The sequence below is a fragment of the Manihot esculenta genome, chromosome 2 (genome assembly GCF_001659605.2).
Source record: "Manihot esculenta cultivar AM560-2 chromosome 2, M.esculenta_v8, whole genome shotgun sequence".
NCBI classification, from domain to species: Eukaryota; Viridiplantae; Streptophyta; class Magnoliopsida; order Malpighiales; family Euphorbiaceae; genus Manihot; species Manihot esculenta.
The window spans coordinates 11,735,935-11,880,113 of NC_035162.2; the positions used below are offsets into that span (position 1 = coordinate 11,735,935).

Sequence of the window (144,179 nt, forward strand, 5' to 3'; positions counted from 1 at the left end):
ACTTCCATACCATATCATCATCATACCATATCAGGGCTAATGGATCATCCACATCAACAACATAATATGCAATGCAACATATTCGTGAATTCTAATGCAAACAACCTAATATATCTCATGGCATTCATGATGTGTGAATCATGCTAAAACTTTCATTATTTGCTTTGAAACGTAAAGAGTTATTCCACTCACATCAGGCTAGCTCTGACAAGACATTGAAGCAGCTGTCTCACTACTGGGGTCCTCGGTTCCTCGGGTCCGAACCTACACAGGTTGTAATACCCGGCTAGATCCCGGCATCGGAATCCCGACTTTACGGCAGAATCTCCGTTGGAATCTGGAATTCTGGGGATGTCAGAGTCTTCTAGGGGGTTAAAATGTGTTTTCTAAAATGTTTTCACATGATTTTATGGTTTTAAATGGAAAAGAAATTGAGTTTTGAAGAGAATAGGCTAAGGAGGTATTCGCCAGGTTCGGCCGCCGAAAGTCAAGTTCGGCCGCCGAACATGGGGCTGTTTTGGGAGTGCTTTAGGCTTTTGAAAGTGTGAGGGCAGAAACCAGGTTCGGCCGCCGAACCTCAAGTTCGGCCGCCGAACATGCATGAGTTTAGGAGGCACGTTAGGCTGCCGAAGGTAGTCGACCAGGCCACCTATAAAAGGCCCTCAGACCGAAAATGGGCGAGTTTTCTCCCCATTCTTGAGCTCAGGTGTGTTCATGTGCTTCTCTAGTCATTTTCATGCTTTTCTTCAAATCCTTCACGTTTTTATAAGTTACATGTTTGTTTTGAAGAGTTTTGAGTTCAAAGATCAAGTTTGGAGCTTGAAGGCCCAAGGGGTTTGTTTCCTCCCATCTCTAAGTTAGAGATCACACCAACCCTCGATCTTCAAGAGGTAAGTGTAGATCTATGCTTTCCTTTATGTTTTAATGAAGTTTTAAGGAGTTTTAATGCTTGAGTATGGGTAGATATGCATGTTAGGGTTTATGTGGGTTTTGTGCCCAATGTGTGTTTATGTGATGTTATGTTGAAGGTTTGAGCTAGTTTATGCATGTGGGAGAGTGTATGCATGATTGGAAAAGAGCAAGTGAGATTATGGGTTGTTTTGATGGTTTTGGCCTATGTGGGTCATAAGCTATCTATGTATGCTTTTGATGTTGTTTTTGGAGTTTAATCAAGTTGTTAAGCTCCTTTGTGCATGGTTAAGAGTTTATACATGTTTTTAAGAAGTTAGGTGCTTGTTTTGGGGTGTTTGGAAGGTTTGGGAGGCTGGTATGCACAAGGGCTGAGTTCTGGAAGAACTCAGGTTCGGCCGCCGAAGGTAGTTTCGGCCGCCGAACCTGCCTATGGATGCATGGATTGGCCGCCAAACCTTGCCCCTGAAAGTTGTGTTTCGGAGCTGGAGTAGACTTTCGGCCGCCGAAGGTGATGTTCGGCCGTCGAAAGTGCCTGACTTTCGTCTCTGGAGAGAGGGTTCGGCCGCCGAAGGTGCCCCCGAACCTGCATGACTTTCGTCTCTGGAAGGGACCTTCGGCCGCCAAAAGTGCCGCCGAAAGTGCCCTGTCCAGCCCTTTCATGGGTGTTTTCTATGGTTGTTTTGAGGATGTTTTGGGGAGTTGTTTATGAATTGTTTAGAGTATGTTTGGCACCTCACTGGAGTCCACCTATGTAGGATCGGACCCAAGAAACCAAGGTGTTTAGCAGTGTTAGCTGCTTCAGAGTCGGTTCAGAGCTAGTCAAGGTGAGTAGAACATAACTCTTTTAATATTAAAGAAATTGAATATTTAAAGCATGTTCATGCATCATGAATACCATGTTATGTAATAGGTTGTTTGCATTAGAGTTCACGAATATGCTGCATTGCATAATACGGTAATGATGATATGGATGAACATTGGATGATCCATTAGCCCTCAGTATGATGTGATATGATATGATATGATATGACATGATAGGACATGTATGGCATGATATGATATGAAAAGACCAGGTGTGGCCGTATCGCCCCTGGCATAGAGCATGAAAGACCAGGGTGGCCGTATCGCCCCTGGCATAGAGCATTGTTGGACTTGTTATGAGATGAGATCTAGATGTAGAGGGCTAATGGTGACGAATTCATCCTTGATGTTTATTGTTTGTGATGTGATGTATGTCATGAAAGCATATGATATAATAAACTATTTTTCTTTATAGTTCTGCTCACTGGGCTTTATAGCTCACCCCTCTCCCCTAACCCCAGGTTTGCAGGGTCAGAGATAGTCAAGAGATCAGCAGGTTATGTCTATGGTCGAGTTCATGTGATAGATTAGTGGTGGACATGATGTATTGTAAAGATATGTAACGAAATGTAATATGTTATGATGTAAAATAATGTAATGTAATAGATAGAGTTGTGCTTTGCCCTAGATGTGTGGTTAATCCCCTTGTACATGATCCTTATGTATGTTTTATAATGAGACAGGAAAACCAAGCTTAATGTATGTTGCCCCACGAGAGTAGAGGATGAGAACTCTAGTGTTGGGGTCTATGATTATGAGTTGTGCATGCACAGGTTAAGCTTGGTGTTTGAAAGAAAGAAAAAGTTTATAGTTTTATGTTTTAAAGTTTTTATGTTTATATTTGATCATGTATGAGATTATACCAGATATTCAGGATGTATGTTAGGCTTGCTATGGGTCCCGGCGACCTTAAGTCGATCTGGATCCTTGCGCCGGTAGCGGTCCGATTTTCGGGTCATTACAGATTGGTATCAGAGCCCTAGGTTCACATGGTCGGACCTATAGTGTGTCGGGCTCATATAGGTTATAGAAGGGCAAGCACAATAGGAGAGATCATGTCCACTAGGATAGGATGTGGAGTCCTGTCTTGTATGATGATGTGAAATGCCATGATGATATGCATGTGCATTAATGTTATGCTATGTATGTGATGTATGTGAGGTAGGTTCATGTGTTTCCACATGAACCGTATGATGCTAATGTTTATGTGGTATGTTATGCTTTCAGAAGTCAAGATGAGAGGAACTCGTCGATCCGTAAGATTGACTGGAGCTCCGCCAGAGAATGAGAGCATGGATGCCCATCCCCCTGCTCTGCAGAGGGCAAGATCTTGTAGAACAAGAAGAGAAGGTACATCAAGGGACCCTAGAAGGTCCTTTGATACAAGTCGGAGGAGATCAGTTCATGGTGGTATGTCAGCGGATGTGATGGGAATAGAGGAGGATAACCAGAGAAGAGATAGTAGTTTGGGCATGAGTATGTCAGAAGAGGATATGGGAGAGTCCCAAGGAGGTACTCAGGCCTCGGGTTTTGTTCCACCACAGTATACACCCTATCCTCAGGGGCCAGGGTATCCGATGGGAAGCATGTCGGATTTCTCTAGCTATAACCCATACCCCACCTTTATGCCCTACCCTCCCTTTTACCCACCGTACCCACAGTACCCCATGTTTCCACCCTCACCCTTTTATCCAGGTCCAGCAAACCCTAACCCAGGGAATGCTGCACCTCCTCCTCCACCAGCAGAGCCATTTGTCCCTGATGCCCAAACACCCAAACCTAGCTCATCAGTTGGGGGTAAGGTAAAGATGACGGATTATCTGAAGTTGGATGCCCCCAAGTTTGAAACAGGTGATGACCCTTTTGAATACCTCAGAACGGTGAAGATGATAACTGATGAGTTGGAAGCAAGTGACAGTAGAGAGTTGGAAGCAAGTGACAGTAGAGCCATTCAGATGGCAGGGTTCACATTGAAATGCAAGAAGGCAAGGGAATGGTTCAAAAACTATGTGGACCCAAGGTTGGAAAGCTTATCATGGGAACAGTTTTCCAATGAGTTTACAGGATAGGCTTTTCCAGGTAGTTCCAGAGAACTGAAGATGATTGAGTTTGAGCAGCTAAGGCAGACGGAAGAGATGAGTGTAGATGAGTTTACAGACAGGTTCCTGGAACTGTTGCCGTTTGCAGGACAAGGTTTAGACACGGACCTGAAGAAGTCTAGGAGGTATGTTATGAAGCTTCACTCTAGGTATTCCTCGTTGATTCAATCAGCAGAAAGGGAGAGCTTCCATGCTATAGTAGATATGGCATGGAGAATGGAGGCTAGTGCCATTATCCAAGGGACAGTTAAGCAGTCTGTGGCACAGTCTTCGGGTCTCAAAACCCCGGGGACAAGTGATGTTAATCTCTCCTCTCTGGGCGAGGATGTCACGAAAAATAAGAAGGGAGACAGAGGTCTCAGAAGATCTAAGAAGAACAAGTTCTGGAATCGGATAAAGTCTGGTCTGGGATTAGGAGGAGGCTCGAGCTCAGGCACAGAGGTTGCAGAGTGTGCAAGGTGCGGTAGGCCGCACAAGGGAGTCTGTCGGTTTGGGACTACAGCATGTTACAGATGCGGCCAGGAGGGACACATAGCTCGGGAGTGTCCTAAGGCAGCTTTTATGGCACCGTCCCATCAGACAACTCCAGGCAGTTTGGCACAGCCATCAGCTCCAGCCATATTACAGGGTAGTGGTCGAGGCAGAGGAAGGGGGACGGCCCCTTCTTCAGCAGGTTCCCTAGGTGAAGGTCCATCAGTTCCAGCTCGGATCTTCTCCATGACGCAGCAAGAAGCTAACACATCGGACATGATGGTGACAGGTAATCTCACTCTCTTATGTTTGATGTGTATGCTTTTATGAACCCTGATGTGTTTCTCTTTCCTTGTGGCTTCGAGAGCCGTAGATAGGTTGGATTGATAGCTTATGGGTTAGGGTATTCCCTTTGGGGTCAGTGGACCCAAGTGTGATCCATCAGTGGCAGAGTCAATCTGCCGGTATAGTTCAGAGTATGTGTGAGTAGATGCCTTCCAGCTGGCCTAGCGGTTCTAGATTTAACTGTTTGACGTCATTCTAGGGTTAGATTGGTTCTTCTACTAGTGGTGCTACCTGAGTCTGCAGAGACAAGGTAGTCAGGCTCAGAGGTTAGGATGGATCAGAGGTAGTCCTTAGAGGGGGACAAAGTAGGGATACCTAGAGGTTTGATATCAGCCCTGCAGGCTCATAGATTGGCCAGGAGAGGTTGTCAGGAGTTTCCAGCTCGTGCAGGAGAGTTCAGTAGTCATGTCTGGGAGCCCGCCTCAGTACCAGTAGTGAGTTCTTAGATGTTTTCCCAGACGCTCTGCTAGGTGTACCATCTGTTAGGGAGATGGAATTTGAAATGAAAGTGATGATAGGGACCAGACCCGTCTCTACCCCTCCCTACAGGATGGCACCTGCAGAATTAAAGTAGTAGGAAGAGCATGTTGTAAGAGTAAGTAGTTAAGGGTTTTCATCCGACTGAGCACTTCGCCTTGGGGTGTTCCAGAGTTGTTATGAGGATGAAGGATGGATCCCTAGGACTTTGTATCGACTATAAGTCTTTGAACAAAGTCACTACCCAGAATAAGTATTTGTTACCTTGGCTCGACGATCTATTTTAAACCAGCTAGCAGGAGCTGGTTGCCTTTCCAAGATAGATCTGAAGTCCAGGTACCATCAGTTAAGATCAAGGAAGAAAGTGCGCCAAGGATGGCGTTAAAAATCAGATATGGGCATATGAGTCTCTAGTAGTGTCGTTCGGGCTAATAAATACCCCTACAGCATTCATGGAACTCATAAACAAAGTGTTTAGCTAGATTCTGAATTCCTTCGTAATTGTCTTCATTGACGATGCCTCGGTGAATTCCAGAAATGCAGAGGAGTATGCCCATTATCTGAAGACAGTTTGTAGACCTTGAGAGGACGTGGCTTGCATGTCAAGTTCTCCAAGTGTGAGTTCTGGTTGAGGAGCATTGCATTCTTAGGGAATGTTGTATTAGAAAGTGATAGGATGATTGCTTATGCTTCTAGGTAGCTGAAGAAGCATGAGTTGAATCACCTTACACTTGATCTAGAGATGGCGATGGTAATACTTGCACTCAAGATGTGGAGGCGATACCTGTATAAGGTATGATGACAGATCCTTACAGATCGAAAGAGCTTGCAATACATCTTGAGTCAAGGGAGGAGAATCTGAGGCAGAGTATATGGGTAAGAACGACATAGTCAGAAAAAGGAGGAATCAGAACTGCTGAGAGTCAGCAGGAGAGTTATGAAATTGTCCGCGAGAGGTATGTAGAGTTTCAGAAGAGAGAAGAGTTTTGTCAGAATGCACAGCGAAAGTTTGTGGAGGTTCTAGAGAAAGTTGAGGTTTGCTGGAGGTGTCTCCTAAAAAGAGGGTGATTCGTTATGGGAAGGAAGGTAAATTAGCTCTTAGATACATCAGACCCTTCGAGATCCTGCAAAGGATTGGGAATGTACCCTACGAGTTAGATTTACCTACTTCAATGGAGGAGATCCATTCGGTCTTCCACGTTCCCAAGTTATGAGAATTCGTGTCAGATCCAAATGAGGTTTTAAGAACCAGAGGTGGAGAACGCAGGGAATCTCACCTGTGTTGAGCAGCCAGTGTGGATCATAGACACACAAGTCAGGAAGTTAAGGAACATGGAATCCTGATGGTGACAGCCCTTAGGAATCACCACTTAATGGAAAAAGTGTGCTTCGGAGACCCGGGAGTTCATACTCCAGCTAGTACCTGTGTCTCTCTTTGGAGAGAGATTTTAGGCTTTGCTTGCTTGGTTATGTATGCTTGATGCTTTGTTTTGAGAATGCATGTTTGTTTGAACATTCGGGGACGAATGTTCTTAAAGGGGGGAAGAATGTAATACCCGGCTAGATCCCGGCATCGGAATCCCGACTTTACGGCGGAATCTCCGTTGGAATCTGGAATTCTGGGGATGCCAGAGTCTTCTAGGGGGTTAAAATGTGTTTTCTAAAATGTTTTCACATGATTTTATGGTTTTAAATGGAAAAGAAATTGAGTTTTGAAGAGAATAGGCTAAGGAGGCATTCGCCAGGTTTGGCCGCCGAAAGTCAAGTTCGGCCGCCGAAAGTCAAGTTCGGCTGCCGAACATGGGGCTGTTTCGGGAGTGCTTTAGGCTTCCGAAAGTGTGAGGGCAGAAACCAGGTTTGGCCGCCGAACCTCAAGTTCGGCCGCCGAACATGCATGAGTTTAGGAGGCACGTTAGGCTGCCGAAGGTAGTCGACTAGGCCACCTATAAAAGGCCCTCAGACCGAAAATGGGCTAGTTTTCTCCCCATTCTCGAGCTCAGGTGTGTTCATGTCCTCCTCTAGTCATTTTCATGATTTTTCTTCAAATCCTTCACGTTTTTATAAGTTACATGTTTGTTTTGAAGAGTTTTGAGTTCAAAGATCAAGTTTGGAGCTTGGAGGCCCAAGGGGTTTGTTTCCTCCCATCTCCAAGTTAGAGATCACACCAACCCTCGATCTTCAAGAGGTAAGTGTAGATCTATGCTTTCCTTTATGTTTTAATGAAGTTTTAAGGAGTTAATGCTTGAGTATGGGTAGATATGCATATTAGGGTTTATGTGGGTTTTGTGCCCAATGTGTGTTTATGTGATGTTATGTTGAAGGTTTGAGATAGTTTATGCATGTGGGAGAGTGTATGCATGATTGGGAAAGAGCAAGTGAGATTATGGGTTGTTTTGATGGTTTTGGCCTATGTGGGTCATAAGCTATCTATGTATGCTTTTGATGTTGTTTTTGGAGTTTAATCAAGTTGTTAAGCTCCTTTGTGCATGGTTAAGAGTTTATGCATGTTTTTAAGAAGTTAGGTGCTTGTTTTAGGGTGTTTGGAAGGTTTGGGAGGCTGGTATGCACAAGGGCTGAGTTCTGGAAGAACTCAGGTTTGGCCGCCGAAGGTAGTTTCGGCCGCCGAACCTGCCTATGGATGCATGGATTGGCCGCCAAACCTTGCCCCCAAAAGTTGTGTTTCGGAGCTGGAGCAGACTTTCAGCCACCGAAGGTGATGTTCGGCCGCCGAAAGTGCCTGACTTTCGTCTCTGGAGAGAGGGTTCGGCCGCCGAAGGTGCCCCCGAACCTGCATGACTTTCGTCTCTAGAAGGGACCTTTGGCCGCCGAAAGTGTCGCCGAAAGTGCCCTGTCCAGCCCTTTCATGGGTGTTTTCTATGGTTGTTTTGAGGATGTTTTGGGGAGTTGTTTATGAATTATTTAGAGTATGTTTGGCACCTCACTGGAGTCCACCAATGTAGGATCGGACCCGAGGAACCAAGGTGTTTAGCAGTGTTAGCTGCTTCAGAGTCGGTCCAGAGCTAGTCAAGGTGAGTAGAACATAACTCTTTCAATATTAAAGAAATTGAATGTTTAAAGCATATTTATGCATCATGAATACCATGTTATGTAATAGGTTGTTTGCATTAGAGTTTACGAATATGCTGCATTGCATAATACGGTAATGATGATGTGGATGAATATTGGATGATCCATTAGCCCTCAGTATGATGTGATATGATATGATATGATATGATATGACATGATAGGACATGTATGGCATGATATGATATGAAAAGACCAGGTGTGGCCGTATCGCCCCTGGCATAGAGCATGAAAAGACCAGGTGTGGCTGTATCGCCCCTAGCATAGAGTATGAAAGACCAGGGTGGCCGTATCGCCCCTGGCATAGAGCATTGTTGGACTTGTTATGAGATGAGATCTAGATGTAGAGGGCTAATGGTGACGAATTCATCGTTGATGTGTATTGTTTGTGATGTGATGCATATCATGAAAGCATATGATATAATAAATTGTTTTTCTTTATAGTTCTGCTCACTAGGCTTTATAGCTCACCCCTCTCCCCTAACCTCAGGTTTCCAGGGTCAGAGATAGTCAGGAGATCAGCAGGTTATGTCTATGGTCGAGTTCATGTAATAGATTAGTGGTGGACATGATGTATTGTAAAGATATGTAACGAAATGTAATATGTTATGATGTAAAATAATGTAATGTAATAGATAGAGTTGTGCTTTGCCCTAGATGTGTGGTTAATCCCCTTGTACATAATCCTTATGTATGTTTTATAATGAGACAGGAAAACCAAGCTTAATGTATGTTGCCCCACGAGAGTAGAGGATGAGAACTCTAGTGTTGGGGTCTATGATTATGAGTTGTGCATGCACAGGTTAAGCTTGGTGTTTGAAAGAAAGAAAAAGTTTACAGTTTTATGTTTTAAAGTTTTTATGTTTATATTTGATCATGTATGGGATTATACCAGATATTCAGGATGTATGTTAGGCTTGCTACGGGTCCCGGCGACCTTAAGTCGATCTGGATCCTAGCACCGGTAACGGTCCGATTTTCGGGTCGTTACACAGGTAGACTCAAATGAGATACCAAACATAGACTAACATAACTCTAAACAACTTCCCAAAAACCCCCTAAAACACCTTAAAACAATCATAGAAATCATGCAAAGGAAGGCTGAACATTGCACTTTCAGCGGCAGGTTCGGCAGCCGAAAGTCCCTCTAGAGCCGAAACTCAGTCACTTTCGGCGGCTGAAAGTCCCTTCCAGAGACGAAACTCATGCATGTTCGGCGGCACCTTCGGCGGCCGAAACTCCCTTCTAGAGTCGAAAGTCCAACTTTCGGGGGCAGGGTTCGGCAGCCAAAAGCTTGCCTCCACGAGCAGGTTCGGAGGCCGAAAGTCCCTTCAGCTGCCGAACCTGAGTTCTTCCAAAGGGCAGAAGTCAGCCTCCACAATGCACATTTGCCTCCCAAACCATACAACTCAAAACCAACACTTCCACAACATGCATACACACATACATAAGCTCATAGGGGCCTCAAACTATCATAAACCCCAACCAAAACACATCAAACATACATATACAACACACATTGTCCATATACTCAACATTAACCAAAAGTTCAATATAAACCTAAACATGCATTTCTACCCCATAACTTGCATAAAACTTGTTTAAAACATAGGAGAAGAGTGGGAACTAAGCTTACCTCTTGAAAATCGAGAGGAGAGACGATCCTAGCTCGGAGATGGGGAGAAATCAACTCCTCAGTCTCCAAGTTCCCAAAACTTGTTCTTTGCTCAAAGATCTTCAAAACCAAGTTGAAAACTCATGAAAATCAGAAGAGACTTGAAGGAAGAACACAAGATCGGCAAGGGGATGATGGAGACTCACCTTGGCCGGAAATGGGGAGGAAAACCTCGCCCGTTTCGGACAGGGGACCCCTTTATAGGTGGCTGGCCATGCCACTTTCGGGGGCCTAACGTGCCTCCGCATGCATGTCATGTTCGGCGGCCGAACCTGGGTTTTTCCTTCATTCTCTTTTTCATTCAAAAGTCAATTTCTTTCTTACTTAAAATCATAAAATACATTAAAATATTTTATAAAAATGTGATTTTACCCTTCTAGAGGTTTTCGACATCTGAGATTCCACCGGACGGTAGGAATTCCGATACCGGAGTCTAGCCGGGTATTACAACCTTGATTCATGAGATCAACGCTCGAATGTTCTGGTGGAAGCCGCCTTATGGTCTGGCCTGAAAAAAACTGTCTTATCGCCTTGATTCATGGGACCAATGCTTGAGTGGTCTGGCGGAAGCGGCCTTTGTGATCTGGCTTGGTAAAAACTGCCTTGTGGGCTTGATTCGTGGGGCCAACACCCGAGTGGTCTTATTGTTCCTTTCCATCAAAGAACATACCATATAAAAAATACTTTGTTAGCTTTTTTATTAAGAATATCCTCCATTTACATATGAGGATAGAATTAACTTGCTGTCGAAATGTGAACGATATTAGAACTCTCATGAGATTTCAGGCAGACGGTTTTTGTAGGCGAAAGTTCTCCAAGATTTCTAAAAGTTTCTACCTTTACAGTAATTATGTTTGTAATCTATTTATGTGTCGTCGGGTCCTTTTATTATTACATGTATGACTCTTACTAGTTTTCTATATATCAGGAGTTATCTCAGGGGTTGTCTCCCTGAGCTCAGACCTTTGCCCTTCTTTTTCTTTTTTTTTCGTGAATTTTCAGAGGGTGCCATCTCTTGTAAGCCTTTCGATCTTGCCCTTTAATTATAGACATTCTTCCGTTATGTGGCCATGATCTTCATAGAAGCGACAATACTTAGTTCTGTCTTGTTTTTTTGCCTTCTCGGGATTGAGCTTAGGCAGCCATCTAATTTCTTTATAATTTTTCTTGATCCACATCAAGATACGAGTTCGTGAGTCACTTAGCAGAGTGTAATTCTTATACTTACTCTGTTCGTCCTTTTGCGAGATAGGGTAGCTCCTGTGATCTTCTTCATGGGATCGCTCTCAAACTTTTGAATTTACTTTTGATTTGCCCTCTTGTCTTCTTTTAGTGTCTGAACCTCATCATCCAACCTGATATACTTCTAGGTCTTGTTTATCAACTATTGGTACGTCACGGCTAGGTTTTTAATTAAAGAATCCATGAACTTGATATTACGAGTTCATTTCTTCAACGTCTTATAGGCTATCTCATGATTTAACACTTTCACCTGTATGGCTTCAGCATTAAAATAGAAAATAAAACTCCTTAAAGACTCGCGCTCTCTCTTTGTAGATCTTTCACAGGTTAGAGAAAAACTTTTTGGGAGGTATGCAAGTGATAAATTTGGATTTGAATATTATAGCGAATTGTATAAAGTTTTGGATTAAACCTGAGTTTAAGTATTGATACCATTTTTGAGCTAAACCCGTGAGTGTTGATGAAAACACTCGGTATAATACAAATTCATTTACGTTCTGAAGCTATATGGTCGTCCTAAAAATGGCCAGATGACTTCTGGAGTCTGTCATTTTATCGTATTTGTCTAAGTTGGGCAGACAGGAAAGATTTTCTCTAATATTTCTTTCGAAAGAAGCGAGACACTATCCAAACTGAAATCTTTTTCATGTTCTTTTTGGTATCTCTATAAGGCCCGTACTAGCTTCCAGTCCATTCCTTTCGGAGCTTCATCTAATTCATCTTTAGATTCCGACTTTTTTTTATGCCGCAATTTGGCTACTTCCATCTGGGTTCTTGGGGGTGTCTACGGAGGCTTCATCCCTTCTTCCAGGGTCCATTTTAAATGCCTCTTCCCAAGCCTTATACTGCCTGAGAGTAGCATGTAACCTTTGAATATACTAGAGTGTGTGCTCGTTGTTTAAATTATTAAGGTCTACATCATTAATCACTGGAGGTGTGTTTTCTCGGTTATTTGGGGTAGAAGAAATGATGACTTCCTCGTTGGTAGCGATATTAACAGCAGTTGTAGGACTTCCGACCATTTTGAGTGAGGAAAGACGATAAGAAATCGGTCGTGATTCAAAAGAGGGTTTAATGGATTTCTCGGCAATAGAATCAAATGATATTGAAGAGATTAGGCTAATTACATAGCCGGAATGATGTTGTGCTGAGGTTGGCAGAAACCTGCAAGAAAGAAAATGTGAGGCGGTGGCGGGTGTCCACAATAGCCATTTTGACGCTCAAGTCAGTACCTTAAGGAAAAGAGAGAATGCAGTAGAAGACTCAGAGTTTTAGTAGTATTAGAGATAGCGTACATTTGCCTCTATGATCATTTTCCCTTTTATACTGTAACAAGATAGAGATAAATATAGGATTTTTTGAAAATTCAGTGATGATGTGGTCAGCTGCTCGATAAGGGTCATTACTAGCTAATAGGTTGGTGATCCCGTGATTATAGGCGAAATGAGAATATGCATGATAACGATAACTTTATGTCAAGACTCACTTATTAGGGGAGGGCAAGTTTTGACGATAATTCAGATGTTAAAGTGTCCGGATATTCTCTTTTTTCGAGTAGGATTGCGTTTTCCACTTATTAGATTCTTGCACATGACTCCTATTTTATGGTGACAGTTTAGTTTAGAGGGACATTATTTAATATCAACTATCTTTTAATTAATTGTATAAAGTATATTTAATATAATATTGATAATATAATACTGAATTAAATAATTATTTGTTCAAATATTTATACTAAATTTATTAATATATTATCGTTTAATTATTTATATATTATTATTTAATTTTAATTTAAATATATAATTTATATTAAATTATTTTATATTATATAAAAAATACTAATGTATAATATAAATATAAAATAGAAATATTAATATAAATATAATCAACTTAAATTATATATTATATGTATACATTATACTTTAACTTCAATAGCATTGCATTAATTCATATTTAAATTATATAAAAATTTTAATTTATAAAATTAAATAGATAATATTAAATATGAGAATAATCATAAAAATATATATAAATATGTGAAAATAGTAATAATAATAATAGCCGATGAGGCTTAATGAAAATAATTTTTTATATATATGAATATGAATAATATTTATAAGTTAATAGTATAGTTACATAGATATACACATATAAATTAATAATATGTATGGTTACATATTTTAATATTATTTAATTTTTTAACTGTTTAAAAATTAAAAAAATTAAATAATATAAATAAATATTAACCACATAGTATTTATATCTTTTCCTATTAAAAAATATTTATAAAATTGCTTAATTTTTTAAGAGATATTACTTAATATTCATTAGTTGTATTATTATTTTACATTAAATACACTTTTTATCTGACATATTAAATTTCTTCATAATAACATTAATTTCTTTTTTTATTATAAATTTAAAATAAAATTATAAATAATTAAATTTTAAAAATATATATTTTTATAATATTTATATTTAATGTATTTATAAATGAAACTATTATTAAATCTATTTATGAGTTTTATTATAAATGAGTTTATTTATGAGTCTTATTATAAATGAGTTTAGTTTATAAATCTTTTAATGATTCGATTAACAAGTCTCTTAACAAGTCTGTTAACGAATCTCTTAATAATTTAGCTCGCGAGTCATTTAATGAGCTAACTCACGAATTTTAATGAACTAAATATTATTGAGTTCAAAATGAGACTAAAAGTTAAATTCGAACTCGATTTGTTTAGAAAATGAATTGAGACCTGTCGAGTTTTTATTGAATAAGTCTCAAATAATTCATTAATAGTTTAAATAATTTATACCCTACCAATAATGCAGTTTTTCCTATGAAAATAAAATTTGTGGGCCTATGAAGACTTGGACCATATAAGGTCTTCTCACTAACTTCTACCCGAGGATAATGCATAAATTGGACAATTATCCATAATTTGCAGCGCACCAAAATAAAGCTATGGCAAGCGAGAATCTGGCCTTGCATATTTCCCTTGCCCTATTCATGCTACAACATTGCTCACTCACTGTTGCTTTTGACTCTACTGAAGAAGCAAATGCTCTTCTCAAATGGGCAGCCACCCTTCACAACCCAAAAGATTCTAACATATCTTCTTGGCCTCTCCTTCCTCAAAATGCCACCAATTCCATTCCAAGAACAAGCCCTTGCAACTGGGTTGGACTTTCTTGCAACATTAATGGAAGGGTTGAGAGACTTAACCTCACTAATGCAGGCTTAAATGGTACGCTCCATGAGTTGTACTTCTCTGCTTTTTCTGATCTTGCATATATTGATCTTAGTGTGAATATGCTTTCTGGAAACATTCCACTTGGAATCACTAAACTTTCCAAACTCATTTATCTTGATTTGGCATATAATCTCTTGTCTGGAACCATTCCTCCAGAGATTGGCCTCCTAACAAATCTTGATACCCTGCACCTTTCTGCAAATCAATTAAGTGGCCCAATTCCTTCAACAATAGGCCAGTTAAGTTCCCTTACTGAGCTTGCCTTGTATACCAACTATCTAGATGGTCCTATTCCTCCTTCTATAGGTAATTTGACCAAGATGGCTCGGTTGCTTCTTTATGAGAATCAGATTTCTGATTTGATTCCACCAGAAATGGGAAACCTTACCAGTTTGGTTGAACTTTACATGGATACCAATAATCTATCAGGTCCAATCCCTTCCACCTTTGGGAAGTTGAAAAACCTAACAGTGTTGCATATGTTCCGCAATCAACTTTCTGGTTCAATTCCCCTGGAAATTGGAAACATGAAGTCCCTCACCAAGCTAAGCCTTTTTGAAAACAATCTTTCTGGCCAAGTTCCTGCAACACTAGGTGGTCTAACAAATCTGGAACTTCTTCATCTCTATAAAAATAAGCTCTCAGGCCCCATTCCTGATGAGCTGGGAAACTTGACGTCCATGTTTGATCTAGAGTTGAGTGAAAATCAACTTAACGGTTCTATCCCTTCTTCCTTGAGTAATCTGAAAATGTTAGAACAGTTGTACCTTCGTGATAACCAACTCTCAGGGACAATTCCTGAACAGATAGCTAGTCTCCCTAACCTATCTGTGCTTCAACTAGACAACAACCAGTTGATTGGCCAATTGCCCCAAACCATTTGCCAAAATGAAAAGCTTCAGAACTTCACCGTCTTCAACAACCGTCTTGATGGCCCAATACCCAAAAGCTTTAAAGATTGCAAAAGCTTTGTCCGAGTTCGTCTGGAGGGAAACCAATTCACTGGAAATGTATCTGAAGATTTTGGAGTCTATCCACAACTCCAATATATAGATCTAAGCTCCAATAACTTCTACGGGGAAATATCATCCAACTGGGGAGAGTGTCCAAATTTAACAACTCTCGCGATGGCAGGCAACAACATTAGTGGTACAATTCCACCAGAAATTGGAAATGCAACTCAGCTAAAAGCACTTAATCTTTCCTCTAATAAATTATCTGGAAGGATTCCCATGGAGTTTGGAAAGTTGGATTTGCTGAAGGTTATTTTAAACGACAATCAGCTATCCGGTGGTATACCTTCAGAATTTGGATTGTTAGCTGATCTCGAGTATCTGGACCTTTCAGCAAACAAGTTGAACCAATCAATTCCTGAAAACATCGGGAACTTGCCTAAACTCATCTACTTGAATTTGAGCCGCAACGAGTTCAGCCAAAAAATTCCAATTCGGTTGGGGAAGTTGACTCACTTGTCGAAGTTGGATTTAAGCAGGAACTTGCTCAAAGGTGAGATACCATCAGCACTGAGCAGTCTAGAAAGCTTGGAGGTGCTAAATCTCTCCCATAATAATCTGTCTGGTTCTATTCCAGATAGTTTTGGAGGGATGAATGGTTTATTGACCATCGACGTATCCTACAACGAATTGGAAGGTCCAATTCCTTCCAACAAAGCATTTCAAAATGCTTCCATAGAAGCATTTCAGGGGAACAAAGGCTTGTGCGGGGATGTTCCGGTACTGAAACCATGCAAAATTTTGACCAACAAAAGTACTTCCAAAAAGAGCCATAAAATGTTGTTTCTAATAATTTTCCTCCCTATTTGTGGAGTTTTTTCACTTCTGGGTTTCGTGGGAGTTTTCTTCTTTTTGCGAAAAAGAAAAGAAGATGCAGATGCACAACAAGGCAGTCAAGAGGATGGAGAATCATTTTTCATATCAAGTTCTGAAGGAGGAATTATGCACGATGAAATCATAAAATCTACAGATTGTTTTAATAGTGTATACTGCATTGGAAAGGGAGGACATGGTAGCGTCTACAAAGCAAATCTGCAATCAGGGAGCACTGTAGCAGTGAAGAAGATCCACCAGTTTCAGGACGGCGAGAAGACACGTAGAAAGGAGTTCTTGAATGAGATAAGGGCATTAACTAAGATACGACATCGAAACATAGTAAAGCTTTTTGGTTTTTGTTCGTATTCTCGATACTCATTTCTGGTTTATGAGTACCTTGATGGAGGTAACTTGGCCACAATATTGGGCAATGACAAAGAAGCTAAAGCATTGGACTGGAGCAAGAGGATAAATATCGTTAAGGGTGTTGCCAATGCTCTGTTTTACATGCACCACAATTGCTCACCTCCAATTGTTCATCGAGATATAACAAGCAAAAACATTTTGGTTGATTCTGTATACGAGGCTCACGTATTAGATTTTGGGACTGCCAAGCTTCTAAACGTCGATTCATCTCATTGGACTGCACTGGCAGGCACATACGGATATATTGCACCAGGTAATACATCGAATATCTTATTGATTTATTTTTCTTAATTGGTTAGGGATGCAACTCTTGTTTAATAAATTTTGAGCTAATAATTTAATTGTGTGGCAGAGCTTGCTTACACTATGAAGGTAAGTGAAAAATGTGATGTGTATAGCTTCGGAGTAGTGGCACTAGAAATGATCAATGGGAAACATCCGGGTGAAATCGTCTTCTCTGTGGCTTCTCCTTCAGCTCAGAAGCTGGTCCTGGAAGATTTTCTGGACCAACGCCTTCCAACTCCGTCGGCTCAAGTTCAAGATGAACTAAGGAAAATCATGAAGATTGCAATTGCATGTTTACACAGCAATCCACAATCTCGGCCAACTATGCATATGATCTCTCAAGTTTTAGCAGTTCAAACTCGACCTTTTAGTTCACTAGGTTAATCATTCAGCAACTGAATGCACATATCATATCATACCATTAATATAAATAAATAGTATAGTTACACAATAAATGAATATACACACATAAACTACAAATGTGTATGGTTACATATTTAAATATTATTTAATTTTGTAAGGGTTTAAAAATTAAAAAAAGATAAATAATATAAATAAATATTAAAGACATAGTATTTATATCTTTTTCTATTAAAAATTATTTATAAAATTGCTTAATTTTTTAAGAGATATTACTTAATATTTATTAATAGTGATAACTGTCGAACTTCTGATACTTGAGCTGAGATCGGACCCTAAAGAAAGAAATAGGTTAAAAACCCCTTAGAACCCTCTAAGCAAGTCATCTATTAGCGCATCATCCATTCCTAGACCAAAACAAGTTGAACTGGCCCATGGCTTGGACCCACCAGAGGAGAGGAGAGCTTAACTCATGAGATGTGACGGAAGGCAGGAGAGGAGGCTCAGCTGTACCACGACCCTACTAGCACGTGAGTCGGAGGGAAATTAAATAGCCGTCTGATAAGAAGGGACAAGAAGATACGTCAGTACTGCGTGATAGGGACAAGTGGCATTATAGTATCGTAGCTGTTATGCTTCACTAGAAAATAAAGAAAAAGAAAATAAAGGGGATACGTGATCCTCCCATATTAAGTTTACACACACTCTAAACCCTACTCATTTTCTAGATTTAGAACATCAAGTAGTATTATTATTTTACATTAAATATACTTTCATCTGATATATTAAATTTCTTCATAATAGCATTAATTTATTTTTTTATTATAAATTTAAAATAAAATTATAAATAATTATATTTCATAAATACATATTTTTATAATATTTATATTTAATGTAGTTATAAATGAGATTATTATTAAATTTATCTCTGATTTTTATAAATGAGTTTAGTTCACAAATTTTTTAAAGAGTCGGCTAGCGAACCTCTTAACAAGTATACTAGCGAGTGACTTAATGAGCCAACCCACGAGTTTTAACGAATTAAATATTATTGAGTTCAAAACGAAACTAAAAATTAAATTTGAGCTCAGCTCATTTAAAAAATAAATCGAGACCAGTCGAGAGCTTATCGAGTCAAGTTTCGAATAATTCACGAATAGTTTAATTAATTTATACTCTACCAATATCCAATAATGCAGTTTTTTCTATGAAAATAAAATTTGTGGGCCTATTGCCGTGAAGACTTGGACCATATAAGGTCTTCTCACTAACTTGTCCCCGCCGATGATGCATAAATTGGACAATTAACCATAATTTGCAGCACACCAAAACAAAGCTATGGCAAGAGAGAATCTGGCCTTGCATATTTCCTTTGTCCTATTCATGCTACTACATTGCTCACTCCCTGTTGCTTCTGACTCTACTGAAGAAGCAAATGCTCTTCTCAAATGGGCAGCCACCCTTCACAACCCAAAAGATTCTAACATATCTTCTTGGCCTCTCCTTCCTCAAAATGCCACCAATTCCATTCCAAGAACAAGCCCTTGCAACTGGGTTGGACTTTCTTGCAACATTAATGGAAGGGTTGAGAGACTTAACCTCACTGATGCAGGCTTAAATGGTACGCTCCATGAGTTGTACTTCTCTGCTTTGCTTGATCTTGCATATATTGATCTTAGTATGAATATGCTTTCTGGAAACATTCCACTTGGAATCACTAAACTTTCCAAACTCATTTATCTTGATTTGGCAAATAATCTCTTGTCTGGAACCGTTCCTCCAGAGATTGGCCTCCTAACAAATCTTGATACCCTGCACCTTTCAGCAAATCATTAAGTGGCCCAATTCCTACAACAATAGGCCAGTTAAGTCCCCTTACTGAGCTTGCCTTGTATACCAACAATCTAGATGGTCCTATTCCTCCTTCTATAGGTAATTTGACCAAGATAGTAATAGATAAGGATAATACTAAACATTTTTCGAGCGTTTTGAAATAGCTTTCTGTTGTATTTATATTTAGATGTGTATAACTTCCTTATTTGTAGGATGTAAACAGGCTGTATGTATGTATTTAAGCTCATCTGTTGTTCATAATAACACACACTTTTCCTATTCTCTTATAGTATCAGAGCTGAAAGCTTAACAACATTTTTTCGATCCATTTCTTTTCTACTTGTGTTCCTTTCCTGTGTTATGGATCCACCATCTCCTACTGTTGCGAGTTCAACAACCCCTTCGGTTGTGCAGTCCCCTACTGTGTCCTCTGATTCTCAACTTGTTTCTATTAATGCCGCAACGCAAGCACCTATCAAACTCACCTCCACGAATTACCAATCCTGGCATACACAGTAGTATTCGCTGTTGGTGGGGTATGATTTTCTTAAATATGTTGAGAAACCAAGTGATGTAACCATTGAATCAGATCCAATCTGGTTTCGTCAAGACCAATTAATTCAAAGTGCTCTAGTAGCATCTCTTTCACCGGATATTGTTCCCTTTATAGTCAGTGAGAAATCCGCATCTGATGTTTGACTTACCCTGGCAAAGACGTATGCAAAACCTTCACAGGCTCGGATTATGAGTCTTAGGGAATCTCTGTTCACCACTAAAAAGGATCCATGACTATCATTGAGTTTTTATAGAAAGTTAAAGCTATCACCACTACTCTTGCTGCCGCCGATGTCCAGATTTCCATGAATGAAGTCGTCCTTCATGTTCTTCATGGGTTACCCCCGGAGTATAAGGAAGTTACTACTGCAATTCGTGCTCGAGATACAGAGGTATCTTTTGATATTTTGCATGATAAACTTACTGATTTTGAAAGTCAGTTGGCTCACGAATCAGGTTTTGTTGCTGCGCCAACTACGGTTAACTATACTGCCAAATCATGATCTGCTCGACCTCAGTCTCAATCAACTGGGAATCGATCAAATATGTCTGCTGCGGTTTCATTGCCTGGTAATTCTGGAGGAGGTTCGACTTTGAAAGCAAAAGTCAAATGCCAATTTTGTGATCGACCGGGTCATACCACCAAGCAGTGCTTTAAACTTAAAAAGTTACTGCCCTGGATGTTTAACAATGATGCATCGCAGGCTGCAAACAAAACTCAGGTTAATTGTGTGACACAAACTGGGCAATCTACTGATTCTAAGTAGATCATGGATTCCGGCGCCAATCAACATGTTGTTCAAGACTTACAGAGTTTGGCAATCCATTCTGAATATGATGGCAATGACGATATTCTTTTTGGTGATGGTAGTTCTTACCCTATAACACATATTGGCCCTATTCAACTTTTGTCACACTCAAAGCCCTTGCATCTGAATAATGTGTTATGTGTCCCTGCTTTAAATAAGAATTTGGTTTCTGTTTATCATTTATGTGCTGCTAACAATGTTGAAGTTATATTTAATCCATTCTTGTTTAATGTGAAGGATTTGAGCACGGGAGCGCTGCTGGCGGAAGGGAAGCCCGTTAATGGAATTTATGAATGGCCACCTGATCTGTCAGTTCTGCAAAAACCAAGTGTGAATCATACTGTTGCCCACTCACAGTCTCTCTGGCATCGTCGGCTTGGCCATCCCTCTACCCCTGTTTTGCGACTTATTTTGAAGCAGTTTTAATTTTCAATTGTCAATAATAATTTTTTCTGTGATTCCTGTAAGTGCAAGAAAATGCACAAACTTCCATTTTCTCAATCCACAATGACTAGTTCAAAACCATTGGAATTAATTTACACTGATGTCTGGGGTCCTTCCTCGATTACTTCTGTTGATGGGTTCCGTTACTACCTTATTTTTGTCGATCATTATACCAAATATGTTTGGTTCTTTCCCTTGAAATGAAAGTCGGATGTGTCTTCTATTTTTCCTGTTTATAAGAAAATGATTGAGAATTATTTTGACACGAAAATTATTTCAATCTATTTAGACAATGGGGGGAATTTCATCATTTAAAGAGTTTTTTACAAGATAATGGAATTTCGCATTTTCTCACTCCGCCTTATACCCCTGAACACAATGCAATTACTGAACGTAGGCACTGACATATTGTTGAGACTGGACTCACCTTACTTCATTAAGCTAATTTGCCACTTTTATTTTGGTCCTATGCTTTTCAAACGACAATCTACTTAATTAATAGGATGCCTACTCCTATTCTTGAAAATAATTCTCCTTTCTGGTGTCTTCATAAGAAAGAACCAAAGTATGTAAAATTGAAAGTCTTCGGGTGTTTATGCTACCCTTGGGTCAGACCCTTTAATTTCCATAAGCTTGAAAAACGTTCTATTCCTTGTGTTTTCTTAGGATACTCAATCACGCAGAGTGCGTATAAGTGCTACGATCCATTCACTTCGAAACTATATCTCTTTTGTCATGTGGAGTTTGTAGAAACAGCGTTCCCCTTTTGTACTCTTGCTCAAAACCTAGAACGCCCAAATTCTTCTACCATAGATACTTGGTCTCTCATCCATTTTGTTTTACCAATTGCAGGAATTGACAGTCTCAGGGAGCCAGAATCGATGGTGGCCACTATGGCTTCCCCTTCTCGGGTTCAGTTGCAACCAATGCCAAATCCGGGAGCCACATTGGAATCCAGATCAGGAACGGATATGGGTATGGGTTTTTCTGCTGGTTTAATATCTGATAATACTGATACTGTGGATGTATCTCAGTTGGATTTGGTTCCTCAAGTGCAAAATCTGTAACAGCCCAGAAACCGAACTGCTACCGGCGCTAGGATCCAGATCGGCTTAAGGCCGCCGGGACCCGTAGCAAGCCTGCTGTGAACTCTGTGTACCTGTGAAAACCCATACATGATCATACATTTTCTGTAAACATTAAAACTTTTCTCTGTTCCAAGGCTTAACCTGTGCATCCACCAACTCTGTCCTGTAAAACCCCTGCTAGAGCTCTCATCTTTGCTCTAGGCGGGTCATCATATAATGTTAAGCCTGGTTTTTCATACATAGACAATAAAATCATTTACATAAAAGATCATGTATACCAAAGGATTACAACTCATATGGTCAAGCATCATCTATACAACAGACACTATCTTTTACAATTACATGTCCACACTAGCTATTACATAACTCTGCTCTTTATCTGTACCCTGCTGACACCTCTGGACTCAGAACCTGCAAGACTGGGGTTAAGGGAGAGGGGCGAGCTATACTTGTAATACCCGGCTAGACTCCGGTATCGGAATTCCTACCGTCCGGTGGAACCTCGGATGTCGGAGACCTCTAGAAGGGTAGAATCATGTTCTTATGAAATGTTTTTATGTTTTAAATGATTTTAAGTATGAAATTAAATGAGTTTTTGCATGAAAATAGCATTGGAGGAAAACCCAGGTTCGGCCGCCGAAAGTCAAGTTCGGCCGCCGAACATGCATGCGTTTTGGAGGCACGTTAGGCCCCCGAAAGCATGAGTGAGGGAAGTCAAGGTTCGGCCGCCGAACCTCATGTTCGGCCGCCGAACATTGCATGGATACGGAGGCACATTCGGCCCCCGAACGTGGTCTGGCCAGCCACTATAAAAGGGTCCCTTTGGTCCGCACGGGCGAGCTTTTTCTCTCCCATTGTCGGCCAAGGTGAGTCTCCGCCGCTCCTCCCTCAATCTTGAGTGTTTTCCCTAGATCTTTCATGGTTTTCACGAGTTTTAACTTCTATTTTGAAGATTTGTGAGCAAAGAGCAAATTTTGGGTGCTTGGAGGTTCAAGGAGCTCAATCTCTTCATCTCCAAGCTAGGATCGTCTTCCCTCTCATTTCTTCAAGAGGTAAGCTCGGATCCACCCTATTATGTGATCTAAATGAGTTTTATGCAAGATCTAAGGGTAGAAATGCATGCTAGGGTATATGTTGAGTTATGGGTATATATATTGATGTTTTGAACAATGTGTGTTGTTTGAATATGTTTGAAGTGTTGTAGATGGGGTATATGCATGTTTGAGGCCCCTAGGAACTTGTATGTATGCTTTGGTTGAAAAATATGCATGATTTATGGTTTTGGGAGGCAGGAGGTTCATTTGAACCAAGTTTCTGCCCGTTTGGCAGAAACCAGGTTCGGCAGCCGAAGGGAGTTTCGGCCGCCGAACCCCTTTTGTGGAGGCAGCATTCGGCTGCCGAAGGTGCCCCCGAAAAGAGACTTTCGTCTCTGTCTGGCACTTTCGGCCGCCGAAGGTGCCGCCGAACCTGCCTGACTTTCGTCTCTGGAGGGACTTTCGGCCGCCGAACCTGCCGCCGAAAGTGCCCTGTCCAGCCATTTCATGCATGTATTCTTATGGTTAATTTATGATGCTTTAGGGGGTTTTTGGGGAATAGTTTAGAGTTATGTTCAAGTATGTTTGGTCCCTCATTTGAGTCCACCTGTGTAGGTTCGGACCCGAGGAACCGAGGACCCCAGCAGTGAGTTCAACTGCTTCGGTGTTGTCAGAGTCAGCCAGAGGTGAGTGGAACTATAACTTAATCTTTTAAATTAAATGCTTTATCATGTTTCATGCATCATGATTATGCAATAGGATGATTGCATTAGTTTTCACGAATATGCCGCATTGCATAAATTGTTGTTGTTGTGGGTGAATGTCGGATGACCCAGTTAGTCCAAGACAGGAAGACCAGGCCCCATGCTACAGGCCTGGCACAGAGTAAGAAAGACCAGGCCCCAGTCTACAGGCCTGGCACAGAGTAAAGCACAGTTATGGGACTCGAAGACCAGGAGCCCAGAGGAGGCCCTGGAAAATGGTAAGTAATGTATGCCAAGACAGGAAGACCAGGCCCCATTCTACAGGCCTGGCACAGAGTTAACTTGGACTAATTGGTGACAAGTTCACCCAATCCTTATGTGAATTGTTTGTGTTATGATGCATTCTCATAGAGCATAGTGTTAATGTGTTTTAATAGTTCAGCTCACTGGGCTTTTAGCTCACCCCTCTCCCTTTTCCCCCAGGCTTTCAGGTACAGGATATAGTGCGGGAGTCCGGATAGAGTAAAGAAGTCATGCTTTTGTAATAGCTAGCAATGGACATGATCAAATTGTAATGTAAAGTCTTAATCAGTATAGTTATGTAATGAGATGAGTTTTATGGATATTAGTATGTGCTTGACCATAGATTGTTGTATCCCTTTTATACATGATCTTAGAGATTTTGCTGATGTTTATATAAACCAACTCAACAGATGTATGTTACCCATTGAGGGCTCAGATGGGATCCCACAGAGGGATCAAAGTTATGTTAATGTTATGCACAGGTTGAGTTTGGTTGATGTTCAATGGAGAGAAAAGTTTTAAATTTTTATGCATGTTGTTGATCATGTATGGGATTATACAGGATTACAGGTTTTATGTCAGGCTTGCTACGGGTCCCGGCGGCCTTAAGTCGACCCGGATCCTAGCGCCGGTAACAGTCCGATTTTCGGGTCGTTACAGAATGGTATCAGAGCCCTAGGTTCATATGGTCGGACCTAGAGTGTCGGGCTCATAGAGGTTATAGAAGGTCAAGCACAATAGGAGAAGATCATGTCCACTAGGATAGGATGTGGAGTCCTGTCTTACATGATGATGTGAAATGCCATGATTTTATGCATGTGCATTAATAATATGCTATGATATGTGATGTATGTGATGAGGGTTCATGTGTGCCCACATGAACCATATGATGCTAATATTTATGTGTTGTCCACTGTTTTTCAGAAAACAGGATGAGAGGAACTCGTCGATCAGCAAGATTGACTGGAGTACCACCTGAGGATGAGGGCATGAGCGCCCGTCCTCCAGCATTGCCTAGGGCAATGTCTAGCAGGTCCAACAGGGACAGAGTAGCAAGAGACCCTAGAAGGTCTTTGGATCTGGGTAGAAGCAGGTCAGTCAGAGGAACAGTTCAGGGAGGAGCGTCAGAGGATATGGGGGATGATATGGACGTGGAACAGAGGAGGGATGGCAGTTTGGGAGTCAGTATGCCAGAAGAAGGAATGGGAGAGTCCCAAGGAGGCACTCAGGCCTCGGGATTTGTACAGCCACCTCACTACCCACCCTATACACACCATCCAGGGTATTCGATGGGAGGTACATCGGATTACCCCAGTTTTAGCCCTTATCCCACACAGATGCCATACCCACCATACTACCCACCGTACTCTCAGTACCCAATGTATCCACCTCCACCCTACTATCCGAATCCAGCAAACCCTACCTCAGAAAATGTTGTACCACCTCCACCACCTGCAGAACCAGCAGCCCCAGTTGCTCAACCACCTAGACCTAGCTCAGCCAGTGGGAGCAAGGTTAAGATGACAGACTATATGAAGCTGGGTGCTCCCCAGTTTGAGACCGGTAATGATCCGTTCGTGTATTTGGAGCGGGTCAAGGCAATTACAGATGAGATAGGGGCGGATGACAGTAGAGCCATTCAGATGGCTGGGTTCACGCTTAAGTGCAAGAAGGCACGAGAGTGGTTCAAAAATTATGTGAACCCGAGAGTGGACAGCATGACTTGGGAAGAGTTTGCAAACGAGTTTGCAGGATGGGCATTCCCTGATAGTTCAAGGGAATTGAAGATGATAGAATTCGAGCAGTTGAGGCAAACTGATGACATGAGTGTAGACGAATATACTGATAGATTTATGGAGTTGCTGCCATTTGCAGGGCAAGACCTTAGCACAGACCAGAAGAAGTCGAGGAGGTATATCATGAAGCTCCATCCCAGGTATTCCTCCTTGGTACAGTCAGCAGATAGAGAGAGTTTTCATGCCATAGTAGACATGGCTAGGAGAATGGAGGCTAGTGCCATCATTCAGGGGACAGTTAAGCAGACAGTGGCACAAGCTTCTGGTTCTAAAACTCCGGGTGGGGGAAAGTTAGATCCCTCTACCCTTAGTGCAGCAGCTTCAGGCAGCAAGAGATGGGGTAAACCCAAGGGTAAGAAGAATAAGTTCTGGAGTAGAGTCAAGTCCAGTCTGGGATTTGGGAGTGGCTCAAGCTCTGGTGCGGATAATGCAGTTTGTGCGAGGTGTGGTAGACCACACAAGGGAGTATGTCGGTTTGGGGTGAACGTCTGTTTCAGATGTGGTCAGGAGGGGCATATAGCTAGAGATTGTCCAAGAGTGGCCCCAATGGCTCAGTCCCAGCAGACAGCTTCAGGCAGTGTAGCGCAGCCAGCAGCTCCAGCCATGACTCAGGCCAGTGGCAGAGGCAGAGGGAGAGGAGCAGCCTCTTCTTCAGCGGGTTTCAGAGGTGAAGGTCCGTCAGCCCCAGCACGGATCTTCACAATGACACAGCAGGAGGCAGACGCATCCAACACCGTGGTGGCAGGTAATCTCGTCATAGGTTGTTCGGATGTTTATGCATTGATGGACCCTGGTGCATCTCATTCATTTATTGCTCCGAGAGCCGTCCAGAGGTTGGGGTTGATGATCTCTGAGTTAGAGTGTCCTCTCTGGGTCAGTGGACCCAAGTGTGATCCATCAGTGGCAGAGTCAGTCTGTCAGTGTAGTCCAGTTTTTATTGAGGGGAGATGCATGTCCGCCGACCTTGTGGTTCTAGATTTGACAGATTTTGACGTCATTCTAGGGATGGACTGGTTATCTACCCATGGTGCTACCTTGGACTGCAGGGACAAGGTAGTCAGGTTCAGAGGTCAGGATGGATCAGAGGTTGTCTTCAGAGGAGACAGGAGAGGTACACCTAGAGGTATGATCTCAGCTCTTCAAGCTCGTAGGTTGCTTAGGAAGGGATGTCAGGGGTATTTGGCTCATGTGAGAGAGCTTCATAGTCAGGTTAGAGAGCCCGCCTCAGTGCCAGTGGTTAGAGAGTACTTAGATGTGTTCCCAGACGAACTGCCAGGTTTACCACCTGCTAGGGAGATAGAGTTCGAGATAGAACTGATGCCTGGAACCCGACCGATCTCTATCCCTCCCTACAGGATGGCGCCAGCAGAATTGAAAGAGTTGAAGGAGCAGTTACAGGAACTGGTAGACAAGGGCTTCATCCGACCGAGTACCTCACCTTGGGGTGCTCCAGTGTTGTTTGTGAGAAAGAAGGATGGATCCCTTAGGCTTTGTATCGACTACAGGCAGTTGAACAAAGTCACTACCAAGAACAAGTACCCATTGCCAAGGATCGACGATCTATTCGACCAGCTAGCAGGAGCGGGTTGTTTCTCTAAAATAGATCTGAGGTCCGGGTATCATCAGTTGAGGATCAGGGAAGAGGACGTTCCAAAGACGGCTTTCAGGACCAGATATGGGCATTTTGAATTCCTTGTAATGCCGTTCGGGTTAACTAACGCCCCTGCAGCATTCATGGACCTCATGAACAGAGTGTTTAGCCAGTACCTGGATCACTTTGTTATTGTCTTCATAGATGATATCTTAGTGTATTCCAGGAGTGCAGAGGAACATGCCCATCATCTGCGGTTGGTCTTGCAGACTTTGAGGGAACATGGCTTATATGCCAAGTTCTCTAAATGTGAGTTCTGGCTGAGGAGTATTTCATTCTTGGGGCATGTAGTGTCAGAGAATGGGATTGAGGTAGACCCCAAGAAGACAGAGACTGTGGCTAACTGGCCTAGACCCACTTCAGTGACAGAGATCAGGAGTTTCTTGGGTTTGGCAGGTTACTACAGGAGGTTCGTTCAGGACTTCTCAAAGATAGCAGCTCCTCTGACCAGACTAACCAGGAAGAATCAGAAATTTCTGTGGACCGACCAGTGCGAGGAGAGCTTCGAAGAGCTTAAGAAGAGGTTGACTTCAGCACCAGTTTTAGCTCTGCCATCTAGTGGTGAGGACTTTACAGTCTTTTGTGATGCGTCCCGTGTGGGACTGGGTTATGTGCTTATGCAGAATGAGAGGGTGATTGCTTATGCTTCTAGGCAGCTAAAGAAGCATGAGTTGAATTACCCCACACATGACCTTGAGATGGCAGCAGTAATCTTTGCACTCAAGATGTGGAGGCACTACCTCTATGGGGTTAAATGTGAGATCTTTACAGATCATAAGAGCCTGCAATACATCCTGAGTCAAAGAGACTTAAATTTGAGACAGAGGAGATGGGTAGAGTTGCTGAGTGACTATGATTGCAAGATCCAGTATCATCCGGGTAAGGCGAATGTTGTGGCAGACGCCCTAAGCCGGAAGTCACTAGGCAGTCTATCCCACATCACGGCAGAGAGGAGACCAGTGGTGAAGGAGTTTTACAAGCTCATTGAGGAAGGTCTACAGTTGGAGTTGTCTGGTACAGGTGCCTTGGTCGCTCAGATGAAAGTGACACCCGTGTTTCTGGAGCAAGTGGCTCAGAAACAGCATGAGGACCCAGAGTTAGTGAAGATTGCCAGGACTGTTCAGTCAGGCAAGGACAGTGAGTTCAGATTCGACAATAAGGGGATCCTCCGCTATGGGAGTCGATTGTGTGTACCAGATGACATTGGGCTAAAAGGAGACATTATGAGAGAGGCTCATAATGCAAGATACAGCATTCACCCCGGAGCCACCAAGATGTATCAGGATCTGAAGAAGGTTTATTGGTGGCCAGCGATGAAGAGAGAAGTGGCACAGTTTGTGTCGGCCTGCGAAGTATGTCAGAGGGTGAAGCTGGAACATCAGAAGCCGGCTGGAATGCTTAACCCGCTACCTATTCCAGAGTGGAAATGGGAGAATGTAACTATGGACTTCGTAGTGGGGTTACCGGCGGCGTCCAACAGATTGGACTCCATATGGGTGATTGTGGACAGACTCACCAAATCTGCTCACTTCATCCCTGTCAGGAGTGGCTATTCTGTGGACAAGTTGGCGCAGGTGTACGTTGATGAGATAGTCAGATTGCATGGGGTTCCTGTTTCAATAGTGTCAGATAGAGGGCCCCAGTTCACCTCCAGGTTTTGGCGGAGTCTGCAGAATGCCATGGGTACTAGATTAGATTTCAGCACTGCCTTCCATCCACAGACAGACGGACAGTCAGAGAGGACCATCCAGACCATAGAAGATATGCTCAGAATGTGTGTGCTGGACTTTGGCGGTTCTTGGAGGCAGCATCTACCTTTGGTGGAGTTTGCCTACAATAACAGCCATCATGCTAGCATCGGGATGGCTCCATATGAAGCTTTATATGGAAGGAAGTGCAGATCACCTGTTTGCTGGGAAGAGGTAGGAGAGAGGTCCTTAGCAGGACCCGAGCTAGTAGAGATCACCAGCAGGGTGGTGCCCATGATCAGAGAAAGAATCAAGACAGCTGCAAGCAGACAGAAGAGTTATGCAGACATCCGCAGAAGACTAGTAGAGTTTCAGGAGGGGGATCTGGTATTGCTCAAGGTGTCTCCAATGAAAGGAGTGGTTCGGTTCGGGAAGAAGGGTAAACTGGCTCCGCGGTACATCGGACCCTTCGAAGTCTTGCAAAAGATTGGGAATGTATCGTACAAGCTGGATTTACCTGCTTCAATGGAGAGAATCCATCCGGTTTTCCATGTTTCTATGTTGAGAAAGTTCGTGTCAGATCCGGGCAAGGTTCTTAGTGAACCTGATGTGGAGATCCAAGAGGATCTAACCTATGTTGAGCAGCCAGTACGGATCCTAGACACCCAGATCAGAAAGCTAAGGAACAAGGAAATCCCGATGGTGAAAGTCCTTTGGAACCACCACAATATTGAGGAGTGTACCTGGGAGACACGGGAGTCCATGCTCCAACAGTATCCCCATCTCTTTTAAGGTTAGTCTCTACGTGTTTTATGTGTACGAGATGTTGTATGCCTTGCATGTGCTAGTTGAGGAACATTCGGGGACGAATGTTCTTAAGGGGGGGAGAATGTAATACCCGGCTAGACTCCGGTATCGGAATTCCTACCGTCCGGTGGAACCTCGGATGTCGGAGACCTCTAGAAGGGTAGAATCATGTTCTTATGAAATGTTTTTATGTTTTAAATGATTTTAAGTATGAAATTAAATGAGTTTTTGCATGAAAATAGCATTGGAAGAAAACCCAGGTTCGGCCGCCGAAAGTCAAGTTCGGCCGCCGAACATGCATGCGTTTTGGAGGCACGTTAGGCCCCCGAAAGCATGAGTGAGGGAAGTCAAGGTTCGGCCGCCGAACCTCATGTTCGGCCGCCGAACATTGCATGGATACGGAGGCACATTCGGCCCCCGAACGTGGTCTGGCCAGCCACTATAAAAGGGTCCCTTTGGTCCGCACGGGCGAGCTTTTTCTCTCCCATTGTCGGCCAAGGTGAGTCTCCGCCGCTCCTCCCTCAATCTTGAGTGTTTTCCCTAGATCTTTCATGGTTTTCACGAGTTTTAACTTCTATTTTGAAGATTTGTGAGCAAAGAGCAAATTTTGGGTGCTTGGAGGTTCAAGGAGCTCAATCTCTTCATCTCCAAGCTAGGATCGTCTTCCCTCTCATTTCTTCAAGAGGTAAGCTCGGATCCACCCTATTATGTGATCTAAATGAGTTTTATGCAAGATCTAAGGGTAGAAATGCATGCTAGGGTATATGTTGAGTTATGGGTATATATATTGATGTTTTGAACAATGTGTGTTGTTTGAATATGTTTGAAGTGTTGTAGATGGGGTATATGCATGTTTGAGGCCCCTAGGAACTTGTATGTATGCTTTGGTTGAAAAATATGCATGATTTATGGTTTTGGGAGGCAGGAGGTTCATTTGAACCAAGTTTCTGCCCGTTTGGCAGAAACCAGGTTCGGCAGCCGAAGGGAGTTTCGGCCGTCGAACCCCTTTTGTGGAGGCAGCATTCGGCTGCCGAAGGTGCCCCCGAAAAGAGACTTTCGTCTCTGTCTGGCACTTTCGGCCGCCGAAGGTGCCGCCGAACCTGCCTGACTTTCGTCTCTGGAGGGACTTTCGGCCGCCGAACCTGCCGCCGAAAGTGCCCTGTCCAGCCATTTCATGCATGTATTCTTATGGTTAATTTATGATGTTTTAGGGGGTTTTTGGGGAATAGTTTAGAGTTATGTTCAAGTATGTTTGGTCCCTCATTTGAGTCCACCTGTGTAGGTTCGGACCCGAGGAACCGAGGACCCCAGCAGTGAGTTCAACTGCTTCGGTGTTGTCAGAGTCAGCCAGAGGTGAGTGGAACTATAACTTAATCTTTTAAATTAAATGCTTTATCATGTTTCATGCATCATGATTATGCAATAGGATGATTGCATTAGTTTTCACGAATATGCCGCATTGCATAAATTGTTGTTGTTGTGGGTGAATGTCGGATGACCCAGTTAGTCCAAGACAGGAAGACCAGGCCCCATGCTACAGGCCTGGCACAGAGTAAGAAAGACCAGGCCCCAGTCTACAGGCCTGGCACAGAGTAAAGCACAGTTATGGGACTCGAAGACCAGGAGCCCAGAGGAGGCCCTGGAAAATGGTAAGTAATGTATGCCAAGACAGGAAGACCAGGCCCCATTCTACAGGCCTGGCACAGAGTTAACTTGGACTAATTGGTGACAAGTTCACCCAATCCTTATGTGAATTGTTTGTGTTATGATGCATTCTCATAGAGCATAGTGTTAATGTGTTTTAATAGTTCAGCTCACTGGGCTTTTAGCTCACCCCTCTCCCTTTTCCCCCAGGCTTTCAGGTACAGGATATAGTGCGGGAGTCCGGATAGAGTAAAGAAGTCATGCTTTTGTAATAGCTAGCAATGGACATGATCAAATTGTAATGTAAAGTCTTAATCAGTATAGTTATGTAATGAGATGAGTTTTATGGATATTAGTATGTGCTTGACCATAGATTGTTGTATCCCTTTTATACATGATCTTAGAGATTTTGCTGATGTTTATATAAACCAACTCAACAGATGTATGTTACCCATTGAGGGCTCAGATGGGATCCCACAGAGGGATCAAAGTTATGTTAATGTTATGCACAGGTTGAGTTTGGTTGATGTTCAATGGAGAGAAAAGTTTTAAATTTTTATGCATGTTGTTGATCATGTATGGGATTATACAGGATTACAGGTTTTATGTCAGGCTTGCTACGGGTCCCGGCGGCCTTAAGTCGACCCGGATCCTAGCGCCGGTAACGGTCCGATTTTCGGGTCGTTACAGAAGCCCAGTGAGTAGTACATCTAAAACATGTTCTAAAACATGATCTCATGGAATGCATCATAACACAAGTAAATCACATAATCTCAGACGGACTAATTCAAAATTCCCCCACATTGCCCGGCCCGCGAAGGAGCTCCTCAGGTCTTCATTCAGCACCCTATGGTACCGTGTGCCCGGCCCTTTCAGGGCTCCTCAGGTCTTCATTTAGGGGGCTAATGAATCCAAGCTACGCCCGATCTGTACATGCACTGATTAATGCAACATCTTCGTGCTCACTAATGCAATACTATAAACATGGCATAAATGATGCATGAAACATGCTAAAAATGTTTGAGTTCTCATATTAAAAGATTTAGTTCAGTTCCACTCACCTCTGGCTGACTCTGTACTGACTCTGCAGGTTCTGAAGCAGTGCTCACTGCTGACCTCCTTGGTTCCTCTGGTCCGTTCCTACACAGGTGGACTGAAATGAGGGACCAAACTAACTCAAGAACATCTCTAAGAAACTCCCCAAAAACCCTCTAAAGCATCCTAGAACAATCACATAAACCATGCAAAGGAAAGCTGGACAGGGCACTTTCGGCGGCAGGTTCGGCGGCCGAAACTCCCCTCCAGAGACGAAACTCATGCATGTTCGGCGGCACCTTCGGCAGCCGAAAGTCTCGTCCAGAGATGAAACTCAACCTTCGGCGGCACTTTCGGCGGCCGAACCTTGCCTCCAGAGATGAAAGTCCAAATGTTCGGGGGCAAGCTTTGGCAGCCGAAACTGCCTCCACAAGGGGTTCGGCGGCCGAACCTTCCTTCGGCGGTCGAACTTGGTTTTGCCCGTTGGGCAGAAACCTGCTCTGTTTCATGCAAACTGTACCCAAAACCTATCCAACATGCATAGCAACTACTCCCAACTAGCACATACCATATAACATGCATAAAGAGGGCTAAACCTATCCTAACACCTCCAACAAACATAACAAACAACACTTAACCATGCTGATACACCAAAATCCTCAAAAACCTCCCTTAACCTAAACATGCATAACTACCCATACAACTCCCATAAAACCTTCAAAATCAAGAAAGGAAGTTCAGGATCTTCACTTACCTCTTCCAAACAAGAGATTGAATGATCCCTACATGGAGCTATGGAGAAATCCTCTCTCAAACTCTCCAAGCTTCCAAACTTGCTCTTTTGCTCAAAAACTTCAAAACCACATGAAAATCCATCAAAACCATGAAAGATTTGAGAAAACATATAAATCACTCAAGGAAATCAAGTCTCACCTCAGCTCGTGCAAATGGAAAGAAAATCTTATCCATTTGACCGACCTAGGGCCTTTTATAGTTGGCTGGCCAGACCAACTACGGCGGCCGAATGAGAACCCGAATGCCATGCACGTTCGGCGGCCGAACGTCACCTTCGGCGGCCGAACCTTGGCTTTTCTGCCTTGGTGCTTTTCTTGCAAAACCTTACTTCTTTAAACACTTTAAAACATAAAAACACGTGCAAAACATAGGAAAACATAAGCCATACCCTTTCAGAGGATTCCGACATCAGAAATTCCACCGGATTACAGGACTTCCGATGCCGGACTCTAGCCGGGTATTACATTCTCCCCCCTTAAGAACATTCGTCCCTGAATGTTCCTCAAACATAAAGCACATAAACACATAGAAAAGGGGAAAACTAACCTCAAAACAGATATGGGTATTGCTGGAGCATAGACTCCCGTGTCTCCTAGGTGCACTCTTCTAGGTTGTGGTGGTTCCACAGGACTTTTACCATCGGAATTTCTTTGTTTCTCAACTTTCTGATCTGGGTGTCAATGATCCTCACTGGCTGTTCTACATATGTGAGATCTCCTAGGATCTCCACATCAGGCTCACTGAGAACTTGATTCGGATCTGACACAAATTTCCGTAGCATAGAAACATGAAATACCGGATGGATTCTTTCCATAGATGCAGGTAAATCCAGCTTATACGACACATTCCCGATTCTCTGCAGAATCTCAAAGGGACCAATGTATCGTGGAGCTAGCTTACCCTTTCTCCCAAAGCGAACCACGCCCTTCATTGGAGACACCTTCAGCAAAACCATATCCCCCTCCTGAAACTCTATCTGCTTCCTACGGACATCTGCATAGCTTTTCTGTCTGCTGACAGCTGTTCTGATCCTCTCTCTGATGATAGGCACTAATCTGCTGGTAATCTCGACTAACTCTGGCCCTGCAAGAGTCTTCTCTCCGACCTCTTCCCAGCAAACAGGTGTTCTGCACTTCCTCCCATACAGAGCTTCATAAGGAGCCATCCCTATGCTAGCATGATGGCTGTTATTGTAGGCAAACTCCACCAGAGGTAGATGCTGCCTCCAAGAACCGCCAAAGTCTAACACACACATTCGGAGCATATCCTCTATTGTATGGATGGTCCTTTCTGACTGACCATCTGTCTGTGGATGGAAAGCAGTGCTAAAATCCAACCTCGTGCCCATAGCAGCTTGCAGACTCCGCCAAAACCTAGAGGTGAACTGAGGTCCTCTATCTGATATAATTGACACAGGGACTCCATGCAGCCTTACTATCTCGTCTACATACACCTGCGCTAGCTTGTCCACAGAACAGTTACTCTTGACTGGAATGAAGTGAGCAGATTTAGTCAGTCTATCCACAATCACCCATATGGAGTCTAGCCTGTTGGACGTCGCCGGTAACCCCACTACAAAATCCATCGCTATATTCTCCCATTTCCATTCTGGAATCGGCAGTGGGTTAAGCATTTCAGCTGGCTTCTGGTGTTCTAGCTTCACCCTTTGACATGTTTCGCAGGCTGACACATACTGTTCCACTTCTCTCTTCATCGCTGGCCACCAATACACCTTTCTCAAGTCTTGATACATCTTGGTGGCTCCAGGGTGAACGTTATACCTTGCATTATGAGCTTCCCTCATAATGTCTTCCTTTAAATTGCTGTCATCTGGCACACATAACCTCTTCCCGTGACGAAGAATCCCTTCACTGTCAAATCTGAACTCTGCACTGTTGCCTGACTGAACAGTCCTGGCAATCTTCACTAACTCAGGGTCCTCATGCTGTTTCAGAGCCACTTGCTCTAGAAACACGGGAGTAACTCTCATCTGTGCAATCAAAGCACCTGTACTAGATAACTCTAACTGTAACCCTTCTTCCATGAGCTTGTAGAAATCCTTCACCACCGGCCTCCTCTCTACTGTAATGTGGGATAAACTGCCGAGTGACTTCCGGCTTAAGGCATCAGCTACAACATTAGCCTTACCCGAGTGATACTGGATCTTGCAATCATAATCACTGAGCAATTCTACCCACCGTCTCTGCCTCAAGTTTAGCTCTCTCTGGCTCAAGATGTGCTGCAAGCTCTTATGATCCGTGAAGATCTCACACTTTACCCCATAGAGGTAATGCCTCCACATCTTGAGTGCAAAGATAACTGCTGCCATCTCCAGATCGTGTGTAGGATAGTTCAGCTCGTGCTTCTTCAACTGTCTAGAAGCATAAGCTATCTGTAATACCCGGCTCGAGTCCGGTGGAATCTCGGGTGTCGGAACCCTCGAGAAGGGTAAGACATATGTTTTCCAAGGTAGTTTCACTTGGTTTCATGTTTTGACGTGTTAAAAGCATTGAGTTTTGAAAAAGAAAAGCAAAGGTCACTTTCGGCCGCCGAACATTGCATGGTTGTGGCTTCACGTTCGGCTGCCGAAGGTGGTCTGGCCAGCCACCTATAAAAGGGCCAAGGGTCGGTGGAAGGAGGGTATTTCTCCTCCACTTGCAGCCAGAGGTGAGTTTCAGCCTCTCCCACGTTGACTTTCATGTTTTCCATGATTTTCATCAAATCTTTCAAGAGTTTTAAGAGTTTTGGTGACTTCTGAAGGTTTTGAGCAAAAGAACCAAGTTTTGAAGCTTGGAGCTTTGGAAGAGTTTTTCTTCATATCTCCACGATAGGATCCTTCATCCTCAAGTGGTGTACGAGGTAAGTGAAGATCCTGAGCTTCTTTGATGAGTTTGAAAGGTTTTATGAAGTTTGTATGGGTAGTATGCATGTTTAGGTTTAGGTGAGGTTTTTGGTGCTTTGTGGTGTTCAAACATGGTTAAGTGTTATGTGCTATGTTTGTTTGGGGTGTTTGGGTAGTTTTAGACCCCTTGTGCATATATCTGTGTCTATGCTAGTTGGGAGTAGTTGCTATGCATGTTTGTAGGTTTTTGGGCAACGGTTGCATGAAACAGAGCAGGGTTCTGTCCTTCGGGCAAAACCAGGTTCGGCCGCCGAAGGAAGGTTCGGCCGCCGAACCCCTTGTGGAGGCAGTTTCGGCTGCCAAAGGTTGCCCCCGAAAGCGAGGCTTTCGGTTTAGAAAGAGACTTTCGGCCGCCGAAAGAGGGAGTTCGGCCGCCGAAAGTGTGTGAGTTTCGTCTCTGGACGAGACCTTCGGCCGCCGAAGGTGCCGCCGAACATGCATGAGTTTTGTCTCTGGAGTGGGGTTTCGGCCGCCGAACCTGCCGCCGAAAGTGCCCTGTCCAGCTTTCTTTTGCATGTTTTCTGTGATGGTTTTTAGAGGGGTTTTGGGGAGTTTCTTAGAGATGTTCTTGAGTGAGTTTGGTCCCTCATTTGAGTCCACCTTTGTAGGTACGGACCAGAGGAATCAGGGAAGTCAGCAGTGAATCCAGTGTCAGAACCTGCAGAGTCTGTTCAGAGAAAACTAAAGGTGAATGGAATTTAATTTAATGTTTTAATATGCGAACTGAAGATTTTATCATGCTTCATGCATCATGAATATGCTATAGGGTGAGTGCATTAGTGTACACAAAGATGATGCATTGCATTTATCCTTGTACTTGGCATTGCTCCTTGTACATTGTTTCTATGAGACGGCACGGACTTCGTGAGGATTCATTAGCCCTCAGAGGAAAGACCTGGAACAGCCCTACGGGGACCAGGCACAAAGACCTGGAACAGCCCTACGGGGACCAGGCACATGGTACTCCGGTACCCCAGATGAGATAGAGGGAGTTTTGATCCGTCCGGCCGAGGTGATGTGATTATGTGTTGCATTCCATGAGAGCATGTTTTAGCACCTGTGATTTTATTACTATTCTACTCACTGGGCTATCGTAGCTCATCCCTCTCCCCTAACTCCAGTTGTGCAGGTTCAGAGGTCAGAGAGAACTCAACAGGGTACAGGAAGAATACAGAGTGGTGTAATAGCTAGTGTGGACATGTAAATGTATAGAGATAGTGTAATATACGGTGTATAGAATAGTGCTTGACTTATAAGAGTTGTAATCCCTTTGTGGAGTCACATGATCAGTTTATGTATGTTTCTTTATTGTTGTATGTTTTATGAGCAAAACCAGGCTTAACATTATGAGTTTGATCCGCCTAGAGCCATGAGGAGCTCTAGTAGGGATTAGTAGAGAACAGAGAGAGTGCATGCACAGGTTAAGCCTTGGAATGAAGAAAAGTTTTATGTTTTTACAGAAAATGTATGATCATGTATGGGATTTCACAGGTATACAGACAGGATAACAGGCTTACTACGGGTCCCGGCGACCTTAAGTCGATCTGGATCCTAGTGCCGGTGGCAGTTCGGTTTCCGGGCTGTTACAGATTGGTATCAGAGCCCTAGGTTCACATGGTCGGACCTATGAGAGAGAGTTGGGCTCATAGAGAGGTTTATCAGGTCAAGCACCATAGGAAAAACATGTCCACGAGGATAGGATGTTATGCTGATGTGCAATGCCATGAGTTCTGCATGTGCATGTTTTTGATGTGTTGCTGATGTGTTATGTGATTTGTTGTTTTGCCAGAGAGTGAAGATGCGAGGAACTCGTCGATCCGCAAGATTGACTGGAGTCCCACCTATAAGTGAGGGTACAGCTGCTCGTCCACCTGCCTTGCCAAGGGCAAGATCTCACAGGTCAAGCAGGGAAGGAACGTCACGAGACCCGAGAAGGTCTTCTGACGAGAGCAGGAGAGGAGTAAGCAGAGGGGGAAGGTCAGTAGAAGAAAAAGGTGTGATGGAAGAGGATCAGAGTAGAGATGTAAGCATGGGGGTAGGAAGGTCAGAAGAAGGTATGGGGGAGTCCCAAGGAGGCATGCAGGCCTCGGGGTTTGGCTATCCACCCTTTCCTCAGGGCCCAGAGTATCCGATGGGAGGCACGTCGGATTACTCCAGCTTTGCCCCATATCCACCCTACATGCCATATATGCCCTATCCTTCCTTTTATCCACCATATCACATGTATCCACCCCCACCTGTTCATCCAAGTCCAGTACAGCCTGTAGTGAGGGAACCAGTGCCTCCACCACCACCTCCTGAACCAGTAGCCCCTGTTGTGGAAGCACAGCAACCCAGTTCTTCAGGGGGAAGTAAGGTGAAGATGACCGAGTACTTAAAGTTGGATGCTCCTAAATTCAATACAGGAGATGATCCCTTTGAGTATCTCAGTGCAGTCAGAATGATAACAAGTGAGTTGGGAGCTGATGACGGTAGAGCCATTGAGATGGCAGGGTTCACTTTAAAGTGCAAGAAAGTTAGAGAATGGTTCAAGAACTATGTGGACCCGAGACTTGAGAGTATGACATGGGAAGAGTTCGCCAACGAATTTGCTGGATGGGCTTTTCCTGACAGTTCCAGGGAACTAAAGGTTGTGGAGTTTGAGCAGTTGAGACAGACGGAGGAGATGAGTGTTGATGAATATACAGATAAGTTCCTGGAATTGTTGCCATATGTCGGTCAGGCATATGATACAGATCAGAAGAAGGCAAAGAGATATGCCACAAGGCTTCATCCCAGGTATTTCTCTTTGATTCTTCATGCAGAGAAGGAAAGTTTCCACTCTATTGTGGATGCTGCTAGAAAGATGGAGGCCAGTGCCATAAGTCAAGGTGTAGTCAAGGCACAGTCTTCTGGTGTTAAACCCGGTTCCTCCTCACAGAGTACAGCAAGTGCAAGTAAGAAGAGATGGGAGAAATTCAGAGGAAAGAGAGGCAAGTTCTGGAACAGGCTTAAGTCGGGTCTGGGCATGAGTAGTGGCTCCAGTTCTGGCGCAGATTTTTCAGTGTGCAAGAGGTGTGGCAAACAGCATAGAGGAGCTTGTCAGTTGGGATCCACCGCCTGCTATAGATGTGGGCAGGAGGGACATTATGCACGAGAATGTCCTCAGGCGACTTTAGTTGCACCATCCCAGCAGATGAGTACGGGCAGTGTAGTACAGCCAGTAGCTTCAGCCATACCACCAAGCAGTGGCAGAGGAAGAGGAAGAGGGGCAGCCTCTTCATCCGGGATGGGTTCCCGAGGTGCAGGTCCGTCAGCCCCAGCACGGATTTTCACCCTGACTCAGCAGGAGGCAGACACATCGAACACGGTGGTGTCAGGTAATCTCATCATTGGGTGTTCAGAGGTGTATGCTTTAATGGACCCCGGTGCTTCTCACTCTTTCATTTCTTCTAGAGCTGCAAAGAGGTTGGGTCTGATGGTGTCTGAGTTAGAGTGTCCTCTATGGGTCAGTGGACCCAAATGTGATCCATCTTTGGCAGAGTCAGTCTGTCGGTTCAGTCCAGTGTGCATAGAGGGTAGATACCTTCCAGCTGACCTGGTGGTTCTAGAGTTGACAGATTTTGATGTCATTCTAGGGATGGACTGGTTATCTACGTATGATGCTACCCTGAACTGTAGAGACAAGGTAGTCAGTGTTAGCGACCAGGATGGGTCAGAGTGCGTCTTCAGAGGAGACAGGAGAGGGACACCTAGGGGTTTGATATCAGCCCTCCAGGCTCGTAGGATGTGAAGGAAGGGGTGTCAGGGGTTCCTAACTTATGTGAGAGAGCTAGACAGTCAGGTTAGGGAACCATCCTCAGTACCCGTTGTTAGAGACTTCCCCGAGTTGTTTCCTGAAGAGCTTCCAGGACTGCCACCGGATAGGGAAATAGAGTTCGAGATTGAGTTGATGCCCAATGCCAGACCGATCTCTATTCCTCCCTACAGGATGGCACCAGCAGAGTTGCGAGAGTTGAAAGAGCAGTTACAGGATTTGGTAGCTAAGGGTTTCATCCGCCCGAGTACCTCACCCTGGGGTGCTCCAGTATTATTTGTCAGAAAGAAGGATGGACCTCTGAGACTTTGTGTCGACTACAGACAGTTGAACAAAGTCACTATCAAAAACAAGTATCCTTTACCCAGGATCGATGATCTATTCGACCAACTGTCAGGAGCAGGTTGTTTTTCGAAGATAGATCTGAGATCCGGATACCACCAGTTGAAGATCAGGGAAGGAGATGTATCCAAGACTGCTTTCAGAACCAGATATGGGCATTATGAGTTCCTTGTGATGCCGTTCGGGTTGACTAACGCCCCTGCAGCATTCATGGATCTCATGAACAGGGTTTTCAGGGAGTACTTGGATCGTTTTGTGATCGTCTTTATTGATGATATCTTGGTGTACTCCAGGAATGCAGAGGACCATGCCCAGCATTTGCAGATAGTGCTGCAAACCTTGAGAGAGCATGGCTTGTATGCCAAGTTCTCCAAGTGCGAGTTCTGGCTAAGGAGCATTTCCTTTTTGGGACATGTTGTATCAGAGGAAGGGATAGCAGTTGATCCCAAAAAGGTAGAGGCAATAGCCAACTGGCCTACACCCACTACAGTGACAGAGATCAAGAGTTTTTTGGGTTTGGCAGGCTACTATCGGAGGTTTGTTCAGGACTTCTCGAAGATAGCTGCTCCTATGACCAGACTGACCAGAAAGAATCAGAAGTTTGTGTGGTCAGAGGAATGTGAGGAGAGTTTTGCAGAGTTGAAGAGACGGTTAACTTCAGCACCGGTGTTAGCTCTGCCGATCAGTGATGAAGATTTCACAGTGTTCTGTGATGCATCCCGAGTGGGCTTAGGTTGTGTGTTGATGCAAAATGACCGAGTGATAGCTTATGCTTCTAGACAGCTGAAGAAGCACGAGCTGAATTACCCGACACACGATCTTGAGATGGCAGCTGTTATCTTTGCACTTAAGATGTGGAGGCATTACCTCTATGGGGTAAAATGTGAGAATCATAAGAGCCTGCAGCACATCTTAAGTCAGAGAGAGTTAAACTTGAGGCAGAGACGGTGGGTCGAATTGCTCAGTGATTACGATTGTAAGATCCAGTATCATCCGGGCAAGGCGAATGTTGTAGCTGATGCCTTAAGCCGGAAGTCACTTGGCAGTTTATCCCACATTGCAGTAGAGAGAAGACCGGTGGTGAAGGATTTCTACAAGCTCGTGGAAGAAGGGTTACAGTTGCAGTTATCTGGTACAGGTGCTTTGCTCGCACAGATGAGAGTGACACCAGTGTTTCTAGAGCAAGTGGCTCTGAAACAGCACGAAGACCCCGAGTTAGTGAAGATTGCCAGGACTGTTCAGTCTGGCCACAGTGCATAGTTCAGATTTGACGGTCAGGGGATTCTTCGGCACGGTAAGAGGTTATGTGTACCAGATGATAGCAGTTTGAAAGCAGACATTATGAGGGAAGCTCATAATACGCGGTATAGCATTCACCCGGGAGCCACCAAGATGTATCAAGATCTGAGAAGGGTGTATTGGTGGCCAGCACTGAAGAGAGAAGTGGCACAGTTCATGTCAGCCTGCGAGACATGTCAAAGGGTGAAGCTAGAGCACCAGAAGCCGGCTGGAATGCTTAACCCACTGCCGATTCCAGAATGGAAATGGGAGAACCTAGCTATGGATTTTGTAGTGGGGTTACCGGCGACGTCTAACAGACTAGACTCCATATGGGTGATTGTGGATCGACTCACTAAATCGGCTCACTTCATTCCAGTCAGGAGTAACTACTCTGTGGACAAGTTGGCGCAGGTGTATGTAGACGAGATAGTAAGGTTGCATGGAGTTCCAGTGTCGATCGTATCAGATCGAGGACCTCAGTTCACCTCCAGGTTCTGGCGGAGTCTGCAAAATGAAATGGGCACAAGGTTGGATTTCAGCACTGCTTTCCATCCACAGACAGACGGTCAGTCAGAGAGAACCATCCAGACCATTGAAGATATGCTGAGAATGTGTGTGTTAGACTTTGGCGGTTCTTGGAGGCAGCATCTACCTCTGGTGGAGTTTGCCTACAACAACAGCCATCATGCTAGCATAGGGATGGCTCCTTATGAAGCTCTGTATGGGAGGAAGTGCCGAACACCTGTTTGCTGGGAAGAGGTAGGAGAGAAAACTCTTGCAGGGCCAGAGTTAGTGGAGATAACCAGCAAGTTAGTGCCTATCATCAGAGAGAGGATCAGAACAGCTGTAAGTAGACAGAAAAGCTATGCAGACCTCCGTAGGAAGCAGATAGAGTTCCAGGAGGGGGATATGGTATTGCTTAAGGTGTCTCCGATGAAGGGAGTGGTTCGGTTTGGAAAGAAGGGTAAACTGGCCCCACGGTACATTGGTCCCTTTGAGATCTTGCAGAAGATCGGGCCTGTGTCGTATAAGCTAGATTTACCAGCTTCTATGGAACGAATTCACCCGGTATTCCATGTTTCTATGTTGCGGAAGTTTGTGTCAGATCCAGAGAAAGTTCTTAGTGAACCTGAGGTGGAAGTCTTAAGTGATCTCACCTATGTAGAGCAGCCCGTGCGGATCCTTGACACCCAGATCAGAAAGCTGAGAAACAAGGAGCTACCAATGGTGAAAGTTCTGTGGAACCACCACAACCTAGAAGAGTGCACTTGGGAGACTCGGGAGTCCATGCTCCAGCAATACCCATATCTGTTTTCAGGTTAGTTTTTCCCCTTTTCTATGTGTTTATGTTGTGTTAAGGACATTCGGGGATGAATGTTCTTAAGGGGGGGAGAATGTAATACCCGGCTCGAGTCCGGTGGAATCTCGGGTGTCGGAACCCTCGAGAAGGGTAAGACATATGTTTTCCAAGGTAGTTTCACTTGGTTTCATGTTTTGACGTGTTAAAAGCATTGAGTTTTGAAAAAGAAAAGCAACAAGGGAGAAATGCAAAGGTTCGGCCGCCGAAGGTCACTTTCGGCCGCCGAACATTGCATGGTTGTGGCTTCACGTTCGGCTGCCGAAGGTGGTCTGGCCAGCCACCTATAAAAGGGCCAAGGGTCGGTGGAAGGAGGGTATTTCTCCTCCACTTGCAGCCAGAGGTGAGTTTCAGCCTCTCCCACGTTGACTTTCATGTTTTCCATGATTTTCATCAAATCTTTCAAGAGTTTTAAGAGTTTTGGTGACTTCTGAAGGTTTTGAGCAAAAGAACCAAGTTTTGAAGCTTGGAGCTTTGGAAGAGTTTTTCTTCATATCTCCACGATAGGATCCTTCATCCTCAAGTGGTGTACGAGGTAAGTGAAGATCCTGAGCTTCTTTGATGAGTTTGAAAGGTTTTATGAAGTTTGTATGGGTAGTATGCATGTTTAGGTTTAGGTGAGGTTTTTGGTGCTTTGTGGTGTTCAAACATGGTTAAGTGTTATGTGCTATGTTTGTTTGGGGTGTTCGGGTAGTTTTAGACCCCTTGTGCATATATCTGTGTCTATGCTAGTTGGGAGTAGTTGCTATGCATGTTTGTAGGTTTTTGGGCAACGGTTGCATGAAACAGAGCAGGGTTCTGTCCTTCGGGCAAAACCAGGTTCGGCCGCCGAAGGAAGGTTCGGCCGCCGAACCCCTTGTGGAGGCAGTTTCGGCTGCCAAAGGTTGCCCCCGAAAGCGAGGCTTTCGATTTAGAAAGAGACTTTCGGCCGCCGAAAGAGGGAGTTCGGCCGCCGAAAGTGTGTGAGTTTCGTCTCTGGACGAGACCTTCGGCCGCCGAAGGTGCCGCCGAACATGTATGAGTTTCGTCTCTGGAGTGGGGTTTCGGCCGCCGAACCTGCCGCCGAAAGTGCCCTGTCCAGCTTTCTTTTGCATGTTTTCTGTGATGGTTTTTAGAGGGGTTTTGGGGAGTTTCTTAGAGATGTTCTTGAGTGAGTTTGGTCCCTCATTTGAGTCCACCTTTGTAGGTACGGACCAGAGGAATCAGGGAAGTCAGCAGTGAATCCAGTGTCAGAACCTGCAGAGTCTGTTCAGAGAAAACTAAAGGTGAATGGAATTTAATTTAATGTTTTAATATGCGAACTGAAGATTTTATCATGCTTCATGCATCATGAATATGCTATAGGGTGAGTGCATTAGTGTACACAAAGATGATGCATTGCATTTATCCTTGTACTTGGCATTGCTCCTTGTACATTGTTTCTATGAGACGGCACGGACTTCGTGAGGATTCATTAGCCCTCAGAGGAAAGACCTGGAACAGCCCTACGGGGACCAGGCACAAAGACCTGGAACAGCCCTACGGGGACCAGGCACATGGTACTCCGGTACCCCAGATGAGATAGAGGGAGTTTTGATCCGTCCGGCCGAGGTGATGTGATTATGTGTTGCATTCCATGAGAGCATGTTTTAGCACCTGTGATTTTATTACTATTCTACTCACTGGGCTATCGTAGCTCATCCCTCTCCCCTAACTCCAGTTGTGCAGGTTCAGAGGTCAGAGAGAACTCAACAGGGTACAGGAAGAATACAGAGTGGTGTAATAGCTAGTGTGGACATGTAAATGTATAGAGATAGTGTAATATACGGTGTATAGAATAGTGCTTGACTTATAAGAGTTGTAATCCCTTTGTGGAGTCACATGATCAGTTTATGTATGTTTCTTTATTGTTGTATGTTTTATGAGCAAAACCAGGCTTAACATTATGAGTTTGATCCGCCTAGAGCCATGAGGAGCTCTAGTAGGGATTAGTAGAGAACAGAGAGAGTGCATGCACAGGTTAAGCCTTGGAATGAAGAAAAGTTTTATGTTTTTACAGAAAATGTATGATCATGTATGGGATTTCACAGGTATACAGACAGGATAGCAGGCTTACTACGGGTCCCGGCGACCTTAAGTCGATCTGGATCCTAGTGCCGGTGGCAGTTCGGTTTCCGGGCTGTTACACTATCACTCTGTCCTTCTGCATCAACACACAACCCAATCCCACTCGGGATGCATCACAGAACACTGTGAAGTCTTCATCACTGATTGGCAGAGCTAACACCGGTGTTGAAGTCAACCGTCTCTTCGGCTCTTCAAAACTCTCTTCACACTCTTCTGACCATACGAACTTCTGGTTCTTTCTGGTTAATCTGGTCATAGGAACAGCAATCTTCGAGAAGTCCTGAATGAACCTCCGATAGTAGCCTGCCAAATCCAAGAAACTCTTGATCTCTGTTACTGTCATGGGTGTCGGCCAGTTGGCTGCTGCCTCTACCTTCTTGGGGTCCACTGCTATACCTTCATCTGATACTACATGCCCCACAAAAGAAATGCTCCTCAGTCAGAACTCGCACTTAGAGAACTTGGCATACAAGCCATGCTCCCTCAAAGTCTGTAAGACTATCCTTAGATGCTGGGCATGCTCCTTTGCATCCCTGGAGTACACTAAGATATCATCTATAAAGACAATCACAAAGTGATCCAGGTACTCTCTGAAAACTCTGTTCATAAGATCCATGAATGTTGCAGGGGCGTTAGTTAACCCGAACGGCATTACTAAGAACTCATAATGCCCATATCTGGTCCTGAAAGCTGTCTTGGGTATATCCTCTTCCCTGATTCTCAACTGATGGTATCCGGATCGCAGATCTATCTTCGAGAAACATCCTGTTCCTGACAGCTGGTCGAAGAGATCATCGATCCTGGGTAGAGGATACTTATTCTTGGTAGTGACCTTGTTCAACTGCCTGTAGTCGATACAAAGTCAAAGAGGTCCATCCTTCTTCCTGACAAACAGTACTGGAGCACCCCAAGGTGAGGTACTCGGGCGGATGAAACCCTTGTCTACCAACTCCTGTAACTGCTCCTTCAATTCCCTCAACTCTGCTGGTGCCATCCTGTAGGGAGGAATAGAGATCGGTCTCGTACCAGACATTAACTCTATCTCGAACTCTATTTCCCTATCAGGTGGTAGTCCTAGAAGCTCTTCAGGAAACACATCTGGGAACTCTCTAACAACTGGTATTGAGGATGGTTCCCTAACCTGCATGTCTAGCTCTCTCACATGAGCTAGGAACCCCTGATAACCCCTCCTCAATAATCGACGAGCCTGAAGGGCTGATATCACACCTCTAGGTGTCCCTCTCCTGTCTCCTCTGAAGACACACTCTGACCCATCCTGGTCTCTGAAACTGACTACCTTGTTCCTACAGTTCAAGGTAGCATTATACGTAGATAACCAATCCATCCCTAGAATGACATCAAAATCTGCCAACTCTAGAACCACAAGGTCAGCTGGAAGGTATCTATCCTTAATACACACTGGACTGACTTGACAGACTGACTCTGCCAATGATGGGTCACATCTAGGTCCACTGACCCAGAGAGGACACTCTAACTCGGAGACTATCAAACCCAACCTCTATGCGGCTCTAGAAGCAATGAAAGAGTGAGAAGCACCAGGGTCCATCAAAGCATACACCTCTGAGCACCCAATGATGAGATTACCTGACACCACTGTGTTCGATGTATCTGCCTCCTGTTGCGTCATGGTGAAAATCCGTGCTGGGGCTGACGGACCTGCACCTCGGGAACCCATCCCTGATGCAGAGGCTGACCCTCTTCCTCTACCTCTGCCACTACTCTGTGGTACGGCTGAAGCTGCTGGCTGTGCTACACTGCCTGAGGTCATCTGCTGGGATGGTGCCATAAAGGTCGCCTGGGGACATGCCCGTGCAATATGTCCCTCTCGCCCACATCAATAGCAGGCTGTAGATCCCATCAGACAAACTCCTCTATGTGGTTTCCCACATTTCTGACATACTGAACTGCCTGTGCCAGAGCTGGAGCCGCTTCCCATTCCCAGTCCTGACTTAATCCTGCTCCAGAACTTGCCTCTCTTGGACTTAAACTTCTCTCCTTTTCTGCTGCCAGAAACTGCTGCACTAGGGGTCTTAGAACCCGAAGACTGTGCCACCTGCTGCTTTCTTGATCCCTGTATGATGGCACTCGCCTCCATTTTTCTGGCTGCATCCACAATGGAGTGGAAACTCTCTTTCTCTGTTGGAAGAATCAAGGAGAAATACCTGGGGTGAAGCCTTGTGGCATATCTCCTTGCCTTCTTCTGATCCGTATCATACGCCTGACCTACGTATGGTAACAATTCCAGGAACTTATCTGTATACTCATCAACACTCATTTCCTCAGTCTGTCTCAGCTGTTCAAACTCAACAACCTTCATCTCCCTGGAACTGTCAGGAAAAGCCCACCCTGCGAGCTCATTGGCGAACTCTTCCCATGACATGCTGTCTATTCTCGGGTCCACATAGTTCTTGAACCATTCTTTAGCTTTCTTGCACTTTAATGTGAACCCTGCCATCTCAATGGCCCTGCTCTCATCAGCTCCCAACTCATTGGTTATCATTCTGACTGCACTCAAGTACTCAAAGGGATCATCTCTTGTATTGAATTTAGGAGCATCCAACTTCAAGTACTCGGTATATAGAGAGAGATTCGGGCTTAGAGAGGTCATAGATGGTCAAGCATCATAGGAAAGCATGTCCATTAGGATAGGATGTCAGTCCTGTCTATCTGATGTGTGAAATTCCATGATTCATATATGTGCCATATATGTTGCTAATGTGCTCTGATACCAATCTGTAACAGCCCGGAAACTGAACTGCTACCGGCACTAGGATCCAGATCGGCTTAAGGCCGCCGGGACCTGTAGCAAGCCTGCTGTGAACTCTGTGTACCTGTGAAAACCCATACATGATCATACATTTTCTGTAAACATTAAAACTTTTCTCTGTTCCAAGGCTTAACCTGTGCATCCACCAACTCTGTCCTGTAAAACCCCTGCTAGAGCTCTCATCTTTGATCTAGGCGGGTCATCATATAATGTTAAGCCTGGTTTTTCATACATAGATAATAAAATCATTTACATAAAAGATCATGTATACCAAAGGATTACAACTCATATGGTCAAGCATCATCTATACAACAAACACTATCTTTTACAATTACATGTCCACACTAGCTATTACATAACTCTGCTCTTTATCTGTACCCTGCTGACACCTCTGGACTCTGAACCTGCAAGACTGGGGTTAAGGGAGAGGGGTGAGCTATACTAGCCCAGTGAGTAGTACATCTAAAACATGTTCTAAAACATGATCTCATGGAATGCATCATAACACAAGTAAATCACATAATCTCAGACGGACTAATTCAAAATTCCCCCACATTGCCCGACCCACGAAGGAGCTCCTCAGGTCTTCATTCAGCACCCTATGGTACCGTGTGCCCGGCCCTTTCAGGGCTCCTCAGGTCTTCATTTAGGGGGCTAATGAATCCAAGCTACGCCCGATCTGTACATGCACTGATTAATGCAACATCTTCGTGCTCACTAATGCAATACTATAAACATGGCATAAATGATGCATGAAACATGCTAAAAATGTTTGAGTTCTCATATTAAAAGATTTAGTTCAATTCCACTCACCTCTGGCTGACTCTGTACTGACTCTGCAGGTTTTGAAGCAGTGCTCACTGCTGACCTCCTTGATTCCTCTGGTCCGTTCCTACACAGGTGGACTGAAATGAGGGACCAAACTAACTCAAGAACATCTCTAAGAAACTCCCCAAAAACCCTCTAAAGCATCCTAGAACAATCACATAAACCATGCAAAGAAAAGCTGGACAGGGCACTTTCGGCGGCAGGTTCGGCGGCCGAAACTCCCCTCCAGAGACGAAACTCATGCATGTTCGGCGGCACCTTCGGCAGCCGAAAGTCTCGTCCAGAGACGAAACTCAACCTTCGGCGGCACTTTCGGCGGCCGAACCTTGCCTCCAGAGATGAAAGTCCAAATGTTCGGGGGCAAGCTTTGGCAGCCGAAACTGCCTCCACAAAGGGTTCGGCGGCCGAACCTTCCTTCGGCGGCCGAACCTGGTTTTGCCCGTTGGGCAGAAACCTGCTCTGTTTCATGCAAACTGTACCCAAAACCTATCCAACATGCATAGCAACTACTCCCAACTAGCACATACCATATAACATGGATAAATAGGGCTAAACCTATCCTAACACCTCCAACAAACATAGCAAACAACACTTAACCATGCTGATACACCAAAATCCTCAAAAACCTCCCTTAACCTAAACATGCATAACTACCCATACAACTCCCATAAAACCTTCAAAATCAAGAAAGAAAGTTCAGGATCTTCACTTACCTCTTCCAAACAAGAGATTGAACGATCCCTATGTGGAGCTATGGAGAAATCCTCTCTCAAACTCTCCAAGCTTTCAAACTTGCTCTTTTGCTCAAAAACTTCAAAACCACATGAAAATCCATCAAAACCATGAAAGATTTGAGAAAATACATAAATCACTCAAGGAAATCAAGTCTCACCTCAGCTCGTGCAAATGGAAAGAAAATCTTATCCATTTGACCGACCTAGGGCCTTTTATAGTTGGCTGGCCAGACCAACTACGGCGGTCGAATGAGAACCCGAATGCCATGCACGTTTGGCGGCCGAACGTCACCTTCGGCGGCCGAACCTTGGCTTTTCTGCCTTGGTGCTTTTCTGCCTTGGTGCTTTTTTTGCAAAACCTTACTTCTTTAAACACTTTAAAACATACAAAGACGTGCAAAAAATAGGAAAATATAAGCCATACCCTTTCAAAGGATTCCGACATTAGAAATTCCACCGGATTACAGGACTTCCGACGCCGGACTCTAGCCGGGTATTACAAAATCAGTCTATTCACCCGATGATTACCAGGAGTAAAAATAATATTCGAAAGCCTATTCAGAAGTTGTGTTTGGCAACGATTTCTCAATCTCCAACTATGTTATTCGTTCCTAAAACAGTGGCACAAGCTCTAAAAGATCCCAAATGGAGATTGGCTATGGAGGCTGAATATAATGCGTTAATGAAGCAAAAGACTTGGAAGTTGGTTTCTCCAGATAAAGCAACAAATGTTGTGAGCTGCAAGTGGCTATTTCGAATCAAGACTGATGCCCAAGGAAATCCGGTGAGGTACAAAGCCCATTTAGTAGCCAGAGGGTTCACTCAACACTCTGGTTTCGATTTTGATCAAACTTTTTCGCCGGTTGCTAAACATCCTACTATAAGAATAATTCTATCTCTTGCTGTTTTTCATGGGTGGTCTTTGAGACAAATTGACGTTAATAATGCTTTTCTGCATGGTGTGTTGACTGAAGAGGTTTTTATGGAGCAACCCCCTGGGTTTGTCGACACTAATACTCCTCATTATATTTGTCACTTAGAAAAGTCGTTGTATGGACTTAAGCAGGCACCAAGGGCGTGGTACTCTGAATTAACATCATTTCTTATTAGTGCTGGTTTTGAACAGTCGAAATCCCACAATTGTTTGTTTATGTCGTTCAAGAATGGTCACTGTGTCTACATTCTTGTTTATGTCGACGATATCATCGTCACTGGCAGTAACTCTGTTTTGATTGAGCAGCTTATACAGTTACTTGGTGGGAAATTCTCTATCAAAGACTTGGGCACTTTGCATTACTTCTTAGGAGTGGAAGTTACAAGAACTGAGCCTGGTCTGTTTTTGTCTCAACAAAATTATGTTAGAGAGCTTTTGGAAAAAGTAAACATGCATGAAGCAAAATCTATTGCCACTCCACTATCCGTATCTATGGTATTACATAAACATGATTCAAATGCTTTGGATGATGTCTCTAAATACAGGGCGATCATTGGAAGTTTGCAATACTTGTTATTAACTGGAACGGATGTTGCTTTTGTTGTTAATAAACTCTCTCAGTATACTTACCAGCCCACGTTCAATTACTGGGCAGTAGTGAAGAGGTTACTTCGCTATTTGGTTGGGACAATTGATCATGGCTTGGTCTTGCATAAACAATTCACATTAAGTCTACATGCATTTTCAGATGCGGATTGGGCTGGTGACCGAGATGATCGAACATCAATAGAAGCTCACGTCATTTTTCTAAGGAGAAATCACATCGCTTGGTCGTCGAAGAAATAGAAATCCGTTGCTAGATCTTCAACGGAAGCTGAATACAGGTCAGTGGCTACAACTACAGCTAACTTGATTTGGGTACAAAATTTGCTTCTTGAATTGAAAGTTCGAATTCCGGATAAACCAGTGATCTACTGTGATCTACTGTGATAATCTAGGGGCGACATATGTGGCTGCCAACCCAGTTTTTCACTCCAAAATGAAACACATAGCACTAGATTATCACTTTGTTAGACAGAAGGTTCAAGCTGGCCATCTATGATTTACCCATGTTTCTTCTAAAGAATAAATTGCTGATTTATTAACCAAGTCATTGCCAATTACAGAGTTTACAAAGTTCAAGAACAAGATTGGTGTCGGAGCTCGACCACCATCTTGCGGGGGCATAATAGATAAGGATAATACTATATATTCTTCGAGTGTTTTGAAATAGTTTTCTATTGTATTTAGATGTGTATAACTCCCTTATTTGTAGGATGTAAACAGGCTTTATGTAGGTATTTAATCTCATCTATTGTTCATAAAAACACACACTTTTCCTATTCTCTTAGATGGCTCGGTTCCTTCTTTATGAGAATCAGATTTCTGTTTTGATTCCACCAGAAATGGGAAACCTTACCAGTTTGGTTCAACTTTACATGAATACCAACAATCTATCAGGTCCAATCCCTTCCACCTTTGGGGAATTGAAAAAACTAACAGTGTTGTATATGTTCCACAATCAACTTTCTGGATCAATTCCCCTGGAAATTGGAAACATGAAGTCGCTCACCGCGCTAAGCCTTTATGCAAACAATCTTTCTGGCCAAGTTCCTGCAACACTAGGTGGTCTAACAAATCTGGAACTTCTTCATCTCTATGAAAATAAGCTCTCAGGCCCCATTCTTGATGAGCTGGCAAACTTGACGTCTATGGTTGATCTAGAGTTGAGTGAAAATCAACTTAACGGTTCTATCCCTTCTTCCTTGAGTAATCTGAAAATGTTAGAACGGTTGTACCTTCGTGATAACCAACTCTCAGGGACAATTCCTGAACAGATAGCTAGTCTCCCTAACCTATCTTTGCTTCAACTAGAAAGCAACCAGTTGATTGGCCAATTGCCCCAAACCATTTGCCAAAATGAAAAGCTTCAGAACTTCACCGTCTCCAACAACAGTCTTGATGGCCCAATACCCAAAAGCATTAAAGATTGCAAAAGCTTTGTCCGAGTTCGTCTGGAGGGAAACCAATTCACTGGAAATGTATTTGAAGATTTTGGAGTCTATCCGCAACTCCAATATATAGATCTAAGCCCCAATAACTTCTACGGGGAAATATCATCCAACTGGGGAGAGTGTCCAAATTTAAGAACTCTCACGATGGCAGGCAACAACATTAGTGGTACAATTCGACCAGAAATTGGAAATGCAACTCAGCTACAAGCACTTAATCTTTCCTCTAATAAATTATCTGGAAGGATTCCCATGGAGTTTGGAAAGTTGGATTTGCTGAAGGTTATTTTAAACGACAATCAGCTATCCGGTGGTATACCTTCAGAATTTGGATTGTTAGCTGATCTCGAGTATCTGGACCTTTCAGCAAACAAGTTGAACCAATCAATTCCTGAAAACATCGGGAACTTGCCTAAACTCATCTACTTGAATTTGAGCCGCAACGAGTTCAGCCAAAAAATTCCAATTCGGTTGGCGAAGTTGACTCACTTGTCGGAGTTGGATTTAAGCAGGAACTTGCTCAAAGGTGAGATACCATCAGCACTGAGCAGTCTAGAAAGCTTGGAGGTGCTAAATCTCTCCCATAATAATCTGTCTGGTTCTATTCCAGATAGTTTTGGAGGGATGATTGGTTTATTGACCATCGACGTATCCTACAACGAATTGGAAGGTCCAATTCCTTCCAACAAAGCATTTCAAAATGCTTCCATAGAAGCATTTCAGGGGAACAAAGGCTTGTGCTGGGATGTTCCAGGACTGTAACCATGCATAATTTTGACCAACAAAAGTACTTCCAAAAAGAGCCATAAAATGTTGTTTCTAATAATTTTCCTCCCTATTTGCGGAGTTTTTTCACTTCTGGGTTTCGTGGGAGTTTTCTTCTTTTTACGAAAAAGAAAAGAAGATGCAGATGCACAACAAGGCAGTCAAGAGGATGAAGAATTAATTTTCATATCAAGTTCTGATGGAAGAATTATGCATGATGAAATCATAAAATCTACAGATTGTTTTAATAGTGTATACTGCATTGGAAAGGGAGGACATGGTAGCGTCTACAAAGCAAATCTGCAATCAGGAAACACTGTAGCAGTGAAGAAGATCCACCAGTTTCAGGACGGCGAGAAGACATGTAGAAAGGAGTTCTTGAATGAGATAAGGGCATTAACTAAGATACGACATCGAAACATAGTAAAGCTTTTTGGTTTTGTTCGCATTCTCGATACTCATTTCTGATTTATGAGTGCCTTGATGGAGGTAACTTGGCCACAATATTGGGCAATGACGAAGAAGCTAAAGAATTGGACTGGAGCAAGAGGATAAATGTCGTTAAGGGTGTTGCCAATGCTCTGTTTTACATGCACCACAATTGCTCACCTCCAATTGTTCATCGAGATATAACAAGCAAAAACATTTTGGTTGATTCTGTATACGAGGCTCACGTATTAGATTTTGGGACTGCCAAGCTTCTAAACGCCGATTCATCTCATTGGACTGCACTGGCAGGCACATACGGATATGTTGCACCAGGTAATGCATTTAATATCTTATTGATTTATTTTTCTTAATTGGTTAGGGATGCAACTCTTGTTTAATAAATTTTGAGCTACTAATTTAATTGTGTGGCAGAGCTTGCTTACACAATGAAGGTAAGTGAAAAATGTGATGTGTATAGCTTCGGAGTAGTGGCACTAGAAATGATCAATGGGAAACATCCGAGTGAAATCGTCTTCTCTGTGGCTTCTCCTTCAGCTCAGAAGCTGGTCCTGGAAGATTTTCTGGACCAACGCCTTCCAACTCCGTCGGCTCAAGTTCAAGATGAACTAAGGAAAATCATGAAGATTGCAATTGCATGTTTACACAGCAATCCACAATCTCGGCCAACTATGCATAAGATCTCTCAAGTTTTAGCAGTTCAAACTCCACCTTTTAGTTCACTAGGTTAATCATTCAGCAACTGAATGCACATATCATATCATAGCATTAAAAGAAAAATACTAACATAGAACTACATCAGTAATAAGTTCTATACGTGTTAAAAAAATAGAGATTATATATGATATTATCTATTTTTTAGTTTTACTTGATTTAAATATTTATTTTAATTTATTTAGTTTGGCTAATTATGAAATCGTAAAATAATAGCTTAATTTATTTATTTAATAATATGAAAATCAATTAAAGAAGACAAGTAACTAACTGAGAGGTAAATTGAATATTTTGTATTGGTGCTTAAGTTTTATTTATTGACTGCAAGATTACATTAAGTTTAAATTAAACGTCTAAGTAAATTTAGTTTCAATTTACAAAAGCCATTAAATTGGATATACTTAATAATTTCAGAAAAAAAAATATATGTTTACCTCCTAGAATAGGATTTTGTTTCATGGAAAACATCAACACTTCTGTTGTCTCTGGGAACTCACCTAGTCTGCTAGATCACCTCAGTTTAAACTAAACAAGTTCAATGCTACCATCTATATCATGTTAAATGACAGATGATCTCTGTGCATTTTCAACTTTTGAAACAGTGGGACATGATCAAGGAAAATATCCTGGAATCACATATACAAAAATTGGAAGTAGATACTTAAGTTTCTGACCATGCAAAATTTAATACATCACAAGTTAGACAAAGAAGACGACAACAAAATAACAGAATATTACAAGTCTGTATCTGCATCACCCAAAAAGAGGAAGAAAACTATTCTGAGACAGGGGGACATGGTTGAGAAATTTCTAATCAGGAAACTAGCAGCAGATTCTGATGACGTTCTACATCCAGTGGCCCTCACTTGATAGACTATTTATTAGTAGTGAACAAGGATGTAACTCTGACATAACACAATACTTCCTACGACCAGTTTACATCATTTCTTCAAGAGATTCCCCGAGAATATCCTCTTACTATATGGGTTGCTACATAAAGTCACATGCGGTTGGACTGCATCAACCAGTAAAGAATGAAGAGGACCCTGCTTTCAACAAGGAAATCAACAGAGTGAGGGAGAGGCAGAAAGATTATTTTATAAATTTATAACAGCTACGAGCAGAACATCTTTGTTTACAAACCTTAGTAATTGCCAGGGCAGATTGAATGATATAGTTGGCAAATGGATCTTGCAATAGCTGTTCAAAGCGTGGCACTGATATCAATTCATGAATAATTTGTTCCCGGCTCTCATCCAAATGTTTAAGGCACTTTTCAACTACATGACTGCTAAATTTCTACATGATACCGTTCTACTCGTTAGCCAGCTAGCTTTTATACCATTTATATTGCTATTGATGTTGGCTAATAGTGTTTACGTGCTTCTCATTGTAATATTTTTTTTTTATTTTAATTGCACGTGCATTTAATTACATTTTTGAACCTCTATCATAACCGATTGATTATGAATCATATGGTACATGTTTATTGAATTTAATTTTTTAATATTAAATCTTGTATTTTAAAATCTAAGAATTTAGACTTTTTTAAGAAAAGTTGAGATAAAAAAAAAAATGGTAAAAAACGATTACCCAAGACTCGATATGGGAAAATAAAAGCCTCGAGTACACGTTTGGAGACTGCAGAATAACAAGCAGGGAAGAGCGAGGGAGCCCAACCCACCTCACCAATCAGCATCGAGACCCACAGCTTGACAATGCCCATGCTAATGGCCCATTCAAAGTTTCAAGAGCAGAACACGAGTAATGCCATCTTTCATACTGGCATTGGCATTAAACTTTAGATTGAAAAGTGGTTTTTTTAAATATTTTTAAAAATTATTAAATAATATTTTTTTATTATTAAATATATTGCATTTTTTTTATTTAACTCCTAAAGAAGCACTTCACCGAGCCTTCTTGATTAATTTTTTTATTTATTTCTTTTTAACATGTTTTTATTGAATTTAGTATTTTTAACTATTGCATTGGCTTTTTTAGTTATTTTAATTAATATATTTAAAAATGTATACTTTTTATCATAAATATTATTAAACTACGCTCAATAAATTTTAAAAAACCTCCCAACAGATGAGGACTTTTGATAAATTTTTATTCTTTAATAAATAAATAAGGAGATGATATAATTTTTAGAGTTTTTATTGTATTTTCTGAATTAAAATTTTATGAATTATATCGTTAATATTTATTAATCTAAAAAAATTTAAATTTCGACTACATAAACCTTTTAATCATATAAAGTAAATAAGAGAGGGGAGTAGATATAAAAAAAATTTACTATATAATATAAAAGAAAGAGATCTCTTTTGTCGAAATAAAATAAAAAAGATTGATAATACAATATACAAAGACTAAATATACTTCTAAAAATAAAGAAAAAAAATTACATGATAAAAAAAATGAAAATATCGTATAATGTGATTATAGTTTTGGAGTTTGGCATTAGAAATCATAAAAGGAAATCATCTTTGTTATCTGAGTTTTAGTGTTATCAAAACTCTAGTAGAATATACCGTGTAATTGTATTCTTTCTCTTTTTAATTTATTTTTTTTCTCCTTAAAAATAAACTTCAAGTTGATGAAAAATGTTCATTCATCATAAATTAGCATTTGTTTGTTTGAATATGATATCCACAGTCTCAATTTTTATTAGAACGAAAAATTTTCAATTCCAGGAAGTTGGGAATAAATTCAGTGATGCAAGATTCATAGAATGTCTTATCTATTGGGCTTATAGACTTTAGATTTTGGGGTTGGGTAGATGAGCTAAACTGAACCTTTCTCTCTTGTATATCATTCTCATCTTAATCACTTTCTATTGTGTACGACTTTAATGAGAAGGCAAGCTCCGGAAATAAAGTTAGTGTTATTAAAAATTTTATTATAAAATCTTGTGATAAATAATTTGTATTTGAATATTTCCTGTTATAACCTTCCTTAAGGATTATTCCATGAAAATTCACTCTTGACTTGAATAAACATCAAACTACAAAGAAACGCAAGTTCAAAATATTTGAAATTTAAATTTTCATGCGTATTTGAAAGGGTATGCCTTATTTTTCCTCTCATCTTTTTAATAAGATGAGAGCTACATAAAATCTTATTTGCGAAAGGGTGATATTAATTATTTTAGAAGTGATTAGGTAAAAATAATTTCTTATAATATATATTAATTTTTAAATATTAATTAGTTAAAATATTATATAATAAATATTGAATTAAGTCTAATAATTAAATTATTTTCTAATTTTTTTATCAAACTTTTTTATAGGTCAATTACTTGATCTAACATTTTACAAAGATTTTATTGATTTAGGACCTCAAAGATATTATAATATTAATTTTCTGTTGCCTTAACTGATTAAAAATTTTTTAATTTGTAAAAATAGTCTTTAATTTTAAAAATAATATTTAATTATTTACAGAAAATTTATGTTACACAAAATCTATTAATCAATTTTTCAATTTTGAAAATTATATTAAAAATTATTAAAATTTTAAAAAATTTACTAATTAATTTTTTTATTAATTTATTTATTAAATAATTTACTATTTAGACATGTAATTTTAAAAAATTTAAATTTTATAAAATTTCTACTGATTAATCTATTTTTATTGAATATATTTTCAGATTTTATCACTTAACAATTAAAACTAATAAAAATATTAATTAATTGACCTTTTAATATAATCTTTTAAAATTGAATAAGAATTGAAAAGTATTTAATTTGAATTAAAATAATAAATTAAATTAAATTAATTTAAAAATAAAATTTAATTTTTTAAATATTTTTAATTTGATTTTACGTTTTAAAAAATTCAATTATTTTAATTTAAATTTTATTAAAAAATTTATTATTAAATCAAATTAAATCAATTTATTATAATACTACATTGTTTTGATAATATTGTACAGAAAGCTACCCACTATCTTAATTAAAGTGATGAAGAGAGTCGAAAAGTATATAAAGAAAGATGACATTTTAAGAATGAAGCTGTGTGGAAGGAAGATAAGAGAACACAAATTCATTTTTGAAAATAATAAGTAAATACAAACAGTGCAACTTGATTTGGCCTACCATGTTATTAATTGCTGAGGCATCAAAATCTTAGAATAATAAACAGTCTATGCATGCTAGTATTATACAATCTCTGACCACACCGCCGACTCTGATTCAACAAATTTGATTTTTTGGGCTTTTGAATAATTAAAGAACATGTGTTATTTTACGTAATGATACCGTTCTACTCATTAGCCAGCTAGCTTCTGTACCATTTATATTGCTGTTAAAGTTGGCTAAGAGTGTTTACGTGCTTGTCATTGTAATTTTTTTTTTATTTTAATTGCACGTGCATTTAATTACGGCTTTGAACCTCTATCATAACCGATTGATTACAAATCATATGGTACATGTTTATTGAATTTGATTTTTTTAATATTAAATCTTGTATTTTAAAATCTAAGAATTTAGACTTTTTTAAGAAAAATTGAGATAAAAAAAAAAAAAAAAACGATTACCCAAGACTCGATATGAGAAAATAAAAGCCTCGAGTACACGTTTGGAGACTCCAGAATAAGAATCAGGGAAGAGCGAGGGAGCCCAACCCACCTCACCAATCAGCATCGAGACCCACAGCTTGACAATGCCCATGCTAATGGCCCATTCAAAGTTTCAAGAGCAGAGCACGAGTAATGCCATCTTTCATACTGAGGCCTGTTTGGCATTAAACTTTAGAGTGAAAAGTGGTTTTTTTAAATATTTTTAAAAATTATTAAATAATATTTTTTATGATTAAATATATTTAACTCCTAAAGAAGCATTTCACCGAACCTTTCGTAATTTGATTTTTTTTTTATTTTTTTAACATGTTTTTAGTGAATTTAGTATTTTTAACAATTGCAATGGCTTTTTAATTATTTTAATTAATGTATTTAAAAATGTGTATTTTTTATCATAAATATTATTAAACTAAACCCAATAAATCTTAAGAAAGGGAGATTTTGATAAATTTTTATTTTCCTTGTGCCAATGAAATAATATAAGTTTTTGAGTCTCAATTGCACTTTTTGAATTAAATTGTTATGAAATATACTGTCAATATTTATTAATCTAAAATAAACTCAAATTTAAATTTCATAAACCTCTTAATCATATAAAGCAAATAAGAAAAAGAAATACATATAAATTTTAAAAATTAAAAAAAATTATTCTGTAAGGAAAAAATAATTCGTATATCAAAATAAAATAAAAGAGACTGATAATGTAATATAAAAATGAAAAATATGTGCAAAGAAAATCATCATTGTTATCTGATTTCTACAATGTTATCAAAATTCTTGTAGAATATGCTGTGTAATTATGCTCCCTCGCTTTTTTTTTTTTTTTTTTCTCTCTCCTTAAAGATGAACTTGAAGTTGATGAAAAATGTTCATTCATCATAAACTAGCATTTGTTTGTTTGAATATCAAATCCACAGTCTCAATTGTTATTAAAAGGAAAAATTTTCAATTCCAGGAATTTGGGAATAAATTCAGTGATGCAAGATTCATAGAATGTCTATCTATTGGGCTTATAGACTTTAGATTTTGGGGTTGGGTAGATGAGCTTGCTTTCTAAACTACACCTTTCTCCCTTGTATATCATTCTCATCTTAATCACTTTCTGTTGTGTACGACTTTAATGAGAAGGCAAGCTCAGGAAATAAAGTGAGTGTTATTAAAAATTTTATTATAAAATCTTGTGATAAATAATTTGTATTTGAATATTTTCTGTTATAACCTTCCTTAAGGATTATTCCACGAAAATCCACCCTTGACTTGGATAAACATCAAAGAAAAATTATACATTAAAGAAAATATGAATGCACACAAGATCAAAACATTTAAAATTTAAATCACGTGATCCAATTGCAGAATATGACATCAATTATCATTTTATGTGGTACAACAGATAACTAAACTTCTTTTTTTTAAATATAACTAAGAATTAATATATATATAAATAAGAAAAATGTAATTTTCATTGTACTAAAAAATTTAATATTTGAGGACATTTTTTCTTCTCTTTAATATCATCTTTTTCAAAGTAAACGCTTTTTTCAAAATCTTCCATTACAAGCCAGAATATAAGTCGTTATCAACAATCAAATTATTAATTAGATATAGACTAATGAATAAAAGTGTAATCGCATTGAATAAATTTTAAAAAGTTTAAATTTAGTTAATAAAAAAATATTAAAATTTAAATTTAAACTTAAATTTAAATTTAATTTAAATTTTATTTATAAATTTAAGTTTAATTTAAAAAAATACTATATTTGAATTTGAATTTTTATTATTTAAATGAATTTAAATTCAAATTTATTAACAAATTATTTTAATTTAAGTCCAATTAATTTAAATTTTTAAATTTTAAATTAAAGAAATTTTAATTAAAATAAAATATTTTATTTATTAAAAATTACTTATAGTCAAGATTTTAATTTGAATCACAACAAAAAGAAAATTCTTATTTACATAGAAACTCCACCCTCTATTTTTATAAATTTTTGATGTGGAAGGGAGAGAGAGCTAACCATATTTCACGCATACATATTCACGCGATGTGATAGTGCGCTAACAATCAAAACTAGCCCTATGATTTAGTGATGAACATATGGTTACTTTATGTTTAAATTGGTTACTTTAGGCTATATTTGGTTTGGGCTAACAAGGAAAATTCAACTTCTTAAGAAGTACTTGTTTGGTTGACATGATTTTATAACTTTCAGAAAGTTGGTATGTTATTTCCCTCTCCAATCCAAGTAATTTCAAGTTATTTTCTTTTTATTTTACTTTTTTTTATAATTAAGTATTTAGATAAAAATTAATAGAAAATTGAATGCTATATTTATTGATAAATAATGATGTGTGAAAAATTTCATGATATATTTTATTTAAGTTATATATTCATTCAAATAAAAAAAGAAATTAATTAATTAAAGATAAATATTGTTTATATTTTATGACACTTTTTATTATTATCATAAAAAAATTATATATTGATTATTATTTGAGTTAAGTATTTACTTTTTAAAATTTAAGTAGTTGGTCAATATATAATTTTTTCTATTAAATTAAATATTATATTTTAAATATTATATATATATATTTGGAGTAGGAATATTTATGTCATTTTTATAGGCACACTCTATTTATTTTATGAGAATTTAACATACCAACCAAACGCATTAAAATTATACTTTGTAGCAAATAACTTCCCTCTCAAGAAATTAACTTCTCTGGAATCAGACCATTTTGAACTAAACAAGACTTTACTATTTAGGTAAATAGAAAATATATAATAATATATTAAATATTTAAAATATTTTAAAGTTTCAATGTTTATAATTTTAAATATTATTTTTTGATTAAATACTATTGATGTTCAGGAGATTGGGCTGATGACATGACCGGAATGATACTGTGGTGAAATTGGCAGAAACTTGCAACAAAGGAAACGTGAGATGGTGGCGGGTGCCCATAGCAATCACTCGGATACTCAAGTCAGTACTTTGAGAAAAAGAGAGAATGCAGTAGAAGATTCAAAACTTTAGTAGTATTAGAGGTAGTCTACCTTTACCTCTGTGATCGGTTCCCTTTTATACTAGAAAAAAATAGAGATAAATATAGTTTTTTCTAAAAATTTAGCGATGATGTGGCTGCCTACTCGATAAGGGTCATCACCAACTAATAGCTTGGTGATCCCGTGATCACAGATGAAATGAGAATGTGCCTGATAACAGTAACTTTATATTAAAACTCAGCCTATTAGAGGAGGGCAAGTCTTGACGATAACATGGTGTTAAAGTGTTCGAGTCTTCCCTTTTCCCGAGTAGGACTGCATTTTTCACGTGTCAAATCCTTGCCATGTGACCCCCATTTTGTGGTGACAACTCGTAACTTACTTTGGGTAGATATTATGTAACATCAGAGGTCCCTCGCTGGTTTTTGTTTCTTCATATTCGAAGGGGACATCTTTTATAGAGGTCCGAGACATGTGACCCCTCGAGATTGATTTCTTGCTACTCGTTTCGCCTACCGATCCTTTTTATGACTATTATAATGTTTATCGTGTCGCATTTAACATTTACCGTCGAAACCATCTTTATAAAAGTTCATCGTCTTCTTCAAGCATCACTTTTGCGTTCTTCTGCAACTTTCTTTTTTTAGAGGAATTCATTCTACAACTCCTTTCTCGTTTTTGTTAAAGTCTTTACCTATTTCACCATAACTTTGTTATCCTTTTTTAATATGGATAGGAACACCTCTTCCTCCCCTAACTGGCCTCTATTTCCAGCTCCTCCTCTGATGGCCCCATCCAAGCATAAACCCCATTGTTCCATTGAGGGAGGCCCCCAAGAAAGAAGGTGGCTCTCTTAGTGATATCCTGTCTGTCTTCTCGGATAGCAACATGGATTGTTTGTATGACATCTATCATATTCATCTGGATTCTTTTCGAATCTTTGCTCCTTCTCCCCATGTTCGTGCTAACAACTTGATCTCCGCTAACGACATTATCGTTTTCTTCGAGGAGCAGTTGAAGGTGGGTCTTTGTTTTCCCTTAGACCCCTTCTTTGTGGAGATCCTTCGGTGTTACAAGCTTTCTGTTGCCTAGTTTCATCCTAACGCTGGAGAATTTTGATGGCCTTTTAGTTCGTGTGTTTCAACAATCACATTGAACCAAACGTAGTGCTATTGTCCTAGTTATACCAACTAGGTACACATAAGAATGAGGAATTCTAGTGCTTTAGCAGCCGAAAGTACTTGAATATTTTTTATTTGATGCCTTATTATTTGAGCCTTCTTCTTTGAACCTTCTTCTTTGAAACAATGGAAAAATAAGTTTTTTGTCCTTTGTCATTGTACGTCAGAGGGTTTTGGGTGCCTTCAAACCAGCTAGCACTATTGGGTAGAGCTGAAAAAGGATGGGGTTCGTCTGAGGAGAGAGGACGACGGGGCTTTAGCTTCTCTTATGGCAATGGCTAAAGCCTTAAAGAAGATTGATATTACTTAGGCAATGAGGAATGTCATCTTGTCCTGGCAGAGTCATTTGCCAGCAAGCCAGACCCACGCTCCTCACTCGCCCATCCTTCTCTAAAGCACACCCTTATCTCGAGATCAGGGTACTTCACTTTTCATCCTTTTTATTTGGCGAATTGATTTTCTTACTTACTTTTCCTTTTTGTTTGCAGATATGGCCGGGTCAAGCAAATTCACCGAGGCGGCACGTGCTGCTGGAAAGGGCAAGGCAATTGCTGTTGGGGTTGTTAGTCCCCCTTCTAAACGTGCTCACCCTTCGGAGGTGATTGTACTTCCTCCTCCCCCTCCCTAGCCTACGGCCGAGGAACTGGCACCCTTCAGCCTGAATCTTCGGCCTTGGGTGCTTCTGCTCCGACTTCAGCTCCTATGCTCCCTGCTGATCTCCTTCTTTCTCTATTCCTGTGAGTGTGGGGATTGAGTCTTCCTAGCCTATTGGCATTCAACGTTTGGCCTTAGCGCTAAACTGGGCATCTCCTTTCCTTGATGACCCTTCTCTGAGTCCCCTACTAATTAAAAGTGCTATGAGGCCAGCAGATCGCCACCATTTGAATGAGGTTAAGAGGGACGAGCTGGTTATTAATGCCATTCATTCTACGCTGAAGGATGCCTTTTGTGCCTATATGGCTAAGGAGCATTTTAGAGCCTTGAGGCAAGAATTTGGTGCAAATAAGATGCACAGAAAGCTTTTGGTTGAGGAATGTTCAAACTTGAAAACCCAGATTGTTGAAGTTGAGGGTACAATAAAGGAGACGTTAGAGTTGGTGGACAAGTTTCAGGTTGATCTTGACGCAGCCCGTGCTTCAAACCAAGGCCTTAAGAGTCAGGCTAAATCTACCAAGAATCAAGTGGCCCTATTGCAGCGCCAGGTCTTGGAGTTGCACGCTCAAGCTGAGGAGGCCCGAACTGCCTCAACTAGGATAGCCGAGCTTGAGGCAAAATTCCAGGAGAAAGTGGCCCAGGGAGGGGAGATGTTTGTCCAAGCCCAGAATTCTATGAAGAAGGAGCTGATGAAGCGTTTTCTTTATGAGAATTTCTCCTGGATAGATGACATCTTCCCCGAGGAAGAAAATGAGGGTGGAGGGGAGCGTGCTGAAAATACTCCTGTCAAAGAGGAGCGTGATGAAGATGTGCCTTCTGACCGGATTTCTCTTGTAATGGAGTCAAAAATATCAATGTAATGGAGACTCGGGTGGATGAGCCTGATGACCCTGTCCTTTTGTAATTTGTCATTTTTAATGAGAATGTTGCTTTTATTTTCGTTTAGCGTTTATATGTTTTGCACATAATATTTTTTTAAGAGGAAAAAAATTTTCTTAAGGGGCTAACACCTGTTTATGACGCTTAGTCACTAACCTGTCTTGTGGCTATGAAATAAGAGACTTAGTGTATTTCTAGAATTGGACTAACGCTTAAACATAAGGTACAACGAATGCCCGCGACATCTGAGCAGTCGAATAGAAAACTGTCTTATGACCTGGCCTAGCAAAAACTGTCTTGTGACCTTGATTCGTGGGATCAGTACTCGAGTGGTCTCGTGAAAGTTGCCTCATGACCTGGTCAGGCGAAAACTGCCTTGTAACCTCGATTCATGGGATGAACGCCCGAGTGGTCCTGCGAAAATCATCTTATGACCTGACTTAGCGAAAATTGTCTTGTGGCATTGATTCGTGGGACCAACACTCAAGTGGTCTGGCGAAAGTTGCTTTGTGACCTATCCTGGATAAAACTGCTTTATAGCCTTGATTCATGAGATCAACGCTCTAGTATTCTGGTGGAAGCCGCCTTGTGGCCTGGCCTGGAAAAAACTGCCTTATCGCCTTGATTCATGGGACCAATGCTTGAGTGGTCTGGCGGAAGCGGCCTTTGTGATCTGGCTTGGTGAAAACTGCCTTGTGGGCTTGATTCGTAGGACTAACACCCGAGTGGTCTTATTGTTCCTTTCCATCAAAGAACATACCATATAAAAAATACTTTGTTAGCTTTTTTATTAAGAATATCCTCCATTTACATATGAGGATAGAATTAACTTGCTGTCGAAATGTGAACGATATTAGAAATCTCATGAGATTTCGGGCAGACGGTTTTTGTAGGCGAAAGTTCTCCAAGATTTCTAAAAGTTTCTACCTTTACAGTAATTATGTTTGTAATCTATTTATGTGTCGCCGGGTCCTTTTATTATTACATGTATGACTCTTACTAGTTTTCTATATATCAGGAGTTATCTCAGGGGTTGTCTCCCTGAGCTCAGACCTTTGCCCTTCTTTTTCTTTTTTTTCATGAATTTTCGGAGGGTGCCATCCCTTGTAAGCCTTTCGATCTTGCCCTTTAATTATAGACATTCTTCCGTTATGTAGCCATGATCTTCATAGAAGCGACAATACTTGGTTCTGTTTCATTTTTTTGCCTTCTCGGGATTGAGCTTGGGCAGCCATCTAATTTCTTTATAATTTTTCCTGATGCATATCAAGATACGAATTCATGAGTCACTTAGCAGAGTGTAATTCTTATACTTACTATGTTCGTCCTTTTGCGAGATAGGGTAGCTCCTGTGATCTTCTTCATGGGATCGCTCTCAGACTTTTGAATTTACTTTTGATTTGCCCTCTTGTCTTCTTTTAGTGTCTGAACCTCATCATCCAACCTGATATACTTCTAGGTCTTAATTATCAACTATTGGTACGTCACAGCTAGGTTTTTAATTAAAGAATCCATGAACTTGACGTTACGAGTTCATTTCTTCAACGTCTTATAGGCTATCTCATGATTTAACACTTTCATCTGTATGACTTCAGCATTAAAATGGAAAATAAAACTCCTTAAAGACTCGTGCTCTCTCTTTGTAGATCTTTCACAGGTTAGAGAAAAGCTTTTTGGGAGGTATGCAAGTGATAAATTTAGATTTGAATATTATAGCGAATTGTGTAAAGTTTTGGATTAAACCTGAGTTTAAGTATTGATACCATTTTTGAGCTAAACTCATGAGTGTTGATGAAAACACTCGGTATAATACAAAATCATTTACGTTCTGAAGCTGTATGGTCGTCCTAAAAATGGCCAGATGACTTCTAGAGTCTGTCATTTTATCGTATTTGTCTAAGTTGGACAACTTGAACTTGACAGGAAAGATTTTCTCTAATATTTCTTTCGAAAGAAGCGAGACACTGTAATACCCGGCTAGACTCCGGTATCGGAATTCCTACCGTCCGGTGGAATCTCGGATGTCGGAAACCTCTAGAAGGGTAAAACCATGTTTTATGAAATGTTTTTAATGTATTTTATGTTTTAAACAAAAAGGAAATTGAGTTTTTGAATGAAAAAGACCAAAGGAGGCTTTGCCAGGTTCGGCCGCCGAAAGTGAGGTTCGGCCGCCGAACATGGTGGGGTTTTGGGAGCGCTTTAGGCCTCCGAAAGCCTTGTTTGAAAGACTCAAGGTTCGGCCGCCGAACCTCATGTTCGGCCGCCGAACATGCATGAGATGTGGGGGCACGTTAGGCCGCCTAAAGGTGACAGAACCTGCCCTATAAGAGACCCCGTGACCGAAACAGGCGAGGTTTTCTCTCCCATTTCGGCCGACGGTAAGCTGTAGCCCTCCTATGATCATTTTAAGTGTTTTCCCTCAAATCCTTTAGATCTTAACAAGTTATATCTTGTTTTTGAAGAGTTTTAAAGTTTAAGCAAGTTTTGGAGCTTTGAGGTTCAAGAACTCGAATCTCCCCATCTTCGAGCTAGGATCGTTTCTCTCTCGATCTTCAAGAGGTAAGAGCTGATCTCTAGTTCTATATGTGTTTTAAGTAAGTTTTATGCAAGTTTTTGGGGTAGAAATGCATGAGTAGGCTTGATGGGTTTTTATGAAAAATCCATGGTTTTAATGTGTATTTATGTGCAATGTGGCTTGCTTGTGTGTTGTAGTTGGGGTTTAAGCTTGTTGGAGGCCCCTAGGAGTTTGTATGCTTGAGTATGATTGTTGTAGAATAGGTTTATGCATGATTGGTTGTGTAGGGGGTTGTTTTGGGCAAGAGGAACCAAGTTTCTGCCCTTTGGCAGAAACCAGGTTCGGCAGCCGAAGGTACTTTCGGCCGCCGAACCAGCTTGGGAGGCAGCTTTAGGCTGCCGAAGTCTGCCCCCGAAAGTTTGAGTTTCGGCTCTGTCCGAGACTTTCGGCCGCCGAAGGTGCCGCCGAACATGCATGAGTTTCGTCTCTGTCTGGGAGTTTCGGCCGCCGAAGGTGCCGCCGAACCTGCCTGACTTTCGGCTCTGGAGGGACTTCCGGCCGCCGAAGGTGCCGCCGAAAGTGCCCTTCCCAGCCTTTTCTTGCATGTTTTCTAGGGATGTTTTGAGGTGTTTTGAGGAGGTTTTTTGGGGGTATGTTTAGAGTTATGTTCTTGTTGTTTGGTGCCTCATTTGAGTCCACCTGTGTAGGTTCGGACCCGAGGACCCGAGACCCCCGGTTGTGAGATAGTCTTTCAGAGTCCGTCGTTAAAGCTTCGGTCACCAGGTGAGTGGGATTATTCCCTAAGTTTTTAAGTAATGAATGAATGAACAAATGAATGAATCTGATAGCATACTCATGCATCATTAATGCCATGTGATGTTCAGGATGTTTGCATTAGAAATTCACGAATATGTTGCATTGCATAATTTGATGTTGATGTGGATGGTTATTGGGTGATCCATAGTCCTCTAATGTTATGTTATGATGATATGTTATGGAAGACCAGTGAGGCCCATTCTACGCCCCTGGCACTATGTAAGAGAAAGACCAGCGAGGCCCATTCTACGCCCCTGGCACTTTGGAATGTTATGATATGTATGTTATGTAAGAGAAAGACCAGCGAGGCCCATTCTACGCCCCTGGCACTTGGAGATGTGAGGACTAATGGTGACAATACCATCCTTTATGTGATTAAATGTGATGTGTTGCATTTCATGAAAGCATGTAAAGTAAAAGTTATGTTATTTAATGTTAATAATAAAATGAATAATAATATACCTAAAAAGTGTGGAACTAAATCAAATGATAATAATAATAAAATTAAGAATAAAATACCTAAAAAGGGAGGAATTAATATCATGTTTTTACTTTTTACTCACTGGGCTTTTTAGCTCACCCCTCTCCCCTAACCCCAGTCTTGCAGGTACTGTGTAGATAGAGAAGTCAGCAAGAGTAAGAGAAGTCTCTGTAATAGCATAGAAGTGGACATGGTTTATTCATAATGTAAAAGTATGTTATGTAATGTAATGTAAGTTATATAGTGTGCTTGACTAGAGTCTGTTGTAATCCCTTGAATACATGAGATAAATGTTTTATGATGTTTATGTAACCCAAGCCTGATATATGTTATGTACCCCATTGGAGTATTTGTTGAGAACTCCAATGAGGGGTTTATGTTATGATTATGCTTGCACAGGCTAGGCTGGGTAAAGAAATGTTTAAATGAAAGAAAAGTTTTAATTTTTATGTATGTTTTGGTTCATGTATGGGATTGAACAGGTTCACAGGATGTATGTTTGGCTTGCTACGGGTTCCGGCGGCCTTAAGCCGACCTGAATCCTAGCGCCGGTAGCGGTCCGGTTTCCGGGTCGTTACAGAATGGTATCAGAGCCCTAGGTTCATATGGTCGGACCTAGAGTGTCGGGCTCATAGATGTTATAGAAAGGTCAAGCACAATAGGAAATCATGTCCACTAGGATAGGATGTAGAGTCCTGTCTAGAATGCAAGTATGTATGCCATGAGATATGCTATGATTATGATGTGTATATGATGTGGGTTCATGTGTTTCCACATGAACCATCTGATGCTAATGTTTTGTTATCTGTGCTGTTTTTCAGTAAACAGAATGCGAGGAACTCGTCGATCAGCTAGATTGACTAGAGTACCACCGGAGGATGAGGGCACGAGCGCCCGTCCTCCAGCATTGCCAAGGGCAATGTCAAGCAGGTCCAACAGAGACAGAACAGTGAGGGACCCTAGAAGGTCCTTGGATCTGGGTAGAAGCAGATCAGTAAGGGGTACAGTTCAGGAAAGAATGTCAGTTGATGGAGAAGAAGAGATGGATGTGGAGCAGAGGAGGGACGGTAACCTTGGTGTAAACATGCCAGAAGAGGGCATGGGTGAGTCTCAGGGAGGCACTCAGGCCTCGGGGTTTGTTCTACCACCCCAGTACCCACCTTTTTCACCATACCCCGGGTATTCGATGGGAAGTACATCGGATTACCCCAGTTTTAATCATTACCCTTCTCACATGCCATACCCACCTTTCTACCCACAGTATCCACAGTACCCTATGTACCCACCTCCATCCTTCCATCCAGGCACGGCAAACCCTATCCCAGGGGATGTCGCACCACCACCACCAGCAGAACCCACAGTTCCAGAAACCCAAAGACCTCAACCTACCTCATCTAGAGGGAGCAAGGCCAAGATGACCGACTACATGAAGTTGGGTGCTCCCCAGTTTGATACAGGTGATGATCCGTTTGTGTACCTGGAGAAGGTCAAAACAATTACAGATGAGATAGGTGCTGATGACAGCAGAGCCATTCAGATGGCTGGTTTCACCCTGAAATGCAAAAAGGCCCGTGAATGGTTCAAGGGCTATGTGAAACCGAGGGTGGACAATCTTTCATGGGAGGAGTTCGCGACTGAGTTCGCAGGTTGGGCTTTCCCTGACAGTTCAAGGGAGTTGAAGATGATTGAGTTTGAACAGCTGAAACAGACAGATGAGATGGGTGTCGATGAGTACACCGATAGATTCTTAGAGTTGTTGCCGTTTGCTGGGCAACATCTGGACACAGATTCGAAGAAGTCGAGGAGGTATACCATGAGGCTCAATTCCAGGTATTCCTCTTTGATTCAGTCAGCCGATAGAGAAAGTTTCCATGCCATTATAGACATGGCCAGGAGAATGGAGGCTAGTGCCGTAATAGAGGGAAAAGTTAAACAGTCAGTGGCACAACCTTCTGGTTCTAAGACCCCAGGTGGGGGAAGGATAGATCCTTCATCCTTGAGTTCAGCTAGTAAGAAGTGGAGCAGTACCACTAAGAAACCAAAGAAGAATAAGTTCTGGAGCAAGATCAAATCAGGTCTGGGACTAGGAAGTGGCTCAAGCTCTGGTGCTGATAATGCAGTGTGTGCACGGTGTGGTAAGCTACACAGAGGGGTATGCCGTTTTGGGACAACAGCCTGCTACAGGTGTGGGCAGGAGGGACACATGTCCATGGAGTGTCCTAGAGCAGTTCCTATGGCACGGCCCCAGCAGACTACTTCGGGTAGTGTGGCACAGCCAGCAGCTTCAGCCGCGACACAGGCCAGTGGCAGAGGCCGAGGGAGAGGGTCAGCCTCTTCTTCATCAGCTTACAGAGGGGAAGGTCCGTCAGCTCCAGCACGGATCTTCACTATGACACAGCAGGAGGCAAACGCATCCAACACCGTGGTGTCAGGTAATATCATCATTGGTTGTTCAGATGCTTATGCCTTAATGGACCCGGGTGCATCCCATTCTTTTGTTTCTCCGAGAGCGGTCGAGAGGTTGGGTTTGATGGTCTCTGGGTTAGAGTGTCCCCTATGGGTTAGTGGACCCAAGTGTGACCCGTCAGTGGCGGAGTCAGTCTGCCAGTACAGTCCAGTTTTCATAGAGGGAAGATGCCTATCCGCCGACCTTGTGGTTCTAGACTTGACAGATTTTGACGTCATTCTAGGGATGGATTGGCTATCTACCCATGGTGCTACCTTGGATTGCAGAGACAAGGTAGTTAAGTTCAGATGTCAGGATGGGTCAGAGGTTGTCTTTAGAGGAGACAGGGGGAGTACACCTAGAGGTTTGATATCAGCCCTACAGGCTCGTAGGCTGCTCAGGAGGGGTTGTCAGGGTTATCTAGCTCATGTGAGAGAGCTAGACAGAGATGTCAGAGAGCCCGCCTCAGTGCCTGTGGTTAGAGAGTTCTTAGATGTCTTCCCAGACGAACTGCCAGGTTTACCGCCTCCTAGGGAGATAGAGTTCGAGATAGAATTGATGCCAGGAACCAGACCGATCTCTATCCCTCCCTACAGGATGGCGCCAGCAGAGCTGAAAGAGCTTAAAGAACAGTTGCAGGAGCTGGTAGATAAGGGTTTCATCCGACCGAGTACCTCACCCTGGGGTGCTCCAGTGTTGTTCGTGAAAAAGAAGGATGGATCCCTTAGACTTTGTATCGACTACAGACAGTTGAACAAGGTCACTACCAAGAACAAGTACCCGTTGCCTAGGATCGATGATCTATTCGACCAGCTAGCAGGAGCAGGTTGTTTCTCCAAAATAGATCTGAGATCTGGGTATCATCAGCTGAGGATCAGAGATGAGGACGTGCCGAAGACAGCTTTCAGAACCAGATATGGGCACTATGAGTTCCTAGTGATGCCGTTCGGGTTAACAAACGCCCCTGCAGCATTCATGGATCTCATGAACAGAGTATTTAGCCAATACCTGGATCACTTCGTTATTGTCTTCATAGATGATATCTTAGTGTATTCCAGGAATGCAGAAGAGCATGCCCATCATCTGCGGTTGGTCTTGCAGACTTTGAGGGAACATGGCTTGTATGCCAAGTTCTCTAAATGTGAATTCTGGCTGAGGAGCATTTCGTTCTTGGGGCATGTAGTGTCAGAGAATGGTATTGAGGTGGACCCCAAGAAGACAGAAACTGTGGCTAACTGGCCTAGACCCACTTCAGTGACAGAGATTAGAAGTTTCTTGGGTTTGGCTGGTTACTACAGGAGGTTCGTTCAGGACTTCTCAAAGATAGCCGCTCCTCTGACCAGGTTAACCAGGAAGAATCAGAAATTTCTGTGGACCGACCAGTGCGAAGAGAGTTTTGAAGAACTTAAGAAGAGGTTGACTTCAGCACCAGTTTTAGCTCTGCCATCTGGTGATGAGGACTTTACAGTCTTTTGTGATGCGTCCCGTGTGGGACTGGGTTGTGTACTGATGCAGAATGAGAGGGTGATTGCTTATGCTTCTAGGCAGCTGAAGAAGCATGAGTTGAATTACCCCACACATGACCTTGAGATGGCAGCAGTAATCTTTGCACTCAAGATGTGGAGGCACTACCTCTATGGGGTAAAATGTGAGATCTTTACAGATCATAAGAGCCTGCAGCACATCCTGAGTCAAAGAGATTTGAATTTGAGACAGAGAAGATGGGTAGAACTGCTCAGTGACTACGATTGCAAAATCCAGTATCATCCGGGTAAGGCTAATGTAGTAGCTGATGCCTTAAGCCGGAAATCACTCGGCAGTCTATCCCACATCACGGCAGAACGAAGACCAGTAGTAAAGGAGTTCTACAAGCTCATCGAAGAAGGGCTACAGTTAGAGTTGTCGGGTACAGGTGCCTTGTTGGCTCAGATGAAAGTGACACCCGTGTTCCTTGAGCAAGTTGCTCAGAAACAGCATGAGGACCCCGAGTTAGTGAAGATTGCCAGGACTGTTCAGTCAGGCAATGATAGTGAGTTCAGATTCGACAGTAAAGGGATCCTCCGCTATGGGAGTCGATTATGTGTACCAGACGACATAGGGCTAAAAGGAGACATTATGAGAGAGGCTCATAATGCAAGATACAGCATTCACCCCGGAGCCACCAAGATGTATCAAGATTTGAAAAAGGTTTATTGGTGGCCAGCAATGAAGAAAGAAGTGGCACAGTTCGTGTCAGCCTGCGAAGTGTGTCAGAGGGTGAAGCTGGAACATCAGAAGCCAGCTGGAATGCTTAACCCGCTACCTATTCCAGAATGGAAATGGGAAAATATAGCTATGGACTTCGTAGTAGGGTTACCAGCGGCGTCCAACAGAGTGGACTCCATATGGGTGATTGTGGACAGACTCACCAAATCTGCTCACTTCATTCCTGTCAGGAGTGGCTATTCTGTGGACAAGTTGGCGCAGGTGTATGTGGACGAGATCGTCAGGCTGCATGGGGTTCCCGTTTCGATAGTGTCAGATAGAGGGCCCCAGTTCACCTCCAGGTTTTGGCGGAGTCTGCAGAATGCCATGGGTACTAGGTTGGATTTCAGTACTGCCTTCCACCCCCAGACTGATGGACAGTCAGAAAGGACCATCCAGACTATCGAGGATATGCTCAGAATGTGTGTGCTGGACTTTGGCGGTTCTTGGAGGCAGCATCTACCTTTGGTGGAGTTTGCCTACAATAACAGCCATCATGCTAGCATCGGGATGGCTCCATATGAAGCTTTGTACGGAAGGAAGTGCAGATCACCTGTTTGCTGGGAGGAAGTTGGAGAGAAGGCCTTGGCAGGGCCTGAGCTAGTAGAGATTACCAGCAGGGTGGTACCCATAATCAGAGAAAGAATCAAGACTGCTGCAAGCAGGCAGAAGAGTTATACAGACTACCGCAGAAGGCAGTTAGAGTTTCAGGAGGGGGATCTGGTATTGCTCAAGGTGTCTCCAATGAAGGGAGTGGTTCGCTTCGGGAAGAAAGGTAAACTAGCCCCACGATACATCGGACCCTTTGAAATCTTGCAAAAGATTGGGAATGTGTCGTACAAGCTAGATTTACCTGCTTCAATGGCAAGAATCCATCCGGTCTTCCATGTTTCGATGTTGAGGAAGTTTGTGTCAGATCCGAGCAAGGTTCTTAGTGAGCCTGATGTGGAGGTCCAAGAGGATCTCACCTATGTTGAACAGCCAGTACGGATCATAGACACGCAGATCAGAAAGTTAAGAAACAAGGAAATCCCGATGGTGAAAGTCCTGTGGAACCACCACAACTTGGAAGAGTGCACTTGGGAGACACGGGAGTCTATGCTCCAGCAGTACCCTCAGCTCTTTTAAGGTTAGATCCCTATGTGTTGATGTGCTTAGTATGTATGTTATATGTTTGCCATGTTATGTGTTGTTTGGTGAACATTCGGGGACGAATGTTCTTAAGGGGGGAAGAATGTAATACCCGGCTAGACTCCGGTATCGGAATTCCTACCGTCCGGTGGAATCTCGGATGTCGGAAACCTCTAGAAGGGTAAAACCATGTTTTATGAAATGTTTTTAATGTATTTTATGTTTTAAACAAAAAGGAAATTGAGTTTTTGAATGAAAAAGACCAAAGGAGGCTTTGCCAGGTTCGGCCGCCGAAAGTGAGGTTCGGCCGCCGAACATGGTGGGGTTTTGGGAGCGCTTTAGGCCTCCGAAAGCCTTGTTTGAAAGACTCAAGGTTCGGCCGCCGAACCTCATGTTCGGCCGCCGAACATGCATGAGATGTGGGGGCACGTTAGGCCGCCTAAAGGTGACAGAACCTGCCCTATAAGAGACCCCGTGACCGAAACAGGCGAGGTTTTCTCTCCCATTTCGGCCGACGGTAAGCTGTAGCCCTCCTATGATCATTTTAAGTGTTTTCCCTCAAATCCTTTAGATCTTAACAAGTTATATCTTGTTTTTGAAGAGTTTTAAAGTTTAAGCAAGTTTTGGAGCTTTGAGGTTCAAGAACTCGAATCTCCCCATCTTCGAGCTAGGATCGTTTCTCTCTCGATCTTCAAGAGGTAAGAGCTGATCTCTAGTTCTATATGTGTTTTAAGTAAGTTTTATGCAAGTTTTTGGGGTAGAAATGCATGAGTAGGCTTGATGGGTTTTTATGAAAAATCCATGGTTTTAATGTGTATTTATGTGCAATGTGGCTTGCTTGTGTGTTGTAGTTGGGGTTTAAGCTTGTTGGAGGCCCCTAGGAGTTTGTATGCTTGAGTATGATTGTTGTAGAATAGGTTTATGCATGATTGGTTGTGTAGGGGGTTGTTTTGGGCAAGAGGAACCAAGTTTCTGCCCTTTGGCAGAAACCAGGTTCGGCAGCCGAAGGTACTTTCGGCCGCCGAACCAGCTTGGGAGGCAGCTTTAGGCTGCCGAAGTCTGCCCCCGAAAGTTTGAGTTTCGGCTCTGTCCGAGACTTTCGGCCGCCGAAGGTGCCGCCGAACATGCATGAGTTTCGTCTCTGTCTGGGAGTTTCGGCCGCCGAAGGTGCCGCCGAACCTGCCTGACTTTCGGCTCTGGAGGGACTTCCGGCCGCCGAAGGTGCCGCCGAAAGTGCCCTTCCCAGCCTTTTCTTGCATGTTTTCTAGGGATGTTTTGAGGTGTTTTGAGGAGGTTTTTGGGGGTATGTTTAGAGTTATGTTCTTGTTGTTTGGTGCCTCATTTGAGTCCACCTGTGTAGGTTCGGACCCGAGGACCCGAGACCCCCGGTTGTGAGATAGTCTTTCAGAGTCCGTCGTTAAAGCTTCGGTCACCAGGTGAGTGGGATTATTCCCTAAGTTTTTAAGTAATGAATGAATGAACAAATGAATGAATCTGATAGCATACTCATGCATCATTAATGCCATGTGATGTTCAGGATGTTTGCATTAGAAATTCACGAATATGTTGCATTGCATAATTTGATGTTGATGTGGATGGTTATTGGGTGATCCATAGTCCTCTAATGTTATGTTATGATGATATGTTATGGAAGACCAGTGAGGCCCATTCTACGCCCCTGGCACTATGTAAGAGAAAGACCAGCGAGGCCCATTCTACGCCCCTGGCACTTTGGAATGTTATGATATGTATGTTATGTAAGAGAAAGACCAGCGAGGCCCATTCTACGCCCCTGGCACTTGGAGATGTGAGGACTAATGGTGACAATACCATCCTTTATGTGATTAAATGTGATGTGTTGCATTTCATGAAAGCATGTAAAGTAAAAGTTATGTTATTTAATGTTAATAATAAAATGAATAATAATATACCTAAAAAGTGTGGAACTAAATCAAATGATAATAATAATAAAATTAAGAATAAAATACCTAAAAAGGGAGGAATTAATATCATGTTTTTACTTTTTACTCACTGGGCTTTTTAGCTCACCCCTCTCCCCTAACCCCAGTCTTGCAGGTACTGTGTAGATAGAGAAGTCAGCAAGAGTAAGAGAAGTCTCTGTAATAGCATAGAAGTGGACATGGTTTATTCATAATGTAAAAGTATGTTATGTAATGTAATGTAAGTTATATAGTGTGCTTGACTAGAGTCTGTTGTAATCCCTTGAATACATGAGATAAATGTTTTATGATGTTTATGTAACCCAAGCCTGATATATGTTATGTACCCCATTGGAGTATTTGTTGAGAACTCCAATGAGGGGTTTATGTTATGATTATGCTTGCACAGGCTAGGCTGGGTAAAGAAATGTTTAAATGAAAGAAAAGTTTTAATTTTTATGTATGTTTTGGTTCATGTATGGGATTGAACAGGTTCACAGGATGTATGTTTGGCTTGCTACGGGTTCCGGCGGCCTTAAGCCGACCTGAATCCTAGCGCCGGTAGCGGTCCGGTTTCCGGGTCGTTACAGACACTATCCAAACTGAAATCTTTTTCATGTTCTTTTTGGTATCTCTATAAGGCCCGTACTAGCTTCCAGTCCACTCCTTTCGGAGTCTCATCTAATTCATCTTTAGATTTTGACTTTTTTTTATTCCACAATTTGGCTGCTTCCATCTGGGTTCTTGGGGGTATCTACGGAGGTTTCATCCCTTCTTCCAGGGTCCATTTTAGATGCCTCTTCCCAAGCCTTATACTGCCTGAGAGTAGCATGTAACCTTTGGATATACTGGAGTGTGTGCTCGTTGTTTAAATTATTAAGGTCTACATCATTAATCACTGGAGGTGTGTTTTCTCGGTTATTTGGGGTAGAAGAAATGATGACTTCCTCGTTGGTAGCGATATTAACAGCAGTTGTAGGACTTCTGACCATTTTGAGTGAGGAAAGACGATAAGAAATCGGTCGTGATTCAAAAGAGGGTTTAATGGATTTCTCGACAATAGAACCAAATGATATTGAGGAGATTAGGCTAATTACATAGCAGGAATGATGTTGTGCTGAGGTTGGCAGAAATCTGCAAGAAAGAAAACGTGAGGCGGTGGCGGGTGCCCACAGTAGCCATTTTGACGCTCAAGTCAGTACCTTAAGAAAAAGAGAGAATGCAGTAGAAGACTCAGAGTTTTAGTAGTATTAGAGATAGTGTACCTTTGCCTCTATGATCATTCTCCCTTTTATACTGTAACAAGATAGAGATAAATATAGCATTTTTTGAAAATTCAGTGATGATGTGGTCAGCTGCTCGATAAGGGTCATTACTAGCTAATACGTTGGTGATCCCGTAATTATAGGTGAAATGAGAATGTACCTGATAACGGTAACTTTATGTCAAGACTCACTTATCAGGGGAGGGCAAGTTTTGACAATAATTGAGATGTTAAAATATCCGGATCTTCTCTTTTTTCGAGTAGGATTGCATTTTCCACTTATTAGATTCTTGCCACATGACTCCTATTTTATGGTGACAGTTTAGTTTAGAGAGACATTATTTAATATCAACTATCTTTTAATTAATTATATAAAGTATATTTAATATAATATTGATAATATAATACTGAATTAAATAATTATTTGTTCAAATATTTATACTAAATTTATTAAAATATTATCGTTTAATTATTTATATATTATTATTTAATTTTAATTTAAATATATAATTTATATTAAATTATTTTATATTATATAAAAAATACTAATGTATAATATAAATATAAAATAGAAATATTAATATAAATATAATCAACTTAAATTATATATTATATATATACATTATACTTTAACTTCAATAGATTGCATTGATTAATATTTAAATTATATAAAAATTTTAATTTATAAAATTAAATGGATAATATTAAATATGAGAATAATCATAAAAATATATATGAATATGTGAAAATAGTAATAATAATAATAGCCGATGAGGCTTAATGAAAATAATTTTTTATATATATGAATATGAATAATATTTATAAGTTAATAGTATAGTTACACAATAAATTAATATGCACATATAAATTAATAATATGTATGGTTACATATTTTAATATTATTTAATTTTTTAACTGTTTAAAAATTAAAAAAATTAAATAATATAAATAAATATTAAAGACATAGTATTTATATCTTTTCCTATTAAAAAAAATTTATAAAATTGCTTAATTTTTTAAGAGATATTACTTAATATTCATTAGTTGTATTATTATTTTGCATTAAATACACTTTTTATCTGACATATTAAATTTCTATATAATAGCATTAATTTCTTTTTTTATTATAAATTTAAAATAAAATTATAAATAATTAAATTTTAAAAATATATATTTTTATAATATTTATATTTAATGTATTTATAAATGAGACTATTATTAAATCTATTTATGAGTCTTATTATAAATGAGTTTATTTATGAGTCTTATTATAAATGAGTTGTTTATAAATCTTTTAATGACTCGACTAACGAGTCTCTTAATAAGTCTGCTAGCGAATCTCTTAATACTTGAGCTCGCGAGTCATTTAATGAGTTAACTCGCGAATTTTAATGAACTAAATATTATTGAGTTTAAAACGAAACTAAAAGTTAAATTCGAACTCGGTTCGTTTAGAAAATGAATCGAGACCTGTCGAGTTTTTATTGAATAAGTCTCAAATAATTGGAATAATTTAAATAATTTATACCCTACCAATAATCAAGTTTTTCCTATGAAAATAAAATTTGTGGGCCTATGAAGACTTGGACCATATAAGGTCTTCTCACTAACTTCTCCCCGAGGATAATGCATAAATTGGACAATTATCCATAATTTGCAGCACACCAAAACAAAGTTATGGCAAGCGAGAATCTGGCCTTGCATATTTCCCTTGTCCTATTCATGCTACTACATTGCTCACTCACTGTTGCTTTTGACTCTACTGAAGAAGCAAATGCTCTTCTCAAATGGGCAGCCACCCTTCACAACCCAAAAGATTCTAACATATCTTCTTGGCCTCTCCTTCCTCAAAATGCCACCAATTCCATTCCAAGAACAAGCCCTTGCAACTGGGTTGGACTTTCTTGCAACATTAATGGAAGGGTTGAGAGACTTAACCTCACTAATGCAGGCTTAAATGGTAAGCTCCATGAGTTGTACTTCTCTGCTTTTTCTGATCTTGCATATATTGATCTTAGTGTGAATATTCTTTCTGGAAACATTCCACTTGGAATCACTAAACTTTCCAAACTCATTTATCTTGATTTGGCATATAATCTCTTGTCTGGAACCATTCCTCCAGAGATTGGCCTCCTAACAAATCTTGATACCCTGCACCTTTCTGCAAATCAATTAAGTGGCCCAATTCCTTCAACAATAGGCCAGTTAAGTTCCCTTACTGAGCTTGCCTTGTATACCAACAATCTAGATGGTCCTATTCCTCCTTCTATAGTTAATTTGACCAAGATGGCTCGGTTGCTTCTTTATGAGAATCAGATTTCTGATTTGATTCCACCAGAAATGGGAAACCTTACCAGTTTGGTTCAACTTTACATGAATACCAACAATCTATCCGGTCCAATCCCTTCCACCTTTGGGGAATTGAAAAACCTAACTGTGTTGTATATGTTCCGCAATCAACTTTCTGGTTCAATTCCCCTGGAAATTGGAAACGTGAAGTCCCTCACCGCGCTAAGCCTTTATGGAAACAATCTTTCTGGCCAAGTTCCTGCAACACTAGGTGGTCTAACAAATCTGGAACTTCTTCATCTCTATGAAAATAAACTCTCAGGCCCCATTCCTGATGAGCTGGCAAACTTGACGTCTATGGTTGAGCTAGATTTGAGTGAAAATCAACTTAACGGTTCTATCCCTTCTTTCTTGAGTAATCTGAAAATGTTAGAACGGTTGTACCTGCGTGATAACCAACTCTCAGGGACAATTCCTGAACAGATAGCTAGTCTCCCTAACCTATCTGTGCTCCTACTAGACAGCAACCAGTTGATTGGCCAATTGCCCCAAACCATTTGCCAAAATGAAAAGCTTCAGAACTTCACCGTCTTCAACAACCGTCTTGATGGCCCAATACCCAAAAGCTTTAAAGATTGCAAAAGCTTTGTCCGAGTTCGTCTGGAGGGAAACCAATTCACTGGAAATGTATCTGAAGATTTTGGAGTCTATCCGCAACTCCAATATATAGATCTAAGCTCCAACAACTTCTACGGGGAAATATCATCCAACTGGGGAGAGTGTCCAAATTTAAGAACTCTCGCGATGGCAGGCAACAACATTAGGGGTACAATTCCACCAGAAATTGGCAATGCAACTCAGCTACAAGCACTTAATCTTTCCTCTAATAAATTATCTGGAAGGATTCCCATGGAGTTTGGAAAGTTGGATTTGGTGAAGGTTATTTTAAACGACAATCAGCTATCCGGTGGTATACCTTCAGAATTTGGATTGTTAGCTGATCTCAAGTATCTGGACCTTTCAGCAAACAAGTTGAACCAATCAATTCCTGAAAACATCGGGAACTTGCCTAAACTCTTCTACTTGAATTTGAGCCGCAACGAGTTCAGCCAAAAAATTCCAATTCGATTGCGGAAGTTGACTCACTTGTCGGAGTTGGATTTAAGCAGGAACTTGCTCAAAGGTGAGATACCATCAGAACTGAGCAGTCTAGAAAGCTTGGAGGTGCTAAATCTCTCCCATAATAATCTGTCTGGTTCTATTCCAGATAGTTTTGGAGGGATGAATGGTTTATTGACCATCGACGTATCCTACAACGAACTGGAAGGTCCAATTCCTTCCAACAAAGCATTTCAAAATGCTTCCATAGAAGCATTTCAGGGGAACAAAGGCTTGTGCGGGGATGTTCCAGGACTGCAAACATGCAAAATTTTGACCAACAAAAGTACTTCCAAAAAGAGCCATAAAATGTTGTTTCTAATAATTTTCCTCCCTATCTGTGGAGTTTTTTCACTTCTGGGTTTCCTGGGAGTTTTCTTCTTTTTGCGAAAAAGAAAAGAAGATGCAGATGCACAACAAGGCAGTCAAGAGGATGGAGAATCATTTTTCATATCAAGTTCTGAAGGAAGAATTACGCATGATGAAATCATAAAATCTACAGATTGTTTTAATAGTTTATACTGCATTGGAAAGGGAGGACATGGTAGCGTCTACAAAGCAAATCTGCAATCAGGGAGCACTGTAGCAGTGAAGAAGATCCACCAGTTTCAGGACGGCGAGAAGACATGTAGAAAGGAGTTCTTGAATGAGATAAGGGCATTAACTAAGATACGACATCGAAACATAGTAAAGCTTTTTGGTTTTTGTTCGCATTCTCGATATTCATTTCTGGTTTATGAGTACCTTGATGGAGGTAACTTGGCCACAATATTGGGCAATGACAAAGAAGCTAAAGAATTGGACTGGAGCAAGAGGATAAATATCGTTAAGGGTGTTGCCAATGCTCTGTTTTACATGCACCACAATTGCTCACCTCCAATTGTTCATCGAGATATAACAAGCAAAAACATTTTGCTTGATTCTGAATACGAGGCTCACGTATCAGATTTTGGGACTGCCAAGCTTCTAAACGCCGATTCATCTCATTGGACTGCACTGGCAGGCACATACGGATATATTGCACCAGGTAATACATCGAATATCTTATTGATTTATTTTTCTTAATTGGTTAGGGATGCAACTCTTGTTTAATAAATTTTGAGCTAATAATTTAATTGTGTGGCAGAGCTTGCTTACACTATGAAGGTAAGTGAAAAATGTGATGTGTATAGCTTCGGAGTAGTGGCACTAGAAATTATCAATGGGAAACATCCGGGTGAAATCGTCTCCTCTGTGGCTTCTCCTTCAGCTCAGAATCTGGTCCTGGAAGATTTTCTGGACCAACGCCTTCCAACTCCGTCGGCTCAAGTTCAAGATGAACTAAGGAAAATCAAGAAGATTGCAATTGCATGTTTACACAGCAATCCACAATCTCGACCAACTATGCATAAGATCTCTCAAGTTTTAGCAGTTCAAACTCCACCTTTTAGTTCACTAGGTTAATCATTCAGCAACTGAATGCACATATCATATCATAGCATTAAAAGAAAATACTAACATAGAACTACATCAGTAATAAGTTCTATACATGTGTTAAAAAAAATATGGAGATTATATATGATATTATCTATTTTTTAGTTTTACTTTATTTAAATATTTATTTTAATTTATTTAGTTTGGCTAATTATGAAAATGTAAAATAATAGCTTAATTTATTTATTTAATAATATGAAAATCAATTAAAGAAGACAAGGTAACTAACTGGGAGGTAAATTGAATATTTTGTATTGGTGCTTAAGTTTTATTTGTTGACTGCATGATTACATTAAGTTTAAATTTAGAAGAACCATTAAATTGGACATACTTAATAAGTTCAGAAAAAAAAAATTAAATTTTATATGTTTACCTCCTAGAATAGGATTTTGTTTCATAGAAAACATCAACACTTCTGTTGTCTCTGGGAACTCACCTGGTCTGCTAGATCACCTTAGTTTACACTAAACAAGTTCAATGCTACCATCTATATCATGTTAAACGACAGATGACCTCTGTGCATTTTCAACTTCTGAAACAGTGGGACATGATCAAGGAAAATATCCTGAAATCACATACACAAAAATTGGAAGCAGATACTTAAGTTTCTGACCATGCAAAATTTAATACATCACAAGTTAGACAAAGAAGACAGCAACAAGATAACAGAATATTACAAGTCTGTATCTGCATCACCAAAAAAGAGGAAGAAAAACTATTCTCAGACAGGTGGACATGGTTGAGAAATTTCTAACCAGAAAATTAGCAGCAGATTCTGATGACGTTCTACATCCAGTGGCCCTCACTTGATAGACTATTTATTAGTAGTGAACAAGGATGTAACTCTGACATAACACAACACTTCCTATGACCAGTTTACATAATTTCTTCAAGAGATTCCCCGATAATATCCTCTTACTATATGGGTTGCTACATAAAGTCACATGCGGTTGGACTGCATCGACCAGTAAAGAATGAAGAGGACCCTGCTTTCAACAAGGAAATCAACAGAGTGAGGGCGAGGCAGAAAGTTTATTTTATAAATTTATAACAGCTACTAGCAGAACATCTTAGTTTACAAACCTTAGTAACTGCCAGGGCAGATTGCATGACATAGTTGGCAAATGGATCTTGCAATAGCTGTTCAAAGCGTGGCACTGAGATCAATTCATGAATAATTTGTTCCCGGCTCTCATCCAAATGTTTAAGGCACTTTTCAACTACATGACTGCTAAATTTCTACATGGAGAGTTGTACGTAGTGCGTTTTAAATTGAGACAGCAAATTGGCAATGGAAGATGGGTTCTTTAGCTCTATAAGATATTGCACAACAATAATTTCTGTGACATAAAAAGGAAACTGGGTTCAGTTAAAGATACACAAAGCCGTTCTACACGATGAACAAATCGCCAATAATGCTTGCAGAAATCATTTATATCACGTTTCTTTTCATCAATAAAATAGTCCCTATCTTTTCTCATATATATTAAAACGTTCTTATCATTTTTTTTTTCAACAAAATAGTACGTCCCATCATTTTTTTCCGTCAACAAAATAGTCCCTTCCTACATTTTCAAAAATCTATTAAAACGTGCTTATCTTTTCTCATATCTTTTAAAACATTGTTAATATTTCTTTCCGTTAACGAAATAGCCCATCCTCCTCCTCTTCCTCCTCCTCCTCCTCTTCTCCTCAAAAAAGAAGAAAAAGAAGAAGAAGATAATAATGACGAAGGAGAAGAAGAAGAAGAAAAAGAAGAAAAAAGAAAAAGAAGAAAAATCACCTTCTCCCCCTTAAAAATGAAGAATAAAAAGAACAATCGAAATAGAATCAAAGAAGAAGAATAAGAAAAATAAGAAGAAGAAGAGGAAGAACTGATGAGGTTGAGGAGGAAAAGGAGGAAAAAGAGGGGGTAATTTGGTCTTTTACTATATTTATAACAACAAAAATAGATAGAAGGACTATTTTGTTGACGAAGAGAAAAGATAATGATATTTTAATAGGTTTCTAAAAATGTAGGTACTGATTTGTTAATAATAATACTTAGAGATTAAATTGTAAATATTCTTTTTAATTAATGTATTTAAAATTGTGTATTTTCTATCATAAATTTTATTAATAATATTCTTTTTATTCTCCTTGTGCCGATAAACAAATAAGGGGATGATATAATTTTTTGGAATCTATCGCACTTTTTGAATTAAAATATCATGAATTATCACCGCCAATATTTATCAATCTAAAAAAAACTCAAATTTAAATCTCATAAACCTCTTAATCATATAAAGTATATAAGAGAGGAGTACATATAAACCCAAAAATGAAAGAAAATCACTCTTAGATATAATAGGTATAAGGAAAAGAAATTTCGTATGTCGAAATAAGATAAAAGACACCGATAATGCAGTATAGAAAGAGAAAATATGTGCTCTTAAAAATGAAAAATAGAAAAATTGCATGGTAAAAAAAAAAAAAGAGAATGTCGTGTAATGTGATTATAGCTTTGGAGTTGGTATTAGAAGTCATCAAAGGAAATCATCCTTGTTATCTGATCTCTACAGTGTTATCAAAACTCTTGTAGAATATGCCATGTAATTATGCTCCCTCGCCTTTTTTTTTTCTCTCCTTAAAGATAAACTTGAAGTTGAAAAATGTTCATTCATCATAAATCAGCATTTGTTTGTTTGAATATTAAATCCAGAGTCTCAATTGTTATTAAAACGAAAAATTTTCAATTCCAGGAAGTTGGAAATAAATTCACTGATGCAAGATTCATAGAATGTCTATCTATTGGGCTTATAGATTTTGGGGTTGGGTAAAGGAGCTTGCTTTCTAAACTTGATCTTTCTCCCTTGTATATCATTATCATCTTAATCACTTTCTATTGTGTACGACTTTAATGAGAAGGCAAGCTCTGGAAATAAAGTCAGTCTTATTAAAAAATTTATTATACAATCTTGTGATAAATAATTTGTTTTGAATATTTTCTGTTAGAAACTTCCTTAAGGATTATTCCACGAAAATCCACCCTTGACTTGGATAATTTGTATTTGAAAGGGTATGCCTTATTTTTCCTGTCAATCTTTTTAAAAGGTGAGAGCTACATAAAGTCTTATTTGGGAAAGGGTGATATTAATTATTTTAGTAATTAATAATTATTTTAGAAGTGATTAGGTCAAAATTTGAAAAAATAATTTCATATAATATATATTAATTTTTAAATATTAATTAGTTAAAATATTATATAATAAATATTGAATTAAGTCTAATAATTAAATTATTTTCTAATTTTTTTATCAAACTTTTTTATAGGTCAATTACTTGATTTAACATTTTACAAAGATTTTATTGATTCAGGACCACAAAGATATCTGTTGACTTAACTGATTAAAAATTTTTAAATTTGTAAAAATAGTTTTTAATTTTAAAAATAATACTTAATTATTTACTAAAAAAATTTATTAGTTAATTTTTTAAAAAAAAATATATTAAAAATTATTAAAATTTTAAAAGATTTATTGATTAATTTTTTATTAATTTTATTTATTAAAAGGTTTACTATTTAGATATGTAATTTAAAAAAATAAATTTTATAAAATTTTTACAAATTAATTTATTTTTATTGAGTATATTTTTAGATTTTATTATAATACTTAATAATTAAAATTAATAAAATAATTAATTAATTAACCTTTTAATATATTGTTTAAAATTAAATAAGTATCGATAAGTGTTTAGTTCAAATTAAAATAATGGATTAAATTAAATTAATTTAAAAATAAATTTTGATTTTTAAATGTTTTTAGTTTAATTTTACATTTTAAAAGTTTAATTATTTTGTTTTAATTTTTATTAAAAAAATTATTAAATCGAATAAACTTAATTATTATAATATTATATTATTTTAATAATATAGAGATGATATTTTAATAAAATTAAAATATTTTAATTAAAATTTTAAAATATTAAAAATAAAAATTAAATTGATTTTTTTATTTAATTTTAAAAAACTAAATTTTTAATTTTTAATTTTTTAATTTTATTTTTTCAAAACTCAATATTAATTAATAAATTTTTATATAATATATTCGCAAAGGCACAGCAGTTTATACTCTATAATCATGGTGCGTCACGACTTACGTGATCCAACTGCAAAATATAACATCAATTCTCATTTTATGTGGTACAAAGGATAACTAAGCCTTTTTTTTGTTTTTTGAAATATAACTAAGAATTATATAAAACCCACTTAAAAAAAGTTATATTTGATTATAATTTTTCCAACACAAATGCCATCATTAATTTATTAAATTAGATATTGAAATTACATCCTCAAAAGTTGGTCATCAAAGTTCAATTACTAATAAATTTTAATTAACAATAGCGAGTATTTTTAAATTCAATTTAATAAAATAAAAAATTTACAAATTTCTGTTGAAATTAAAAAGAAAAATGTAATTTTCATTGCGCTAAAAAATCTAATATTTGAGGACATTTTTTCTTCTCTTTAATATCATCTTTTTCAAAGTACGTAAACGCTTTTTCAAAGTCTTCCATTACAAGCCAAAATATAAGTGGTCATCAACAACCAAATTATTAATTAGGTATAGATTAATGGATAAAAGTGTAATGGTAATTGAGATAAATTTTAAAAAGTTTAAATTCAATTAATAAAAAAATATTAAAATTTAAATTTAAATTCAATTCTAGCTTTATTTATAAATTTAAATTTTATTTTATTTTAATTTAAATCACAACAAAAAGTGAATTGTTATTTACGGAGAAACTCCACCCCTCTATTTTTATAAATTTTTGATGTGGAATGAAGAGCTGACCATATTTCACACATACACATTCACATGATGTGACCATATTTACAGTGAATTCTTATTTTAATTTCTTGGTCCTTTAAATTTTAAAGTTTTCAATTTTTCAGTCCTTATATATTAAATTTCGAAACTATTAAGTCCTCTAATTTTGAATCATTACAACTGTTTGGTCATTCATTTTAATCATTCACTTACAAGAAACTAATATGCTAAAATTTCACTTATCTAACTTAGATAAACAGTACAGAATTCATTGATATATTCATACATAAAGAACATACTACAATCTGATTCAAAATAACTTCTATCTTCTGCAGCTTTATATAGTGCATTTAAACAATTTTTTATGGTGTTTTTACGGCAAACACTATCCAGAGTAACAATATAATTATCATACAATTCTTCGTCTGGTTCAAAATAGCTTCAATTTACATGTAATTTTTTGTCTCTTCATTAATCTTCATCAACACTTATTTAGTTTCTGCAATCATTCTTGATAAGTTGGTCTTGAATACCTCTAACCCTTCACCTATACTGTTTGATGTTAGAAAGTTAACATTTGTTGGAATGCACCACCCAAGAAATGACCCACATTCGTTATCTCGACAGTAATAATATAACTTGTTTGGATTACTAATAGATTCAGATATGCGAACCCCCGCTTTTTTCCCATAGCAGCAATTCACATTCATGTAACTACCAACCCAACTTCCCATTGATCCGCTGATGCTAGACATTCTCGTGAAAATAGAATGGATCCTTTAGGTGCTTGATCGTCGGCTATTATGAACAGAGGTGGGATCCTTTCAGTGCTTGATCGATGTTGAAGATAGTCCCTCACAGAGAGTATGCTGAAACTCGTCGAGGGTGAGAGAGTAAATGGAGGATTTCTGTCGAGAGATAATGAGAAGTTGCTTCTAAGGTTGTGATCGGACTGTAATGGCGACTCAACCTCGCCATTGAGAATGCATGTTTAAATAGAGATTGAAAAGGGTAAAATTAGATTTTCAAAATATTCTCTCTTGTTTTTATCTTACTTTTAACGGAAAAGAAGGTAATAGAGGATGGAAAGACTGATTTGTTAACGGTTTGATTATGTCAAAACGTTTAATACGTTTTTGAAAATTGAGAAACTGACTTGTTAATAATGATAAAACTTAAAGACTAAATTATAAATTTCTCAAAATTTTATTATAAAATCTTGCGATAAATAATTTGTATTTGAATATTTTCTGTTATAAACTTCCATAAAGATTATTCCACGAAAATCCACCCTTGACTTGGATAAACACCAAACTATTAAAGAAAAATTATACATTAAAGAAAATATGAATGTACACAAGGTCAAAATATTTGAAATTTAAATTTTCTTGCGTATTTGAAAGGGCATGCCTTATTTTTTCTCTCAATCTTTTTAATAAGGTGAGAGCAACATAAAATCTTATTTGCGAAAGGATAATATTAATTATTTTAATAATTAATAATTATTTAGAAGTGATTAAATAAAAATTTGAAAAAATAATTTCTTATAATATATATTTATTTTTTAATTATTAATTGGTTAAAATATTATATAATAAATATTGAATTAAGTCTAATAATTAAATTATTTTCTAATTTTTTATCAAACTTTTTATTGGTCAATTACTTTATTTAACATTTTACAAAGATTTTATTTATTTTAGGACCACAAAGATATTATAATATTAATTTTCTGTTGACTTAACTGATTAAAAATTTTTAAATTTATAAAAATAGTTTTGAATTTTAAAAAGAATATTTAGTTATTTACAGAAAAATTTATGTTACACAAAATCTATTAGTCAATTTTTAAATTTTAAAAATTATATTAAAAAATTATTAAAAGTTTAAAAAATTTAGTAATTATTTTTTATTAACTTTATCTATTAAATAGTTTATTATTTAGACATGTAATTTAAAAAATTTAAATTTTATAAAATTTCTACTAATTTATTTATTTTTATTAAGTATATTTACAGACTTTATTATAATACTTAATAAATAAAATTAATAAAAGTATTAATTAATTAACCTTTTAATATATTTTTTAACATTGAATAAGGATTAAGCAGTTTTTAACTCAAATCAAAATAATAAATTAAATTAATTTCAAAATAAAATTTGATTTTCTTAATATTTTTCATTTAATTTTACATTTTAAAAAATTTAATTATTTTAATTTAATTTTTATTAAATCGAATTAAACTGATTTATTATAATATTATATCACTTTAATAATATAAAAATTATATTTTAATAAAATTAAAATATTTTAATTAAAATTTAAAATATTAAAAATAAAATATAAAAAATAAAAAATCAATCGAGTAAATTAATTCAAATTAAATTAATATTTTTTATTTAATTTTAAAAAATTTCAATTTTAATTTTTTTTCTTTTATTTTTTCAAAACTCAAGATTAATTAATAAATTTTTATATTATATATTCACAAACGGTAAGTTTTCTTTGTTTGTATGGCTTACTCATGCATCTCATGGCCATCTGGCTTCACGTGTCAACCATTCGACTATCATACTCAGTGGCGGAGTCAGGAGCTTCTCTTTGGTAGGCATCATTATGCACTGCTGCGGTATCACTGGTTGCGTCGCTGCGACACCTTCATCCCCTTCAAAATATTTTCCAGTCATCAGTACGGTACGTGGCCCCTTGCCGTACCTTCCCTCCGCTCTTACCATACTCGTCCGAAGGCAATCAAAGGGCACAGTAGTTTATACTCCATAATTATAGTACGTCACGGCTCACGCGATCCAACTGCAGAATATGACGCAATTTTAAAAAAAAAAAAACTACAGATATGACATCGATTCTTATTTTATGTGGTACAAAGGATAACTAAGGTTTTTTTTCCGAAATATAACTAAGAATGAATATATATATATATATATATATATATATATATATATATATAGACATAGATATAGATATAGATATAAGCCACTTAAAAAAGTTGTATTTGATTATAAATTTTCCAACACAAATGTCCTCATTAATTTATTAAATTAGATATTGAAATTACATCCTCAAAAGTTGGTAATCAAAGTTCAATTACTAATAAATTTTAATTAACAATAGCCAGTATTTTCAAATTCAATTTAATAAAATAAAAAATTTACTGATTTCTGTTGAAATTAAAAAGAAAAATGTAATTTTCATTGTACTAAAAAATCTAATATTTGAGGACATTTTTTCTTCTCTTTAATATCATCTTTTTCAAAGTAAACGCTTTTTCAAAGTCTTCCATTACAAGCCAAAATATAAGTGGTTATCAACAGCCAAGTTATGAACTAGTATAGACAAATGGATAAGAGTGCAATATGGATAAATTTTAAAAAATTTAAATTTAATTAATAAAAAAATAATAAAATTTAAATTCAATTTAAATTTTATTTATAAATTTGAATTTGATTTTAAAAAATATTATATTTAATTTTGATTTTTATTATTTAAATGAGTTTAAATTCAAACTTGTTAACAAATTCTTTTAACTTAAGTCTAATTAATTTAAATTTTAAATTTTGAATTAAAGAAATTTTAATTAAAATAAATATTTTATTTATTAAAAATTACTTATAGTCAAGATTTTAATTTGAACCAAAACAAAAACGAAATTCTTATTTACAGAGAAACTCCACCCCTTCTATTTTATAAATTTTTGACGTGGAATGGAGAGAGAGCTGACCATATTTCACACATACATATTCACGTGATGTGATAGTGCGCTAATAATCAAAACTAGCTTTATAGTTTAGTGGTTAACATATGGTTACTTTATGTTTACGTTGGGTTTAAATCCCTAGCAAATGTGTTTTTTTCCTTTTATTTTTTTAGACTATATTTGGTTGAGGGTAGTAAGGGAAGTTCAACTTTCTAAGAATTACTTGTTTGCTTGGTATGATTTTATAACTTTCAGAAAGTTGGTGTGTTATTTCCCCTCCCCGATCCAAGTAATTTTAAGTTATTTTTCTTATTTCCATTTTTTTTCCTAATTAGATATTTAGATAAAAATTAATAGAAAATTGAGTGTTATGTTTATTGATAGATAATGATGTGTAGAAAATTTCATGATATATTTTATTTAAGTTATATATTCATTCAAATAAAAAAAGAAATTAATTAATTAAATATAAATATTTTTTATATTTTATGACACTTTTTATTATTATCATAAAAAAATTATATATTGATTATTATTTAAGTATTTACCATTTGATCAATATATAATTTCTTCCCTTAAATTAAATATTATAATTTAAATATTATGTATATATATTTGAAGTAGAGATATTTATATTATTTTTATAATTACACTCTATTAATTTTTTAGAATTTAACATACCAACTAAACACATTCAAATTATATATACTTCCTAACAAATAACTTTCTTGAAAGTGTATTTATCAAGAAATTAATTTCTCTAAAATCAGGTCATTTTGAACCAAACGAGACTTTACTATTTAGGTAAAAAGAAAATATATAATAATACATTAAATATTTAAAATATTTAAAGTTTCAATGTTTATAACTCTAAATATTATTTTTTGATTAAATACTATTGATGTCGAGGAGATTAGACTGGTGACGTGACTCGAACGATACTGTGTTGAGGTTGGAAAAAACTTACAAGAAAGGAAGCAAGAGGCGATGGTGGATGCTCACGGTAGCTACTCGAATGCTCAAATTAATACATTGAGAAAAAGCGAGAATACAGTAGAAGACTCAAAAATTTAGTAGTATTAGAGATAATGTGCCATTGTCTCTATGATTGGTTCCCTTTATACTGTAAAAAAATAGAGATAAATAAAATATTTTCTGAAAATTCAATGATAATGAGGTTGGCTGCTCGATAAGGGTTATCACCAACTAATAGCTTGGTGATCCCGTGATCACAAGTGAAATAGGAATATGCCTGATAACGGTAATTTTGTGTTAAGACTCGGCCTATTAGGGGAGGGCAAGTCTTGACGATAATCTGGTGTTGAAGTGTCCGAGTCTCCCCTTTCCTCGGGCAGGACTGCGTTTGTCACTTGTCAGATCCTTTCCACGTGACCCCTATTTTATGGTGACAACTCATAATTTACTTTGGGCAGATGTTATGTAACATCAGAGATCCCCCTGCTAGTCTTCGTTTCTTCGTATTCGAAGAGGACATCTTTTATCGAGGTCCGGGACATGTGACCCCTCAAGATTGGTTTCTTGCTACTCACTTCGCCTACCAATCCTTTTGATGACTACTATAATGTTTATTATGCCGCATTTAACGTCTGCCGTCAAAACCATCTTTAAAAGAGTTCATCGTCTTCTCCAAGCATCACTTTTGCGTTCTTCTGCAGCTTTCTTTTTTAGAGGAATTCATTCTACAACTCCCTTCTCGTTTTTGTTAAAGTCTTGACCTATTTCACGATAACTTTGTTGTCCTTTTTTAATATGGATAGGAACACCTCTTCCTCCCTTAGCAAGGACACTATTTTCAGCTCCTCCTCTGATGGCCCCATCCGAGCGTCAGCCCCATTGTTCCATTGAGAGAGGCCCCCGAGAAAGAAGATGGTTCTCTTAGTAATATCTCGTCTGTCTTCTCGGATAATGACGTGGATCATTTGTATGACATCTATCACATTCATTGGAATTCTTTCCGAATCTTTGCTCCTTCTCCTCGTGTTCGTGCTAACGACTTCATCCCCGCTGACGATATTATTATTGTCTTCAAGGAGCAGTTGAAAGCGGGTCTCTGTTTCCCTTTAGACCTTTTCTTTGTGGAGATTCTTCGGTTTTACATGCTTTCTGTTGCCCAATTTCATCCTAACGGCTGGAGAATTTTAGTGGCCTTTTAGTTCATATGTTTCAACAATCAAATTGAAACAAGCATAGTGCTTTTGTCTTAGTTATACCAACTAGGTACCCGTAAGAATGAGGAATTCGAGTACTTTAACAGCCGAAAGTACTTGAATATTTTTATCGGATGCCTTTTTCTTTGAACCTTCTTCTTTGAAACAGTGAAAAAAATAAGTTTTTTGTCCTCCGTCATTGTACGCCGAAGGGTTTTAGGCGCCTTTAAATCAGCTGGCACTATTGGGTAGAGCTAAAAAAGGATGGGGTCCATCCGAAGAGAGAGGAAGATGCGACTTTAGCTTCTCTTATGGCAATGGCTAAAGCCTTAAAGAAGATTAATATCACTTAGGCGGCGAGGAACGCCATCTTGTCTTAGCAAAGTCATCTGCCAGCAAGCCAGACTCGTGCTCCTTACCCGCCCATCCTTTTCGAAAGAACACCCCTATCTCGGGATCAGGGTACTTCACTTTTCATCCTTTTTATTTGACGAATTGACTTTCTTACTTACTTTTCCTTTTGTTTGCAGATATGGCCGGGTCAAGCAGATTCACCGAGGCGGCACGTGTTGCTCGAAAGGGTAAGGCTATTGCTGTTGAGGTTGTTAATCCCCCTTCTAAACGTGCTCACCCTTCGGAGGTGATTGTACTTCTTCCTCCCCTTCCCTAGCCTACGGCCGAGGAACTAGCACCCCTTCAGCCTAAATCTTCAGCCTTAGGTGCTTCGGCTCTGGCTTCAGCTCCTATGCTCCCTGCTGATCCCCTTCTTCCTTTATTCCTGCGAGTGTGGGGATCAAGTCTTCCTAGCTCGTTGGCATTCAACGTTTGGCCTTAGCGCTAAATTGGGCACCTCCTTTCCTTGATGACCCTTCTCTAGGTCCCCCGATAATCAAAAGTGTTATGAGGCCGGTAGATCATCGCCATTTGAATGAGGTTGAGACGGACGAGCTGGTTATTAATGCCATTCATTCTACGCTGGAGGATGCCTTTTGCACCTATGTGGCGAATGAGCATTTTAGAGTCTTGAGGCAAGAATTTGGTGCTAACGAGACGCACAGGGACCTCTTGGTCGAGGAATATTCAAGCTTGAAGACCTGGATTGCTAAAGTTCAAGGTACAATAAAAAAGACCTGAGAGTCTATGGACAAGCTTCAGGATGATCTTGATGCGGCTCGTGCTTCAAACCAGGGCCTTAAGAGTCGGGCTAAATCTACCAAGGATTAAGTGGCCCTATTGCAGTGCCAGGTCTTGGAGCTGCACGCTCAAGCTGAGGAGGCCCGAACTGCTTTAACCAGGATAGCCGAGCTTGAGGCGGAACTCTAGGAGAAAGTGGTCCAGGGTGGAGAGATGTTTATCCAAGACTAGAATTTCGTGAAGAATAAGCTGATGAAGCATTTTCCTTCTGAGGATTTCTTCTGCATAGATGACATCTTGCCCGAGGAAGAAAATGAGGATGGAGGGGAGCGTGCTGAAGATACTGTTGTCGAAGAGGAGCGTGATGAAGATGAACCCTCTGACCAGATTTCTCTTGTAATAGATGCCGAAAATATCAATGTAACGGAGACTTGGGTGGATCAGCTTGATGACCCTGTCCTTTTGTAATTTTTCATTTTTAATGAGAATGTTGCTTTTATTTCCATTTAGCATTTATATGTTCTACGCATAATATTTTTTTGAGAGGGAAAAAATTTTCTCAAGGGGCTAACACCTGTTTATGACGCTTAGTTACTAACTTATCTTGTGGCCATGAAATAAGAGACTTAGTGTATTTCCATAATGGGACTAACGCCCAAACATAAGATACAACGAATGCCCGCCTTGTGACTGTAATTCATAGGACCGACATCCGAGCAATCCAGCGAAAAATCGTCTTATGACTTGACCTAGCAAAAACTGCCTTGTAACCTTGATTCGTGGGATTAGTACCCAAGTGGTCTGGTGAAAGCCGCCTCATGACCTAGTCTGGCAAAAACTGCCTTGTGACCTCGATTCGTGGGATCAAGGCCAGAGTCCCGGCGAAAATCCTCTTGTGATCTGGCCTGGCGAAAACTGTCTTGTGGCCTTGATTTGTGGGACCAACACTCGAGTGGTCTGACGGAAGCCGCTTTATGACATAACCTGGGGAAAACTACCTTATGGCCTTGATTCGTGGATTAACGCTCGAGTGTTCTAGCGGAAGCTGTCTTGTAGCCTGGCCTGGCGAAAACTGCCTTATGGCCTTAATTCATAGGACCAACGCCTGAGTGGTCTGGCGGAAGCCGTCTTGTGACCTCGCTTAGTGAAAACTGCCTTGTAGGCTTGATTCGTAGGACCAACACCCGAGTGTTTAAAGAGAAAAGATTAATTTAACGACAATATTGCACCGAGCATAAGCAGGTAGCTAAGTCAGAAAACATATCTACCTCCTTCAAGCATGTATTTAATATACCCATCCATATCAAAATAGGCATTGTCATTTATACCTTAGTTACCAACTAAATCACTTGAAAGCAAAGCTGCTACAGAAATTCCCAGGTCTAAAGTTAATAACCAAAGTTAGATGCATAAATCATCATGAGAGATTTCAGTCAACAAGAAAATTGGGAACTCAAGCCTCCAACCCAGTACAATTCAGGTCTAAATGGACAGATAATATGAAACCAGTGGGCAAAATAAACAATGATCAAATAAAGAAAAATTATAACAGAGAAAGATGACAAGTGACAACAAAGTTGATGCTGAAGAGCCAGCTATGATCAGCAGCAGATAGTATAATTGACAAAGAGAGGTAAGAGCAAGCATGCAGCATGTTTCTGGTTGTTTGATAACAGAATTCAATAAACATTCTGCTGGTTCCTTTCTATCAAAGAACATACTATATAAAAATACTTCATTAACTTTTTTTATTAAGAATATCCTCCATTTACATATGAGGGTAGAACTAACTTGTTGTCGAAATGTGAACGATATTAGAACTCTCATGAGATTTCGGACAGACAGTTTTCATAGGCGAATGTTCTCCAAGATTTCTAAAAGTTCCCTACCTTTATAGTAAGTATGTTTGTAATCTATTTATGCCTCGTCGGGTCCTTTTATTATTATATGTATGACTCTTACTAGTTCTCTATATATCAGGAGTTGTCTCCTCGGCCTTAAACCTTTGCCCTTCTTTTCCTTTTTTGTGAATTTTCTGAGAGTGTCATCCCTTGTAAGTCTTTCGATCTCACCCTTTAGTTATCGATATTCTTCCGTTGTGTGGCCATGATCTTTATAGAAGCGACAATTCTTAGTTCTGTCTCATTTTTCTGCCTTCTCAAGATTGAGCTTGGACAACCATCTAATTTGTTTATAATTTTTCCTGATCCACATCAAGATACGAGTTCGTGAGTCACTTAGTGGAATGCAATTCTTATACTTGCTCTATTCGTCCTTTCCCGATATAGGGTAGCTCCTGTGATCTCCTTCATGGGCTCGTCTCTCAGACTTTTAACTTTACTTTTGATTTGCCCTCTTATCTTCTTTTAGTGTCTAAACCTCATCATCCAATCTGATATATTTTTGGATCTTGTTTATCAAATGTTGGTACATCACGGCTGGGTTTTTAATTAAGGAATCCATGAAGTTGACATTGCGAGTTCCTTTCTTCAACATCTTACAGGCTATCTTATGATTCAACACTTCCACCTGTATGGCTCCAACATTGAAACAAGAAATAAAACTCCTTAAAGACTCGCTCTCTCCCTTTATAGATCTTTCATAGATTAGAAGAAAACTTTTTGGGAGGTATGTAAGTAATAAATTTGGATTTGAATATTATAGCGAACTGTGTAAAGTTTTGGTTTAAACCTAAATTTAAGTATTAATACCATTTTTGAGCTAAACCCGTGAGTATTAACGAAAACACTCGACATAACACAAAATCATTTACGTCCTAAAACTGCATGGTCGTCCTGAAAATGGCTAGATGACTTCTGGAGTTTGTTATTTCATCATATTTGTCTAAGTTGGGCAACTTGAACTTGGCAGGAAAGATTTTCGCTAATATTTCTTTCGAAAGAAGCGAAATACCATCCAAGCTGAAATCTTCTTCATGTTCTTTTTGGTATCTCTGTAAGGCCCGTACTATCTTCCAATCCACTCCTTTCGGAGCCTCATCTGATTCATCTTTAGATTTGGACTTTCTTTTATGCCGCAATTTGGCCGCTTCCATCTGGGGCCTTGGGGGTGTCTACGGAGGCTTCATCCCTTCTTCCAGAGTCCATTTTAGATACCTCTTCTTGAGTCTTATACTGCCCGAGAGTAGCATGTCACCTTTGAAAATACTAGAGTATCTGCTGGTTGTTTAAATTATTAAGGTCTACTTCATTGATCACTGGAGGTGTGTTTTCTCGATTATTTGGAGCAAAAGAAATGATGACTCCCTCGTTGATAGCGATATTGACAGCAACTATAGTATTTTCGACTATTTTGAGTGAGGAAAGATGATAAGAAACTGGTCATGATCCAAAAGAGGGTTTAATGGATTTCTCGGAAATAGAACCAAATGATATTAAGAATATTAGGCTGATGACGTAGTCAAAACGATGCTATGCTGAGGTTGGCAGAAATCTACAAGAAAGAAACCGTAAGGCGGTGGTGGGTGCCTACAGCAGCCACTTTGACACTCAAGTCAGTACCTTGAAGAAAAAAAAATACAATAAAAGACTCAAAACTTTAGTAGTATTAGAGATAGTATACCTTTACCTCTATGATAGTATTAGAGAGAAATATAGCATTTTTTAGAAATTCGGTGATGATGTGGTCGGCTGCTCGATAGGGGTCATTACTAGCTAATAGGTTGGTGATTTGTTGATCATAGGCGAAATGAGAATGTGTCTGATAACAATAACTCTGTATCAAGACTCGGCTTATCAGGGGAGGGCGAATCTTGACAATAATTTGAATGTTCAAGTGTCTGGGTCTACCTTTTCTTCGAGGAGGATTGTATTTTCCACTTATCATATTATTACCACGTGACTCCAATTTTATAGTGACAACTCATAGTTTATTTTAGACGGATATTATTTAACATCAACTATCTTTTAATTAATTATATAAAGTATATTTAACATAATATTGACAATATAATACTGAGTTAAATAATTATTTGTTCAAATATTTATACTAAATTTATTAATATATTATCATTTAATTATTTATATATTATTATTTAATTTTAATTTAAATATATAATTTATATCAAATTATTTTATATTATATAAAAAATACTAATATATAATATAAATATAAAATATTATATAAAATAAAAATATTAATATAAATATAATCAACTTAAATCAGATGTTATATATATATATTATACTTTAACGTAAATAGCATTGCATTGATTTATATTTAAATTATATAAAAAATTTAATTTATAAAATTAAATGGATAATATTAAATACGAGAATAATCATAAAAATATATATAAGTATATAAAAATAGTAATAATAATAATAGCCGATTAAGGGAGATTTAAAAAAAATATTTTTTAAAGATATAAAAAGAGTATTTATTTAAAGGGACATATACTGAAAAATAAATACATAAATTAATAGTATAATTACACAATAAATAAATGTACACATAAACTAACAATATGTATGATTATATATTTTAATATTATTTAATTTTTTAACGGTTTAAAAATCAAAAAAAGATAAATAATATAAATAAATATTAAGGACATAATATTTATATATTTTCTCATTAAAAATATTTATAAAATTATTTAATTTTTTAAGAGATATTACTTAATATTCATTAGTAGTAATGACCGCTAGACTTCTGGCACTTAGAATGAGACTGAATCCTAGAGAAAGAAACAAGTTCAAAATCCATTAGAACTCTCTAAGCAAGTCATCCTAGCAACGCATCATCCGGTCCATGACCAAAACAGGCTGGATTGGCCCAAGGCCTGGACCCATTAAATGAGAGCTTAGCTCATGAGATGTGATGGGAGGGAAGAGAATAGGTCCGGAGAGAAATTAAATGGATGTTTGATGAGAAGGAACAAGAAGGTACAGTACGTATAAAACTACGTGATAGGAACAAATGACAGCGTGTCGGTTATACGTCATTAAAAAATAAAGAAAAAAGGAATAAAGGGGATATGTGATCCTTCCAGATTAAGTTTACACACAATGTAAACTCTACTCGACTCTACTCGTTCCAGAACATCAAGTAGTATTATTATTTTACATTAAATATACTTTTATCTAATATATTAAATTTTTCATAATAGCATTAATTTATTATTTTATTATAAATTTAAAATAAAATTATAAATAATTATACTTTATAAATACATATTTTTATAATATTTATATTTAATATAGTTATAAATGAGATTATTATTAAATTTATTTATGAGTTTTATAAATGAGTTTAGTTCAGAAATTTCTTAACGAGTCGTTTAGTAAATCTCTTAATACATCTACTTGTGAGCCTTTTAATGAGTCAACTCGCGAGTTTTAACGAGTCAAATACTATTGAGATCAAAACGATGCTAAAATTTAAGTTCGAGTTTGACTCATTTAGAAAACGAATCGAGATCGATCGAGTTTTTATCGAATCGAGTTTTTATCGAATCGAGTTTTGAATAGTTCACAAATAGTTTAATTCATTTATACAATTCACAATAATGCAGTTTTTTCTATGAAAATAAAATTTGTGGCCCTATTGCCGTGAAGACTTGGACAATATAAGGTCTTCTCACTAATTTTCCCCGCCGATGATCATAAATCGGACATTTAACCATAATTTGCAGCACACCAAAACAAAGCTATGGCAAGAGAGAATCTGGCCTTGCATATTTCCCTTGTCCTATTCATGCTACTACCTTGCTCACTCACTGTTGCTTCTGACTCTACTGAAGAAGCAAATGCTCTTCTCAAATGGGCAGCCACCCTTCACAACCCACAAGATTCTAACATATCTTCTTGGCCTCTCCTTCCTCAAAATGCCACCAATTCCATTCCAAGAACAAGCCCTTGCAACTGGGTTGGACTTTCTTGCAACATTAATAGCAGGGTTGAGAGACTTAACCTCACTAATGCAGGCTTAAATGGTACGCTCCATGAGTTGTACTTCTCTGCTTTTTCTGATCTTGCATATATTGATCTTAGTATTAATATGCTTTCTGGAAAAATTCCACTTGGAATCACTAAACTTTCCAAACTCATTTATCTTGATTTGGCATATAATCTCTTGTCTGGAACCATTCCTCCAGAGATTGGCCTCCTAACAAATCTTGATACCCTGCACCTTTCTGCAAATCAATTAAGTGGCCCAATTCCTTCAACAATAGGCCAGTTAAGTTCCCTTACTGAGCTTGCCTTGTATACCAACAATCTAGATGGTCCTATTCCTCCTTCTATGGGTAATTTGACCAAGATGGCTCGGTTGCTTCTTTATAAGAATCAGATTTCTGATTTGATTCCACCAGAAATGGGAAACCTTACCAGTTTGGTTCAACTTTACATGGATACCAATAATCTATCAGGTCCAATCCCTTCCACCTTTGGGAAGTTGAAAAACCTAACAGTGTTGCATATGTTCCACAATCAACTTTCTGGTTCAATTCCCCTGGAAATTGGAAATATGAAGTCCCTCACCAAGCTAAGCCTTTTTGAAAACAATCTTTCTGGCCAAGTTCCTGCAACACTAGGTGGTCTAACAAATCTGGAACTTCTTCGTCTCAATCAAAATAAGCTCTCAGGCCCCATTCCTGATGAGCTGGGAAACTTGACGTCCATGTTTGATCTAGGGTTGAGTGAAAATCAACTTAACGGTTCTATCCCTTCTTCCTTGAGTAATCTGAAAATGTTAGAACAGTTGCACCTTCGTGATAACCAACTCTCAGGGACAATTCCTGAACAGATAGCTAGTCTCCCTAACCTATCTGTGCTTCAACTAGACACCAACAAGTTGATTGGCCAATTGCCACAAACCATTTGCCAAAATGAAAAGCTTCAGAACTTCACCGTCTCCAACAACCGGCTTGATGGCCCAATACCCACAAGCTTTAAAGATTGCAAAAGCTTTGTCCGAGTTCGTCTGGAGGGAAACCAATTCACTGGAAATGTATCTGAAGATTTTGGAGTCTATCCGCAACTCCAATATATAGATCTAAGCTCCAATAACTTCTACGGGGAAATATCATCCAACTGGGGAGAGTGTCCAAATTTAACAACTCTCGCGATGGCAGGCAACAACATTAGTGGTACAATTCCACCAGAAATTGGAAATGCAACTCAGCTACAAGCACTTACTCTTTCCTCTAATAAATTATCTGGAAGGATTCCCATGGAGTTTGGAAAGTTGGATTTGCTGAAGGTTATTTTAAACGACAATCAGCTATCCGGTGGTATACCTTCAGAATTTGGATTGTTAGCTGATCTCGAGTATCTGGACCTTTCAGCAAACAAGTTGAACCAATCAATTCCTGAAAACATCGGGAACTTGCCTAAACTCATCTACTTGAATTTGAGCCGCAACGAGTTCAGCCAAAAAATTCCAATTCGGTTGGGGAAGTTGACTCACTTGTCGAAGTTGGATTTAAGCAGGAACTTGCTCAAAGGTGAGATACCATCAGAACTGAGCAGTCTAGAAAGCTTGGAGGTGCTAAATCTCTCCCATAACAATCTGTCTGGTTCTATTCCAGATAGTTTTGGAGGGATGAATGGTTTATTGACCATCGACGTATCCTACAACGAATTGGAAGGTCCAATTCCTTCCAACAAAGCATTTCAAAATGCTTCCATAGAAGCATTTCAGGGGAACAAAGGCTTGTGCGGGGATGTTCCAGGACTGCAACCATGCAAAATTTTGACCAACAAAAGTACTTGCAAAAAGAGCCATAAAATGTTGTTTCTAATAATTTTCCTCCCTATTTGTGGAGTGTTTTCACTTCTGGGTTTCCTGGGAGTTTTCTTCTTTTTACGAAAAAGAAAAGAAGATGCAGATGCACAACAAGGCAGTCAAGAGGATGACGAATCAATTTTCATATCAAGTTCTGATGGAAGAATTATGCATGATGAAATCATAAAATCTACAGATTGTTTTAATAGTGTATACTGCATTGGAAAGGGAGGACATGGTAGCGTCTACAAAGTAAATCTGCAATCAGGGAGCACTGTAGCAGTGAAGAAGATCCACCAGTTTCAGGACGGCGAGAAGACATGTAGAAAGGAGTTCTTGAATGAGATAAGGGCATTAACTAAGATACGACATCGAAACATAGTAAAGCTTTTTGGTTTTTGTTCGTATTCTCGATACTCATTTCTGGTTTATGAGTACCTTGATGGAGGTAACTTGGCCACAATATTGGGCAATGACGAAGAAGCTAAAGAATTGGACTGGAGCAAGAGGATAAATATCGTTAAGGGTGTTGCCAATGCTCTGTTTTACATGCACCACAATTGCTCACCTCCAATTGTTCATCGAGATATAACAAGCAAAAACATTTTACTTGATTCTGAATACGAGGCTCACGTATCAGATTTTGGGACTGCTAAGCTTCTAAACGCCGATTCATCTCATTGGACTGCACTGGCAGGCACATACGGATATGTTGCACCAGGTAATACATTTAATATCTTATTGATTTATTTTTCTTAATTGGTTAGGGATGCAACTCTTGTTTAATAAATTTTGAGCTAATAATTTAATTGTGTGGCAGAGCTTGCTTACACTATGAAGGTAAGTGAAAAATGTGATGTGTATAGCTTCGGAGTAGTGGCACTAGAAATGATCAATGGGAAACATCCGGGTGAAATCGTCTTCTCTGTGGCTTCTCCTTCAGCTCAGAAGCTGGTCCTGGAAGATTTTCTGGACCAACGCCTTCCAACTCCATCGGCTCAAGTTCAAGATGAACTAAGGAAAATCATGAAGATTGCAATTGCATGTTTACACAGCAATCCACAATCCCGACCAACTATGCATATGATCTCTCAAGTTTTAGCGGTTCAAACTCCACCTTTTAGTTCACTAGGTTAATCATTCAGCAACTGAATGCACATATCATATCATAGCATTAAAAGAAAATACTAACATAGAACTACATCAGTAATAAGTTTTATACGTTGTGTTAAAAAAATGGAGATTATATATGATATTATCTATTTTTTAGTTTTACTTGATTTAAATATTTATTTTAATTTATTTAGTTTGGCTAATTATGAAAATGTAAAATAATAGCTTTATTTATTTATTTAATAATATGAAAATCAATTAAAGAAGACAAGGTAACTAACTGGGAGGTAAATTGAATGTTTTATATTGGTGCTTAAGTTTTATTTGTTAACTGCAAGATTACATTAAGTTTAAATTTAGAAGAACCATTAAATTGGACATACTTAATAATTTCAGAAAAAAAAAATTAAATTTTATATGTTTACCTCCTAAAATAGGGTTTTATTTTATAGAAAACATCAACACTTCTGTTGTTTCTGGGAACTCACCTGATCTGCTAGATCACCTTAGTTTAAACTAAATAAATTCAATGCTACTATATATATCATGTTAAATGACAGATGATCTCTGTGCATTTTCAACTTCTGACCATGCAAAATTTAATACATCACAAGTTAGACAAAGAAGACAACAACAAGACAACAGAATATTACAAGTCTATATCTGCATCACCAAAAAAGAGGAAGAAAAACTACTATCAGACAGGTGGACATGGTTGAGAAATTTCTAACCAGGAAACTAGCAGCAGATTCTGATGATGTTCTACACCCAGTGGCCCTCACTTGATAGACTATTTATTAGTAGTTAATAACGATCTGTGAACCTCTATCATAACCGATTGATTATGAATTACATGGTACATATTTATTGAATTTAATTTTTTTAATATTAAATCTTGTATTTTAAAATCTAAGAATTTAGACTTTTTTAAGAAAAATTGAGATAAAAAAAAAAAAAAAAAAAAAAAAAAACGATTACCCAAGACTCGATATGAGAAAATAAAAGCCTCGAGTACACGTTTGGAGACTCCAGAATAACAAGCAGGGAAGAGCGAGGGAGCCCAACCCACCTCACCAATCAGCATCGAGACCCACCGCTTAACAATGCCCATGCTAATGGCCCATTCAAAGTTTCAAGAGCAGAGCACGAGTAATGCCATCTTTCATACTGGCGTTGGCATTAAACTTTAGAGTGAAAAGTGGTTTTTTTAAATATTTTTAAAAATTATTAAATAATATTTTTTATAATTAAATATATTGCATTTTTTTTATTTAACTCCTAAAGAAGCACTTCACCGAGCCTTCTTGATTAATTTTTTTTTTATTTCTTTTAACATGTTTTTAGTGAATTTAGTATTTTTAACCATTGCAATGGCTTTTTTAGTTATTTTAATTAATATATTTAAAAATGTATACTTTTTATCATAAATATTATTAAACTAAGCTCAATAAATTTTAAAAAACCTTCCAACAGATAAGAATTTTGATAAATTTTTATTCTCTTTAATAAATAAGGAGATGATATAATTTTTTAGAGTTTCTATCGCATGTTTTGAATTAAAATCTTATGAATTATATTGTTAATATTTATTAATTTAAAAAATTTAAATTGGACTCCATAAACCTTTTAATCATATAAAGTAAATAAGAGAGGAGAGTAGATATAAACTCTAAATATGAAAGAAATTTATTATGTAGTATAAAGGAAATAAATCTCTTATATCGAAACAATATAAAAAAATTGATAATATAGTATAAAAAAGAAAATGTACTTTCAAAAAAAAAATTGCATGATAAAAAAAAAAAGAGAATGCCGTGTAATGTGATTATAGCTTTGGAGTATGGCATTAGAGTATGGCATTAGAAATCATCAAAGTAAATCATCTTTGTTATTTGATTTCTGGTGTTATCAAAACTCTCATATAATATGCCGTGTAATTGTGTTTTTTCACTTTTTTAATTTTTTTGTCTCTCCTTAAAAACAAACTTGAAGTTGATGAAAAATGTTCATTCATCATAAATTAGCATTTGTTTGTTTGAATATCAAATCCACAGTCTCAATTTTTATTAGAACGAAAAATTTTCAATTCCAGGAAGTTGGAAATAAATTCACTGATGCAAGATTCATAGAATGTCTATCTATTGGGCTTATAGACTTTAGATTTTGGGGTTGGGTAGATGAGCTTGCTTTCTAAACTGGACCTTTCTCCCTTGCATATCATTCTCATCTTAATCACTTTCTATTGTGTACTGACTTTAATGAGAAGGCAAGCTCAGGAAATAAAGTCAGTGTTATTAAAAATTTTATTATAAAATCTTGTGATAAATAATTTGTATTTAAATATTTTCTGTTATAACCTTCCTAAAGGATTGTTCCACGAAAATCCACCCTTGACTTGGATAAACATCAAAGAAAAATTATACATTAAAAAAAATATGAATGCACGCCTGCGTATTTGAAAGGGTACGCCTTATTTTTCCTCTCAATCTTTTTAATGAGGTGAGACCTACATAAAGTCTTATTTGTAAAAGGATGATATTAATTATTTTAGAAGTGATTAGATAAAAATTCAAAAAAAATAATTTGTTATAATATATATTAATTTTTAAATATTAATTAGTTAAAATATTATATAATAAAGATTGAATTAAGTCTAATAATTAAATTATTTTCTAATTTTTTTATCAAACTTTTTTATAGGTCAATTACTTGATTTAACATTTTACAAATATTTTATTGATTTAGGACCACAAAGATATTATAATATTAATTTTCTGTTGCCTTAACTGATTAAAAATTTTTTAATTTGTAAAAATAGTTTTTAATTTTAAAAATAATATTTAATTATTTACAGAAAATTTATGTTACACAAAATCTATTAATCAATTTTTCAATTTTGAAAATTATATTAAAAATTATTAAAATTTTAAAAAATTTACTAATTAATTTTTTTATTAATTTATTTATTAAATAATTTACTATTTAGACATGTAATTTTAAAAAATTTAAATTTTATAAAATTTCTACTGATTAATCTATTTTTATTGAATATATTTTCAGATTTTATCACTTAACAATTAAAACTAATAAAAATATTAATTAATTGACCTTTTAATATAATCTTTTAAAATTGAATAAGAATTGAAAAGTATTTAATTTGAATTAAAATAATAAATTAATTTAATTTAATTTAAAAATAAAATTTAATTTTTTAATATTTTTAATTTGGTTTTATGTTTTAAAAATTCAATTATTTTAATTTGAATTTTATTAAAAAAAATTTATTAAATTGAATTAAATCAATTTATTATAATACTACATTATTTTGATAATATAGAAATTATATTCTAATAAAATTAAAATATTTTAATTAAAATTTAAAATATTAAAAATAAAATATAAAAAATAAAAAAATCAATTGAGGAAATCAACGATTTTTTTTATTAATTTTAAAAAACTAAAATTTTAATTTCTAATTTTTTTCTTTTATTTTTTCAAAAACACAAGATTAATAAATTTTCATATAATATATTCACAAACAGTCAATTTTCTTTGTTTATGCGGTTTATTCATGTATCTCATGTGCATCTGGTTTCACTACCCTATTCGTCCGAAGTCAATCAAAGGGTACAGTAGTTTACACTCCATAATCATGGTGCGTCACAGCTCACGTGATCCAATTGCAGGATATGACATCAATTCTCATTTTTTGTGGTACAAAGGATAACTAAGCTTTTTTTGAGAAATATAACTAAGAATTAATATCATCCTTTTCAAAGTAAACGCTTTTTTCAAAGTCTTCCATTACAAGCCAAAATATAAGTGGGTATCAACAATCAAATTATTAATTAGGTATAGGTCAATGGATACAAGTGTAATGGAATTGAGATAAATTTTCAAAAATTTAAATTTGATTAATAAAAAAATATTAAAATTAAAATTAAAATTTAATTTGAGTTTCATTTATATATTTGAATTCAATTTTTTTAAAAATATTACATTTGAATTTGAATTTTTATTATTTAAATGAGTTTAAATTCAAGTTTATTAACAAATTTTTTAAATTTAAATCTAATTAATTTAAATTTTTAAATTTTAAATTAAAGAAATTTTAATTAAAATAAAATATATTATTTATTAAAAATTACTTATAGTCAAGATTTTAGTTTGAACTCCAATAAAGGGAGAAAATTCTTATTTACAAAAAATTTCTATCCCTATCTTTATAAATTTTCGATGTGAAATAGAGAGTTAACATATTTCACACATACATATTCACGTGATATGCGCTGATAATCAAAACTAGCCCTATGATTTAGTGGTTAACGTATGGTTATTTTATGTTTAAGTTGGGTTTAAATCCCAGCAATTAAAATGTGTTTTTTTTCTTTTTATTTTTTTAGGCTATATTTGATTGGGGCTAGCAAGGGAAGTTCGAAGTACTTGTTTAGTTGACATGATTTTATAACTTTCAGAAAGTTGTAGTGTTATTTCCCCTCCCGATCCAAGTAATTTCAAATTATTTTCTTTATTTCCATTTTATATTTTTTTATAATTAAATATTTAAATAAAAATTAGTAGAAAATTGAATGTTATGTTTATTGATAAATAATGATGTGTGAAAAATTTTATGATATATTTTATTTAAGTTATATATTCATTTAAATAAAGAAAAATTAATTAATTAAATATAAATATTTTTTAATATTTTATGACACTTTTATTATTATTATAAAAAAGTTATATATTAATTATTAAAAAAAAAACACTGCCCATTGGCCATGTAGAAGGGGGTCGCATCCTCTAAATTTTTTGGATCACTGTGCAAAAAGCCATCCACTATCCTAGCCGAACTGATGAAGAGAGCCAAGAAGTATATAAAGTAAGATGACGCCTTAACAATCAGCAGGTTCACCAGAGAGGCTACAGATAGAGGGAAGGCGACAGAGAAAAGGAGGTTGTAGAGACCAGAGAGAAGACAAAATAAGGAGCCTGAGGTGTACAGGCAGCCCTAGGACAGGAGGGAGCAGAGAGCGTATCCACCTTGGGTCCTTGAGGCAATAACCCCCCTCGACGCATCCAGAGCCGAAGTACTCATGGCTGTTCAAGATAAGAATTTCCTCCAATGGCCTAAACCCATGAAAGCAGACGCGAGTCAGAGGGATCCTGACAAGTACTGCCAGTACCACCGCACCCACGGACATGACACCAACAGCTACTATCAACTGATTAATGAGATTGAGAGGCTGATCAAGAAGGGGCATCTCCGAAACTTTGTGCAAAAACCAGAAGGAGAGGGGCCCCAGCAGAGAGGCCCCATAGACAGGAGGCAGGGCCAATGAACGACGGCTCCAGCAGAACCATCAATATGATTGTCGGAGGGACTGGAAGCCGGATGAGTAGGAGAGGGAGGAAGAGAAGCCAAGGTGGGGAGGAGAGCAGCAGCGAAGTCCTGCAGGTGGTAGAACACTCTCCAGCAATCATCTCCTTCTCCCCTGAGGACGCTCACAGCATTTAAATGCCCCATGACGATGCCCTTGTCATCGAAGCCATCATTCACAACTATAGGGTTCGAAAGATCCTAGTCGATGATGGGAGCAAGGTGAACTTGCTACCCTACAGGGTTTTTTAGCAGATGGGGATACCAGAGGAGCAGCTGGTAAGGGATCAAGCCCCGGTGAAGGGGATTGGAGGCAACCCGGTGGCCGTAGAGGGGAAGGTGAAGATAGCCCTGACCTTGGAAGAACTGCCCTTGTCTTGGACTCACTACGCAGTATTTTTGGTGGTGAAACTCCTGTTAAGCTACAATGCGATCTTAGGAAGGCCTATGTTGTACGACTTTAAAGTGGTGACCATCATCAGATACCTGACCATGAAGTTTTCAACTGAGGCAGGAGTGGGAGTAGTCCGGGGACGACAGGAGGAAACAAGAGCAATGTATCTGGCCACAGTGGCAGAGCCGAGTACAGCAGCTGAGGGGATAAACTCGGAGGTCATGGAAGTCAGGGATAAGAAGAAAGAAGCTAGGACTGAGCCCGTTGGAGAGCTGGAGACCTTCCCACTATTAGAGGAAGAGACAAACAAGGTAATATCATGTACTCTGAAAATGTTTGTACTTTGAAAAAACATGGATGAAATAAGAAACATCATTTCACCATTATGCATTTCAATCATCTCTTGAAAAAGAAAAACATGCACTTAAAGCCCTCAATGAGGTGGGTGATTGGCATTGGAAAATGACCCCAGCACCACAAAATCCAGCTGAGAGGATGAAGCGACAGTAAGGGCAAAGAGCCTGAATCCCAAACGAAGCCCTCAGTGAGGTGGGTGATTGGCCTTGGAAAATGACCCCCAGTACCACAAAACAGAGCTGAAAGGATGAAGCGACAGTAAGGCCAATGAGCCTGAATCCCGTGCAAGGCTAAAGAGTTTGGAAGCGACAGTAAGGCCTATGAGCCTGAATCCCGTGCAAGGCTAAAGAGCCTGGAAGCGACAGTAAGGCCTACGAGCCTGAATCTCGTGCAAGGCTAAAGAGCTTGGAAGCGATAGTAAGGCCTATGAGCCTGAATCTCGTACAAGGCTAAAGAGTTTGGAAGCGACAGTAAGGCCAAAGAGCTTGAATTCTGAGCTGAGCTATGCCAGACCGAGCTCAGAATGAAATAAAATTCCAAAAAAAAAAGGTGATTGGACCTGGACAATGACCACCAGCACTGCCAGACCGAGCCAGAAAGAGAAAGCTCAGCAAAGAAAAATAACGAAATAAGGCAGAATGAAAATATGAACAAACGCGCTGAAGCACAGCCTATATTCAGATCAACACAAGAAGCAGCAAAGCAAGTCCGAACTCATTAAAAGGCTCAAGACACTTAAAAATTGAAAACAAAAATCTAAGTTCACAAACTCGTTAAGTAGATGGGCTCACTAGCCGGATGGACTCGTAGACGTGGACAACCAAGCTGAATAACGCCAAAATGTGAAAGAAATAGTAAAGAGCCAAAATCCCCATATGAAGGGACCCACAAACGCAGAACGCATAAAAAATGAACAAGAGCAAAAAGCCAAGCTCCCAGCCCGGATCAGCTCACAGTAAACAAATACTTAGCAAAGATGAGCCAAATAAAGGAAAGCACCAAAAGGCCGAGCTCCCCATCCCAGCAGGATACACAACCCAGACTGCACTAAGTGTCAAAGGGTTACTTCGAAAAGGATAAGGCGTCCGAGCCCGTGACAAGAACGAGATTTAAAAATCATCTAAGGCGGGGCACTTATGCGAACAAGTTATCTCTCCAAGTATTATATGTCCGAGCTCGCAAACACCAAAGAGGTCGTGAGCCAAAAGATGGAAATCCCCTCATCAAAATAAGAAAAACTCGTAAGTAAGAAGTCCAGTCAGACTCCGAGCTCTTAGCCCAGGTCAGTTCGATTGGCAAAGTCCCAAAAGAGACAACCTGGTCCATTAATTAATTAGCGTTGAGTGAGTTGAAATTTGTTGAGTGAACATCTGGCTTAAGTTTTTTATGATTAAGTTAAGTGAGAAGAAATTCACAAATCAGAATGGAGAAAATAGATTAAGTCTTGAAAGGTTTGAGCAGATCGGCAAAGCCATTAAGGCAGTCTAAGCAAAAAATAATCCAAGTATAAATGGGGCATAGGCCGAGGTGAAATCTCATTCATCATCAAACATATATCTCCAGATCGACATACATTTAAATATCAAAGTAAAAAGACAAGGAAATAAAAGGCAGAAAGTACAACGCAAGTACAAAGAAGAAAAATAAATATCTTTATTTATTCATTTATCTAAGGGTACAGAAGACGAGTTCAAACTGACAAGGTCGTTCAAAGGTTTATTTATACTATCCTCTCCTTGGAGCCCAGCATCATGACGTCTAGTTGGCGGGGGAGGAACTCCTTTGGGCAACAGGTTATCATCCTCCCCGTAGCGCACTTCCTCGCCATCAGAGTCAACTTCAGGAGCTCGAAGGTGAGCCAACGGGGTAGATGGGGCATCCCTAGCAGCCTTTAGGCCTTAATTGAACCCATAAGCAAACATGTGAAAGGCTGAGTTATATAATTTCTCTTTCATTGCATCAAAAGCCTGGTACTCTGCAAGTCACGCCTCACAGGCCTGCTCGATCTTGGCCTTCAGCTCAGAGGAGTCCTTGTACTCCTATAGGCGCTTCTCACAGGCCTGATCAATCTCGGCCTTCAGTTCAGCAGAATCCCTATACTCCTGCAAGTGCTCCTCACAGGCCAACTAGACTCTGTCCTCTGCAAGTCTAGTGTCCTTAAGTAGGGCAGAACACCTCTCCTCCAAGATAGTAACCTATTGGCGGAGTTGCTGTTGTTGAAGTTGCGACTCCTCCGCTACTGAGGCCATGCCTTTCAAGTCCTCAGTGCACTTGCTGAGCTCCTGCTCAAGGACGACAACTCGAGCCAGAGCCTCCTCCCTTTGTGCCGTCATTGCCTCACATCGAGCCCGGGCTTCATCACGTTCCACCTTAGCCGCCTCGCATTGGCCCCAGGCCTCGTTGCGCTGAGCTCTAACCTCGTCCTGCTCTCGACAGGCATCTTCCAGAGAAGACAACTGCATCAAAGCCTCATCACGATGAGACTTTGCTGCAGTAGCCCACTCGGAAGCCCTGTCGGCCTCATCCCACATCCCAGCTAAATAGAGAGTGAGGTCATCAAGCTGGCTCTGGAGGACAACTAGGTTCCCGCGAGCGTCTCCAGTCGCCATGAGGTTCTCCTCATGGCAGGCTTCCTCGATCTGCCGGTCCATCAAGCTCTGTAGGGACTGATCCCGAGCATCGATATCCATATAAATACCCAGCACCTAATAGAAGGAAACAGTAAGCAAAGTTAGAAGACAACAAAAATACAGCGAACTCAAAATAATAAAGCGACTCACCATGAGGAGCATCTCTCGGAGGCTATCCCCTAGCTCCTTCCGGGACCATGAATGAAAAGCCACCTACTGCCGGGTAAAGCAAGCTAGATGGCTGGCGAGAGTGAGGAAGCGCGGATCCGAGGCATTAGCTGTAACGACCCAGAAACCGGACCACTACCGGCGCTAGGATCCAGATCGACATAAGGTCGCCGGGACCCGTAGCAAGCCAAACATACATCCTGAATACCTGTCAAATCCCATACATGATCACACATATACATAAACATGAGAACTTTTTCTTTTCTTTTCTTTTCTTTTACCAAGCTCAACCTGTGCATGCACATAAACATAAACATAAACCACACACTAGAGTCTCATCACATGCTCCAATGGGGTATCTCATCAAACATCAAGCTTGGTTGAACATAAGCATCATAAAACATAGATCATGTATATACACGGGATTATTCAAACATACTATGGTCAAGCACAATTCTAATCCTCAATATCAATATTACATAACATGACTGATCATAACCTTACATCATTTTACAAATCATCATGTCCACATCTAACTATTACAAATCACAAGACTTTACTCTTCTTGACTCCCTGAACTAGCCCGTACCTGCAAACCTGGGGGATATAGGGAAAGGGGTGAGCTACTAGAGCCCAGTGAGCAGAATACTAAAACATTTAAAACATATGCCATCATGTAATGCATCATATCACAGACAAATCACATCAAGGGTGAACCTGTCACCAAATAGTCCCAGCATCATATCCGTGCCAGGCCGTAGAATGGGGTCCTGGTCTTCCTGTCATATCATAACATTACTTACCATTGCCCCAGGGCCTCATCTGGGCACCTGGTCTTCACGTGCCATACCGTGCCAGGCCGTAGAATGGGGTCCTAGTCTTTCCTCAGGGACTAATTGGATCATACAGCATTCACCCACATCCACAACAAAGAATGCAGTGCAACATATTCGTGGATTCTAATGCAACAACCTATTATATCACATGGCATTCGTGATGCATGATTCATGCTAAAACTTGCATTTAATTTAAAACATAAGGTTTATTCTACTCACCTCAGGCTACCTCTGACAATGAACTGAAGCAGCTGACTCACTGCTGGGGTCCTCGGTTCCTTGGGTCCGAACCTACACAGGTGGACTCAAATAAGGGACCAAACATACTAGAACATGACTCTAAAAATATCCCCCAAAAACCCTTTAAAAACCTCAAAACAATCAAAGAATTCATGCAAAGGAGGGCTGAATAGGGCACTTTCGACGGCAGGTTCGGCGGCCGAAAGTCCCTCCAGAGCTGAAAGTCATGCACCTTCGGCGGCACTTTCGGCGGCCGAAGGTTCTCTCCAGAGGCGAAACTCATGCATGTTCGGCGGCACCTTCGGCGGCCGAAAGTCCCCTCCAGAGACGAAAGTCCACTTTCGGGGGCAGGCTTCGATAGCCGAAAGCTTGCCTCCACAGGCAGGTTCGGAGGCCGAAAGTCCCTTTGGCTGCCGAACCTGAGTTTCTCCCAAAGTGGCAGAAACTCGGCTCTTACGCACATTTGCCTCCCAAAACCTTCAATCATGCATACAACTCAACCAAAACATGCATAAACACATACATAAGCTCCTAGGGGCTTCAATCTATCCTAAACCCCAACTACAACACATCAAAAGCAACTCAGCAACCTACATTATCCATAAACACAACACAAAACCTAACAAAGCTCAACTAACCTAAGCATGCGTTTCTTCCCCAAGAATCAACTTGAAACTTGTTTAAAACATATAATGAGCTCAAGATCGGCTCTTACCTCTTGAAGATCGAGAGGAAAAACGATCCTAGCTCGGAGATGGGAGAGATCGAGTTCCTTGAACCTCCAAGCTCCAAAACTTGCTATTTGCTTAAAAATCTTCAAAACAAAGGTGAAAACTCATAAAAATCATGGAAGATTTGAAGGAAGAACTCAAGATCGGCATGAGAGCGGCGAAGACTCACCTTGGCCAAAAATGAGGAGAAAAAGCTCACTCGTTCAGACATGGGGACCCCTTTATAGGTGGCTGGCCAGGCCACTTTCGGGGGCCTAACGTGCCTCCGCATGCATGCCATGTTCGGCGGCCGAACATAAGGTTCGGCGGCCGAACCTGGACTTCCCTCACTTATGCCTTCGGGGGCCTAAAGCACTTCCGAAGCGCATGCATGTTCGGCGGCCAAACTTGAGGTTCGACGGTCGAACCCGAGTTTTCCTCTAATGCTATTTTCATGCAAAAACTCATTTTCTTTCTTGCTTAAAAACATAAATTACATTAAAACATTTTATAAAAACATGGTTTTACCCTTTTAGAAGTCTCCGACTCCCGAGATTCCACCGGACGGTAGGAATTCCGATACCGGAGTCTAGCCAGGTATTACATTAGCGATACTGCGAAACATCTTCTCCCGCAACAGAGGCTGCCGCAGACCCAGAAGTGATCTCTGCAGCATTAAGGAGCTCGTTGTCAGGAGTAGAGGACAACAGCTCCATGGACCGCTTCCTTTTCTCAGCAGGAGGGAGAGTGGCCTCGGGCGATCTAGCAACACGGTCCCTTTTTGAGGCTTGGCCTCCAGGAGGGACCTCTATAAGTGGAGCTCGCTTACCAGCAGCTTCTCTGATGGTGATACCACCACTAGTAGCGGCCTTTTTAGCATGGGAAGCAAAAGAGACGACCTCAACTCTTCCTCTAGAAGCATCCTCAGTAGCAGGAGTGACCTCAGCCCCTCCTTTAGAGCCGTCCTCAGTAGCAGGAGCGATCTCAGCCCCTCTGATCAAGCACAATTTAGCCACATTTTTATTATCTCTTTTATTGCTTATTTACACATTTTCTAGCTTAATTTATGGTTTTATCTTATTTTTACAGAAAAGGAAGAATCTGGAAAATGGGAGAAAAAGTGCAGAAAATTTGCAAAAGGATGATTTGCCCAGTGATTTGCCCAAAAATCTGCTCCAATCACTGCCCAGATCAAGCTAAAACAGATACCCAGAGGCAACAGACAGCAGTGACATGGGCAAGCGATTTGACCAAGACAATCGAGGATCACTGGCCAAATCACTCGCAGAGGCATAGAGGACTGACTCACAGAGAAGCGATTTGCCCAGTGATTTGCCCAAGAAACTGGTCAAATCGCCGGGCAAATCACTTTGATAGCAGAAAATTACAGCAGAGCGGGAAAATGGACAGCAAACAGAAATCCGAATTTTCAGAAGTCCAAATCCAACCCAATCACTTCCAACACTTATCCAAGAGCCACGAAAGAACTTCTCATCCAAGGAAATCCAATTGCAATCAAATTCAACATCAAAAGAGGAGTCCAACATCAAATCAAAAAGGGATTTCAAAACCCTAGACAATTCTTCAGCTATAAAAGGGGAGTCTCAAAACCAGCAAAGGCATGATCGAGATAGCAATTCAGCATACTCTCCCCTTCGCCAGAAGCTCTGCAATTTTTCCCTTTTCTCTTCTTTTAATCTTTTTGTGTATTTTAGTCACCATGAGTGGCTAAATTCATTATTTTCTAGTTGAAGTTGAGAATATTCAGATTTGTTATGAATTGGGAGGTTTAATACTCCATTGTTGAACTCTTATTTGTTTCAATATTTATGCAATCTGATCTTTTCTACAAGTATTACTTTGCTTTTAGAATCAATAAGGGCCCATTGCTTTTAAATTGCTTGAGTAATATTGTTTGAATGGTTTAGGTCCGTAATTGCTTGGATTGTTCAAATACACATTCAATCAAGTTGCATAATCTAAACTTGACCACGCGGTTGGCAAGGATAGAATTGGGTTTTTCTAAGTCTTAATGCAATCAACAGTTGTTCGATGCTACAATGCCCCAAGGACGTTCCTTGGCAACTTGTTGATTAGTGTTTGATTAGCGAACGTTTCCTAATCAAACTAGAACTAAGGAAGAATTTGGATTGTGAGAAGCGTCTTCCACAACCAAAACTGATTTATTGAAATCAAATAGGAGTCTTTAATAATCAATGATCAATTCTGAACAAACTGAATTAGACTCACACTTCAGCTAGAATCTCTTTCTCATTGAAATTCTCATCTATTTAAATTATTGCTTTCTTTTGCTATTTAATTTTAATCATCAAATCAAACCCCCATCTTTTAATTATTTGTTATTTACTCATCTTGGTTATTATTAGGAAGATCTTTAGTGTCAATTCCCTGTGGTTCGACCCTATTGCCACTATCTACAAGTTTATTGTTGATTGTTTAATAGGTTTATTTTTGACGGCTTCGACAACCGCCTATCACCCTCTTTTAGAGCCTCCCTCCGTGGATTCTTTAATAACGATGGGATTTTGAGAATCTGGAAGAGAGGTCGGCTTGGGCTTGGGGGCAGCAGGAGATTTGGAGGCATTGGGAGTCCTGCCGCGACTGTATGCCTTAGAAGTACCGGAGCGGGAGTCCTTGAAGACCGACCCCATAGTTCGAGAAGTGATAGGGGCAAGAGGGGCAGTCTGGCCAGCAGCCCGGGGAGAAATGGCATGGGTGATCTCTTGATTCGTGTCAGCCATAGACCTACCAGCTTGGAAGGCTTCTAGGGCGGCCCTCATGTTCTCCCTGGATAAGGTAAAGTTCCTCGGGGGCTTAATTTGCTCCATTGGGAGGTCGGAAGCTGCAAAAAATGAAAGCACCCAAACAATCAGAGACAAATGCAAGGAAAATAAAAATAGAAGAAAGATGGAACATTAGCAAGCAAATACCAGCTTTTCGACAGTCCTGAAGACTAGACACGAATATGCACTTCTTGACATCATACTTCTGAAAAACAGAGGTCAGTATGAGAAGGCAGATCTGTTCAGAAAGAGACAGTTGAGGAAGGTCATTACAGCCTAGGGGCACATCTCTCCAAGAGAGGTCTACCTCCCAGGATATCCCAGAACCTTCCTTCAGCTCCACCACTATAAAACCTTCAATCCAGCCCTTAATAGAATCCTTATACACCAAAAAGATAGATAGCCCTCCTCGGGGAGTAAAATAATAGAATCCTTGGCTAGCCCTAACCAAACGGAAGAAGGTGGAGAACAGGGCGGCAGAAGGAGTGAAGCCCCAACACAGACTGACAAACTCGAAGGAGCACATGAAAAGAATGGAGTTGGGTAAGAGCATGCGGGGAGTAACCCCAAAATATCGAAAAACCTCAATAAAGAAGGGGAAAAAGGGAAAAGTCAAACTAAAATCACGTTGCTTGACAAAGAAGATCAAGCTACGATCTCGTTGAGGATCGATTAGACCCAGTGAAGGAGGAACAGGGAGAACGATCCTCTCATTACGAAGGGGAGCCCTAATGTGATAAATGGAGGTATCCAAATAGTCCCGAGAAAAGAAATTGATGAGGGAAGGAGTGATGCAAGACTTCAAATTTACGACAGCAGGAATCCTAGGGGCAGCCATTAGAGAGCAAGAGACGTACCTCGGAGAGATTTTCGTAGAGGATGGAAGGGATGAAGCACAGAGAGCGAAGTAAGAAGAAGAGTTTGGAAAAAATTGGGGTTTTGAATTTGAAAAGAGTAAAGGTAATGAAAGGACGCTTTGATAGGAGCTGTTCTCAGCTGTGCAGTCATAATGGATCTGTAACAGCCCGAAAACTGGTACCCCTCTGTAACGGTCCGAACCATCACTGGCACTAGGATCCAGATCGGCTTAAGGCCGCCGGGACCCGTAGCAAGCCGACTATACTCTTTGTGTACCTGATAAATCCCATACATGATAAAAAATACTCAACAATCCTGTAAAACTCTCAAGGCTTAACTACTGCTACTCAGATATGCCAATCTGAAATGGCCCTCAGAGCCTAGACCCGTGACTACTATCTGCTATGGGTCAAGGGATTGAAACCCTTTTAATTTGTAACACAATCCATTGGTATCTCAACAAAGCCATACATTAAGCCTGATACACACATTTGTCATCAAGAAACGTAAAACAGGATTCATGTACAAGGGATTAATCATACATCACACTAAAGCAAAGACATGAGGGAAAGCACAAGTCTATCCAGTCTATGACAGTACATATCTATACATTACATTACAACTAATCTTTTATTTACATCATGTCCACTACGCTATTACAAACATACATTCATGCATCTCTTTCTTTACTCTTGCTGACTCTGACTTCCCATAGCTATCCCGGACCTGCAAAACTGGGGTTAAGGGAGTGGGATGAGCTCTATAGCCCAGTGAGTAGGAACAATAAAACAGTTCATTCATTACGTGCTCTCATGGAATGCATCACATCACAAACACATCATCTCACGGATGAATTTGTCACCAATAGCCCTCTACTACATGTCATAATATGTCCTGCTGTGCCAAGGAGACTAGGTCATCACCTGGACTTCTCTTATCTGTCTCATATCATAACATGTCCCACTATGCCAAGGAGATTAGGTCATCACCTGGACTTCTCTTATGTAACAGCCCGGAAACTGATACCCCTCTGTAATGGCCCAAACTGCTCGGCGCTAGGATCTAGATCGGCTTAAGGCCGCCGAGACCCGTAGCAAGCCTAAACTGAACTCTGTATACCTGATCAATCCCATACATGATCCAACTAGAACACTAGCTTTTAAAACCTTTTCTGTAAAACCACCAGTCTTAACCTTAAAACCACAGCCGTCAAGGCCTACACCAGTGATCATCTACTAAGCTGAAAACATAGAACCCACTCTCTTAGGGTCAGCATATTACAGGCTAGCCTTACTTTCCGTTATGGGTCAAGGGGTTTTATACCCTTTCTTCCCTCTCAGATGGGTCAAGGGGTTTTATACCCTTTCTTCCCTGATCACTGGAGTTTTATAAACACATCATATGTTAAGCCTAGCTTGACACATTTCTCATCAAGAAATGTAAAACAGGACACATGCATACACTAGGGATTCAGCATACACTGGGCAAAGCACAACTCTAGACATTATCTCATTATATCCTCTATCTCTTTACCACCTGCTCTTTCCATGCATAACCTGTATCTACAACATGCTAACACATTATGTCCAGACATCATGTTCACTACTATACTATACAAACAAACATAACATAACATAGCATCCTTTAATCTTTACATCGTCTTGCAAAAACATATACATCAAGCTTCTTGTATACAGATACATGCCACATGCCACTCTGTCACAACCTATGCGTAAACTCTGCTCTCCCATAGCTCACTCTACTGAACTCTGGCCCTGAAAAACTGGGGTTAAGGGAATGGGGTGAGCTACTAGAGCTCAGTGAGTAGAAACCATAAAACAGTTCATTCATTACATGCTTTCATGGAATGTGTCACAGCACAAACATCTCACATCTCGGATTAGACATGATCCCATAACTCCCTCTGTCGGTGCCTGGCCCCTACGGACTCCCAGGTCACTACATGTACTAGAGCCCGGCCCCTAATATGGAGCTCCCAAAGGTCTTATCTAGACATAACAGATTGCGGGCTACTGAGATCGCCTTGGTCCATCCCATCAACAATAAGAATGCAATGCAGCATATTCGTGATCTCTAATGCAGTACAACCTAGTATCATATGGCATCCATGATGCGTGTCTCATGCTCATACTGTCCCTATCTTTAACCATTAGCTGTAAAACATGCATAGTTAGTTCTACTCACCTGAAGCCAAGCTGTGGCTAACTCTGGGCCAACTCTCACACTGGAGCTAAACACCTCGCCTCAGATCCGCTCCTACACAGGTGGACTCACATGAGGTGCCAAACAACTCTAACATAACTCTCAAACATCTCCCCAAAAATGTAACAGCCCGGCCCCGTACGACCGGCCCTGTTACCGCTCACAGCCCGTGACCTTCTTCTGGGCCCAGCCACTGTGAGCAGCTCTTAACATCCCTTCACCCTCACGGGTTCCAGGCAGGATTTGTCCCCTTGGTTCGCGGGACTTGAACCCGTTCTTCCCAAGTGGATTTGGCCCAATTCCTTCCTCTGGGAATTAGGTCGCCTCCCCCACTGCTCGAACCCTTGACCTCCCACTTTAAGGGAATAGTCTGGTGAGAGTGAGTACCAATTGTTCCATTGGAACAATTGGTACTCACTCTCACCAGACTATTCCCTTAAAGTGGGAGGTCAAGGGTTCGAGCAGTGGGGGAGGCGACCTAATTCCCAGAGGAAGGAATTGGGCCAAATCCACTCGGGCTAGGGCGGGCCGTAATGGCTCCCCCGAGGGACAAATCCTGCCTGGAACCCGTGAGGGTGAAGGGATGTTATTTTTATGTAACAGCCCGGCCCCGTACGACCGGCCCTGTTACCGCTCACAGCCCGTGACCTTCCTCTGGGCCCAGCCACTGTGAGCAGCTCTTAACATCCCTTCACCCTCACGGGTTCCAGGCAGGATTTGTCCCCTTGGTTCGCGGGACTTGAACCCGTTCTTCCCAAGTGGATTTGGCCCAAATTTCCCTTAGGAAATTAGGTCGCCTCCCCCACTGCTCGAACCCTTGACCTCCCACTTTAAGGGAATAGTCTGGTGAGAGTGAGTACCACTTGTTCCAATGGAACAACTGGTACTCACTCTCACCAGACTATTCCCTTAAAGTGGGAGGTCAAGGGTTCGAGCAGTGGGGGAGGCGACCTAATTTTCTAAGGGAAATTTGGGCCAAATCCACTTGGGAAGAACGGGTTCAAGTCCCGCGAACCAAGGGGACAAATCCTGCCTGGAACCCGTGAGGGTGAAGGGATGTTAAGAGCTGCTCACAGTGGCTGGGCCCAGAGGAAGGTCACGGGCTGTGAGCGGTAACAGGGCCGGTCGTACGGGGCCGGGCTGTTACAAAAAACCCCCCTAAAACACCATAGACATGCATGGAAAAACATGTAAAGGAAGGCAAAACAGGGCATCTTCGGCGGCACTTTCGGCGGCCGAAAGTCCTCTCCAGAGACGAAAGTCAGGCATGTTCGGCGGCAGGTTCGGCGGCCGAATCTCCACTCCAGAGCCGAAAGTCCAAACCTTCGGGGGCGAGTTTAGGCGGCCTATCCCACCTCCTCAAGGGTTCGGCGGCTGAAACTCCTTTCGGCGGCCGAACCTGAGTTCCTCCAGAACCCAGATCCATGCACCAACAAGCCTCCCTAAACCTTCCTAACCCTCTTAACATGCATATAACCTCTTAAAACCATGCACAAACCCTTAAACACACATATAGGAGTTGAAAACAACCTTACACTCCCACACACAACAGCACATAACCACATATAGCAAACAAAGGCATAAAGGATGCATAAACCCCTTCATGCACAACTCATGCAAACCATGCAAACCTACCCTTTATCCCTCCATAAAACTTGCTTAACACACCATAAAACATAAGGATCGACACTTACCGCTTCAAGAATGAGAGTTGGTGTGATCCTAACGTCAAAAGATGGAGAAACCAAGCTTCAAGAGCTTCAAACTCCAAAACCTTGCTCAAAGCTCACAACTCTTCAAAACAAGGATAAAACTCATTAAAACCATGAAAGAACTTGCAAAAACCATGAAATCATCTCAAGGAGGACATGAGCTCACCTTGGGTGGGAAGAGGAAGAAAACTTACCTCTTGAACCGACCTAAGGGGCTTTTATAGGTGGCTTGGTCAACCATCTTCGGCAGCCAAACTTGCACCCGCAACTCAGCCAACTTCGGTGGCCGAACCTAGCTTTCGGGGGCACAAACTCTACCACCTTCGGCGGCCGAACATACCTTCGGCGGCCGAACATACCTTCGGCAGCCGAACCTCTGTTTTTCCCTCCTTGTCCTTTTTTCTTCAAAATTCATTTCCTTTCCTTTCAAACCCATAAAACACTTAAAAACATGTTAGAAAACCTTTAGAAAACCTTGTAGAAAACTTCAGTTTACCCTTGCAATACCCCTCAAAACGAATCCGACATCCGAGATTCTACCGGACGGTAGGAATTCCGATGCCTGAACGAGCCGGGTATTACATCTTATCTCTAATCTGACAGGCTGTCTGTCTAACTCATAGTACCAGGAGCGACCTGGACTATCCAGGAGCGACCTGGTATGGCTATCTCATGCCATAACTCATCTCATAGTATCATATCTCTATCAAGGGCTAAGGATCATCCAACATCATCCACAGTAACAATATCTTATGCAATGCATCATATTCGTGAATTCTAATGCAACACAACTTACTACATAACATGGCATTTTATGATGCATGGATCATGCTAGAAGCGTGTCATTTCTCAAGTAAAATATTAAGTTCAGTTCCACTCACCTGTAGCCAAGCAGTGGCTAGCTCTGAGCCAACTCTAACTCTAAAGCAGCTACTACTGCTAAACACCTCGGTTCCTCGGGTCCAATGGAGGACGCAAATGAAGCACCAAACATACTCTATACAACTGATAAACAACTCCCCAAAATCCCTCTAGAACACCTCAAAACATGCATGCAAAACAAGCAAAGGAAGGTTGGACAGGGCACCTTCGGCAGCACCTTTGGCGGCCGAATGTCTCCTCCAGAGATGAAAGTCGGGCATGTTCGGCGGCCGAATCCTCCTTCGGCTGCCGAACCTGAGTTCATCCAGAACTCAGCTTCGTGCATAAACACGCCTCCCACACCTTTCAATCCTTCCCAACATGCATCCAACCTCTCTAACTCATCCATATCTCAAAACAACAAGCATATAGGAGCTTAAGACAACTTTAACTCCAACAAACAAGCTCAGCAAGCAAACATAAAGCATAAAGGGTCCATAAACCCTAATATGCACAACTCATGCAAACTCAAGCATTAACTCCCCTTCCCTTCATAAAACTCATAGAAAACAGTATAAAAACCAAGGATCTCCACTTACCTCTTGAAGAACAAAGGCTGGTGTGATCCAAACTCGAAGATATGGAGAGCCAAGCTCCAAACTCCTCCAAGCTTTCAAACTCTTCAAAAACACATAAAACTTACTTAAAAGTTGTTTAACTTTGAAAGATTTGATGAAAAATCATGAAAACAATCCAAGGAGATCAAGAACTCACCTAGGCCAGAAAGAGAGAAGAATCCTCCTCCTTTTTTCTAGACTCGGTGCCCTTTATAGATGATCAACCGCCTCAGCTTCGGCAGCCGAATCGCATGCAAAACCATGCAACGTTCGGCGGCCGAACTCAGACTTTCGGGGGCCGAATCTTGGGCATTTTCGGCGGCCGAACTTTACCTTGGGCGGCTGAACCTGCATTTTGCCTCCTTGGTCTTTTCTCTTCAAAACTCATTCCTATCTCATTTAAAACCTTCAAACACTTAAAATATTTAAGAAACATTTCTCTTACCCTTCTAGATACCTCTGACATCCTCGAATTCCACCAGACTGTAGGAATTCTGATGTCTGATCTAGCCGGGTATTACAGGATCCTAGAGATTTACCCCCTCATCACTCATGTAATAACTGCTGAGGAGGTAAAAGGGCACTTGATGACCGCCAGGCTTCCTATACCTAGGGGCAAGGCCGGACCCTGAAGAAGAACGTTGGTTCAAGACCCATCAAGTCTCACTCAAATGAACCGGCCTCACAATGCGGATCCTAACCCGATAGCAAGAAGCGGGTCGGATAGGCCACACGCGCAGACCCATCTAAAGGAAGCCTAGTCTAGTGACGTGACAAGAGGTAGGGGAGTAGGCCAAACCACCTCACAGCCCTGCCTGCATGCGCACCAGAGGGGAATTAAATGGTCGTTTGGCATGGAGAGGGTCTCTGACACACCTGTACGTACAGACCTGAGTGACAGAGATAGGTGGCACTGTAGCAAAGAGGCGGTTAGGCGTCACTGGCTGACAAAAGGAAAAGGGATAAAAGGGGAGAAACTGCTTCCTCTCCATCTAAGTTTACACAGCTACTGTAAACCCTCTTTTCTGGATCTTAGAACATCAATATGGTTATTTTATGTTTAAGTTGGGTTTAAATCCCAGCAATTAAAATGTGTTTTTTTCCTTTTATGTTTTTAGGCTATATTTGGTTGGGACTAGCAAGGAAAGCTCAACTTCTTAAGAAATACTTGTTTGGTTAGCATGATTTTATAATTTCGAGAGAGTTGGTATGTTATTTTCCCTCCCCCAATCCAAGTAATTTCAAGTTATTTTCCTTATTTTCATTTACTTTTTTTTATAATTAAGTATTTAGATAAAAATGAATAGAAAATTAAATGTTATATTTATTGATAGATAATAATGTGTGAAAAATTTCATGATATATTTTATTTAAGTTATATATTCATTCAAATAAAAAAATAAATAAATTAATTAAATATAAATATTTTTTATATTTTATGACATTTTTATTACTATCATAAAAAAATTATATATTGATTATTATTTGAGTTAAGTATTTACTTTTTAAAATTTGAGTATTTGATCAATATATAATTTTCTCCATTAAATTAAATATTATATTTTAAATATTATATATATATTTGGAGTAGGGATATTTATGTCATTTTAATAGTCGCACTCTATTTATTTCATGAGCATTTAACATACCAACCAATCGCATTCAAATTGTACTTCTTAGTAAATAACTTCTTCCTAGTAAATAACTTCCTTGAAAGTGTATTTCTCAATAAATTAACTTCTCTGGAATCAGGTGATTTTGAACCAAGCGAGACCTTACTATTTAGGTAAAAAGAAAATATATAATAATATATTAAATATTTTAAATATTTTAAAGTTTCAAAGTTTATAACTCTAAATATTATTTTCTGATTAAATACTATTGATGTTGAGGAGATTAAGCTGATGACATGGCCGGAACAATATTGTACTAAAGTTGGCAGAAACTTGCAAGGAAATATGAGGTGGTGGTGGGTGCTCACGGTAGCCACTCGGATGCTCAAGTCAGTACCTTGAGGAAAAGAGAGAATGCAGTAGAAGACTCAAAATTTTAGTAGTATTAGAGATAGTGTACTTTTACCTCTGTGATCAATTCATTTTTATATTATAAGAAAATAGAGATAAATACAACATTTTCTGAAAATTCAACGATGATATGGCTGGCTGCTCGATAAGGATCATCATCAACTAATAGTTTGGTGATCTCGTGATCGCAGGCGAAATGAAAATGTGTCTGATAACGGTAACTTTGTGTTAAGGCTCGGCCTACAAGGGGAGGACGAGTTTTGACGATAATCTGGTGTTGAAGTGTCCGAGTCTCCCTTTTCCTCGGACAAGACCACATTTTTCACTTGTCAGATCCTTGCCACGTGACCCCTATTTTGTGGTGACAACTCATAACTTACTTTGGACAGATGTTATATAACATCAAAGGTCCTCCCGTTGGTCTTCATTTCTTCATATTCGAAGGGGACATCTTTTATCGAGGTTCGAGATATGCGATCCCTCAAGATTGGTTTCTTGCTACTCACTTCGCTTCGCCTACCGATCCTTTTGATGACTACTATAATGTTTATCGGGGCGCATTTAATATATGCCATCAAAACCATCTTTATAAAAGTTCATCGTCTTCTCCAAGCATCACTTTTGCACTCTTCTGCAACTTCTTTTTTTAGAGGAATCCATTCTACAACTCCATTCTCATTTCTGTTAAAGTCTTTACCTATTTCACGAGTAACTTTGTTGTACTTTTTTAATATGGATAGGAATACCTCTTCCTCCCCTAGCAAGGCCTCTATTTCTAGCTCCTCCTCTGATGGCCCCATCCGAGCGTCAGCCCCATTGTTCCATTGAGAGAGGCCCTTAAGAAAGAAGATGGCTCTCTTAGTAATATCCCGTCTGTCTTCTCATATAGCGACGTGGATCGTTTATATGACATATATCACATTCATTGGAATTCTTTCCGAATCTTTGCTCCTTCTCCCCGCGTTCGTGCTAACGACTTGATCTCCGCTGATGACATTATCGTTGTCTTCGAGGAGCAGTTGAAGGTGGGTCTCTATTTCCCTTTAGACCCCTTCTTTGTGGAGATTCTCCGATTTTACAAGCTTTCTATTGCCCAATTTCATCCTAACGGTTGGAGAATTTTGGTGGCCTTTTAGTTATGTGTTTCAACAATCACATTGAACCAAGCATAGTGCTTATCCTAGTTATACCAATTAGATACCCGTAAAAATGAGGAATTCTGGTACTTTAGTAGCCGAAAGTACTTGAATATTTTTTATCAGATGCCTTCTTCTTTGAACCTTCTTCTTTGAAACAGTGGAAAAATAAGTTTTTTATCCTCCATCATTGTACGACGAAGGGTTTTGGGTGCCTTCAAACCAGCTGGCACTATTGAGTAGAGCTGAAAAATGATGGGGTCCGTCCGAAAAGAGAGGAAGATGCAGCTTTAGCTTCTCTTATGGCAATGACTAAAGCCTTAAAGAAAATTGATATCACTCAGGCGATGAGGAACACTATCTTCTCTTAGCAAAGTCATCTGCCAGCAAGCCAGACCCACGCTCCTCACCCACCCATTCTTCTCGAAAGCACATCCCTATCTCGGGATCAGGGTACTTCACTTTTCATCCTTTTTATTTGATGAATTGACTTTCTTACTTACTTTTCTTTTTATTTGCAGATATGGTTGGGTCAAGCAAATTCATCGAGGCGGCACGTGCTGCTCGAAAGGGTAAGGCTATTGCTGTTGGGGTTGTTAGTCCCCCTTCTAAACGTGCTCACCCTTCGGAGGTGATTGTACTTATTCCTCCCCCTCCCTAGCCTATGGCCGAGGAACTGGCACCCCTTCAGCCTGAATCTTCAACCTTGGGTGCTTCAGCTCCTATGCTCCCTGCTGATCCCCTTCTTTCTCTATTCCTGCGAGTGTGGGGATCGAGTCTTCCTAGCCCATTGGTATTCAACGTTTGGCTTTAGCACTAAACTGGGCACCTCCTTTCCTTGATGACCTTTCTCTGGGTCCCCTGCTAATCAAAAGTGCTATGAGATCGGCAGATCATCGCCATTTGAATGAGGTTGAGACAGATGAGCTGGTTGTTAATGCCATTCATTCTACGCTAAAGGATGCCCTTTGCGCCTATGTGGCCAAGGAGCATTTTAGAGCCTTAAGGCAAGAATTTGGTGCAAACGAGACACAAAGGGAGCTCTTGGTCGAGGAATGTTCAAGCTTGAAGATCCAGATTGCCGAAGTTGAGGGTACAATAAAGGAGACCTGAGAGTCGGTGGACAAGCTTCAAGCTGATCTTGATGCGGCCCGTGCTTCAAACTAGGGCCTTAAGGGTCGGGCTAAATCTACCAAGGATTAAGTGGCCCTATTGCAACGCCAGGTCTTGGAGCTACACGCTCAAGCTGAGGAGGCCTGAACTGCCTCAACCAGGGTAGCCGAGCTTGAAGCGGAACTCCAGGAGAAAATGGCCCAGGGCGGAGAGAAGTTTGTCCAAGGCCAGAATTCTGTGAAGAAGGAGTTGATGAAGCATTTTCCTTCTAAGGATTTCTCCTGGATAGATGATATCTTTCCTGAGGAAGAAAATGAGGGTGGAGGGGAGCGTGCTGAAGATACTCCTATCGAAGAGGAGCATGATGAAGGTGTACCCTCTGATCGGATTTCTCTTGTAATAGATGCAAAAAATATCAATGTAACAGAGACTCGGGTGAATGAGCTTGATGACCTAGACCTTTTGTAATTTTTTATTTTTAATGAGAATGTTACTTTTATTTCCGTTTAGCGTTTATATGTTATACACATAATATGTTTTTGAGAGGGAAAAAATTTTCTTTAGGGGCTAACTCATGTTTATGACGCTTAGTTACTAACCTGTCTTGTGGCCATGAAATAAGAGACTTAGTGTATTTCCAGAATGGGATTAATGTCTAAACATAATGTACAACGAATGTCCGCCTTGTGACTGTATTTCATAAGACCGACATCTGAGCAGTCCAGCAAAAACCATCTTATGGCCTAATCTAACAAAAACTGTTTTGTGACCTTGATTTATGGGATCAGTACCTAAGTGGTTTGGTGAAAGCTGCCTCATGACCTGGTTTGGCGAAAACTACCTTGTGGCCTCAATTCGTGGGATCAATGCCAGAGTGGTCCATTGAAAATCATCTTGTGACCTGGCCTGGCAAAAACTGTCTTGTGGCCTTAATTCGTGGGATCAACGCTCGAGTGTCCTGGCGGAAGCCGCCTTGTGCCTGGTCTGGCGAAAACTGCCTTATGGCCTTGATTCATGGGACCAACGCCTGAGTAGTCTAGCGAAAGCCGTCTTATGACTTGACTTGGTGAAAACTGCCTTGTAGGCTTGATTGTGGACCAATACCTGAGTGGTCTTATTGTTCCTTTCCACCAAAGAACATACCATATAAAAATACTTTGTTAACTTTTTTTATTAAGAATATCCTCCATTTACATATGAGGGTAGAACTAACTTGTTGTCAAAATGTGAACGATATTAAAACTCTCATGAGATTTCGGGCAGACGATTTTCATAGGCGAATGTTCTCCAAGATTTCTGAAAGTTTCCTACCTTTATAGTAATTACGTTTCTAATCTGCTTATGTCTCGTCGGGTCCTTTTATTATTACATGTATGACTCTTACTAGTTCTCTATATATCAGGACTTGTCTCATGTGTTGTCTCCTCGAGCTCAGACGTTTGCCCTTCTTTTCCTTTTTTCATAAATTTTCAGAGGGTTTCATCCCTTGTAAGCCTTTTGATCTCGCCCTTTAATTATCAACATTCGTCCATTGTGTGGTCATGATCTTCATAGAAGCGACAATACTTAGTTTTGTCTTGTTTTCTGCCTTCTCGAGATTGAGCTTGGGCATCCATCTAATTTCTTTATAATTTTTCCTGATCCACATCAAGATGCGAGTTCGTGAGTCACTTAGTGGAATATAATTCTTATACTTACTCTATTCGTCCTTTCACGAGATGGGGTAGCTCCTATGAGCTCCTTTATGGGCTCGTCTCTCAGACTTTTAACTTTGTTTTTTATTTGCCCTCTTGTCTTCTTTTAGTGTCTGAACCTCATCATCCAATCTGATATATTTCTGGGTCTTGTTTATCAACTGTTGGTATGTCACGATTGAGTTTTCAATTAAAGAATCCATGAATTTGACATTGCGAGTTTCTTTCTTCAACATCTTACAAGCTATCTCATGATTCAACATTTCCACTTGTATGGCTCCAGCATTGAAACATAAAATAAAACTCCTTAAAGACTCACTCTCCCCCTTTGTAGATCTTCTGTAGGTTAGAAGAAAACTTTTGGGGAGGTATGCAAGTAATAAATTTGGATTTGAATATTATAGCGAACTGTGTAAAGTTTTGGATTAAACCTGGGCTTAAGTATTGATACCATTTTTGAGCTAAACCCGTGAATGTTGACGAAAACACTTGGTATAACACAAAATCATTTACGTTCTAAAGCTACATAGTCATCCTGAAAATGGCCAGATGATTTCTAGAGTCTGTCATTTCATCATATTTGTCTAAGTTGGGCAACTTGAACTTGGTGGGAAAGATTTTTGCTAGTATTTTTTTTGAAAGAACCAAAACACCATCCAAGCTGAAAATCTTCTTCATGTTCTTTTTGGTATCTCTGTAAGGCCCGTACTAGCTTCCAGTCTACTCCTTTCAGAGTCTCATCCGATTCATCTTCAGATTCGGACTTTCTTTTATACCGCAATTTGGCCGCTTCTATCTGGGCCCTTGGGGTATCTATGAAGACTTCATCCCTTCTTCTAGGGTTCATTTTAGATGCCTCTTCCTGAGACTTATACTGTCTGAGAGTAGCATGTCACCTTTGAAAATACTGGAGTATCTGCTGGCTGTTTAAATTATTAAGGTCTACTCCATTGATCACTGGAGGTGTGTTTTCTTGATTATTTGGGGCAGAAGAAATGATAACTCCCTCGTTGGTAGCGATATTGACAATAGTTGTAAGACTTCCAGCCATTTTGAGTGAGGAAAGACGATAAGAAACCGGTCGTGATCCAAAAGAGGGTTTAATGGATTTCTCGGCAATGGAACCAAATGATATTGAGGAGATTAGGCTGATAACATAGTCGGAATGATGCTATGCTGAGGTTGGTAGAAACTTGCAAGAAAGAAAACGTGAGGCGGTGGCAGGTGCCCACAGCACCCACTTTGACGCTCAAGTCAGCTTTGAGGAAAAAAAAAAGAATGCAGTAGAAGACTTAGAGTTTTAGTAGTATTAGAGATAGCATACATTTACCTCTATGATCGTTTCCATTTTACACTATAAGAAGAGAGAGATAAATATAGCGTTTTTTAAAAATTCGATGATGATGTGGTCGGCTGCTCGATAGGGATCATTACTAGCTAATAGATTGGTGATTCTGTGATTATAGGCGAAATGGAAATGTGTCTGATAACAGTAACTCTGCGTCAAGACTCGGTTTATTAGGGAATGACGAGTCTTGACGATAATCCGGATGTTAAAGCGTTCGGGTCTATCAATTCTTCGAGCAGGATTATATTTTTCACTTATCAGATTCTTATCACATGATCCCAATTTTATAGTAAAAACTCATACTTTACAATTTAACATGAACTATCTTTTAATTAATCATATAAAATATATTTAATATAATATTGACAATATAATACTGAGATAAATAATTATTTGTTCAAATTTTTATATTAAATTTATTAATATATTATCATTTAATTATTTATATATTATTATTTAATTAATTTAAATATATAATTTATAATAAATTATTTATATTATATAAAAAATATTAATATATAATATAAATATAAAATATTATATAAAATCAAAATATTAATATAAATATAATCAACTTAAATTATATATTATATATATACACCATACTTTAAGTGAATAGCATTGCATTATTTATATTTAAATTATATAAAAATTTTAATTTATAAAATTAAATAGATAATATTAAATACGAGAATAATCATAAAAATATATATGAGTACGTGAAAATAGTAATAATAATAATAATCCATTAAGTGAGGGTTAACGAAAATATTTTTTAAAAATATAAAAAGAGTATTTATTTAAAGACATATATATTAAAAAATAAATATATAAATTAATAGTATAGTTACACAATAAATAAATATACACATATAAATTAACAATAAGAATGATTACATATTTTAATATTATTTAATTTTTAACGGTTAAAAAATTAAAAAAGAGAGAAATAATATAAATAAATATTAAGGACAGTATTTATATTTTTTTCTATTAAAAAATATTTATAAAATTATTTAATTTTTTAAATGATATTACTTAATATTCATTAGTAGTATTATTATTTTACATTAAATATACTTTTATTTAATATATTAAATTTCTTCATAATAGCATTAATTTATTTTTTTATTATAAGTTTAAAATAAAATTATAAATAATTATATTTTATAAATATATATTTTTATAATATTTATATTTAATGTATTTATATTATTATTAAATCTATTTATAAGTCTTATAAATGAGTTTAGTTCAAAAGTCTTTCGGCTAGCGAGTCTCTTAACAACTTTGTTAGTGAGTCTTTTAATTAGTCAACTCGCGAATCTTCACGAACTGAATACTATTGAATTCAAAACGAGACTAAAAATTAAGTTCAAACTCGACTCATTTAGAAAGCGAATAGAAACCGATTGAATTTTTATCAAGTCGAATCTCAAATGGTTCATAAATAAATTAGTTTATTTATACCTACCAATCCGCAATAATGCAATTTTGTTTATGAAAATAAAATTTGTGGGCCTATTGCCGTCAAGACTTGGACAATATAAGGTCTTCTCACTAATTTTCCCGCCGATGATGCATAAATTGGACAATTAACCATAATTTGCAGCACACCAAAACAAAGTTATGGCAAGAGAGAAGCTGGCCTTGCATATTTCCCTTGTCCTATTCATGCTACTACATTGCTCACTCACTGTTGCTTCTGACTCTACTGAAGAAGCAAATGCTCTTCTCAAATGGGCAGCCACCCTTCACAACCCAAAAGATTCTAACTTATCTTCTTGGCCTCTCCTTCCTCAAAATGCCACCAATTCCATTCCAAGAATAAGCCCTTGCAACTGGGTTGGACTTTCTTGCAACATTAATGGAAGGGTTGAGAGACTTAACCTCACTAATGCAGGCTTAAATGGTACGCTCCATGAGTTGTACTTCTCTGCTTTTTCTGATCTTGCATATATTGATCTTAATACGAATATGCTTTCTGGAAACATTCCACTTGGAATCACTAAACTTTCCAAACTCATTTATCTTGATTTGGCATATAATCTCTTGTCTGGAACCATTCCTCCAGAAATTGGCCTCCTAACAAATCTTGATACCCTGCACCTTTCTGCAAATCAATTAAGTGGCCCAATTCCTTCAACAATAGGCCAGTTAAGTTCCCTTACTGAGCTTGCCTTGTATACCAACAATCTAGATGGTCCTATTCCTCCTTCTATAGGTAATTTGACCAAGATGGCTCGGTTGCTTCTTTTTGAGAATCAGATTTCTGATTTGATTCCACCAGAGATGGGAAACCTTACCAGTTTGGTTCAACTTTACATGGATACCAATAATCTATCAGGTCCAATCCCTTCCACCTTTGGGAAGTTGAAAAACCTAACAGTGTTGTATATGTTCCACAATCAACTTTCTGGTTCAATTCCCCTGGAAATTGGAAACATGAAGTCCCTCACCGCGCTAAGCCTTTTTGGAAACAATCTTTCTGGCCAAGTTCCTGCAACACTAGGTGGTCTAACAAATCTGAAACTTCTTCATCTCTATAAAAATAAGCTCTCAGGACCCATTCCTGATGAGCTGGGAAACTTGACGTCCATGTTTGATCTAGAGTTGAGTGAAAATCAACTTAACGGTTCTATCCCTTCTTCCTTGAGTAATCTGAAAATGTTAGAACAGTTGTACCTTCGTGATAACCAACTCTCAGGGACAATTCCTGAACAGATAGCTAGTCTCCCTAACCTATCTGTGCTTCAACTAGACAACAACCAGTTGATTGGCCAATTGCCCCAAACCATTTGCCAAAATGAAAAGCTTCAGAACTTCACCGTCTTCAACAACCGTCTTGATGGCCCAATACCCAAAAGCTTTAAAGATTGCAAAAGCTTTGTCCGAGTTCGTCTGGAGGGAAACCAATTCACTGGAAATGTATCTGAAGATTTTGGAGTCTATCCGCAACTCCAATATATAGATCTAAGCTCCAATAACTTCTACGGGGAAATATCATCCAACTGGGGAGAGTGTCCAAATTTAACAACTCTCGCGATGGCAGGCAACAACATTAGTGGTACAATTCCACCAGAAATTGGAAATGCAACTCAGCTAAAAGCACTTAATCTTTCCTCTAATAAATTATCTGGAAGGATTCCCATGGAGTTTGGAAAGTTGGATTTGCTGAAGGTTATTTTAAACGACAATCAGCTATCCGGTGGTATACCTTCAGAATTTGGATTGTTAGCTGATCTCGAGTATCTGGACCTTTCAGCAAACAAGTTGAACCAATCAATTCCTGAAAACATCGGGAACTTGCCTAAACTCATCTACTTGAATTTGAGCCGCAACGAGTTCAGCCAAAAAATTCCAATTCAGTTGGGGAAGTTGACTCACTTGTCGAAGTTGGATTTAAGCAGGAACTTGCTCAAAGGTGAGATACCATCAGAACTGAGCAGTCTAGAAAGCTTGGAGGTGCTAAATCTCTCCCATAACAATCTGTCTGGTTCTATTCCAGATAGTTTTGGAGGGATGAATGGTTTATTGACCATCGACGTATCCTACAACGAATTGGAAGGTCCAATTCCTTCCAACAAAGCATTTCAAAATGCTTCCATAGAAGCATTTCAGGGGAACAAAGGCTTGTGCGGGGATGTTCCAGGACTGCAACCATGCAAAATTTTGACCAACAAAAGTACTTCCAAAAAGAGCCATAAAATGTTGTTTCTAATAATTTTCCTCCCTATTTGTGGAGTTTTTTCACCTCTGGTTTTCCTGGGAGTTCTCTTCTTTTTACGAAAAAGAAAAGAAGATGCAGATGCACAACAAGGCAGTCAAGAGGATGACGAATCAATTTTCATATCAAGTTCTGATGGAAGAATTATGCATGATGAAATCATAAAATCTACAGATTGTTTTAATAGTGTATACTGCATTGGAAAGGGAGGACATGGTAGCGTCTACAAAGCAAATCTGCAATCAGGGAGCACTGTAGCAGTGAAGAAGATCCACCAGTTTCAGGACGGCGAGAAGACAGGTAGAAAAGAGTTCTTGAATGAGATAAGGGCATTAACTAAGATACGACATCGAAACATAGTAAAGCTTTTTGGTTTTTGTTCGTATTCTCGATACTCATTTCTAGTTTATGAGTACCTTGATGGAGGTAACTTGGCCACAATATTGGGCAATGACGAAGAAGCTAAAGAATTGGACTGGAGCAAGAGGATAAATATCGTTAAGGGTGTTGCCAATGCTCTGTTTTACATGCACCACAATTGCTCACCTCCAATTGTTCATCGAGATATAACAAGCAAAAACATTTTGCTTGATTCTGAATACGAGGCTCACGTATCAGATTTTGGGACTGCCAAGCTTCTAAACGCCGATTCATCTCATTGGACTGCACTGGCAGGCACATACGGATATGTTGCACCAGGTAATACATCTAATATCTTATTGATTTATTTTTCTTAATTGGTTTGGGATGCAACTCTTGTTTAATAAATTTTGAGCTACTAATTTAATTGTGTGGCAGAGCTTGCTTACACTATGAAGGTAAGTGAAAAATGTGATGTGTATAGCTTCGGAGTAGTGGCACTAGAAATGATCAATGGGAAACATCCGGGTGAAATCGTCTTCTCTGTGGCTTCTCCTTCAGCTCAGAAGCTGGTCCTGGAAGATTTTCTGGACCAACGCCTTCCAACTCCATCGGCTCAAGTTCAAGATGAACTAAGGAAAATCATGAAGATTGCAATTGCATGTTTACACAGCAATCCACAATCTCGACCAACTATGCATATGATCTGTCAAGTTTTAGCAGTTCAAACTCCACCTTATAGTTCACTAGGTTAATCATTCAGCAACTGAATGCACATATCATATCATAGCATTAAAAGAAAATACTAACATAGAACTACATAAGTAATAAGTTTTATACATGTGTTAAAAAAATGGAGATTATATATGATATTATCTAGTTTTTAGTTTTACTTGATTTAAATATTTATTTTAATTTATTTAGTTTGGTTAATTATGAAAATGTAAAATAATAGCTTAATTTATTTATTTAATAATATGAAAATCAATTAAAGAAAAGGTAACTAACTGGGAGGTAAAGTGAATATTTTGTATTGGTGCTTAAGTTTTATTTGTTGACTGCAAGATTACATTAAGTTCAAATTAAACGTCTAAGTAAATTTAGTTTAAATTTAGAAAAACCATTAAATTGGACATGATTAATAATTTCAGAAAAAAAAAAATTATATGTTTACCTCCTGGAATAGGATTTTGTTTCATGGAAAACATCAACACTTCTGTTGTCTCTGGAAACTCACCTAGTCTGCTAGATCACCTCAGTTTAAACTAAAAAAGTTCAATGCTACCATCTATATCATGTTAAATGACAGAAGATCTCTGTGCATTTTCAACTTCTGAAACAGTGGGACATGATCAAAGAAAATATCCTGGAATCACATGTACAAAAATTGGAAGCAGATACTTAAGTTTCTGACCATGCAAAATTTAATACATCACAAGTTAGACAAAGAAGACAACAACAAGACAACAGAATATTACAAGTCTGTATCTGCATCACCAAAAAAGAGGAAGAAAACTATTCTCAGACAGGTGGACATGGTTGAGAAATTTCTAACCAGGAAACTAGCAGTAGATTCTGATGACGTTCTACATCCAGTGGCCCTCACTTGATAGACTATTTATTAGTAGTGAACAAGGATGTAACTCTGACATAACACAACACTTCCTACGACCAGTTTACATCATTTCTTCAAGAGATTCCCCGAGAATATCCTCTTACTATATGGGTTGCTACATAAAGTCACATGCGGTTGGACTGCATCGACCAGTAAAGAATGAAGAGGACCCTGCTTTCAACAAGGAAATCAACAGAGTGAGGGAGAGGCAGAAAGATTATTTTATAAATTTATAACAGCTAAGAGCAGAGCATCTTTGTTTACAAACCTTAGTAACTGCCAGGGCAGATTGAATGACATAGTTGGCAAATGGATCTTGCAATAGCTGTTCAAAGCGTGGCACTGAGATCAATTCATGAATAATTTGTTCCCGGCTCTCATCCAAATGTTTAAGGCACTTTTCAACTACATGACTGCTAAACTTCTGCATGGAGAGTTGTACGTAGTGCGTTTTAAATTGAGACAGCAAATTGGCAATGGAAGATGGGCTCTTTAGCTCTATAATATATTGCACAACATAATTTCTGTGACATAAAAAGGAAACAGGGTTCAGTTAAAGATTTACAAAGCCTTTCTGCAGGATGAACAAATCGCCAATAATGCTAACAGAAATCATTTATATCACTAAAATTGTTGTTCAGGTAAAGGTACTAAGTCGTATGTAAAGCAGAATGTAAATAAGTAGATGAATAAATCAGTAGCCAATAACATGAAAATGAAAAACTTGTATAGATCAAAGGCATCGATTGTCTCAAAAGGTGACAGCATATAGAAGTTTGTCTTGTTCTTTGAATGTTGCAGATAAATAGGATGAAAAATGGTCAATCTAAGAATACTAAGTGTTATTTGAGAGAGAAGTTAGAAGACAGGAAACATCCACTGAGACAGCTGGTTGTACCAAGAAAACCTATGAGATGATATGTCCATGAGACTTGATGATTTAGTTAAACACAGATAACATTTATAGAATCAGAAAATAATATTTAAGACTTGAGACAATCACCAATATATCAAATTAATCTTATCCCTATAGCATATATTTATTCACAAATGTATATAGAATAACCAAAATCTAAACATAAGAATTAATAAGCACACTAGCGAACAGAGAACATATTCATTTCTAGCAGAACAGGGGAATAAAAAGTTAATACACAACAATCTTCTTTAACAAAAAAAAACTAGTGATGTGAAGGGTAGGGTCAATACAATAAGAAGATCAACAGAAATGAACTTCAATATGAGTCTATGTAGGATATCCAATGATATTAAGCTCTTGGCAATGACCTGGTAGCATAAAATATTTTAGTTCGGAAATGGAAGACATTTGTAAAGTTAGCCCACTAAACAATATAATGTTGATGGAAGCTGTACATTTAAGAAAGGAAAAAAGCATCTCAAGGAATACTTTGAACTACCTGATTGTACTGGATGTGCAGATAAAGGTAAATAATTTGTGCAATTAAAAATTTTCAAATGCTATACCCGAAAGGATCTTGAGCAAGAAGAATTGAATTTTTTGAAATTTCAGTTATTAATTTGTCTCGATGTTTCCCAGTGGAATGTGTAATACAACGTTGCATAACACAGCATCCATGTCGATGAGTTGCAATCTCAACACAGAACTTTGCACCAGCATCAAATATAAACTGCAAAACATGATCAACAGAAACAAATACTAAGAATGTTTGAAGGCAGATATGTGTACGCATCCTATACAAAGCATACAACTAAAATATAGACAGGATTTGAGACTTCATTGCACACCCTGGAAGGATGATTTGAAAGAATGAATAGCTCTACATTCATATTCACTCCTATTATATAACTAACAAGAAAACAGGTTGCAGATTACGAGTTGAAATAAGTACATTATACATTCCAGCGATAATTCATTTTTCTTTGCATGTTTTGCCTAATATATCCTGCCTTCATTGGCCCGAAGTTATGATAAACATTAGATCACTTTACATTGCTTCTGATGGGAGATGCCTAATCCTAAGTTTGAATGTTATAGAATTTCCAACCCGCCAACTCTAAGCCAAGTTAAAATGTCAGGAAATTACTATTTCCAATGGCACCAAGCATTATGTACACCTTCTGTCTCTTTAGGATCTAATCAGAATAACCTTAAGGCCTAAAATACATGTCGACTTATACAGCAAAAAATAATTTTTATTGAAAACTATCTTCTACTCTGCATTCAAATTGGTTTCCTTGATTTACTGTTGGTTGTGATGCAAAAGCTAGTTTCATCTAGATGGTTATACACTGGACCTAGCTTTAAACAATTCATTATATATCTGCATAAATACATAATTATGGCTACACCCACTCCAAACCAAATATTAAATTTCATCCCCTCACTTTCTGCCTGTGCTAGTCTGCTAGAGTTTAGCTTTAAATGTCTGGTTCATCAGCCACAAGGTTAGTACAGATGAATTATCTGGAGCATCATCCCAAAGATAAAACGGATTAAATTGCATTTTTGGGATGCAGTTTTTAAATGTACAAGAAAAAATATTTAAAATGAGAATTCTACAAAAAAGATAGCTATTTCAATCACTTGACCAAAAGCCCAAAGCCCTAGGTTATTAAAGCAGGATTTTGGTCTCTGTTAGGAGTAATCACCACAAATCAGCTTTGTTAATTGAATTTGGTTCAAGAGCATGCCAATTGGAAGGAAGAATAAGAATAAGAAGGAACTTCCTTGAGGATTAAGGCAGATAGTGGGTCTGAGTTTCATATGACGCATACTTGAGAAAAAAAAACAATATCTTCCCACAAGCATCTAAGAGTAGCTTGAGGATTTGAACAGATACAACATGAAGTTAAAAGCCTTCATGACAACATGAAGTCAACACTTAAGTTCAAGAGACATTAATTTAACAGAAAGAGGAGAAAAGCACTACCTTGTTGTCTTCATTGCTAAGGCATTGCAAGCAACGCTGAATCACATGATTTCCATTTTGATCCTTCACAAGATCAAGAAAACCAGGTTTCAGGGATGATACCACAAATAAAATCTGCTGCCTGGTTTTGAGAGTCTCAATCAACTTCTGTGCTGCTCGTGTGCTGGTAAGACAATAGCCGGAGATACATTAAAAGACGTCGAAAAAATTAGCAATTTAACATCACAATGTAAAAGTTGAAAAGCAAAAATCAAGCATAAAGGAATTACCCATATGTGTTCAAGCAAATCCTAACAAGCTGTCCTTGTTCTTCAGTCACCATGAACACAATCTGCAATCTCTGTTCTTCATTGCACACATCCAAGAATTTCTGGATGACATAATTGCCGAATGGCTTCAGCATAAGTTCCACAACGTGATCAATAATTTCATTAAATATTATTTGAACATCTTCCTTTGTTCCCTCATCAAAAATCCTCTGTAACCACCGGCAACCATTTTGATCCTGTGCCATTAAGTATATATTTCCCTGGACCTCACTCAAGGAACTAATACTTGGAGCCGGTGGCAATGGGTTCTCAGTGTTTAGCCTTTGATCATTTTCCCAACTTCCTCCATGAAATTGAGCACCACCTAGTTTAATTGTTTTCCCACGGAGGTTTTGCACAGACGTCTCATTGAGGGAATTCTTTTTGGCACTGCTCATAGGCTCATGTCCTTCGTTGAGTACATGGTTCAAACCTTTTCCTTGTATTATGAAACTGTCCTCACAGCTAAAGGCTTCAGTATCCCCTGCACCTTTCATAGACATAAGAGAATGAGAAAACCCGTTGGTTGTGATTGCTCTGATCCTTTCTTTTAACATTGAACCTCTATAAAATGGATGATTAACATCCAAATCAAACATTGGATTCATCAACTGAGGTGCACCTGAAGAATCCATGACACTTCTGCCACCAATAGAAGCCATTTTGTAATGCAGAGGGAAACTAGGAGAATCATCAAGGTAAGGCTTATTAATAAATTGGTTCTGAGATTGAATCCCCCAATGAGTCCAACTTCCTCCCTGTTCCTTTCTCCTCTCTAATAGATGATTATCATACCAACCAGAGTCAGAAGACAAATTAAAGGACTGATTATGAGCAAAAGAAGACACCATTGAATCATGAGCATCTTTTCCAAATCCACTCTGAAATCCATTTAGTGCATGGTTACAATCATCGTGAGTACTCAAATGAACCCCATGATGAGAGGATTGAAAATCATGAACATCAAAAGCCCCATTTTTGAAGCCCCCATATGAGCCATAATTTTTAACATTGTTCTTTACAGCTCCACCCACGGAACCGTAGTCGAAGCCAAACTCAAATCCGTCTGCGTCCATCTCTAATCCCTTCATTTTAGTACCACCATTTTGGTCATCTCTAATCCTCATTTCACAGAAACTTTGAGACAAACCCATTTCATCCAACATCCTCCCGTCGATCTCATAAGACTCATGATGAGGGGATTTAGAATCCAAACACAGTCCATTCCAGTAATGAGGACCTGGCGTGTGATACTTGGCCTCCTCAGTTGAAGGAGCAGTATATAGTGAATCATCCTTCGGTGAGCAGAATCTATTTGGGAATAAACTAGAAGAAGGGGAGCATTCTGGCGATTGCAGAGAAACTCTAGTCGCGGGAGAACCAAGAAGCTTTTGTTGTTGACGAAGAAGACTAAGATGTGGCACATTTGAGACATCGTTAAACAACTCCCCATCTCTGCCCATGTTCTCTGCCACCCTCTTTTCTCTCTCACCATATGGTGAACCACAATGAGGTGAACAAAACCCATTTGAGAAGGAACAGGAAGAGGAAGAATGCTCTGGTGATCGCTGCGAGACTCTACTCACAGGAGAACCACTTAAAGGAGGCTTTCGTAGACGAAGAAGACTAAAATATGGCACATAAGGGACCTCATTCAATAAGTCTCCATCTCGCATCACGTTCTCTCCAATCCTTATATTATCTCTTTCAGAGAGTTTCCCCATCATCAAAGAAACGTAAACTATACGATCATATAAAAAATATATATATCAGTGTACAGAGATATTAAAGAAAACAACGAAAACCCTTTTCGAAAACCCAAAACACACGTCAGAATCGATTTGGAGAAGCTAAAAAGGACATAAAAAGTTTCCCTTTTCCATGATGATGCCATTTTGGTTTGCTGAAGGAATTTGAGGTTGCATTTTTGTTGAATCAATTTTGGGATTTGGGTTTTTTTGTGAGATGAATGTGAATGAGAATGAGAGAAAAGGGAATATTGGTAGGTGGTTGTTCTTTTAGGAGGACGGTTTTGGAGTGAGGTGGTCAGGTGGAGGCCGTACGGGTCTGGTACTGACTGTTCACGCTAACGCCATTACGATGAAGCTGAGTCGGCACTGCACACACAAAATCAGAAATATAAAGCACGGAGAGAAAGGGAGGATCCGAGTAATGACTCTCCCACAGTAGGGTCTTTTTTTTAATATTTTCTTTTCTAAAAAAGAAATTTACCCTTCTTTTATTTGTTACTAATTAAGTAGATAATTTATTTGTAGCTGTTAGTTATCAGAATCTCTAGATGAAACAGAATTAGCTTGATTTTCTGGTTGACTTGGTTCACAACTCCTTCATTTGGAAGTTTTCTTCATATTCTCTTTTTTTCTTTTTGAATTTTTATTAATATCCAGAGTTTGAAATCCGATCAATAAATCTTATATTAGTTATTCATCAATTATCTTTATTTTTTAAAATTTATCAAACATTTTAATTTAAATATTTATAAATTATCGATAAAAAAAATTAATTGATAACCGATTGATATAAAATCTATAATCTGTATTTTGAATTAGCTAGGCAATTATAATTCTTTTTTATCAGTTTTGATTCTATTTTTTATTTATATCATATTATTCTTTTAAAATTTATTAATCATAATTTTTTTGATATATATTCTCAATAATTATTTATCAAACACTTAAAAATTAATTATCAGTTAAATCAAATAAATTCTATATAAAATGAATGAGAGATAAAATATTGGTTTTTTATTTAAAATATTGGCAGAAATAGAAGATTACGAATACCTTGATTTTATATGACAAATAATTTAATAATTATTAAATTTAGGTAACAATTATTATATTTATTCTGGAGATCCAATTTATATTAATGTTTAATTGCTTATTGCTTGTTTGAGGGTAATTTTATTATTATTCATAAATTTTATACTATATAATCATATTCTCTTTAATTTTATACCATAAAATTTGGAGAGAGGATATAGAAAGAAGTGGACGCAAAGGAAAATAAGTATTTTTAAGTAATTTTTTTTCATATTTTTAAAACTTGTATTTTATTTAGAAAAAATAAAATTGTTAATAAATGTTTAGAAGTTCCAAGAAGAGAATCTTATTATTTAACTCGTTTAATATGTTGAAAATTGAGTTTTTTTTAAAAAAAAAAAATTAAAGTTATTAATAAATTTTTTAAATATTTAAAATTTAAATGACTAATATATTATAAGAGCTGAGGTAATATTATCTATTTCTTTGACTGTGAGCATTGTCAACCCTCTATTTTTTTATAATCATCAATGGACAATTACATCATAGAAAAAAAAATAGTGAGGGGAATAGAGCTTTACTTTACTTTACTTTTTTTCTTTTAAGAAAAAAGAAAAGAAAAACAGAAAGTTAACACCTCAATAATTGATACAAAACTCAAAATTTTCCACATTCATGGCTTAGACGCCAAGCCATTAAATGAGAATGGAGTGAGATCATGTGTTATTTTAACCTTTCACTTGAATGAGTCATTCACCACTTTGCCAAAATGAACCAAGTCATTTCAAGTACAGCCTTTGATGTGAGTAAGCTTGATTGGGCAAGCGAAGTAGGATCAGCAACCCAATACATATAGAAAGTAACATGATCGACGCATTACTTATTATGGAGGAATCAATTTACATTTTAAATATTATGTCATAAAAACATTTAAATACCAAATATGATATAAAAATTCAGAGGCTTCTTCTAGAATGCAAGGATAAGTCTTTTCAAGGTCAAGGTGATCGCATATACTAAAACATCAAAATAAAATGTAAGAAACTAAATGTCAAAATATATACTAAAAGTTACAATAAAACATGAAGAATTAAAATATCAAAATAAAGGTAGAAAAATTATGATTAACCGTCAAGACGATGGTTTATCTATCAAAATGATTATCGACTATTTAAATAAATAAAATTGAGTACTTATTCAGCGATACGACTATTTATCCGATTTAATAATTAATCATTGTTGGAAATATTGGGTAAAACAATGAAACCTGAGTCGTGTTGAATACTGTTTTTAAGGATTTATTTTGTAATCCCCTAGGATTAAACAGGTTCTTCTAGGATATACTTTTCAAGATCAAGACAACACGAATTTATTTCTGATTTATAACCCAGCAGATAACACAGAGAAAAGAAAGAATAAAGAAGAAAATTGGGAGTAAATATCTTTATAAAGACGAAGACTATTTATTGTGCAAAACTTGACCGTTATATATGGTTATAAGAATTATATTTAAATCTCATAAATAAAATATTTAATGACCATAAAATCTTTAATTACCATATAATCTTCAACGATCATAAAATCTCTAATTACCATAAAATTCCAACAATCATAAAATCTTTAATGACCATAAATAGGGGAGAGCATTTTTCGGTCTAAACGAAAAATCGAACCGAACCAGTTGATTTCGGTTTATCGGTTCGGTTAGTTGAGACAGTCGGTTTGGTTCGGTTAATATATTTAAAATTATTCGATTTTCAGTTCGGTTCGATTCAAACCTGTTAAATAACCGATCAAACCGAAATAACCGATTTAGTGGATAGGCCTAAGCCCAAGTCCTCCCCCTCCCCCTCTCGTACTTAACCCAGCACTCCAAGCCCTCCCTCCCTTTCGGCCCCAGGCATTCTCCTCCCCATTCCCGATTCCCCCCAGCCCGAAACCCCTATTCACTCATAGTCTAAATGAAAATCCCTAACAATGAATCATCGAATCCCATTCTCATTAATCTTTTTCTCTTTCCCGTCGACCGTCGACCGTCAACCTCTTTCTGTCGATCTGCTGAACGAA

At 39.0% G+C, this 144,179-nt stretch overlaps 6 protein-coding genes, 1 long non-coding RNA gene and 1 pseudogene across 7 annotated transcripts; 6 read left to right on the forward strand and 2 right to left on the reverse strand.

Moving 5' to 3' along the window:
* Positions 1 to 14,113: 14,113 nt before the first annotated feature.
* LOC110608357 (MDIS1-interacting receptor like kinase 2-like) lies at positions 14,114 to 18,016 on the forward strand. The gene is made up of 2 exons (XM_021747579.2): positions 14,114 to 16,931; positions 17,031 to 18,016. Exons 1-2 carry the CDS (start codon positions 14,135 to 14,137, stop codon positions 17,345 to 17,347), a joined length of 3,114 nt encoding a protein of 1,037 aa, XP_021603271.2. The 5' UTR covers positions 14,114 to 14,134; the 3' UTR covers positions 17,348 to 18,016.
* Positions 18,017 to 51,968: 33,952 nt separating this feature from the next.
* Positions 51,969 to 53,390, forward strand: LOC122723057 (MDIS1-interacting receptor like kinase 2-like). Its single transcript, XM_043953796.1, has one exon. It carries the CDS (start codon positions 51,969 to 51,971, stop codon positions 53,388 to 53,390), a length of 1,422 nt encoding a protein of 473 aa, XP_043809731.1.
* A 31-nt stretch (positions 53,391 to 53,421) lies between these two features.
* LOC110608815 lies at positions 53,422 to 54,613 on the forward strand (annotated as a pseudogene).
* A 739-nt stretch (positions 54,614 to 55,352) lies between these two features.
* LOC122722106 lies at positions 55,353 to 83,914 on the reverse strand. Its single transcript, XR_006348954.1, has 3 exons — positions 83,855 to 83,914; positions 75,667 to 75,670; positions 55,353 to 55,853 (listed from the first exon to the last, which is right to left on the reverse strand). It is a non-coding gene; the product is annotated as an uncharacterized LOC122722106 (long non-coding RNA).
* Positions 79,374 to 82,717, forward strand: LOC110610183 (MDIS1-interacting receptor like kinase 2). The gene is made up of 2 exons (XM_021750065.2): positions 79,374 to 82,165; positions 82,265 to 82,717. The coding sequence occupies exons 1-2, from the start codon at positions 79,414 to 79,416 to the stop codon at positions 82,579 to 82,581; spliced, it is 3,069 nt and encodes a 1,022-aa protein (XP_021605757.1). The 5' UTR covers positions 79,374 to 79,413; the 3' UTR covers positions 82,582 to 82,717.
* Positions 83,915 to 100,079: 16,165 nt separating the features above from the next.
* Positions 100,080 to 103,429, forward strand: LOC110608645 (MDIS1-interacting receptor like kinase 2-like). The gene is made up of 2 exons (XM_021747920.2): positions 100,080 to 102,910; positions 103,010 to 103,429. Exons 1-2 carry the CDS (start codon positions 100,114 to 100,116, stop codon positions 103,324 to 103,326), a joined length of 3,114 nt encoding a protein of 1,037 aa, XP_021603612.2. The 5' UTR covers positions 100,080 to 100,113; the 3' UTR covers positions 103,327 to 103,429.
* A 28,598-nt stretch (positions 103,430 to 132,027) lies between these two features.
* On the forward strand, positions 132,028 to 135,397 carry LOC110604133 (MDIS1-interacting receptor like kinase 2). Its single transcript, XM_021742247.2, has 2 exons — positions 132,028 to 134,833; positions 134,933 to 135,397. Exons 1-2 carry the CDS (start codon positions 132,037 to 132,039, stop codon positions 135,247 to 135,249), a joined length of 3,114 nt encoding a protein of 1,037 aa, XP_021597939.2. The 5' UTR covers positions 132,028 to 132,036; the 3' UTR covers positions 135,250 to 135,397.
* A 446-nt stretch (positions 135,398 to 135,843) lies between these two features.
* LOC110608572 lies at positions 135,844 to 141,517 on the reverse strand. Its single transcript, XM_021747835.2, has 5 exons — positions 139,291 to 141,517; positions 139,022 to 139,184; positions 137,595 to 137,758; positions 136,378 to 136,633; positions 135,844 to 136,280 (listed from the first exon to the last, which is right to left on the reverse strand). The coding sequence occupies exons 1-5, from the start codon at positions 141,054 to 141,056 to the stop codon at positions 136,176 to 136,178; spliced, it is 2,454 nt and encodes an 817-aa protein (XP_021603527.1). The 5' UTR covers positions 141,057 to 141,517; the 3' UTR covers positions 135,844 to 136,175.
* Positions 141,518 to 144,179: the final 2,662 nt, after the last annotated feature.

Excerpts from the sequence above, each read along its gene's own strand:
- LOC110608357 (XM_021747579.2), top strand. The coding sequence starts at position 14,135 with ATGGCAAGCGAGAATCTGGCCTTGCATATTTCCCTTGCCCTATTCATG. Across the intron at positions 16,932-17,030 it reads ATACGGATATATTGCACCAG|AGCTTGCTTACACTATGAAG; the intron begins GTAATACATCGA and ends ATTGTGTGGCAG.
- LOC122723057 (XM_043953796.1), top strand. The coding sequence starts at position 51,969 with ATGGCTCGGTTCCTTCTTTATGAGAATCAGATTTCTGTTTTGATTCCA.
- LOC110610183 (XM_021750065.2), top strand. The coding sequence starts at position 79,414 with ATGCTACTACATTGCTCACTCACTGTTGCTTTTGACTCTACTGAAGAA. Across the intron at positions 82,166-82,264 it reads ATACGGATATATTGCACCAG|AGCTTGCTTACACTATGAAG; the intron begins GTAATACATCGA and ends ATTGTGTGGCAG.
- LOC110608645 (XM_021747920.2), top strand. The coding sequence starts at position 100,114 with ATGGCAAGAGAGAATCTGGCCTTGCATATTTCCCTTGTCCTATTCATG. Across the intron at positions 102,911-103,009 it reads ATACGGATATGTTGCACCAG|AGCTTGCTTACACTATGAAG; the intron begins GTAATACATTTA and ends ATTGTGTGGCAG.
- LOC110604133 (XM_021742247.2), top strand. The coding sequence starts at position 132,037 with ATGGCAAGAGAGAAGCTGGCCTTGCATATTTCCCTTGTCCTATTCATG. Across the intron at positions 134,834-134,932 it reads ATACGGATATGTTGCACCAG|AGCTTGCTTACACTATGAAG; the intron begins GTAATACATCTA and ends ATTGTGTGGCAG.
- LOC110608572 (XM_021747835.2), bottom strand. The coding sequence starts at position 141,056 with ATGATGGGGAAACTCTCTGAAAGAGATAATATAAGGATTGGAGAGAAC. Across the intron at positions 139,185-139,290 it reads ATTTGCTTGAACACATATGG|CACACGAGCAGCACAGAAGT; the intron begins GTAATTCCTTTA and ends TTGTCTTACCAG. Across the intron at positions 136,281-136,377 it reads CTGCCCTGGCAGTTACTAAG|GGTCCTCTTCATTCTTTACT; the intron begins GTTTGTAAACAA and ends TGTTGAAAGCAG.